This window comes from Megalobrama amblycephala, linkage group LG17 (genome assembly GCF_018812025.1).
Source record: "Megalobrama amblycephala isolate DHTTF-2021 linkage group LG17, ASM1881202v1, whole genome shotgun sequence".
Lineage (NCBI taxonomy): Eukaryota > Metazoa > Chordata > Actinopteri > Cypriniformes > Xenocyprididae > Megalobrama > Megalobrama amblycephala.
The window spans coordinates 2,890,612-3,032,863 of NC_063060.1; the positions used below are offsets into that span (position 1 = coordinate 2,890,612).

The 142,252-nt window shown below is 40.3% G+C and overlaps 1 protein-coding gene, 5 long non-coding RNA genes and 3 pseudogenes across 7 annotated transcripts; 5 read left to right on the top strand and 4 right to left on the bottom strand.

Moving 5' to 3' along the window:
- The first annotated feature begins 49,022 nt into the window (after window positions 1-49,022).
- On the top strand, window positions 49,023-50,041 carry LOC125250720 (annotated as a pseudogene).
- Window positions 50,042-51,294: 1,253 nt separating this feature from the next.
- Window positions 51,295-52,607, top strand: LOC125250725. Its single transcript, XR_007180855.1, has 3 exons — window positions 51,295-51,529; window positions 52,032-52,104; window positions 52,309-52,607. It is a non-coding gene; the product is annotated as an uncharacterized LOC125250725 (long non-coding RNA).
- Window positions 52,608-60,166: 7,559 nt separating this feature from the next.
- Window positions 60,167-64,520, bottom strand: LOC125250719. 2 transcript variants are annotated; one of them, XM_048163449.1, is made up of 9 exons: window positions 64,455-64,520; window positions 64,229-64,334; window positions 63,889-64,022; window positions 63,687-63,791; window positions 61,907-62,064; window positions 61,747-61,804; window positions 61,439-61,644; window positions 61,172-61,331; window positions 60,168-60,387 (listed from the first exon to the last, which is right to left on the bottom strand). In XM_048163449.1, the coding sequence occupies exons 1-9, from the start codon at window positions 64,504-64,506 to the stop codon at window positions 60,251-60,253; spliced, it is 1,116 nt and encodes a 371-aa protein (XP_048019406.1). In that variant the 5' UTR covers window positions 64,507-64,520; the 3' UTR covers window positions 60,168-60,250. The 2 variants fall into 2 exon arrangements, with proteins under 2 accessions (XP_048019407.1, XP_048019406.1); XM_048163450.1 differs by lacking the exon at window positions 61,907-62,064 and having other exon boundaries at window positions 60,167-60,387; window positions 63,529-63,791.
- A 7,738-nt stretch (window positions 64,521-72,258) lies between these two features.
- Window positions 72,259-73,338, bottom strand: LOC125250724. The gene is made up of 2 exons (XR_007180854.1): window positions 73,277-73,338; window positions 72,259-72,685 (listed from the first exon to the last, which is right to left on the bottom strand). It is a non-coding gene; the product is annotated as an uncharacterized LOC125250724 (long non-coding RNA).
- A 13-nt stretch (window positions 73,339-73,351) lies between these two features.
- Window positions 73,352-74,036, bottom strand: LOC125250726. Its single transcript, XR_007180856.1, has 3 exons — window positions 73,962-74,036; window positions 73,698-73,803; window positions 73,352-73,383 (listed from the first exon to the last, which is right to left on the bottom strand). It is a non-coding gene; the product is annotated as an uncharacterized LOC125250726 (long non-coding RNA).
- On the bottom strand, window positions 74,036-75,528 carry LOC125250722. Its single transcript, XR_007180853.1, has 3 exons — window positions 75,298-75,528; window positions 74,722-74,794; window positions 74,036-74,094 (listed from the first exon to the last, which is right to left on the bottom strand). It is a non-coding gene; the product is annotated as an uncharacterized LOC125250722 (long non-coding RNA).
- Window positions 75,529-90,002: 14,474 nt separating this feature from the next.
- Window positions 90,003-90,875, top strand: LOC125250721. The gene is made up of 4 exons (XR_007180852.1): window positions 90,003-90,103; window positions 90,377-90,402; window positions 90,479-90,585; window positions 90,695-90,875. It is a non-coding gene; the product is annotated as an uncharacterized LOC125250721 (long non-coding RNA).
- Window positions 90,876-93,154: 2,279 nt separating this feature from the next.
- LOC125250866 lies at window positions 93,155-97,691 on the top strand (annotated as a pseudogene).
- Window positions 97,692-99,373: 1,682 nt separating this feature from the next.
- On the top strand, window positions 99,374-100,710 carry LOC125251871 (annotated as a pseudogene).
- Window positions 100,711-142,252: the final 41,542 nt, after the last annotated feature.

A 142,252-nucleotide genomic window follows, 5' to 3' on the forward strand; every position in this document is an offset into this window, starting at 1 on the left:
GAGACACGGAAACACTAGGAGCCACAGAGAACGCTGAACAGGTAAGCAGGCATGAACCTTGAGGTGAAGAACAGATTAACGAGACTGGACAGTGACATCTTGGAGTGTCTTTTATGGCAGTGGTGATGAGTGCGGGTGTCATTCAGTTAATACTCAGAGGGAGTGCGTTAGTGTGAAGAGCCTGGTGTGTCTGTGACATTATCCCCCCCCCCCCCGTGGACCCCAACGTTGTGGTGGTCGACCCCTCACGTGGAGCTGGATGGTTAGGATGTCTGGCATGGAAGTTATCGAGAAGGCTGGATCGAGAATATCATTCCTGGGGACCCATGACCGCTCTTCGGGACCGTATCCTTCCCAGTCGACTAAGTACTCCAGGTGACCACCACGGCGTCAGGAGTCCAAGATGTCGTTCACTGTGTAGGCCGCTCCATCGTCCATGATCAGCGAAAGGGGGGGTTCCTCGGCTTCGCCAGGCTCTGTGGAGGGAAGAACAGAGGGATGGTGAGGTTTCAACAGTGAAACGTGGAAAACTGGGTGAATTTTATACTCAGGAGGGAGCTGCAGGTGATAGGTGACAGGGTTGATCATCCGAGTGATGGTGAAGGGGCCAATGAACCTAGGACTCAGCTTCCTACAGGGCAGGTGCATCCTGATGTCCCGGGTCGACAGCCAAACCTTCTGTCCTGGCTGGTAATCAGGTGCTTGGGAACGCCGAAGGTCAGCTGTCGTCCTGCGCCTGCGTAGGGCCCGCTGGAGTTGGAGATGAGCTGAGTCCCAGACCCTCTCGCTCTCCCGGAACCAGTAATCTACTGCAGGGATGTCCGATGTTTCCCCATCCCAGGGAAACAGTGGGGGTTGGTAGCCGAGTATGCATTGAAATGGAGTAAGACCAGTGGTGGACTGACGGAGAGAGTTCTGGGCATACTCGGCCCAATACAGAAACTGGTTCCAGGAGTCCTGGTGGCCGTGACAGAAGGTACGTAGGAAACGGCCGATCTCCTGAATCTTCCTCTCCGTCTGCCCGTTCGTCTGGGGATGGTATCCAGAGGAGAAGCTTATGGTCACACCTAGGAGCTTAAAAAAGGATTTCCATACTCTGGAGGTGAATTGTGATCCACGGTCAGATACAATATCTTCGGGCAGTCTATAATATCTGAACACATATTACGGTCTCCATAGCCGTTGGCAGTCCAGGCAAGGGAATCTGTGACTAGGGGAAGTGTGACTAGGGGGCGGTTTGGAACGGGCAGAGGCTGGAGCTTTCCGGAGGGAAGATGTCATGGGCTCTTGGAGACAGCACATTCCCAGCACCCCTGTATGTACCTCCTGACGCTGGATGCCATGTTGGGCCATGAGAAGCGCTGTTTAAGCAGCAAAAGGGTTTCATTGACCCCTGGGTGGCCAGTGCCCAGTGAAAGTGTGCGTGGAATGAATGAGGCGAGTGCGCTGTGTCCGTGGGATATACTGCAATCCCTGGGGGCAACCCGGCGGGGTGTTGGTGGCGGCACTCGGCTCGGGGAGCGTTTCAGCAGACCAAATGATGGGGTTGACAAAGAGTTTCTTGGGGATGATTGGCTCTGGATCGTCCGAGTTTTCTTCAGGACTGTGGATACGGGACAGAGCATCGGCTTTCACATTCTTTGACCCAGGGAGGTAAGAGATAGTGAACTTGAACCTTGTGAAGAACAGAGCCCATCTTGCTTGGCCGGGATTCAGTCTTTTAGTGTCCCGTAGATACTCAAGGTTCCTATGGTCTGTCAGAACCGTGAATGGATGTTTAGCTCCCTCGAGCCAGTGCCTCCACTCTTCCAGGGCAAGCTTGATGGCTAGAAGCTCCCGGTTCCCGATGTCGTAGTTGACCTCCGCCGGGTTGAGCTTGTGAGAGAAGAAGGCGCATGGATAGAGCTTATGGGGATTCCCCTGCTGCTGTGATAATACCGCTCCCACTCCTGGGGTGGAGGCGTCCACCTCGACGACGAAAGGGAGGTCTGGATTGGGATGAGCCAGGAGGGGAGCGGTCGTAAAGGCTGTCTTGAGGGTGTTGAAGGCCTTTGTGGCGGCTGGAGTCCAGGACAGAGACTTGGGCTTATTCTTGAGGAGGTCTGTGAGTGAACTGGTGATGGAACTGTAACCTTTGATGAATCTGCTGTAGAAGTTTGCAAAACCTAGGAATCTCTGTAATTCTTTTACGGATGTGGGAATGGGCCAGTCCTTGACAGCAGTTCAGTCCTCTCGTCCATGCGGACGCCACTGCGATCAATGATGTATCCCACACACACACACACACACACACACACACACACACACCCCTTAGCATAGCTGCTCTCTCGCACTGTATGACATGACAACTAGTTGTTCAGTCTGGTTCGAATGTGCGAATTTTCCAAGAATGCGGTTGTAAGTCCTGAAAATGTATGGGTGTGAGACTGAGTTTGATTATAGAATGCGGTTGTCAGTCCTGTAAATAACCATACTATGTGTGAACGTAACTATAATATTAAGGGCTCAAATACAGGACTGACAACCATATTCTGTGTGTACTCCCAAGCCTTGAATGCAGTACGCCTATCAAAATGGAGTGTTTGAAAGACAGGGTCAAAAGCAGGACAGAAAATGGCTTGATGTAAAAATCTTGATAACCTTACAAGTGGACCTTAGAGAACGTTATAAATTAAAATAAAAAAATCCAGTTCATGACCCATTTAAAAACTATGTCTTCGTACATTATTACAATATTATACACATGCATGGCTGTTCTTAGGGTGGTGCAACTGGTGCAAGTGAAACTGTGCTTTTGAGGGGCCCTGCAGCATGAAACCCTGGACTGCAGAAAGTGATGACGAATTGACTGAGGGGGGCCTCGCCCCATTCTTGGCACAGCCTGCACACATTTTAACAGTGTTTACAACTGTTTTACCAGTTAGATAAGTTAAAAGTTTGCTAAATGTAAACTTGCCACCATAGATATGTATATGTAGATTTCCACATTCGACTGCTCCAAACACGTCAGCATGCCCACCATCTTGGAACGGTCAGTGCGTCATCACTCACAGTAAGTAGCTATCAATGATGCCACATCATTGTGTATAGCTTCTGGTTGTGAAACCACCAAGATTTAAATTCCCGAAGAAATGGGATAACCTTTCACATGTGAGAATGTGTTGGTTTGTGTTTTTATATGTAATAACTCAATATTACAGTTTTTCATACTATGGTAACTTTTTAATGTGTTAGATGACGACTTTGTCTAGTTTTATTGTGTTAGTTTAGCAAAATCATCTGTTGAAGTCTATTACAGATATAGATAGGGTACAACGGGGCTAAAGGCGCTGCGGGGCAAATAGTGTCTTTGATTTTATTTTCCTCTAAACCACTAGATGGCACAAAAACATGCCGCAGCACTTTCCTAAACATCCGTTTTTCAAAATGCACCGGGTAAATTTGTCTGATCCTTGACACGATCGCGGGCAGCAACGCAAAGTTGATTCTGAGGTAGTTTGATCTTTTGTTTTTTAAAATGTTGTTGATTTAAGTAGCAAATAAGAATCCATTAAATTAATGTTTGTATTTTCAGACAAAGGTCTTCTTAACGATTTTCATTTTTTTTCAAGGTAATTCAAGCAACAGTTTTTCAATAACGGAAGAATATGTAAAAGTATGGTATTTGGGGTCAAAAGCGCACATGCTGTTGGGGCAAAAGGCACAATAATTAACATGATAATGATTAGCTGGCTAACTTTTCCATTTCTTGACATTACATGGTTAGATTCACATAGCAAATATCATATATCAAATTGGGTATCCATCTATAATACCCTAATTTATAATGAAACAATCATATTTTAAAATATATTAATCATATCATAATAAAATATCAATTTATTGTTTCTACTGTAAATCTATATTAAATAGGCTATTATGGGATCTCTTTCAATGCTTTCAGAATCTTTACTTTTTAAAATATTGTTTCTGTATTTCTGTATTTTTAAAATCTATTTTTATATTTTATATATAAAAATATATATCACATAGGCCTATTTTAATGACAGTATATTTATTGAACAAAAAGGAATTCTTCTATTTAGCACAATAAACAGAAAATAGTACAAACTTTGCTTGAAGCTGTAGTCAAAGTTTATACTATTGATATTTTGTTTCATTTATGTAATTTAATTTTTCTTTTATGTAATAAGATTTTTAAACCAAATTAACCACTTTTTTTCTTCAATTTTTCTTAAGGTGTGCCTTTAGGCCCGTTGTACCCCATCCATACATGCGTCTAACTACGGTTGCAGACGGATAGTCAACTTGCTCTTGAGTGTTCACGACACGTCCGGTGTTTTGACCGTTCCAATATGGCGATCGCGTATAGTGGCCCATAGAAACAGCCACTAATGAGGCATCTATGTTTATATATCTATGAATTCGACCATACAGACTTTGCCTGGGGTGAGTTTCCCGAAAGCATCGTTGGTGAACCATGGTCGTTAGTCCCATTGAACTCTATTGGTAACGACGGAACTTGCGACCATAGTTCGCTTTGGGAAACGCACCCCTGACTGGTACCTGCTTCATTGCTGTTTATCCACCTTATTCTGTGAATGTGCGAGACTGATTCATTAGCACTACAGGGTAAATTAGGTATTTATTATGACAATACATTAAAATAATATGGTAAGAAATGTCAGTTTGCAATATCAAGCTACATAACGAGCTGTTTTGTACAGCTAAAAATTACTAGAAGCATGACACTAAAAGCCAGACACAATTTGCAAATGGACGCGCCCGCTATTACTTTAAAAAATAAGGTGGATATCGCAATTCGCAATTATTGCAGTGGCCATCACAAATATTGAACAAATATCGTTAGTGTTTTGTTTAAAACGTAGAAACGTTAGTCAGTTAATTGTGCTAAGGGCCGGATTTGGTGCGCGACAAATATCAACTGACTGCGCACAGAAAATTGTGCATTCAGTAATTTAAACAAACAAACAAACAAACAAACAAACAACAAGCAAACAAAACTTATTTCCCCAGGTGATATGTTGTAAATACACGTTGATCTCTCTGACTCTATAACCCTCCCAGTGATGTCCCTCCCTTCACCCGTGCTCTGTTGCACTTAGTCACTGTAGCATTTGGTACCTTACCGAGAAACAGTCGACGGGATCTGGGCGGGACCGGATCGCATCGAGTGCTTGTACTTCATAACTCTAAAACCTCCATGATCCACCTGGACGTGCGCTTGACTGCTCAGGTGAGTGACAGGCTGCGTGTCAGCGTGTTCGAATTCAGTGTACAATTAATCGAAACAGCCGTGCATTTGTAAATTTTGATTAGTACTATTTTGCAGTAGAGAAGAAACATCAGCAACAGAAAGGTTAGGTGAAAGCAAATACTTAAGTCATGCGCAACACTGCTGCATAGGCTACTACAATACGATTCCTTGTTTCAGCTTTAGCGCGCTTACGGATTACAAAAAACCTTCATGCATGCGTAAGATCAATAGCCTGACTACGTCAGACTTCCTACTTCCGCTCAATTTCATTTCGCTTCTGTACTCATTGATACAGCGTCAGAGCTTTGTGTTTGCCACCGGTCTGGAAACAGCCGGGCCAATCAACGAACAGAGGGCGGGCTGAGAGCCGTGACGTAGATGCCAAGCGCCGAGTTTTACATTGTAGGTTAGAGAAATCGAAAACCGAAACGACCGCGGAAATGGGAAACGAGACACGGGATGCAAACTTCGGGATGCATTAACTTCGCATAATCTGCAAAAGTCGTTTACAGCCATGTTCACTCCGGTATTTCACTCACATCATCATGTGTTTACAACAGGTTTACAGTGGAAGTTCAATCATAGATTTGAGTTCGATGCATGATGTCTGTGCTTCGATGCGGCTGTACAGGCGGATAACATACGTCATAACTAAACGTATCTGATTGGCTTACGGGTAACCAATGATTTTAAACTTCAGACAAGCGTCCCCTAGCGAGAGAGAAAACACTTCTCTATTATGCCATTCCAGACTCTGTCTACGAAGCAAAGTGAAGTAGCAGAGTCTGGTATTACCAGGCTAAAGATCAATATAGTCTTTTGGACATTATAGCCGATTGCATCGTAAATGTAATGTATGCAGATGGTGAAACTGGGGAAAGGACAATATTGAAGCAATAGCTTGGAATAATCAATGACAATGCTGTCATGAAAGTACGCAGACATTGTCAGTGCATCCACTGACTGATGCATTAAAGAGAAAGCGATCGCAGTTATGTCATGCTTTCATATCGATTGTACTGTTGAAATGACTATTGCAGATCAAAGTCAAATACAACCGTAGCAGGTTCTGGTGTAATTTGCTTGAATATCTCATGTAATGAGTAGGATATTTGGTTATCTGGTGGTCTTTTAATATTCTCTTTTGCTATTTCATTTTTTAATTTGTATTGTGTGCATCAATTAGGAATTATGGTTTTGAGTGTTTTTGAGAAATACATAGCTGATGATGATAATATCAATAATATTTTTAGTGTTAAAATTTGCAGTTATGTGACTGAGTCAGATTAATTAAGTAACAGCTTAGACTGTTTGCCACCTAGTGCACCCACCAATTAGTAGGCTATAGTCAGTTCCACACATGCGACATGTTCAAATAAGTGTATGTGTATGAGGCTATAAAATGTGGGCTGCACAAGGGCTGAACAATCCTTGTGGTTTATGTCAAGCACACTGTGTGCAAGATGTGGAAGATTCATTAAAAAGAACACTCATAAAAGTCATGCGGAATTGGAATATACTGGTTTTTAATGACAACTGTATTACACATTCAGGTTGAACCAGCAAGCAGCATCTTTGAATAAAGACTGTTGCGACTGAATGATGGCTCAACGCACGCACAAGTCCGGGGGCAAAGTTTCAGTACATTCCTTGAACAACTCCCCTTTTAACTCTTTAACTCCCTAATCATGTAGTTGGCCTGGCCAGGGAGTTGGCCATTTATAGGGCTGTCCCATTGTCAAAATTGCTCCACTGCACTGAAACATTTGATCCTTAAAAATCAGGCCAAAGTATTCACTGTCATCCCATTGCTTGTCACTACATCTAATTTGATGTACTGCTAATTTGCATAAAGTTAAGCTCTACTCAGCTAATAGCCAGACCAGCAGTCTCTGTTGCTCATTGAAAATGAATGTCTGACCTCTTTCATGAGTATCACTACTCATGAAAGTTATGTCATGCAGGCTCTGCCAGCCCAAATTAAGTTTTCCAGTTTTGTGTTTTCTGCCTTTGCGTGGCTGTCAAAAACACATTTCTTGCACCTGCCTATGCAGCGTATAGCAGATTTACAAGCTCACAGACATAGAGATACGTGCATACAAATGAGTGTTTATAACAACATTGCATGTGACATCTTCTTCCCAAACAGTTAAAAACACCCCAGGGAGTTGCAAGTTCAGTCAGGCGTGTTTCTACAGACCTCTGCATAAGACTGAAAAACAACTTGAATTATAAAGTTTCTGAGCCTATGGAGTTTATGGTCCTTATTTAGGTAGTTAATAAATATTGGTGTATTTAGGTCTTTTTACAAAACACGCAAATGTGGAATGTAACAAGGAAAGATAGACAGTGAGTTCTGTCATCAAAGACTGTATGTAAACATTCTGTGTTAAGAAGGCATAACCTCTGCCCCTCTAGTTTAATGCCACAGCAATCTGTCATACCAAGGATGCCAGCACTAATTACACTGCAGTTGTTGAAACATGATAACACGCCTGTTGTTTTTTCTTCTTCTCACAACATATTTATTGAACAAAAAGGAATTCTTCTATTTAGCACAATAAACAGAAAATAGTACAAACTTTGCTAAAGTGATTCTTTTGAACAAATATTAACCTAGTCATTATTAAAAATATTATTTTAGCTAAAGTATTTGTATACTGTGTGCATTTTACCCCATGCTGGGGGGGCCTTTTACCCCATGTGTGGGGTAAAAGGCCCCCTCATCACTTCATACATTTATAAGATTTTTAAACCAAATTAACCACTTTAGGATTTTTTTTTCCCACACAAAATATGTTGCTCCATCAATGTCCAATACAAATACTATACTTTGAGATATACTTTGAGAGTAGTGAAAAGCAAAATTTTTCTTAAGGTGTGCCTTTAGGCCCGTTGTACCCCATTCATACATGCGTCTAACTACGGCTGCAGACGGATAGTCAACTTGCTCTTGAGTGTTCACGACACGTCCGGTGTTTTGACCGTTCCAATATGGCGATCGCGTATAGTGGCCCATAGAAACAGCCATTAATGAGGCATCTATGTTTATATATCTATGAATTCGACCATACAGACTTTGCTTGACTGATACCTACTTCATTGCTGTTTATCCACCTTATTCTGTGAATGTGCGAGACTGATTCATTAGCACTACAGGTAAATTAGGTGTTTATTATGACAATGCATTAAAATAATATGGTAAGAAATGTCAGTTTGTTGCTCATTGAAAATGAATGTCTGACCTCTTTCATGAGTATCACTACTCATGAAAGTTATGTCATGCAGGCTCTGCCAACCCAAATTAAGTTTTCCAGTTTTGTGTTTTCTGCCTTCGCGTGGCTGTCAAAAACACATTTCTTGCACCTGCCTATGCAGCGTATAGCAGATTTACAAGCTCACAGACATAGAGATACGTGCATACAAATTAGTGTTTATAACAACATTGCATGTGACATCTTCTTCCCAAACAGTTAAAAACACCCCAGGGAGTTGCAAGTTCAGTCAGGCGTGTTCCTACAGACCTCTGCATAAGACTGAAAACTTGAATTATAAAGTTTCTGAGCCTATGGAGTTTATGGTCCTTATTTAGGTAGTTAATAAATATTGGTGTATTTAGGTCTTTTTACAAAACACGCAAATGTGGAATGTAACAAGGAAAGATAGACAGTGAGTTCTGTCATCAAAGACTGTATGTAAACATTCTGTGTTAAGAAGGCATAACCTTTGCCCCTCTAGTTTAATGCCACAGCAATCTGTCATACCAAGGATGCCAGCACTAATTACACTGCAGTTGTTGAAACATGACAACACGCCTGTTGTTTTTTCTTCTTCTCACAACAGATAGCATATTTTGATTATTTTTAAACTGCAGTTAACTGTTCTGTTTATTACCATATACAGTATGGTTGTGTTTGTTGACAAAACATTTAATTGTTTGAAAGTTACAACGGGGCTAAAGGCACACTTTAAAGGGAACCCCTGGTATTTAGAGTTGTATGGTTTAATATAACGTAAATGATGTCTCTTATTGAAATATGTAGTAGAAAACCCATGAAAGATTTACATTATTTGGTCATAATGCATTATAAACTGATTTATAAATGATCAAGTATAAAATAGTTCCAGAGACACTTGTTTGCTGTACCAGTTACTTATTAATAATTATGTCTATAACATGTAATGTTTGGATTAGAGGTCATGAATGGCAATTCTGCAAAAATTCTTTGCAGTGTTTTGCTAAAAAAATATATTTTTTCAACTGTTTGTATTAATGATTTCTGTTTTTCCCCCCATTATTTTTATTACAGGAATTATTGTTCATTAGTTACACTCACAATTAAACAACTTAAAATGTATAATGAGCCCATCTTCATGATTTCTTTAGGAAAATTGCATTCTGTGTTTTCACTTTACTTAAAGCCATCAATGATGCATTTGTAGAGATTAGTAACTGTATTATTAAAAGTATTTATAAGAACACAACATGGCTATTAATAACAAAATATTCACTTATTTGACAGAAATAAATCTGAATTACTAAAAAGTCATTGTAACTATAATATAATAGCATTATAGCAATGCAGGTTGCATCTTAATAAATACATTCATGGAACCATACAACTGACTAATTAATACTTACAAATCAGAGTATAAAAGAAAATGCATGGCATATAAGTAATTATTAAAAATAATATAAATATGTAACTTTAACTGTTCTTATAATGCAGTATAAGTCTTAATGAGTGTTTATAAATATGTTTATAAAATACTAATACTTACTTATTTATAAGTATAAATGGAGCTATAAGTCATTATAGTCAAGTCAAGTCACCTTTATTTATATAGTGCTTTTTACAATGTAGATTGTGTCAAAGCAGCTTTACATTGATAACTTGTACATTATTTTGGCTGCACAGCAGCTCTTAAAGAATAGTGTCAGTGCAGGCAGATCAAAGCACTGTTGAATATCAAATGTCAAGTGTCCCCAACTAAGCAAGACAAAGACGACAGCGGCAAGGAACCCAAACTCCAACAGGTGACATCAGGTGGCAAACAAGTGGCAAATAGGTGTTAAAATGGAGAAAAAAAAACCTTGGGAGAAACCAGGCTTAGTCGGGGGGCCAGTTCTTCTCTGGTGAACAGTGCTTTGTTACGACTCAGGTTGCTATCATAAGTCCGATAGGATCGCAACATTCAAAGTATTTATTTCAGTTCCATCCAGTTCATTCATCACGCCGGTATGGATGGTTGATGAGGAGCTGCGCCACTGGTTGTCGTGTATGCCAGGTTAAAGAGATGCATTTTTAGTCTAAATTTAAACTGACAGAGTGTGTCTGCTTCCTGAACAATGCTAGGAAGATTATTCCAGAGTTTAGGTGCCAAATAGTAGAAGGATCTACCGCCTGCGGTTGATTTTGATATTCTAGGTATTATCAGCTGGCCTGAATTCTGAGATTGCAATAGACGTGAAGGACTATAATGCTTTAAGAGCTCGCTCAGGTACTGGGGAGCTAAACCATTTAGTGCTTTGTAAGTAATTAGCAAGATTTTAAAATCTGTATGATATTTAACAGGAAGCCAATGCAGTGTTGACAGAATTGGGCTAATATGGTCATACTTCCTAGTTCTATTAAGAACTCTAGCTGCTGCATTTTGCACAAGCTGTAGTTTATTTATCAGGCGAGCAGAACAACCACCCAGTAAAGCGTTACAGTAATCTAGCCTTGAGGTCATAAACGCATGAACTAACTGTTCTACATTTTTCATTGAGAGCATATGTCGTAGTTTAGATATATTTTTAAGATGGAAGAATGCGGTGGAAAGATGGAAGAAAGATTGGTTTAAGATGGAAGAAAGATTGGTATCACACCCAGGTTCCTAACTGATGACTTAACAGAGCAGCCATCAAGTGTTAAACAGTATTCTAGGTTATTATGTGAAGAAGTTTTTGGTCCAAAAATTAGAATCTCTGTTTTTTCTGAATTTAGTAGTAGGAAATTACTGGTCATCCAATTTTTTTATATCAGCTATGCATTCCGTTAATTTTGTGAATTGGTAAGTTTCGTCAGGGCGCGAAGAAATATAGAGCTGAGTATCATCAGTGTAACAGTGAAAACTAACGCCATGCTTCCTAATGATATCTCCCAAGGGTAGCATGTACAGACTGAAAAGCAACGGTCCTAGTACTGAGCCTTGCGGTACTCCATATTGAACTTGTGATCAATATGACATTTCTTCATTTACTACTACAAACTGATAACGGTCAGATAAGTATGATTTGAACCATGACAATGCAATTCCACTAATGCCAACATAATTTTCGAGTCTGTTTATTGGTCAAAAGAATATTGTGATCAATAGTGTCAAATGCAGCACTAAGATCCAGTAACACTAATAGAGAGATACAACCACGATCTGATGGTAAGAGCAAATCATTAGTAACTCTAATGAGAGCAGTCTCATTACTATGGTATGGTCTAAATCCTGACTGGAAATCCTCACAGATACTATTTCTTTCTAAAAAGGAACATAGTTGTGATGATACTGCCTTTTCAAGTATTTTTGACAGAAAAGTGAGATTTGAGATCGGCCTGTAATTGACTAATTCTCTAGGATCAAGTTGTGGTTTTTTAATAAGAGGGTTTAATAATAGCCATCTTAAAAGTTTTTGGTACGTATCCTAGTGATAAAGATGAATTGACGATATTAAGAAGAGGATCTATGACCTCTGGAAGCATCTCTTTCAATAGCTTAGTTGGTATAGGGTCTAACATACATGTTGTTGATTTTGATGATTTAACAAGTTTAGACAATTCTTCCTCTCCTAAAGTAGTAAATTAATTGAATTTTTCTTCAGGGACACTACAATGCACTGTCAGACATGATACTGTTGTAGACTGTTGCATGGTTATAATTTTTTCTCTAATATTATCAATCTTGCAAGTAAAGAAGTTCAGGTCATTACTGCTGTGCTCTTTGGAAACATCAGAAGTTGAAGCTTTATTTCTTGTTAATTTAGCCACTGTATCAAATAAATACCTAGGGTTGTGTTTATTTTCTTCTAAAAGTTTTGAAAAATAGGCCGATATAGCAGTTTTTAAGGCCTTTCTGTACTCAATCATTCTCTCTCTCCATGAAATGCGAAATACTTCTAGTTTTGTTTTCTTCCAGCTGTGCTCCATTTTTCTGGCTGCTACCTTTAGGGCCCGAGTGGACCATGGCATTGGATTAATTTCCTTAATCTTTTTTAAATGCAAAGGAGCAACTGAGTCTAATGTGCTGGAAAAGACATCGAGGTCTTCTAAGCTGTCTGGTATGCTAAGGCGATAAAACTGATCAGGAAGATAATGATACTAGATAATGATCTGAGATGTCGTCACTCACAGAATTTCAACAGCATCAATATCAATTCCATGTGACAATATTAGATCTAAAGTATGATTACGACAATGAGTGGGACCTGACACGTGTTGTGTAACACCAATAGAGTTTTTGAATGTCTGCAAATGCCAATCCCAATGAGTCTTTTTTTATTATCTACATGGATATTAAAATCACCAAAAACAAGGACTTTATCTGCAGCTAATACTAACTCCGGTAGAAAATCAGCAAATTCTTTGATAAAGTTTGTATGGTGTCCTGGTGGCCTGTATACAGTAGCCAGCACAAATGTCAACTTACATAATGTTACGTAAAGTACCATCACTTTGAAGGAATTATATTTGAAATACTTTTGATTAATACTGTAAATATTACTATAAATTACCGCAACACCTCTCCCTTTGCCTTTCTGATGGGGATTGTGTCGATAATCATAACCTTGAGGGCTAGACTAATTTAAAGTAATGTAATTGTCCGGTTTTAGCCAAGTTTCTGTCAAACACAGCACATCTAGATTATTGTCTGTGATAATATAATTTACAATAAGTGATTTTGAAGAAAGGGATCTAATATTTAACAACCCAAGTTTTATCATTTGTTTATCATTATTATGTCTATTTTTTATTTGTTGAACATCAATTAAATATTTACCATTAAATGGGTTTGGAAGTTTTTTGTTTTTACTAATTCGGGGTACAGACACAGTCTCTATGTGATAATATCTAGGTGTAAGAGTTTCTATGTGTTGGGAATTATCTGACTTCTGTAACGTGAGGCAGCTAGCAGACGGTCGGTTTAGCCAGTCTGTCTGCTTCCTGACTTGGGCCCCAGTTTGTCATGTTTCAGTTCCAAGACTATGTGCTATATTACTAGAGAGAAGAGCAGCACTACCTTGAGAGGGATGAATACCATCTCTTTTCAACAGGTCAGGTCTGCCCCAAAAACTTTTCCAATTGTCTATGAAATCTATATTATTTTGTGGACACCACTTAGACAGCCAGCCATTGAGTGATGATAATCTGCTAATTATCTCATCACTCCGATGAACAGGAAGGGGACCAGAGCAAATTACTTCTCCTGACATTGTACTTACAAGTTCACACACCTCTTTAATGTTAATTTTAGTGATCTCCAACTGGCGAAGTCGAACATCATTAGTGCCGACGTGAATAATAATTTTAGAGTATTTACGATTAGCATTAGCCAGCACTTTTAAATTTGCTTGTGACAAACATGTGACTATGGTGGCTGGTGTCTCTATTTTCATGTTCCGTGTAATAGAATCACCAATAACTAGGGCACTTTCAACAGGATTCTCAGTGGGTGCGTCACTGAGTGGGGAGAACCTGTTTGATGTTCTTATTGGAACAGAAGAGTGGTGTTTTCCGTGGCTAGGCCGCCTCACCGTTACCCAAGTGCCCTGCTGAGCGGGCTCTACAGCCGGAACCAAACAATGTACAGAGTTCACTAAGCTAGTCGCATCCAAAACAGTATCTGAAGCCCTTGCATTCTTACTATCCTCGATTAAAGTTTGGATGTGTGTCTCTAATTCTAAGATTCTCTCTGTCAGTCTGACTATTTCGCTACATTTATGACATGTAAATCCCTCGTCGCTGACAGAGAGAGCTATGCTGAACATGTGACAAATGGAACAGGTAACAATGCTAGGAGAGGATGACATGACTCACCGTGTTTGTAGAGTGATCCGAGTCATTATAAGCATGGTCTTCATAGAAAGTGTTACCGTTCAAATAACAATTGAAACAGCGATGTAGAAAAAAGGTAAACTATATGAAAAATAGAGCGTTTTTTTTTTTTTTTTTTTTAAACAAAGCATTAAGACATGTTAAACTGTGCCCCATAAACACAATCAAGCCTAGAAAAAAAAACACTAAACCACCCATTTAAGTGTTTTATATACAGTATGGAGTTTATTTCCAAAGAATTGAGGGTAACACTTTGTTTTACAGTGTCCCTGTTACACATCTCACTTGTACTTACTATAGTAATAACATTAAATTATGCATAATTATAAGCAACTAACCCTAATTATATATAAGTATATGTTATGATCATAGTTGGATGCCATTTTACCACCAGAGGGCACTCCAACATGAACTTTTGTCACTTGTCTGGATTCATTACCCATTTCACACTCATTATCCTCAATTCATTGCACTAGCTGTTTTGTGTTTGCTCATTAGTTCTGTCCATTTAGTCTCTGTTTCTGCCTTTGTTTGTGGTTTGTTGTATTTGTTACGTGCACTTTTGTACTCCTGGCTTATTGTTTTTTGTGGACTGTTATTTAGATTTTGACCCTTGCCTGTTCTCTGGACTACGATTTTGGATTGCCCAATAAACACTAATGCTGCGCTTGGATCTACCATCTTGTTCTTGTGTGCACCCGTGACAGAACAAACCACCACTGCAAGATCCAGCAGCATGAGCTTCCGGATTCCTCCGCCAGCAAGTGAGTCCATTCCAGTCCCACATGCTCTCCCTGTCAGTCCTATGATGGCCAAGAGGACTGTCTTCACTTTTTATGTTTTGGCGGTCTTGCGTGCCTGGAGGATGCACTCAGAGCAGCCCGAGCCCGCTCCAGCCAGTGAGCCCGCGCCAGCCAGTGAGCCCGCGCCAGCCAGTGAGCCCGCGCCAGCCAGTGAGCCCGCTCCAGAGCCCGCTCCAGCCAGTGAGCCCGCTCCAGAGCCCGCTCCAGCCAGTGAGCCCGCTCCAGAGCCCGCTCCAGCCAGTGAGTCCGCTCCAGAGCCCGCTCCAGCCAGTGAGTCCGCTCCAGTTCCGCATGCTCTCCCTATCAGTCCGGTGATGGCCCAGAGGGCTGTGCTCACTTTTTATGTTTTGGCTGTCCTGCGTGCGCTGAGGATGAACTCGAGTTCTATGGACTTTGGAGCAGTCTGTCCGCCAGAGGCCACTGTCGTCCCAGAGCAGCCCGCTGCCGTCCCAGAGCAGCCCGAGCAGCCTGAGCCCGCTGCCATCACCGAGCTGCCCGCTCTCCCTGATTCGGCCGCGGAGGCCGTCGCCGTGCTGCCGCCGCCGCCCAGGCCGCCGCCGCCCGGGTCGTCTGTCCTGCCGCCGTCAACCAAGCCTTCTGTCCTGCCGCCGTCGTCCAAGCCTTCTGTCCTGCCACTGTCGTCCAGGCTTTCTGCCTTGCTGCCACTGCCCCGGCCATTTGAACCGCTGGAACCCGCCTGGTCAGTTCCTCCAGCGCCGCCCTGGCAATCAGCCAGGACTCCAGACCCTCGGGAACCCGCCTGGTCAGTTCCTCCAGCGCCGCCCTGGCAACCAGCCAGGACTCCAGACCCCAGGGAACCCGCCTGGTCAGTTCCTCCAGCGCCGCCCTGGCACTCAGCCAGGACTCCAGACCCCAGGGAACCCGCCTGGTCAGTTCCTCCAGCGCCGCCCTGGCACTCAGCCAGGACTCCAGACCCCAGGGAACCCGCCTGGTCAGTTCCTCCAGCGCCGCCCTGGCATTCAGCCAGGACCCCGACCTGTTTAGAGCCCCCGTGGTCTGTTCCTCCAGCTCCCCCCTGGCCTTCGGTTGGGGGCTCTGGTCCTGGCCCGCCGTCCCTCCCCCTGGTCCTCCTCCAGTCCACCTCCCTCCTGAGAGTTGTGTTTTTGTTTTTCTTCATAGAGTGTCTGGTAGCCGCTCCGTAAGGAGGGGGTACTGTCATGATCATGAGTTGGAGTGCCATGTTTAGCCACCAGAGGGCACTCCAACATGAACTTTTGTCACTTGTCTGGACTTCATTACCATAATTCACTCCTGGACTCATTATCCTCAATTCATTGCACTCAGCTGTTTTGTGTTTGCTCAACCTGCAAATAAACGGCAAAAAAAAAGAAAAGAAAAAAAAAGGAAAATTTATATATCTTTCTAATTTAAAATGGAATATCTCATGAAGGAAATACGGTATGTGAGCTGTATCTGGATCAAATTTGACTGCATGAAGAAATCAAAAGTTACAGCATTTGGAACAAAGGTAGGCATTTTCAGCGGAGGATAGCCATTTTTTTTGTCCAGAGACGTTTCTGAGTGACATGCACAAAAATCTGGGCGAAGCGGACACGTGACTCATAACTTCAAATCTCTCTGGGCGGTCAGCACGGAGTTGCTCTGGGCGAGCGAAGGCGTCGTTGCTCTGGGCGAAAAGGTTGGTATCGTTTGAGTGCTTTCCTGAAGAAATTCTCTGTGGTGTCGGACTTAAACGGAGAGCCAACAGTACATTTTTAATTAAAAAATAAATTAAATTTGGACATTCTCATGCTGAGAAACTGCTGATAAAGTCAAAAAATAAAAGTTTGCTCAAGGGAAATGAGGAACAGGCAGAGTTTCAAAGGACAGGCAAAGATACAGGCAGCAACGGGTAAAAACAAGAAACAGGCAGGAACGATAACGACAGGCAGACAGGGAAAAAACGCTCGGAATAGCCAGGGTGAATCAAGACTTCGCAAATGCTTATAATCCTGATAATGAGCTGCAGCTATTAGTATTAGTGTGAAGTGTGTGCAGGTTGGCAGAGAGGATGATGGGAATGCCGGGTCAGGAGCCTGGGCAGCCACGGCGGGTCAGACTCGGGCAGCCACGGCGGGTAGGTGGCAACGGCGGGTCAGGTGGCTCAGGCGACCACGGCAGGTCAGGTGGCTCGGGCGGCCACGGCAGGTCAGGTGGCTCGGGCGGCCAGGCAGGTAACGAGGTAGGTACGGCAGGTCAGGTGGCTTGGGCGGCCACGGCAGGTAGGTGGCTTGGGCGGCCATTGCAGGTCAGGTGGCTCAGGCGGCCACGGCAGGTAGGTGGCTTGGGCAGCCACTCGGGACAGAGTCCATAGATGAAGCGGGTCAGAGTATACATGGCCCTAGGAGGAATGGCAATATGGTGATGTTCCCCCACCCACAAGCTATATATGAGCTGTATCTGGATCGAGAAATGGATCTCATAAAGAAATCAAAAGTTACAGCATTTGGAACCAAAGTAGCCTTTTTGTTTATCCATTGGCGCCCCCTGATGGGCATTTTTAAAATCGTTCTTTCACCACCTGTGGAGTACCTGCCGTGGCCGCCCACTCGTGGCCGCCCGATTGGCCGCCCGAGCCACCTTATTGGATGACCCGCCGTATGACCCGCCGTTGATCTTGGACTCATTTCAATCGGGACAATCCACTGTAAGTAATGCTTTTTTCCCTGTGCCTGTCTGTTATTTTCTACCCGTTGCTGCCTGTCCTGATCTTTGCCTGTCCTTTGATCTCTGCCTGTTCCTCATGCCTGTTTGTTCCTGTTTTGATGTTACGACCACTCATTAAGTTATCTCCCGCCTGAAGTAACTATGTGTAAATTTACTTTACTTGTATATTAATTACCCGTAAGTGTCTTATGTAAATATAAAAATATAGTAAAAATAAAGTATAACTAAATTTAGACATTTTTTGAGTTTTTAACCCCTTAAGCCCTGAGGGTATTTTCAGTTTTTTTTTTTTTTTTTCAAATGGAGCGGCATTTAATAGACAGAGCCGTAAACTATAAGCCACTCGTAACTCCAAAACTCGCGTAGCAAGGAGAGTCAATTGGTATCGATATGTAAAGGAAACTCATTATCATGCCGTCGAGAACCTATTGAACGCGATAAACAGCAAAAAAAAGAAAAGAGAAAAAAAAAAGGAAAATTTATATATCTTTCTAATTTAAAATGGAATATCTTATGAAGGAAATACGGTATGTGAGCTGTATCTACAGGATCAAATTTGTCTAAGAAATCAAAAGTAAATGGAACAAAGGTAGGCATTTTTAATTTTTTTTGTTTTCTGAGTGACATGCACAAAAATTGACTCATAACTTCAAATCTCTAGAAAGGAGAGTCAAAAGGTGATGTTTGAAAGAAAACTTTACATTTTTTAATTAAAAAATAAATTTAATTTGATTTAGCGGTAATCATAAAGTCAAAAAATAAAAGTTTGCTCAAGGGAAATTTTTACATATATTCATATTTGACATGCTTTACTGAAAATAAGAAACAATGGTGATGTTCCCCTATATATGCGTATCTGAAGAAATTCTTATAAAGAAATCAAAAGTTACAGCATTTGGATAAGCTAATTGGCGCCCCCTGATGATGGCTCATGTGGAGTAACTCGTGATTGGCATTGGATTATGTTGATCTTGCACCTTGGGGTTTTGTTTCTACAATCTATGTGTTTCAATTGCGTGATTAATATCTCATGATCAGCTTATTGGATTATGCCGATGCCGGTTCCCTGGACTCACCTCATTTTAATTGTGAGAATCTGCTGTAAATGATGTCAATTTTCCACAATCAGAGCATGTTTCTTGATGTTACAAGCGAAAACGTGACATAACTGCTGCATCAGTTTATTATTTACATATGGGTCTTGCGGGGCTTCAAAACAATTATACTCGTTGTATTCTACTCCGTGAGACCTTTCAGATGTTCCTAAATTATGATTTTTTTTTTATTATTTTTCAGCAAATAACTCAGCAATACTTAGTAAAATTGGCTATATTCATTGTAAAGTTCAGACTCTAAGCTTTGAAATGACAACTATTTTGTGATTATCTAGACAGGAGTTTTGAAAAACATGATTATTAATATTTTTATAGCTAGGTGGCGCCTGCAGGTGGTACACTCTGTTTTAGAGTGATAACTCATCACTCATTAAGAGTTGAACAAAATGGTTGGATGCTTTAAAAAGCTGAGTTTCTGATACCTATTTTGTGTTATTCCTGTCAGTGGGGGTTGGCGCCAGCGGGACACTTCGGGCTTAAGGGGTTAAAGGGGTCATGAAGTAGGATTTTTTTTAATTTTTTTATAATGTTTCCTGAGGTGCACTTATACCCCCGGTTTCACAGACAAGGCTTAAGCTAGTCCTAGACTAAAATGTACTGTATGTTTGAGCTGTTTAACTGAAAGCAACTTGCACTGACATATCTTAAAATGTGTCAGTGTAATTGTTTTGTCTCAAAAAGCACACCAGTAATGTTTTTTTCTTGTGTACGTTTATAAAAGCTACTTAAATGCCCTAAATGAACTAATGCCTAATCCCAGCTTTAGTCTAAGCCCTGTCTGTGAAACCGGGCCATAATGTTAGTATGATTTTTACATCATAAAATGTTATAATTTAGAAATAAAAGGCATTTTTCTTTCCTGATTTTAGCCCTCTGGGTTGAACGCTCTGTTTGAAGGGGCGTGTCTGCTGTGAGACTTCAATGTAAACGCCCACTGCTGTGATTGGATGACATCTTTGCATTTGAAATACATATTACATGTGGAATTCTCTCTGATACTTTTATTACGTTTTTACTATTACAACTGTTGAGATTAATGAATCCTGAAAAGTGTTGATTATAGCCTTATATTTATATATTTTCCCATCACATGGAAGGTCGCAGGGATGAGCATTGAGCAGATGAAAGACAGTCTGTTTATTGCATGAATGCAGTGATCTCCTCATTGTAACTCAGTTCCTGCACTCACAAAATGCTTTCACCACAACTAACAGCAAACATAATGTAAATACAGTAACGTTAGCCTAAGAGCTTCGTTGTGCAGTGTAACAGCATTATTCATTATTACGGCAGTTTTGGCAAGTGTCCAGATAAACTCGATTTTGGGATAAAGAAAATCTGCCTGAACTTGAATAATTACACATCAGATATCACTGATCAGGATTGAACACTGTTACTTAAACGTTTGTGGAGTTGCTGTCGAATCCATATCGAAAAGTCTGTTTGCAAACCCTGAATCAATATTGTGACTGAATTACCAAATAATCAACAGTGAAATGTAAACATAAACTGAATCAATTTTTCTCTGACATCGGAATCTGATCGGCAGCTCTTTCTGGATGTCTCTTCGTGACACTTCTTGTATTGGAGGTTGCAGGCAGACTAGGTTACTAGTACAGCTAGGAACCTGGTCAGCCTCCCTGGTGGCATTCAGGGTTGACAGTGTTCCCCTGAGAAGTGACTGGCTGGGGGTCCTTTGGGTCCCTAGCCACGCTCCCCTAAAGGAATCCCTTCTGTATGAAGTAAAATATTTATAGAAAAAGGGGCACACGCCAAGTGCTTCCTGCCCTTTCGAAAATCCGTGTGCATGGTAGAATGAGTGCTTGTGCCCATTCTAAAATCCGTGTGTATGGTAAGAGCACACACCGAGTGCTTCATGCCCTTTCTAAAATACATGTCTGTGGTAAGAGCATGTGCTGAATGCTTCGTTCTCTTTCTAATCTGTTGGTTCCAGGCCTTTGTGCAGCCGTGGCAGGCCTTCATATGTAGAATATGGAGACCGCTTTTGAGGCCTATAGCTGAAGCTTTGACCGCTGGGGGCTCTGTCACTGACAGCACAGTTGTGACCCGTAGGGTGAGTGGGTCTGGGCCCGTATGTATAAAGCTGCTTAGAGTAAAATTTTAGTCTTAAGTGTGTCAAAATTCTAAGAATGATGTAATTTTACTGTTATTCTTAGACTTAAGAATAAATGGGATTCATAAAGGTTCCTAAGTGTCAAGACTAGGTCTTGGCTCTCAAATTATTTAAGAGAGCTGGAGAGTTGTCTTAACCTAGTTAAGAGTAACAAGATGGCAGCAAAAAAGAGGAGATATATGCTTTCCAATGAAGATATGATGTACTGGAGTTATATGATGACATGGAGTTGATAAAATGATATAAACTTGATTGACAATTCTTTTTGTAACTGACCTAATAAGAAATGTAATAACTTTAAATAAATGTAATAAATTTAATAAATATTACTTAAACAATAATTTAATATGTTTAATGCATTTTAATACATTTAAAGGTGCTGTATGCGATTTCTTAAATTCGTTGTTGAACACTGTTGATTATTTGAAATCAACCCAAACAAACCCACCCCTCTCTTCACTGTGCCACCACCAAAACTCGCACTCCAATCCTAACCTCTGAGTCGCCACCCTGCTCTGAGTTGGTCAAGAACCCCGTCCCAATCGCTGCTGGCATATGAGGCGAATGCACTACCAATGACTCTAAACACCTCATTCTATAGCGGGCGTTAGTGTGCAGTAGTTTACCTGCAATACTCTCAGAGTCTGGCCACTGTTACACACATAATGAGAGTGGATGTCTGTTCATCACAGCTGACACGAAACAAAATGCTTCACGAAAAATAAAGCGCAGATGATGAACGAACGACAAGGAAGCACAAAAGATGAACATACAGTACACAAGAGTAAATACAAACAAGAGTTTCTTGTTAATAGCAAACAATTTGGCTTAAACCATCAAAATATGAGAAAAAATATTTTATATAAATGTTTTAAAATATGACATTGAATACAACAAAATCCGTTTTTAATATTTAATTGGTTCTCTCTTGTTTTTGCATGTGTTCATAATTTCTTTGTATGACAGACTGGCCAAAGATAATTTGAAATAATTTTAAATTTCATTTCATTATCACACATGAAACAATTGACTCCAAGCACAGCTAGTCGATGTGCTTACATCTTTTAACACATTTTTAAAAGTTTAATTAAGTTGAATTAAGGTTGAAGATGTCAGTTTTCATATGGCTGGACATCACAATTGGCCGCTACTCTATGGCAGTTCATTGACTTTCCAACTGACCATCAAACCATGTGGCAAAAGAAAGCCACTTTTATGTTGACTGTGGGCTTCCCTGCAGTTGTTGGAGATGTTGATGAACTCATGACACATCATTGCTCTAACTGTAAATGAGGAGACATATATCAATAGAAAAAGATTCCACACCATCAATACTAATTTGTGATAATTTTGCACAATGCAAAGCTATTGCTTTTAAATAAATGTAAATATTAAAACGTTTCAGTGTCTTTTTAATTGATTTTTTTATAATAACATTAAATTATTGGTGTTGTGCTGCTGTGACTTCACCCTTGCAGGCTCGCTATTGGCTGATTCAGAGATTAAGGGCGGGCCATTTTGAGTTGACATCATTGTAGTCCTAAGTTCACAACACTTAAGTCAGCACTTAAGAATCCGTCTTACACTTTACTAAAAGTTGCTTTTAGCTTCTTTATAAAAGTCTCCTACTCTTAGAAAACTCCTACTCTTTACTAAGAATTTTTTGATACTTAAGTCAAAACTTAAGACTATTCTTAAGAGCATTTCTGAGAAGTTTTATACATATGGGTGCAGGTGTTTCATTTGAATTTGCCTGATTCTGACAGTTGTCACTGCCATACGTTGGCATGCACTCCACTCAGCATGGCGGCGTGGGTATAACGTTCCCCTAGTGCTCTGACGCAGCGTGAGTTACGTTTCAAAAGGGAACGTCTCAGGTTACGCATTTAACCATGGTTCCCTGAGAACAGGGAACGAAACACTGCGTCTCTTTGCCATGCCTGCCTGCATACACTCCGTTCAGATGATAAGTGGATGACATGTTATCTGGGCGCCCCTTATATACTTTCGAGTCGCTTCGTTATGATGTCATGGGCTGTCGCTGGTCAATATGATATTGCAGATATTGGATATGTGTTTCAGACACCGGTTCCCATGGAGGCGGTTCCCGGAGTGCTCTGACGCAGTGTCTCATTCCCTGTTCTCAGGGAACCATGGTTACATGCGTAACCTGAGATGTTATGTTTAATTTTATTCTTTGCATCATAAAAATACAAATGAGATTGTTATAGTGACATAGACATACTGTGAATGTGCAGAACCTGTCATTACTTGAAAGCTCTGAATTGGCAGGCATATTCATATTGTTCAGTAATGCAGGTTAAATGAAGTAAAGCATTGTGACTCTCTGGAGAGTTTGGTGCAACTTTATGTTATGTAAAATTATCTGAATATGAGAGCTGTCTTTCTTTGAAATTGACATCATAGCTCAGGCTCTGGAATGTTTGTTTTCATTGTAGTGCAGATGTGCTCAATGTACAACTGTACAGTGAGTGAGTGAGTGAGTGAGTGAGAGAGAGAGAGAGAGAGAGAGAGAGAGAGAGACTATTCAAAAAAACCTACAGTATGCATTTTTTAGTCATCTAGCCAGTCATTAACTGCAGCAAATTTGGAGTCTCTAAAGCAATCCCTCTAGTGCTACTAACTGTCCAAATTTTCCCTCATGTTTATGCTAATAACCATAAGGGCTAAGAACAATTTTTTCCCTCTGATTCCTTGGCTCAGGACAAATCAACTGCACCCTATGAAATTTTTTTCTGTTATGACAATTTTTCCGCCATATTGTTGCATAATTTTCTCCTCCAACTTCAAAAATTTGCTTTGTAAACACTTACTCGGTACTTCCACCTACGTCACGTGTGACCTTTCCACCAACGCGATGATCGCAACGCAGAGCTAGTGCAAGACGAGCATTTGTGGTTATAAAAGTATATACATTTTCTCTTTTTTTAGAAAATGGCCGATCATTTTGTTAGATAAGAATTCCTTGGATGGGATCGTGTAGAGCCCTTTGAAGCATTTAAATTTGTTATTGTGTGGATGAACAATTCATAGTGCTCTCTACTCCATTGTTGTGATCTAACAGACACCCAGTAGAAAGATGACATGATTGAGAAACAGCAATACACTCCAGCAAGATAATGTCCTTTTATGAAAAACCATATTGATATACAGATGAAGTATAATAATAGGAGCATTTGGGCCATTCCACCGAATGGGTGCCATTTGCTTGTTGTAACTCTTCAAAATTAAACATTATTTTTCTTCTTTTTTCAACACTGAATCTAATACTTACACATTTTTAACTTTTCAAAATGTGTATTGGTCAATCTCAGGCAACTTTATTTAATTTTTTACAAGGTTTCAACGCAGAAGATGGATGCATGTTTTCTCAGTCCTGTTACCAAAACTCACGTGCCATTTAAAAATCATGTTTAAAAGCATGTGAGTTAATTCCTTTGTATTCACCTCAAGAAAGTGTTTATTTTGAAGAAATGGTTGATTATGTGTTCAAATAACTGATATTTGTGACAAAAAAATCACTTTATATTAAGGCAAGGTGTATTTTAATAAAAAACGCAAAACAATTTCCTAATTTAAAAGAAGACAAAAGCCTCAAGTTTATATGTTTTTAAATAATTTAATTTATTTAACAATTGTGTAAATGATGGATCAGACAAAACTGATAAAAACAGTGGTTTAACTTTATTTTTCTAGAAAAATAAATAAATTTAGTAACAGGACTGAGCACTTTGTAACAGGAATGAACGCTGGGTAACAGGACTGAGTGTCCATATGTGTGTGTATGTGTGTGAGAAAAAGAGTGTGTTCATGGCCATGTGTGCATGTGTGTGAGTGAGATTTCGGTGTTGAAGGGATGTTCTATGTGCTAGTAGTACATTACAGTGAAGGAGGTGGAAAGAGAAAGAAGGAGAGCAAGGAAAAGAGAGGGGGGAGAGAGGGGGGAGAGAGGGGGAAGGAAAGACAAAAAAAGGGGGGAAAAGATAGGGTTGCTGGTGGGTTTCACTCCTTCCCTTGCAGCATGCCATGGGTGTGTGTTTCTTGCACCTGCAAAGTATAGGTTCTCTCCATCTTCTACAAAAGATAAGAAAGAGAAAGACAAAAAGATGAAGTCACGTCGTGGTGGACTGGCTCCCTGCAATGTATGGCATTCATATTGTAAAACTAATCCTAAACATCTACAATTTAAATAATTTCAACTGTAAAACTCATGATACAGGTGAATAGTATTATATCAGCTAATATTCACATTATTAAATAACAAAACAGAGGACTCTACTCACTCCTGTTACTCTTAACTCAGTCCTGTTATTTTTCATATGAGTAACAGGACTGAAAGTAACAGGATTGAGTTTTTAAGCAAAAATGATAAAATACATGACATATGGACACATGGCATACATGCTAATATAATGAGGACACTAAGCAAATATTAGTGACTTACCTAAAGTTAATATTTTTAAAATAAACAAATAACATCTAAGAAATAATTTAGGTAACAGGACAGTACGTTGAGATTGACCTTCTCAGTCATAGTTGCAATTTCATCAAATATACAGAAATTAAAATGAGAGAACTTACTTTTGGTCTTCTTATGGCCTGCGTAAGATCCAGATGATGCAACTTCCTGTTGAAAATGTGTCTTGTGGAATGTTCCAAGTTTTTTAGAGGGGGAAATGTGTGAGGGTAACAGGACTGAATGAAAACCTGGGGACACGACTAAAATGTGTATTTTATATAACATATTATGGATTTATTATGACATTTATTTTTGTTTAGCATAGATGGTATATGGAGTAACACAACAATGCAAAAATAATAAGATTTCTGCAAAATTTTAATGATTATATTTCATGATAAAGTTTAGATTTAGTTAGCGGGGACATGTAACACATGCTATTTTTTAGTATTCTCAGTAGTTTTTAATAATGTTTTAAATTATATATTTTAAATTTGCAGTTAGATTAATGTTTAGGACACTTTGCTTAATAATAAAATATATTTTAGAGTTCATTTTCATGCATATTTATACATAAAATGTCCTGGGGACAGAAATGGCACAGATTCGGTGGAATGGCCCATTTAATAATCTTGGAGAGAGTCATAACAGAATTGAATGCTGAATGGAGAATGACAGACAGCCGCAGCGGAAAGAAGATTTTACGTGATTGATACCGTTCGGTAGTCTCTTGCCGATGTACGATATCATCGTCCATCGTTGATGGCTGACCGACATCACGATGGAGAGACACCATCGTGATGCTACGCCCCCGCCCCCGTCCCGCTCCGCTGCGAGTCTTGCGAGTCGACACACTAATCCTAGTCTCTTCTATAGACTTTAGTTAACCTAAAATCTTTGCAGGAATTGCTCTGTAATTAAATTGAGAATATAACTAATGCATATGCTATTTTAAACACTGTAGTTTATGCCAGAGACGTGACGTGTGTTAGTCTGAAAATACCGTGTCAGGCATACCTATTGGAAAGCCCGGATGAGTCATTAGTTGGGAAATAAAATAACCCTTTCGCACGTAAATTTAAAATATTCTGGCTGACCCGCAGCGTGAGTTTTTCAAGGCGACCGTTATTTAGAACGCGTCACTTTATTGTTTCCATGGTGACAACATGGTGTGGAAACAACATGAATGTACTGAAATGCAACTGTGCATAAATACAATGTGCGATCAGTGCATCAAGAGGTTTGTCATAAACGGTTTGTTTGCGCATCAATATAACTGACTCACGTGTGCTTATGTACAATTCCTGTACATCACTGCAATCATCTTTACATTGATTGCAATCCTCATCCATCAAAACATTATTAGAAAGATGCTGGTTTGCTTTTTCCAGCCGAGAAACGTATCATCTGGCTATACATGGGTTTCAAAGACGTCACTTCCGTTCCCGCCGCCATTTTGGGACACAGCTGCGCGCCCTGTTTAAGTCTGTACAGCAGCTACAACTACCAGAGGAAGGCCAACAAAACGCTCAGAAGGTACAACAAGTTTATAATAGATCGTGTGGTGCTGTTATGTGTGAGGGCTCCCGCTCTTCAGAAACAATCACAGAATATGACAGAGCTCGTGTTTTAAAGGGAAGCACAGCGCGCGCAGCTACTGTTATCAAAATGAATGAATAATACAAAAAAAAAATCACTGAAAATACAACGCGAGTCTCTATTCTCTCTGCCATCTCTGATGATGTAATCAGTTAATTAACCTTTTTAATTAATCAACGGTTTTCTTTACATTAGTACTGTTTTAACCTCATTGGACTGATTGTTTGAATTTATAATATCATGTATAAGAAGAAGACTTATATTAATGTTTTGTCTGGATCATTGGGTGGGTTATTTACTGAAAACTTTTAGCAGCTTAAAATGATCTGATAGTAAACAGAGAAGCGAAATCAGCTTATTAAAGGGCTAGAATAGAAAAAAAGGTAATTGCTATGGCAAGCCGTTTTGACTTTTATTCATTCTCAGGATATGAATTCTTGATATCAACAATTCAGTTTTCACTAGTTAAAATGCTAATTCTTGATATCAGGAATTACATTTCCACTAGTAACAATGGCAATTTTTGATATCAAGAATTACATTTCCACTAGTAACAATCAACAATTCAGGTTAATTTTTGATATCAACAATTCAATTTTCACTAGTTAAAATCAACAATTCAATTTTCACTAGCTAATTTTTGATATCAAGAATTATATTTCCACTAGTAAAAACTAGAATTCTTGTTATCAGCAATTTATATCCTGGGAAAGGCAATAGGCAAGCCGTTTTGACTTTTAATCATTCCCAGGATATGAAATTTTGATATCAACAATTCAATTTTCACTAGTTAAAATGTTCATTCTTGATATCTGGAATTACATTTCTACTAGTAACAATGACAATTGTTGATATCAAGAATTAACATTTCCACTAGTAAAAATGTTAATGCTTGATATCAACAATGATGTCATTACTCGCAGAAATATGTATTCTTGATATCAACATTTGAATTTCCACTAGTAAAAACTAGAATTCTTGATATCTGTAATTGTATTTTCACTAGTGAAATGTCACCATAGGCTGCCATCCAAATTCAATTGTTGATATCAAGAATTGAGTTCTTACTAGTTGAAATTCCAATTTCACATATCAGAAATACAATTCTTACTAGTAAAAATGCGAATTTTTGATAACTGACTCACATGACAGTGTCAATATTGCAGATACATGTCATTATGGCAGACTGGCATCATGGCTTACGATAGCAAGAATACAGGCAGGCTACTCTACAGCAGAGGCCGCTGTGCAGTGTTTGTTTACATGTTACTGTAATGACTGTTGCACGCAATCCTGAAACACATCAAAATGTTTCATTTTTGAAAGAACATTATTTTGGGTTTGGTTCGGGTCGGGTTGGGGCTTCAAATTTAACAGTACCAGTCTGATCGGGTAGGGTCGTGTCAAATGTTCTCGGGTACGGGCCGGGTTCAGGCTTTAATTTAAAGCCCGTGCAGAGCTCTAGTCTATAAAAGTCATTTCATTAAAATATTTGTCACATTATGTCTGAAACATTTATCTTCCATTTCAAAGCTCACTCCGTACTTTTTTGTGAAGTGTGAAGCCCTGAACAAATGTAGCTGAGTATTTCATTGTCATAGTAACTTTGGGAGTTCAATAGCTCAATAAGCCAATCAAAGTGCAATTGAGGAAGAAAGCTTGTTGTTTTTTATATTTGTATTTGGCAGATGCTTTTATCCAAAGTGACAGTTTATTCAAATATCTGTGCATTAATGCAGTTTGGTGCGTTGAAATATCTTCATCCAATTAGTCAAAGCTCAGATAAATCTACATTCAATCATTTGAAAGTTTTGACGAACATGGTCCTTTTCAGCCTATTTATTGTTGCCTCTACTATGCACATTGCTGTATCACTTTTCTGTCTGTCTTCCTTGACTATTAATAGCAAGACTCAGCCTGTTGTCTTGGCCAACCCTGCAGCATTTTTTGGCTACATCTTTTTATTGTGTTGAACATGTTAGGACATTTACCTTTTTGCATAATAAACATCTAAAAGCAAAGGAATTGTCCCATGATTAAAGACACTATCTCATGAATGGCAATTTATTATGCGTCTACTGAGGCGGTTTAGGTGTTCTTGAATGTAGATGTTGCAGACACATGCTAGTGCAGGAGAAATGGTGATTTGTCCTTCAGAAGGAGAACCGCAGATCTGTAGCCCTCATGTCTTATGCCTCTGAGTCAGCACATTTAGGAGCTGGGCCGTTTCAGTATTTGCCTCAACCTTTTAATTCCTTTATTCACCAGATCCTTTATCACCCGCTGAATAAATCGTACTTTTCCCGTAGTCTGGCTGCAATCTGTGATGTGTGGGTTGCTGACTTCTATGCTTTCCTTCATGACTTATTGTCTGCAAATTTTTAACATGATGGTTGCATGCTCCTGGAAAAGGCAAACACAACTGCAAAGATGCACACAGTTGTCTTTGATCTGAAAAATCAAATATCTTATTATACCCAGGGTTGGGCCAAAATACATCAAAATGTATTTTAAAATTAAATAAGAAATACTTTAATTTTAAAGTGTCTTAAAATACACTACAGCAGCCACACCATGTATCAAAATAAACTACTGTATTTTTAGTATTAAAAAGAACAATGTTATATATTTTGTTGACTTGTGTACTTACATTATCCCAAATTTTTCCAAGAATGATTAAATTCCAAGAATGTTTAAATCCAGAGAAATAAGCGGGATTTTAACCAGGACACGGGCTGTCTAATAAAACATATTATATGTTTTATTAGACAGATGAGGAACTGTTTGGATTCATTCATTGACTGAAAACTAATCTCGTTTAAATCTTGTTTTCTTGATTTACCGCGAGTACCATGTTTTACCATGACTAATATTGATCTAGCTTACTGCAGTGTGCAACACGTTTTTCATAGCAGCTGCCAAGCGAATATAGAGAGTAGCATTTATAACAACTTCCAACACACAAATGTGTCTAATATGATAAACAGCGCTGCGTTACCCCACATATGCTAGACCAAAAAAAGCGGAAGCGGCGACTGTGGCATAATAAAAGTTCCGCTGCTCTCGAGATGTGTCGCGCTCGTCTCTCATTAGCAATCTCTCCAGCAGTCTCGTTCAGCATCCCATGATTCCACAAAATCAAGGACAAGCGACTGAATAAGCAACCTCTATCAGTGAAAATGTACATATTGTGGCTTTAACAGATCAAATATTCACACATCCCTGTGATCTCCCAGATAAAGGTTAGTTTTAAAGTAACCAACAGTTTAATGTTTGTGAATGACTCATAATTGTATCCTAATTTAGTTACTTGGTATTTGGTAACGAAGGGCCTACTTTGCATCAGCAACACTGACTCAATGACAAATAAGTCATTCATAAGAACTGATGGCACCTGTACATAGCAACTAGTTTCTAACTAATTAATCAATTGATTGTTAATCATAAATATAGGGGGCTGCTGCTCGGTATAATAGTTTTCAAGAACATTATGTAAATTGGAAAACTATTTAGACTAGGATACTAAAATGAACACCAAAACTTAACATCAGTTGTGAACTCGACAAGTCTGGGCAAACTACTGAGTAGGCACCAATCAGAGGCTGCATTTTTATGATGTCATCATGTAGACTTCTTACAAAGTATTTTACAGTATTTTAAAACTACAAAAATACAAAACTCTAAAGTATTTTGATACAAAATACAAAGCCATTTTCATCAACCCTATCAAATACAAATTACAAAATACTATTTTGTATTTGAAATACGTATTTGAAATACATGTATCATAAATACTGCCCATCCCTGATTATACCATCCTATATGAATATTCCAGCACTACATTCAGACTGGATAAACCATGTTCAAAGCCTTGTAAAATCTAAATGTTCACCTGACTGCTCATTGAATATTAGTTACACTTCTATTGCTTGGACTGAACCAAGTTTTCCATTGTGTTTATATCAGCAGCAACAGACCAGTCCGCTGATAGATGCCTGCTTTCAAATGCTCCCCCTCCTGCTTTCAGAACGCTTTCACTTCTGTGTGCTTTCAAACGCTGCTGTGCATTGATCATTGTAGCCAATCAAGTCAAGTCAAGTCAAGTCACCTTTATTTATATAGCGCTTTTTACAATGCAGATTGTGTCAAAGCAGCTTTACATTGATAGCTGGTACATAATTTGGCTGCACAGCAGCTCTTAAATAATAGTGTCAGGCAGATCAGAAGCACTGTTGAATAAATGTCAAGAATACTATTGAATATCAAATGTCAAGTGTCCCCAACTAAGCAAGCCAAAGGCGACAGCGGCAAGGAACCCAAACTACATCAGGTGGCAAACAAGTGGCAAATAGGTGTTAAAATGGAGAAAAAAAAAACCTTGGGAGAAACCAGGCTTAGTCAGGGGGCCAGTTCTCCTCTGGCGAACAGTGCTTTGTTACAATCAGGTTGCTATCATAAATCTGATAGGATCGCAACAATCAAAGTATTTATTTCAGTTCCATCCAGTTGAGGATTGTATTCATCACGCTGGTATGGACGGTCTGTTGAGGAACTGTGCTACTGGCTGTCGTGTCGATGAGGCCTTCACAATGGATGATCCAGTTGACTCGATCTCTGCTGATACTTCAGGGCTGCGTTGTGGTCAAGTCCAGTTGAGGATCGTATTCATCACGCCGGTATGGACGGTCTGTTGAGGAACTGTGGCACTGGCTGTCGTGTTGATGATGTCTTCACAATGGATGATCTAGTTGACTCGATCTCTGCTGATACTTCAGGGCTGCGTTGTGGTCGTGTCAAGGCGCAGATCCTTGGTCTCAGCTGGATACGGCCCAGATCCGGTTGACTACGGTAAACCTCGGGATAAACAGAAAGACTAATATTAGCGTAGATGCCATTCTTTTTCTGATGTAACGAGTACATCTGGTGTTATAGGAAGTGTTCCCGGTTCCGGCTGACCTAATTTATGCAGCCTAATAATCCTTTAACGGATTTGAAAATATAAATTGATAATGTGTTATGTGTATGCCAATCACAGACATATCCGATGAGCGCGTCAACACAATGGCCAATGCGTTTACGAATCCGCTTAACAGCTCTCAAAGCGTCACATTTCAGTACCGACAGGTACTGAAGTCGGTACTTTTGTCAATTCTAGTTTGTGGGTGCATCATCCAAACAAATGAACTCTGACATCAAATGAATCTAAGTGTGCACCGAAAGCACCCTTAAAGGAATATTACACCCAAAATTAAAATTTTGTCATTGTTTACTCCCCTTCATGACATTTCATTTCTATATTAATAGAAACCATCTATGAAATTAGATTTTAGGTATATGTTTATGTATATGTTTCACAATAGCTATGTTCTGCCAGGACCACTATCATCAAATATGATTGATAATGCATAGAGTTTGTACTGGCGGTATGGTTCTGTTCTGGGCAAGAACTCCCTGTGCATCCATGCAGCCTAGCATAGATAAGAGCAAGGAGAGCAGCAATAACCCCCTAGGGTTAATAGAACAGAACCAACATATGCAGATATAATTAATGTCAATAATTTAACATGTACACATATTTCAAGAATTAGACTGATTCAGGGGAATCATAAGGCCAATCCTGACTGAAGAGAGGAGGAGCTGGGGATGGAGGAGGGTAATTAGGAGGAGCTTATATATAGATGCTGTGATAGGTGTCATATTCCTATAGGTAGACGTAAGCCACCTGGGAGTCAGCTGATGCGAGCTTGACTGATGTGACCTGCCAGAACTGACGCTAACGGTGGATTTCTGTCAGGACCACTATCTTCAAATATGATTGATAATGAATAGAGTTTGTATTGACGGTATGGTTCTGTTCTGGGCAAGAACTCCCTGCACATCCATGCAGCCTAGCATGGATAAGAGTAGGGAGAGCAGCAATAACCCCCGAAAACAAAACCATATGCTGATATCCCCCAACACAAACTGAGTGAGAAAATCTGAATGCCATGTTTCCTTAAAATGCAGTTACCTGAATGATACAACAAGCATGTTGTAAATCACAGACTAGTATTAAACTAGTGGTAGTCTGGTCGGGGAAGCATACACCCACAGCAATAGCTCTGAGTGAGATCCAGCGTGCAGCTAAGCAATGAAATACAGTGCTTCCTCATCATGAACATGATTTCTGCTCTAGTCGGGCTGATTCCTTCGGCTGTGGAAGTGAAGATTACGACTCCCATGATTTCACACTCCTTACGGGACCATCAAGCTTTGACGTTGTTAGTGCTGAATAAGAGACCTCTGTGTATTTAAGGACAAGCATGTTATAATACTCAACTATAGATTCAACTATAGTTTTAAGAACGAGCATTTTTCACTATAGCTTTAAGAAGAACGATGTTTACTATGTGCTGCGTCACAGCAGAAAATCTGTTTGCATCCGTTTCCTGTCTCTAATGCAAAGCTGCTTGAATCTGCAATGTATAGCGCTAAACACAGGCGATCCGACCTACGTGTATCTTGCTATACAAACGAAAGCGCCCCGACCAGCGTGCTCAGCGATCAAGCCAGTTGCCAATGACAACAGATAAGTAACGCACATTGCCAATACGATCACAAAAGCTTGCACAAACATTTTTTACTGAGAATGACTGGAAGCCTAAGCAACACTGATAGCCTTAGCAACAGCATGTTGCTAATACCTGATAGCTTTAAAACAATGAGCATTAAAAAGAACTTAGCTTAACTTCTGAAAACATTCAGAGATGAAGGAGAGTGAAATAGCTGGCTGTGACGTGGATGCTTGATCTTCTCTTGATATCCTTCTTCATGCGGGGAGTTCAGATCCATCTGAACTTGTCCTCGAGTCAGTAGTAAACTTCATCGAGTCCATGTCTAATTGCAGCAATGCGAGAAGCAATGCTAATGTTCACTCAGTCACTTTCAAATTAGGCGGCTTATGATCAGTGCGGCGAATTCGCATGTTCAAGTGGTGAAATCCATGTGGGGAACAAATCCCTCTTGCTAAAATCCCGATTGCACAGTTCCTAGTGAGATGATGCTGTTTTTCCTGTGGAATTCGCCATTTAATTAGCTCTTGAGATCTGTGACTGTGGGGGTCATTTTAGTACAGTGAACTCATTGTCATGTTCAAGAAACCAATTTGAAATGATTCAAGCTTTGTGACATGGTGCATTATCCTGCTGGAAGTAGCCATCAGAGGATGGCTACATGGTGGTCATAAAGGGATGGACATGGTCAGAAACAATGCTCAGGTAGACCGTGGCATTTAAACGATGCCCAATTGGCACTAAGGGGCCTGAAGTGTGCCAAGAAAACATCCTCCACACCATTACACCACCACCGCCAGCCTGCACAGTGGTAACAAGGCATGATGGATCCATGTTCTCATTCTGTTTACGCCAAATTCTGACTCTACCATCTGAATGTCTCAACAGAAATCGAGACTCATCAGACCAAGCAACATTTTTCAAGTCTTCAACTGTCCAATTTTGGTGAGCTCGTGCAAATTGTAGCCTCTTTTTCCTATTTGTAGTGGAGATGAGTGGTACTCGGTGGGGTCTTCTGCTGTTGTAGCCCATCCGCCTCAAGGTTGTGCATGTTGTGGCTTCACAAATGCTTTGCTGCATACCTCGGTTGTAATGAGTGGTTATTTCAGTCAAAGTTGCTCTTCTATAAGCTTGAATCAGTCGGCCCATTCTCCTCTGACCTCTAGCATCAACAAGGCATTTTCGCCCACAGGACTGCCACATACTGGATGTTTTTCCCTTTTCACACCATTCTTTGTAAACCCTAGAAATGGTTGTGCGTCAAAATCCCAGTAACTGAGCAGATTGTGAAATACTCAGACCGGCCCGTCTGGCACCAACAACCATGCCACGCTCAAAATTGCTTAAATCACCTTTCTTTCCCATTCTGACATTCAGTTTGGAGTTCAGGAGATTGTCTTGACCAGGACCACACCCCTAAATGCATTGAAGAAACTGCCATGTGATTGGTTGATTAGATAATTGCATTAATGAGAAATTGAACAGGTGTTCCTAATAATCCTTTAGGTGAGTGTATATAGATGCTGTGATAGGCGTCGTATTCCTATAGGTAGACGTAAGTCACCTGGGAGTCAGCTGATCCAAGCTTGACTGATGTGACCTGCCAGAACTGACGCTAACGCTGGATTTTCCATCTACCTATTTTTATGCGCATTTTGGGATATCGCATCAAAAACTGCTGGATGGAAATGCTAAGATGCGCATAAATTATAAAAATGTGCATAAAAATAGGTGGATGGAAGCATAGGTATTGTGAGTAGGATAAATCATAGTCATTTGAGTCTGATAAATTTTTTATCTGAAAAGAAAATGTGCATAAACTACTATGGAAACACATTTACTGAATAAATTCCTCAATGTGCATCAAAAAATAAAGTTACTTTGCGCGATGGGATGGCATATCTGGACTAACCAGCAGACCGATCTCATTGCACAGCATCTGAAATGCTGTTTTGGTTTTTCTGAAATATCTGAGCAAAGTCTGTTGTCAACAGTGTTGGGGAAACTTTTTATGAAAAGTAATGCATTACATTACTTTTGCATTACTTTTTCTCACCTGGGCTGGGCTTGTTTTTTTTTTGTTTTTTTTAATAACTACAAAAAGTTCTATTTTTGGCAAATGTTAAGGCCCTTTCACACCAAAAGTGAAATAAATAAGCCTCAGGCTGAAGAAAATGCATATTCACGCCTGTACAGTAGAGGGTGCAGCTCAAACAAACCTTTCAGCTGTGCTGCCATTCTAGATTAAAGAAGAGTAGTATACAGGAGAAGGAAGTTCAACGCTCTTATTTCTAAATCTAATCTAAAGTCATTTTTGTTTATTACACTCTAAAAAATGCTGGGTTAAAAACAACCCAAGTTGGGTTGAAAATGGACAAACCCAGCAATTGGGTTGTTTTAACCCAGCGGTTGGGTTAAATGTTTGCCCAACCTGCTGGGTAGTTTTATTTAAACCAACTATTGTTTAAAAATTGCTATATGGCTAGCTTAAAATGAACCCAAAATAGTTGGGAAATTAAAAACCAGATGCAATTAGAGGCAACAATAATAGACAAAAGGTGAATGTTTATTAATAAGCTTTAATATTTTATTAATATAAATTTAATAGTTTAATAGTTTATTAATATAAATTTATTAATAAGCAATTTAATAAATGTGTATTGTTTAATAATTATTCATTGAACTTTAATAAATGTTCATTTCCAACATACTTTGGGTTAATTTTAATTAAGCAATACAGTATTTTTTAAACAATAGTTGAGTTAAATAAAACTACCCAGCAGGTTGGGCAACAATTTAACCCTACTGCTGGGTTAAAACAACACAATTGCTGGGTTTGTCCATTTTCAACCCAACTTGGGTTGTTTTTAACCCAGCATTTTTTAGAGTGTAGTATGGTTGAAATTGAAGGTCAGCAGAGAAGACGTTGCTTAATAAAGTGAGATTAAATACATAAAGTATATTTGTGTAATTTAATTATTACAGGTTTGCATAAAATTCTGAGATTGCATTTCACTGTTTTTATTCATTTTGTGGAATACTAAATGCTTTCGTGCAACTGAGATGAGTAAATGCATGGTCACATTTAGTCTAGAACTACAATAACCATCATGTTCACACAGCGCACACAACACCTCTGCACTTTATTTCTCTCAACATGGGGACAGGAGAGGTGTCAGTCAATAAATGTAAAAAAGTAATTTGATTAGATATTTTAAAGATATTTTGTTGTAAAGTGAAAAAGTAATGTTACTTTACTAGATACTTGAAAAAGTAATCTGATTACGTAACTCAAGTTACTTGTAATGCATTACCCCCAACACTGGTCATCAAACTGGTTCGGTATAATTTCCTCCTAGAACTCTCTTACACGACATTCCCAAACAGCAGCATCTGCCTCTGAAAGCAAGATAACACATTTATTGTGTTTCATCTGTGCCATCTGAGATGCAAGTAATTTATTATACACAAAAATGTATTATATACAGTAGCTTATCCTACTTTTTTTCGTGATATTTAGCACCAGTTTATCAGGAAGTGATGATTTTGTTCTCTTTGACTCAATGGATGGAAACGTCTCGGTTACGTATGTAACCCTCGTTCCCTGAAGGAGGGAACGGAGACGTACGTCAGTAATGACCGACGAATTGGGATATCGCTAGAGAGCCCTATCAGCTTCAAGTGAACTAAAACAAGCCAATGGAATTGGCGTTCGATATTTGCATAATGCGCACCGCCTCTGACAGGTGTATATAAATAGGAAGCAGATGCAATCGCACTCTGTTTTTCGCTGAGGAGACAACTGGTGTCCGCACAACAGCGAGGGTACAGAAACTGTGGCGACGGGACGTACGTCTCCGTTCCCTGGAGTTTACGTGGAGAAAACACATATGGACTGGCCCGGGGGGCAGTACGCATATGGAGTCCCTGGGATGGCTCCACCTGGGTAGGGGGAGACTCATCTGACAGGTGACAGCAGAGCTGGCTCTGCTAAGGGAAAGACACGGACTCGCCGTAGGGAGTTTTAGACCGTGGACAATTACACATATGTGACCGCTCACGTAGAGGAGTCACGACATATGGAACCCAGCCAACAGACAACGTCAGGGATGGATGTTGGCCTGGCATCAGACACTCCGCAATGTCCGAGCCGAAGGGGGAGGCGGAGGAACTCGACAGGGTTCGCCAAGCGGGGAACACGACTGGAGTCAATAGATGCACGTATCCGGCCCAGGGGGCGGGAATGGCATTGCAAGCCGACACTTAGAGCGGGTTCAACGCGTCTACCGGCTAGTGGAAGCAAGTACACAGAATCTAGCGAACGTGTTAGGTGTCGCCCAGCCCGCAGCTCTACAGATATCTGTCAGCGAGGCGCCATGAGCCAACGCCCAGGAAGAGGCCACCCCTCTGGTGGAGTGGGCTCTCAACCCAAGCGGGCAAGGCACGCCCTGGGAATCATACGCCAAGGCGATGGCATCTACTATCCAGTGGGCCATCCTCTGCTTGGAGACAGCCTTTCCCTTCTGCTGGCCTCCGTAACAGACGAAGAGCTGGTCTGAGGTCCTGAAGCTTCGCGTTCTGTCCACGTACACACGCAGAGCACGGACGGGACAGAGCAAAGCTAGGGCTGGGTCTGCCTCCTCCGAGGGCAGCGCTTGCAGGTTCACTACCTGATCTCGGAAGGGAGTGGTAGGAACCTTGGGCACATATCCGGGCTGGGGTCTCAGGATGACGTGAGAGTCACCGGGCCCAAACTCTAGGCACGATTCGTTAACCGAAAATGCGTGCAGATCCCATACCCTCTTAAGCGAAGCCAATGCAACCAGGAGGACGGTCTTGAGAGACAGTGCTTTTAACTCGACTGACTGCAGAGGCTCGAAGGGATGACCCCGGAGAGATGTAAGAACCAGGGTCAGATCCCAAGAGGGTATGGAGGAAGGGCGAGAAGGATTCAGTCTCCTCGCCCCCCTCAGGAACCTGACGATCAGATCGTGTTTCCCCAGGGACTTACCCTCAACTGCATGGTGATGTGCAGCGATAGCGGCGACATACACCTTGAGGGTGGAGGAAGACAGCCTTCGCTCCAAGCTCTCTTGCAGGAAGGAAAGTACGGATCTGACCGAGCATGATCGGGGGTCCTCTCGGCGAGAGGAGCACCATTCAACGAACAGGTTCCACTTCAGCGCATAGAGGCTCCTCGTGGAAGGAGCTCTAGCAGAAGTGATGGTGTCTACGACCGCTTGCGGGAGATCACTCAGAACCTCCGCATCCCGTCCAGGGACCACATGTGGAGGTTCCACAGGTCGGGACGTGGGTGCCATAGGGTGCCCCGTCTCTGAGTCAGGAGGTCCTTCCTCAGAGGAATCGGCCAAGGAGGGGCTGTCGTGAGGAGCATCAGGTCCGAAAACCAGGTCCGAGTGGGCCAATACGGAGCCACTAACAAGACCTGCTCCTCGTCCTCCCTGACCTTGCACAGGAGCTGTGCGAGAAGGCTCACTGGGGGAAACGCATATTTGCACAGGACCCGGGGGCCAGCTGTGTGCCAGGGCATCCGTGCCAAGCGTGCCGCCGGTCAGGGAATAGAACCACTGGCAGTGGGCAGTTTCTGGGGAGGCAAACAGGTCTACCTGTGCCTCGCCGAAGTGCTGCCAGATCAGCTGGACCACCTGGGGATGGAGCCGCCAGGATCAACCAGTCGTCGAGATAGTTGAGAATACGAACGCCTTGTTCCTTGAGGGGAACAATGGCCGCCTCCGCAACCTTCGTGAAGACACGGGGTGACAGGGCCAGCCCGAAGGGTAGGACTTTGTACTGATATGCTCGACCCTCAAACGCAAACCGTAGGAAGGGTCTGTGGCGAGGCAAAATCGAGACATGAAAGTACGCATCCTTCAGGTCGATCGCTGCAAACCAGTCCTGGGGACGGACGCATTCGAAAATGCACTTCTGCGTGAGCATCTTGAATGGCAACTTGTGAAGGTACCGGTTCAAGACGCACAGATCCAGGATCGGCCGTAGCCCACCGCCCTTTTTCGGTACAATGAAGTAGGGGCTGTAAAACCCCGACTTCATATCGGCTGGAGGGACTGGCTCGACTGCATCCTTCGCCAGGAGGACAGCAATCTCTGCCCGGAGAACAGGTGCATTGTCCAACGACCCCTGAGTGAAGTGGACACCCCTGAAAACCGGGGGACGCCGGGCAAACTGAATCGCATAACCGAGTCTGATGGTGCGAATGAGCCAGCGGGACGGGCTGGGAAGCGCAGTCCACGCTTCCAGACACCAAGCCAGCGGGACCAAAGGCACCACAGACGCACCGGGGGTGGGGCAGCGAGGCAGAGTACGGGGACCCGACTCGGACGGCATGGGAGCGGCCCGGAGTGTGGTCAGACTCTGCGAGGCAGCAGTGCGTATGGGAGACGGCGCACGGGGTGCGGCCTGCACCATCACACTGCCACCTGCTGGCGAAGTGAGAGGGGGCTGCGAGCGGCAAGGCGGGGCCTCGCACGCTGACAGGCGCGCCCTCTTGTGACCTGGAGGTTGGGGAAACTGCTCTTTTTGTGAGGAAGTGGGTACCGCTGGTCTCCGGAGAGCCAGCGGCGGTAGCTGGACAGACATACACACAAATTCCCCCCGACCCTCCTCCGGGGGTGGGAGAGATGATGGGAAACTCTCCCGAAGAGCAGGACCCTTCCCCTCCAGGTCGCCTGTCTCAGGATCGATACTTCCTCGACTGCTTACCACCTGGCTTGGTTGAGACGGGCTGGGCACCACGTCCGCGACCGGCACTCTGCTGCTTGGCTGGTGTAGGCTGCTGCTTTGCCGGCTTAGCAGAGGCGGAGGACGACGCGGGCGGGCGCCCTCGCGACGAGTGGGCTGAGGCTGAGCCGCCGGCGGCAGGGTGGAGGCAGCAGCGGACCGCCGGGGCATGACATGTTTGATGGCCTCAGCCTGCTTCTGTGCGGCGGAGAACTGTTGGGCGAAGCTCTCCACCGTGTCGCCGAAAAGGCCGACCGGGGACACGGGGGAGTCCAGCAACCGATGTTTGTCGGTTTCCCTCATGTCCGCCAGGGTCAGCCAGAGGTGGCGCTGCTGGACTAGTAACGTAGACATCGCATGACCAACAGAATGCGCTGTCACCTTCGTCACACGGAGGGCGAGGTCGGTGGCAGCACGCAGCTCCCCAAGCAACTGTTGGTCAAGCCCACCCTGGGGCATTTCCGATAGCGCTTTTGCCTGGTAAACCTGCAAAAGGGCCATGGCATGCAGGGCGGAGGCAGCTTGTCCACAGGCTCTGTAAGCTTTCTCTGTCAGTCCTGACAAGAATTTACAGGCCCGGGACGGGAGACGCGGTTCACCGCACCAGCCGGTGACCGTTGGACACAACTTTTAACTAGGCTACTGAATATATTTGTTGTCGTTGCCATTAATATAGGCTGTGGAATTATAGAGCTGTGAGCAACAGTGGCATTTATTTAACAGCTGATAGCTTTGAGATTTTTTGTTTGTCTGTTTTTGTTGTTTACCATATCTCATTAGATGTGACATGGTTCATATATGATTCAAATCTGAAGAAATGTATATATCATCAGTAAACATTGATTTTGTGATCATTCTCTTAAAAAAAACTCTCTGATTTCATTTGGTTCGAAAAATCACAACTGAATCTACCCTTCTGATGGGATCAGGATAATCCTGTTTTTTTTTTTTTTTTTTATCAAATAGATCCCAAACCAAGTTCAAAGTTTTGAAAAACCCAAGGTTTGATCCAGATCAAATGTAAGATCGGATTACATACTCTGATCTTAGTTCGAAATCCCTCTTTTGCTTTTGAAAAAACAATTTCCAAGAATTGATCCAATCCGTGATCCGAAATTCCACTGGATTACTTTTGAAAAACTGGGCCCTGGTGATCAAAATAAAAGCTCAAGGATTTATCTTTTAAAAAGAAATTAGTACAAAAGTGTTGTCATTTCCATATACTGTTGTGTAAAGTTAGTAACTAATAAAAATTGTCATTTATTTTAGAGTGCATTTGTTACAATATATGGAAATTACTGTCATGAATAATTATATAATATTAAAACATTATTATATTATTATTTTATTAATAATTGTTTGGCATCCTAAAACACAATGTAGACTGAGACTTTATATCACAACTATAAAGATGTTTGTCAATGCTGTTTCTTTGTTCAATTTGCATACTGTATGGCAGGGGTGGAGCCAGACAGTGCAAACATCCGGGGCTTAGCTCAAATCAATATTTGTCCAAAGACATTTTAATTTTCTGTTAACAGCTTTACTGACATGAAAGGAGCTTTTGTTTTAGTATTGTTGTTCAGAAAATGTACATTATTTGACACTGTAATTTGTAAAAGTTTGTTGGGTGTACCTCCTCTAGGGGGGTCCAGGTCATGCCCATAGGGAAATGACAACACTTTTGTACTAATTGCCTTTTAAAAGATAAATCCTTGAGCTTTTATTTTGATCACCAGATCAGCTGATCGCGTGCGTAAATGTGTGCTGCCATCGAGAAACACGGTATTGTTGACCTTGTTTATTACTACAGAAGCTGTTCTTTAGTGTAGCATGTCACATTACCCATCAAAAGCTTGGGGTCAGTAAGATTATTTTTTAATGAATCAATGCATGAATTTATACGTAATGTACATTAATAAATACACTAATCCAAGGAGGGACACATTAAATTGATCAAATATGACAGTTAAGATATGTAATCCACGTAAATATGAAGCAACACAACTGTTTTCAACATTGATAATAATCATAAATGTTTCTTGAGCAGCAAATCATCATATTAGAATGATTTCTGAAGGATCATGTGACACTGAAGACTTGAATAATGATGCTGAAAATTCAGCTTTAATCACAGCAATAAATTACAAATTGTAATACTAGATTTTAAATGATAATAATTGAAATATTACTGTTTATATTGTATTTTTGATAAAATACAATGAATGTACCCTTGGAAAGTAGGTGAATGTGAAATGTCAATGTCAAAAACATTCAAAAAAAATCTTACAGATCCAAACTTATAAATGAATAAGTATATCTTATAAGAATTTTCTGACAGAACTAAAGAGAACAGAATTTTTATTATTCATCTTTACAAATGTCAGTTAATAATAACATGGCTGTTCATTTTTTTTTCTTTTTAATATTGATTTGGGCTAAGCCCCAAATGTTTACACTGTCTGGCTCCGCCCCTGCAGATATGTATGCATCATATTTTAAAAACCAATAAATGAACAGCCTTGTATTGGACAAGACAGATAAATGTGATTAAAAAAAAAAAAAAAAAGATAATTTGTGTAACATTTTTGTACTTTGCACAGAAGCTCTGATGAAAATAGTTCCCCAGTTTTACAGGAACTGAATGATTGGGCAGAATCAGAGAGATTAAACTGTATATGTTACCCATGATGGACAACACGAGTGATTATTCATTTGACACACACCTACCAGCCAAATAAATCTATCAAACTAAAGGTGCTTAGTAAACCTCTGTCTGCGTGTGTCATGTGATGTGATGAAACGGGGGGATGGACGGTCCACTCCCACGTTTAGAGGTGGATACAGTGTTGCTATAAATAGCCGGATCATTTTATCACTGATCATATCGTCAGTTTTAGTGAATTGACTCTCAGGTTGGGAACAATGTTTGCAAAAGGAGTCATCATCCTTCTCTGCGTCCTAGGTGAGTAATGTAATGATTTCATTCACAAAAACAACTGATATTAGGATGTTGCTAATTTGTCACATGAGGATCTGCAACATATATTGATACTCTGCAACAGTCTAATTTGGTTCATAATGAAGAGTTTCATTGTTTCAGTAATTCACATTCAAGTTCTGTTTTTGTCCAGCAAAACAACATTAAACCTCATTGACTTTCATTGTATGGGCAAAACAACAAGTTAATGTGTTTCATGATAAACTTTAATCCTTGTTTTTCCTTCTTGACAAACAGTGACCATTTCTGATGGAGCAAGAAAGGTGAGTAAATAAAGACTGTAGAATTGCTTCCCTCCAGGTGCAAATAACTCAAGGTTTTTTTCTTTTACGTGACCAGCCTAAATGCGTCCTCCAGCCTCAGAAGTGCCCAAACGCATATCGTCCCGTGTGTGGAACCAATGGGATAACATACATCAGTGAATGCGCTCTGTGTGCTGCGCTCAAGTGAGTTTAAACATGCATGCATTTTCAAACAAATTACTATAGGTTTAAAAATGTTTAGAGTCTGTCACTTTCAAACTTTAATCTTCAATTTAATCTCACTCTTTTTTAGGGCATCATGGAAGGCAGACATCTTAATCCAGAAAGAAGGCCGGTGTTAAATACACATCTGCAGGAGTGACACAGGAATGGCACCATAATTCACCTTGACAGACCTTTATTCAGCTACTCATGTCTCATTCATCATGACCTGAATGTGTAACGATTTAATCAATAAATAAATGTCGCATACTGAAGCTGTTCTCATTAGTTCTGTTTTCTCTATGATAAATGATAAAATAGGTGAAGATTTACTTTCCTAGGTGAAAAAAGTACACTTCTATAATGTCAAATCTTCTTTAATACTTAAGATAATCTTAACAACATGTGTGTACTCAACTGCTATTTTGAGACACTATGGGTTCAAATGTACTATAAGTGGTATCTAAATACATTTTTTAAATACAGAGATAGTATATTAAAAGCACATTTTAGTTCATATTTATTTCATAGTGTCTCAAAATAGAGTACACTTAGATGTTCTCTTAAGAAGTACTAAAAAATAATTTTAGTATATTAAGTACAAAATTAGTGCGCAAAAATAGAGCAACTTTAAGTACATTATAGAAATATTTTTTTTTTCCACCTGGGTTGAAGGAGGCACCCAAACCATCTAGACAGCAGAATATCATAAAGGGTGTGTGCGCTTTTGACACCCTGATAGATTAATTGTCAGGTTGACTATATCTGCAGCCTCAAATCTATCAGTCATCAGTTGGAAACAGGCGCCTCGGGAGTGTGATCAAGCAGACACTGAGACAGTACCATAGTACCATAACATTCTCAAGTTTAAGGAAGAAGGGTCATACTTATACACAAGATAAAGCAGAATCATTATGATGTGCAACCCCTACCATATGATAAAGAAATTTAATAACACAACAGAAAGGAGTTACACAAGGGCAGTCTGACACGAGAATAGTCAAAAGTGGAGCCTAAGAAACAAGAAAATATGAACACACCCAGTACAGGAAACACACAGAAAGCACCTCAAGTGTGTTCCATCTGACTGTAAGTGCCCTGCGAAGTGGACTTCACAGCGGATTCTTCCATCTAAAGTGAGATTCCAGTCTGAAGGGAGAGATCTCCCTGAAGGGCACTGCAAACAGCACAGGGAATAAGGGAGCATGGATACATCACTTCACAGCACATCTCTCCTGTACTTAATAAGTTTGAATAAAATAAAGGCGGTGAAAATGACTTGAGGCTCTGGCATTATTATTGATTTTTATTAATCCCACATGTGGTTTATATGCGGCTGTTCAAAGTGTGTGTAACACTTCAATTTACAGTGTCCTTGTTACACATTACATGTAGTTACTATAGTAATTACTATAAATGTATAAATTTAACAATATATTATATTGGTTTACAGAGGTATTTTATATTATCAAACCTAAAAAATCACCCATGCACGACTATGTTTGATGACTTTTCAGGGTGTTCAGATGAACTCATTTTGTCAAATGAAGTGAACTTCAGTGAACACTGGAGAGACCCTGTTAGTCAGAGCGCAGCTGTTTTAGAGATATTTTAGATGTTTCAGATACAGTACTGTTAAACTATGTTGATTTTATAAAGTTTCCAGTTGTCTTGTAAGAGGTTGAGATATTTCAGATGGAGTGGATGTGATGTGATTCAAATACACGAGTTATCACTTACTGTAAGCCAGGGGCGGCGCTAGGGGTGGGCTAAGGGGGCTGGAGCCCCTTTCAGGTTTGAGGTTTCTTAACAGTGCTCTCAAAATATCATTTTTCTTAACGTCTCTCTATTAAAATATGTTAAACAGTTCAATATCGCTTTTCTACAGTATCCATCATAGGCATCCATACACCGACAGTGCTTTCTCTCTCTTGTCTTTAACATATTTTAATTTGCATACTGTATGGCAGGGCGGAGCCAGACAGTGTAAACAATCCGGGGCTTAGCCCAAATCAATGTTTGTCCAAAGACATTTTAATTTTATGTTAACAGCTTTACTGACATGAAAGGAGCTTTTGTTGTAGTATTGTTGTTGAGAAAATGTACATTTATTTGGCACTGTAATTTGTAAAAGTTTGATTGGGTGTACCTCCTCTAGGGGGGTCCGGGGTCATGCCCCACCGTAAGAAAATTTTGTACATTTTAAGGTTAAATGCATCAATCTGGTGCACTTTGAGAGCTCAAAACTTAAGAGTTTAAGCCCATACAGTATGCAGATTGAACAAAGAAACAGCATTGACTCGTACCTGGACATTAAAGAGGGCTCAAACATCTTTATAGTTGTGATATAAAGTCTCAGTCTACATTGTGTTTTAGGATGCCAAACAATTATTAATAAAATTTTAATACTTAATCACTGTATTTTGCTGTTTTATAAAGGCACAAAGCCATATCACGGTTTCGATTTCAGTTCGTTGGTAAAATACAACTTAGAGACCGTTTAAGCTTTGTATGTTTTAAATTTTCGGTTTATGATGAAACGGTGGCGGCAGCACAGGGTCATTGGGAAACATTGAATGAATGTTTAGCTGACAAATGTGCTAAAGTTGTCACATATCAGCTGTTCATATCATAACAAAAACCCTTCAACCGGACCGAACGAGAGTCTCGAGGCCTGCCGCTGCTCTGAGTGAGTGACAGGAGGCGTGTCTGTGTTCAGCTGCGGTGTGCGTGAACGCGCTGTTGGAGAGAAGAGAGAGAAAGCGCTGAAGGTGTATGGATGCCTATGATGAATACTGTAGAAAAGCGATATTGAACTGTTTAACATATTTTAATAGAGAGATACGTTTAGAAAAATGATATTTTGAGAGCACTGTTAAGAAACCTCAAACCTGAAAGATTCGGGGCTTTTGGGAAAACATTCGGGGCTCCAGCCCCCTTAGCCCACCCCTAGCGCCGCCCCTGGGCTGTCACGCCGTTTACTTTCGCGACCTGGTCAGTGGTCAAGCAGAATCGGATCTGTGAGAGGGACTGTGCGTTCATTTTGTCTTCTGGGAACCAGCAATGTGTGAAAAATTAAGGCAAGATGTAGCAATCAAATACCTTTAATTAGACATGATTTCTACAAGTAAATATTTTACAGTCTGCAGCATTTCACTGTTTTTTCTAATGACAAATAGAACGCATTGAAACCAAAGACTATAGAATGAAACGGGATTTCTGAGCGAACATGTCCGATGATGACTACAGCTTCCATGCGTTCTTCATCATGGTGATGAAATACTCGTCGCTGTCAATAGAAGCACTGACCCCGCTGTAATAGTTCACAAACTCCTCCAGCGTCACCTGTCACAGGAAGAAATAAAGGTGCGTTCACGCCATGTCGTAATTACGAGATTACAACTTGTAAAAAGCGTTCACGTCCTTGTAGAACTCGTAATTAAAGCTTGTAAACTGGGAAACGTCTGGGAGCTCCTAGTTCTCCTACTTGTACCATGTGACCGCTGCTGATTCATTTGGGCGTTGACGTGAAAAGCCACGAGTTGACATCTCGAAATTACGTTAATTACAACATGGCATGAACGCAGCATAAGAAACATGAATATACATTAAAAACTCTGGTGTAGAAACAGTTGTCACTCAGACATTGCTAGTAAATGTAACAAACAATTACAAAGAAATGGCAAGTAGCCTAACACATTGAATTAGACGTGAAATTTGCAAGTAGAAAATCATGAAATAGTCTAGTATTTTCTTGTAAAACATAGGCTACTCCAATCATCTTTTTTTACAGCGTACAGAGGGAAATATGTATGGAATATATACTGTCGCCTTTGGCTTGCTTAGTTGGGAATACTTAATATTCAGCAATACTGCAATGATTTCTTCTGACTTTTTCTCAGAATTGTGTGATATAAACAATTGTGAGAAAAAAAGTCAGAATTTACAGAGTTTACATCACGCAATTCTGACTATAACTCGCACGAGTTTATATTGTGCCATTCTGACTTCATAACTCACAATTATGAGTTTATATTGAGCAATTCTGATTTTAGAACTCACAATTCTAAGTTTATATTGTGCCATTCTGATTTTATAACTCGCAATTCTAAGTTTATTTCGTGCAATTCTGATTTTATAACTCGCAATTCTACGTTTATTTCGTGCAATTCTGATTTTATAACTCGCAATTCTGTTTATATCTTGCAATTCTGATTTTATAACTCGCAATTCTAAGTTTATTTCGTGCAATTCTGATTTTATAACTCGCAATTCTACGTTTATTTCGTGCAATTCTGATTTTATAACTCGCAATTACGAGTTTATATCGAGCAATTCTGATTTTATAACTCGCAATTCTAAGTTTATATCTTGCAATTCTGATTTTCTAACTCGCAATTATGAGTTTATATCGAGCAATTCTGATTTTATAACTCGCAATCACAAGTTTATATCGCTCAATTCTGATTTTAGAACTAGCAATTACGAGTTTATATCGAGCAATTCTGATTTTATAGCTCGCAATCACAAGTTTATATCGAGCATTTCTGATTTTTATAACTCACAATTCTAAGTTTATTTCGTGCAATTCTGATTTTATAACTCGCAATTCTAAGTTTATTTTGTGCAATTCTGATTTTATAACTCGCAATTCTAAGTTTATATCTTGCAATTCTGATTTTATAACTCACAATTCTAAGTTTATTTCGTGCAATTCTGATTTTATAACTCGCAATTCTAAGTTTATATCTTGCAATTCTGATTTAATAACTCGCAATTACGAGTTTATATCGAGCAATTCTGATTTTATAGCTCGCAATCACAAGTTTAAATCGCGCAATTCTGATTTTAGAACTCGCAATTACGAGTTTATATCGAGCAATTCTGATTTTATAACTCGCAATCACAAGTTTATATCGCGCAATTCTGATTTTAGAACTCGCAATTACGAGTTTATATCGAGCAATTCTGATTTTATAGCTCATTGCTGGTTAATGGGTGACACCACTTAAACACATCATGTATTTGCACCCATTTCTCTTAGCCTACAGAGGCATCCACATGGCAGGTATCGTTCATCGTTACCGTAGAAGGTACCGTCAAAGGGTGCATGCTGAGTGTCCCAAACCACTCGAGCAATACACATCAGAAGAACTGTATGCACGTTTTCGCTTTGGGAGAGATGACATTAAGTATATTGCAGATCTTGTCAGGTCAACACTCCAACACCAAACCCAAAGGAGTCATGCTTTATCTGTGGAGGAACAGTGCTTTATCGCTCTGCACTTTTATGCATGTGGGACTTTCTACCAAGTAATTGGTGACAATATGGGAGTGAGAAAATCAACCGTGAGTAATGTGGTGAAGGCTATGTCAGTAGCACTGGGCAGTCTGATCAAACAATTTGTTTCCTTTCCCAAGGATGAACCAGACAGCTCAGACTAAGCACAAGTTTTTTCAAATGGGGAACATGCCTAGCACTATTGGTGCTATTGTACTCATGTGCATATCCAAGCACCTTGTGAAAGGGAGTGGGAGTATGTCAATTGAAAGGGGAGGCACAGCATCAACATTGAACTTGTGGGCAATGCCGACCTCATAATAACCATCTGTGTTGTGAAATGGCCAGGGTCTGTTCATGATGCACGTATTCTAAGAGAAAGTGCACTATACAGAGAGCTTCAATCCCACCGACCAAATGCAATAGTATTGGGAGACAGTGCATATCCACTCCTACCATGGATAATGACCCCTTTTTCAGTTGCGAACACACCTGAGCATGGAACGCTTCAACTCCTCACATTGCAAAACAAGATGTGTCCATTGAACGCTTAAATGGAGTCCTGAACAGACGGTTTGCATGTCTTAACTACTTGCGAGTACAACCCAAGGTGGCATGCAACATATTCCTTGCCTGTATTGTTTTGCATAACATCGCCACCAGGCTTCATGTCCCTCTTGATGACAATTTTGATGAACCTGAGCCTGATGTAGAACCAGAACAGCCGTCAATGTTCTTACCTAATGAAGGACACACTGGACTTGCAATTAGAGATGCAATTGTGAGAAATTACTTTTAACTAGGCTACTGAATATATTTGTTGTCGTTGCCATTAATATAGGCTGTGGAATTATAGAGCTGTGAGCAACAGTGGCATTTATTTGAACAGCTGATAGCTTTGAGATTGTTTGTTTGTTTGTTTTTGTTGTTTACCATATCTCATTAGATGTGACATGGTTCATATATGCTTCAGATATGAAGAAATGTATATATCATCAGTAAACATTGATTTTGTGATCATTCACTTAAAAAAAAAAAACTCTCTGATTTCATTTGGTTCGAAAAATCACAACTGTATCCACCCTTCTGATGGGATCAGGATAATCCCGTTTGTTTTTTTTTTGTTTTTTTTGTTTTTTTAATCAAATAGATCCCAAACCAAGTTCAAAGTTTTGAAAAACCCAAAGGGCAGGTTTGATCCAGATCAAATGTAAGATCGAATTACATACTCTGATCTTAGTTCGGAATCCCTCTTTTGCTTTTGAAAAACCCATTTCCAAGAATTGATCCAATCCTTGATCCGAAATCCCACTGGATTACTTTTGAAAAACTGGGCCCTGGTGATCAAAATAAAAGCTCAAGGATTTATCTTTTAAAAAGAAATTAGTACAAAAGTGTTGTCATTTCCATATACTGTTGTGTAAAGTTAGTAACTAATAAAAATTGTCATTTATTTTCAACCCTGTATCCCATGAAATACGTTCTGAGGAAACTATTTTGCAAATCGCAATTACGTTACATGCCAACATATAAGCAGTGCTATTACGTTGGTCCTTAACCTAATAAAGCCAATTTATTGCAGTGCTATTACGTTTGTCCTGAACATAATACATCCAAAGCAGGTTTCTTTTCACACGTAGCAGCTAATGCTGTTCATTTTGTTTTAATTATTTACTCCCTTTTTTCTGATCGGGCTACAAAATATTATTTATGCCAGGGGGAGTCAAATGGCGGCACCCAGATAATTTTTATCTGGCCCTCCAACTGGTTTTTGATGTTTAAAACCGCTCGCAATCTGATATCAAAGTCCCCGCAAAGGTTTAGCGTTTTTCAGCGGTGAGTTTAACGTTGTTGCAAAGATTTTTCTGATCTCGCCAGAATAATGTGAAACTGCTACGTTTTGGTTGCTATGAACAATATTTTATTTTCTGCATCAAAATAAGGTTTGATTACATTTTAAGCAAAAAATATATATTATTTATTTTCATAATATTCATTCAGTGAATGTACATAATCACTCGCTTGCGCGTTGTTGCAAAGATTTATCTGATCTCGCCAGAATAATGTGAAACTGCTACGTTTTGGTTGCTATGAACAATATTTTGAGTTAGTTTCTGCATAAAAATAAGGTTTGATTACATTTTTAGCGAGAAATATATATTCTATTTTCATAATATTCACTCAGTGAATGTCAACCCGTTCTCACTCCTGACCGTTCTCACGCTGAAGAAGTCTCCTTCAGAACACATCGCGATATTTGGCATCAGTTCGCGTGTGCTGGATGTTGGTAAGTAGTCGTAAATACGCTGTTCTAATGTTTGATATAATGTCTTTTCTGTTTGCAGATATTAATCAGATTAACGTTAGCTCCCTCATGTTCAGTCACTGCATTATATCTGTCACCTCCGCTAAGGTTTTGCTTTCATTGTTTTCTATATTAAATACTAAACTAGGGTGATTAAACACTGTCACGTGACGTGCAATATATTGCACAATATATATAACATATTCATATCAGGTTCAAAGTAGTACAAGTGTAGTTTCAAAATGGTATTTGTTGTAGAAGCACGGTAAAAAAACAACACTTACCATGCTTTTTACCACAGTATTGGTAGTTTTAATTTGATTTTTGTTGTAAATACAGAGTAACCACAACACTTATCATGCTTTTAATGCCTAATAATGTTAAATCCAAAAACTGTAAGGTCAATAAGAACTTCTTTCCTATATATATTTATATATAAACCTATATATTATAAATAATGATATTTTCTTTTCTCTTGTTTTAGCTGAAAAGACAAAAAGGGCCTTTTGGAAATGGATGAAGGAGACAGAAAGCTGCAAAGGCAAATAATTGCAATGGTATGTATGTGTTGCTTTTAACCCTTTATCAAACATTTTATCAAGCATTTGTTAAATAGTCTCACAGTAAATTAAAATTAAAGTCAAATCCTGTACATATTTATCACCTTATTTGTAAATCAGTTGTGCCCCTTCTTGGACAGTTGGACGTCCCACACATAAAAGTTTATATTAATTCCATTGAATTCTTTAAAATGATTACAGATTGGGCCCAAAATGTTCCAATGATACATGATGTCTCTCCGCACCTCATAACTACCTCTGTTTGCAAGAGTGGAAATTATCATTTGACTTGTCACATGACATCAGATATTCAATTATTTTGTCATGATCATTTACACTGCTGATAATGTCCTGCTTGCATGTGAAACATGTTATTTATTTATTTTTATTTTTTATTTTTTTAAATATGAATATAGCTTGCTATACTTTTAATCATGGAAATGCCCACACATCAGTGAACTTATTACATAAATGCATTTAACATTTAATTGTGCAACACTCTTTACAGAAGAAAATCCTACGGTTATGTATGAACTCACAACATCATCATCAAGTGCTGTGCTGGGCACATTGGGTAACAAGTGTCCTCCAACGTATCCAATCTGTGACCACATTCTCCACATCTTCCCATGGGACACCGACATTCTTCAGGCCTTCGTTTCCATGTCTTCCCCTGCATTCTCCTGGTGGTGTCCACTTCATATCTGTCTTTGGGTGTTGTTGTTTGGTCATGCTTAGGGTGTGTCCGGGGAGGTGCACCCTTCACTCTGTCACAGTTTTTAAAAGTCTTCACGTGGACTCCTCCTTATGATCTCCTTGAAACGTGCAGAATCAATATTGAAAATAGTAATTTATCTTTTTCCATATTCTTGCCTTTATCAAAGAAGCACCAGTGCTCATCCGGAGTTTTGGTAAAAGTTCTAGTAATGCTGCAACTATAGTCAAATATGTATTTCTGCATGTGTGTATAGCAGGTGTTTGTCCGAACAATTGAAGTTAGTGAGAGTGTTCAGGAAAACCCTCTGAGAACAATCAATATTTATTTAATTCTGTTTGGTGCTGATATAGAGTATTACAGAAATGACACATTGACATTCTGGACATTATTCTGTGAGTTTGTTACCTCTTCATTTAGATGGACTTGAAAATGTCTTGCATTTTGTTTCATTAAACCTTTTATTACAGTGTCACTATAGTAAATGTCCACCTTAACTACATCTATGGTATCATTATATCAGTACCTGGATAATGTAAATGTAACATACCCATGAATGTATTTTATAGAAGCATTTTATTGCTGAAAATATTTAACATTTATAAAATGCATTAACTATTTGAATTTGCCTTTCATTTAGTTACAGTAAAAGTGAACAATAAACACAATATTGTATTGTATTAAAGTTGAGAATGTAAAATGTTATTTTTTTCCCCCTATTCTTTAAAGAAACATATTTTCACATGGAATTTTATCTCATCTCTTGGTTTGTAAAAATAATACTTCATCATATCGATTTGTGTAGTTATATTTCACTATAATAGATTGCCTCTGTAACTGGATATATTTTTTTCTCACAATTAACTGATTTTTATACTGTTGTGCAGTAGTTTGGGGACTACATTTGTCTTTGACACTAAATATTGGAATATGATTACAAAATCGAGTACATTCATTATGCTTTTATTTATATTTATTTTAATTCCAAGAGTTCAAATGGTGAAGAATGGTATAAATAAGTGATTAAATGTATACCTTTAATATACTACATATCTACTGTAAATGTTAGAAGCACTTTAGTAGATGCAATTATATCTCTTTCAAATATATTTATGCATCAGTTTAAAACACAAAGGAGTCTTTCGTTGTAAAATGTGATTTTTATTATATTTAATTAGATTAATTATATATTTAAGGAATCTTTCTGGTCAGCCGGAACCGAAGGAGATCTGTCGTCATTTACCATAAATGGACAAGTAAGCGTGACGCATCTGTTCAGCTGTGTTGTGATTGGCTGTGACTCTATCGCAGAACTCGCTGTGATTGGACTACCTTTCAACCCATATAAAACGGCGCTTTATCTTACAAAGTTTGTTTTAGTGTGAATATTACGTTACTCATACATTAAGTTAACTATAAAGTGTTTCCATGTTGTGAAAAATTACTCCTTTACCGAGATCCCAACCCTAACCCTAGCTTCTCAATGAACTACAGCGCCATGTTTCCCGTTCATTGATAGAATGACAGAGACATATGGGTAATGTAGTTTAAAACGTTTAGTAAAGAAATGATAAATGTTAAAATAATAAGATCTTTAATGGACAACTCGATATCTAAATATGTTTATTGTGCAAACATTTATTACATATATGAGGGACAGGCTGAAATTTAATATTTTACTGTAATCACTATTAAAAAACCTTTATGCCAGCTTTCCATGTATGTTTTAAATATTCGGACGATACTGCCATTCTGGCCTTACTCACAGACAATAACTCCATTACTGCTTACCATCAGTCGGTCACTCACTTTACCAAGTGGTGCTCCGAAAATAGTCTGGAGCTGAATGTGGATAAGACCAAGGAGTTATTAATTTATACCCACCCACATATCCCGGATCCGGCCCCCATCATCATACATGGCAAAAAAGTGGAACGTGTCAATCATTTTAAATATCTCGGACTCACATTAGATAATAAACTCAACTTTGAACAACATGTCACAGACACATATAAACGTTCCCAACAGAGACTCCATATTCTTCGTAAGCTTCATGCCCTTTCTGTCAACCCACATCTTCTGTTACTGTTGTATACTAGTATCATTCAACCCATCCTCCTCTACTGTTCTCCTTGTTACTTCAACATGCTTTCCATCACTAATAGAAATAAGCTCATTAAAGTCACATGCACAGTATCCAAAATTATCAGTTTACCCATTACGAATCTCTCTCTTCTTAACAGCAAAGCTGTTACACGCATGGCTCGGACAGTCAGTAGAGACTTGGACCACCCTCTCCACATTTACTTTTCTCTGCTGCCCTCAGGCCGCAGATATAGAACTTTAAGGTGGAGGCGGGCACGCTTCAGTAAAAGCTTTGTCCCTTCTGCCATTGCTGCTTTAAACAATTTGTAACCTGGACAGATCCTGCATGCGTTGTCTTTTTTTTTTTTTTTTTTTTTTTTTTTGTTGTTGTTGTTGTTGTTGTTGTTTGTGTATCGACAGAGTCTGTGAAAGCAAATTTCCCTTGGGGGACAATAAAGGGTCTATCTATCTATCTATCTATCTATCTATCTATCATTCAGAATGTCTGAAAACTGTGCCCAACATTATTTAGTAATCATAGCATAAGCAGTTGTCCTGTTGATTTTCTCTTTGATACGCTAACCGGACTTTGAGTTACAGCCATTTGAAATGTGCATTTTTTTTTGCTCTTCCAGGGGCCGGTACTGGCCCCTTGGGGGTGGAAGGGCATTAAAATCTACACAGGTGTGTACTCCTCATCATGGATAACAAACTTTGTTGAATCACATTTAAATATTGCAGTATTTTATCATTTCCTCATTTTCCATTCTAACATCATGCTTGTATAGGTTTTTGATGGGTATTGTGAGACCATCTGATGAAATATGAAAATATTATAACAAAATGTTGTAATACAATAATAATAATAATAATAATTGATTAATTGAATAGTAGTTGATTATTTCTTTGCTTTTTTTTTGTATGAACACTGTTACGTCCAATGTCTTGTTTAAGTGTTTTTGTGCAGGAGAAGGTGTGGCCTGTGCAGAGGTCCTGATTGGTCTGGGCCCAATTGACTGATTCCTGCTCCCGTGATATAAGGATCACCCCAAACACCTTATGGGGCCGACTTTGTGCCATTTTGTTTGTTGTTTTGCTTTGTGTTCTTTTGTGTTTATGTGTGCTTTGTAGAATTTGTTTCTGTTCAGTTTGAGTTATAATTTGCTTTTGTCTTCAGTTACCTTATGTAAATATTCTTTGTAAATAACCTAAGGGAAGTAGGGAGTGTGACGCCATTTATTTTTGCATATATCTTTATTCTATGTTTTGAGTTAAGGGAGTTAGGGAAGTTACTTTGTAATTTTCTTTGATGCTCTTTTTTTTTTGTTTGTTTGTTTGTTTTAGGGAATTTAGAGGGTATTTAAATTAGTTACTTTTGTTTGTTATTTTGGCCTGGTCCACTCCTGAATTTAATCCCTTTGTTTGTTTATTTTCATTATATTGTGTTAATAAATCTACCTTTGTTGAAAATTTTATCATCGAGTGAGCACACATTCATTTATGTTACTGCTGGCCCTAGACGGTCGTAACATAAATTGGGGGCTCGTCCGCCAGTTCAAACTTTATCTGGTTTGAGCAACTAAATTTAGTAGCATACATACAAATGGTTTATTTGATCTGATGAAATTTGCCTTGTTTTTTATCGTTTGCCTTGGGGTTTTTACTTTTTGGGGAAGGGAATTCGGCAGAGTTTTTGAGATGTCTTCTAAATTTGATTTAGAGGAGTTTGCAATTCGGCCTACGGCGCAACAATTAGAAAAATGTCGTAAAGATGACTTATTTGCAATCGCGGATTTGTATCAGATCAAGGTGCCTCGAGGCGCAGTAAAGAGGGAGATTAAGGGAGTGATAGTGAGACATTTGGTGGAGAATGGGGTCCTGCCAGTATGGCGGGCCGGTATGGCGGGCCGGAAGGTCCAAAAATATGGCTACTGACTTGTCGCGGGAATTCACTATACAATTGCCAGTAGCCACTGAGTTTACCACTGATAGGCCGGCGGTGCATCTGTATACACACTCTCCTCACGCAGCGAACGACTCACTTTCCTCACGCAGCTGACCACTGACTCTCCTCAGCCGGCGACTCACTTTCCTCACGCAGCGGACGAATCACTTTCCTCACGCAGCCGGCGACTCACTTTCCTCACGCAGCGGACGAATCACTTTCCTCACGCAGCTGACCACTGACTCTCCTCAGCCGGCGACTCACTTTCCTCACGCAGCCGGCGACTCACTTTCCGCAGCCGGCGACTCACTTTCCGCAGCCGGCGAGTCACTTTCTGCAGCCGGCGACTCACTTTCCTCACGCAGCATTAACTATACTCACGTTTCTTTTCAAATACTGTGATGGTGCAATAACTAACTACATCTAGTAAAATTGATCATTTTTGTGTTGTAAATTTAATTTATTCTGAAGCAGTATTCCCATCAGTGTTCTGTAAACTGTTACTGTTAAGATGTAAACTGTTAATCATCAGATTTGTATATGCCCCCTTAAAGGGATAGGTCAATCAAAAATAAAAATTCTGTCATCATTGACTTACCTTCTAGTTGTTCCGAACCTGTATGAGTTTCTTTCTTCTGTTGAACTAAAAATATATTTTGAATGTCAGTAAACAAACAGCTGACTGTAGAGAGTGACTTTCATAGTAGGAAAAAATAAATAAATATGGAAGTCACTGGCTACCATCAACTGGTTACTGACATTCTTCAAAATATCATCCTTTTTCTTTCTTCTGTTGAACTAAACTCATATAGGTTTGGAACAAACTACAGTGTAAGTCAATGATGACAGAATTATCATTTAGGTTTAACTATCCCTTGAAATTGATTGTCATGGCATTTTTTTTTTTTTTTTTTTTTTTTACCTTTATAAAAAGGTAATTTTCCCCTAACCTTGGCTATCAATCTCATGTTAATTAGAATAACTCATTATAGGGCTTGTTATTTTTTCCATGGCAGAGGAAACAGAATCTGCATCAGAAGTGGCATTTAGATACATGTATAAAATTGAATATGAATGTGCAAAACAAGCATGAAAAACACTGTTTAACAACTTTACAATAAAGATCTATAAAGCTTTTGTGGATTTTACAAATTATCTTTATACAATATATACAATATTCTGAAAAAGTGACATTTCCCTTTTTGCAAAGTTCAAATGTTGATAAAATATATAACTTTAACTAAAGATACATTTTTGATTTGCAGCTGTCATGCTTAAACACTGGTTCTACAGATTTTTGACATTTCAAATTTGCATTGTTTTTGTAACCATCACATTAGTTTATGGTATACGTTACTTTCATGTTTTGTTTTGTTTGTTTTTTTTAAAATCAGCTTACAACAGATTCCTTATTTGATAACACCATTCAAAAGAGCATTCACTACAAATAACATTTTAAACAAGGCACCAACAGCTTGGGCCCCTAAACAGTGACTGTTTCACTGAGTCTAATGTGATGGTTACAAAAACAATGCAATTTTGAAATGTCAAAAATCTGCAGAACCAGTGTTTAAGCATGACAGCTGCAAATCAAAAATGTATCTTTAGTTAAAGTTATATATTTTATCAACATTTGAACTTTGCAAAAAGGGAAATGTCACTTTTTCATTATATTGTATATTAAAGATAATTTGTAAAATCCACAAAAGCTTTATAGATCTTTATTGTAAAGTTGTTAAACAGTGTTTTTCATGCATGTTTTGCACATTCATATTCAATTTTATACATGCATCTAAATGCCACTTCTGATGCAGATTCTGTTTCCTCTGCCATGGAAAAAATAATGGTAAAAGCCCTACAGTGAGTTATTCTAATTAACATGAGATTGATAGCCAAGGTTAGGGGAAAAGTACCTTTTTATAAAGGTAAAAAAAAAAATGCCATGACAATCAATTTCAAGGGATAGTTAAACCTAAATGATAATTCTGTCATCATTGACTTACACTGTAGTTTGTTCCAAACCTATATGAGTTTAGTTCAACAGAAGAAAGAAAAAGGATGATATTTTGAAGAATGTCAGTAACCAGTTGATGGTAGCCAGTGACTTCCATATTTTTTTTTCCTACTATGAAAGTCACTCGCTACAGTCAGCTGTTTGTTTACTGACATTCAAAATATATTTTTAGTTCAACAGAAGAAAGAAACTCATACAGGTTCGGAACAACTAGAAGGTAAGTCAATGATGACAGAATTTTTATTTTTGATTGACCTATCCCTTTAAGGGGGCATATACAAATCTGATGATTAACAGTTTACATCTTAACAGTAACAGTTTACAGAACACTGATGGGAATACTGCTTCAGAATAAATTAAATTTACAACACAAAAATGATCAATTTTACTAGATGTAGTTAGTTATTGCACCATCACAGTATTTGAAAAGAAACGTGAGTATAGTTAATGCTGCGTGAGGAAAGTGAGTCGCCGGCTGCAGAAAGTGACTCGCCGGCTGCGGAAAGTGAGTCGCCGGCTGCGGAAAGTGAGTCGCCGGCTGCGTGAGGAAAGTGAGTCGCCGGCTGCGTGAGGAAAGTGATTCGTCCGCTGCGTGAGGAAAGTGATTCGTCCGCTGCGTGAGGAAAGTGAGTCGCCGGCTGCGTGAGGAAAGTGAGTCGCCGGCTGAGGAGAGTCAGTGGTCAGCTGCGTGAGGAAAGTGAGTCGCCGGCTGCGTGAGGAAAGTGAGTCGCCGGCTGCGTGAGGAAAGTGATTCGTCCGCTGCGTGAGGAAAGTGAGTCGCCGGCTGAGGAGAGTCAGTGGTCAGCTGCGTGAGGAAAGTGAGTCGCCGGCTGCGTGAGGAAAGTGATTCGTCCGCTGCGTGAGGAAAGTGAGTCGCCGGCTGATGAGAGTCAGTGGTCAGCTGCGTGAGGAAAGTGAGTCGTTCGCTGCGTGAGGAGAGTGTGTATACAGATGCACCGCCGGCCTATCAGTGGTTAACTCAGTGGCTACTGGCAATTGTATAGTGAATTCCCGCGACAAGTCGGTAGCCATATTTTTGGACCTTCCGGCCCGCCATACCCGATTGCGGAACCCCGAGTGAGAGAACGTAAGCTCCCCTCCAATCCCGTTCCTTATTTGGGCTTGTTTAAACTTTGATTTTATTGATTGGTTAATACTAAAATTGCTAAGCAACCGTTATGCAACATAACTGAAAATAAAACACACAAGGAAGCACAAGGATTTCATGTTTAATGCATTTTTTATTTACTTGAACACACATTCTCTCTCTCTCATTCTCTCTCACACACACGCACAAAAAAAAAAAAAAAAAAAAAAAAAAAAAAAAAATCAATCAGTTCAAATACGAATTTTCCAATATCAACATTTTAAACTTTAAAACAGTTTAATTCATTGTCTGTCTATTCGCCCTCTGGCTTCGGCCACCATCCCTATCAGATGCTAGCTGCAGCCACCTGGTGATGAGGAGCTCTATCTCCTTTTCTGTATTATCTTTGGTCAGGGCATTCCGGCGGACTGCATCTGAGAAAAACACAAAGATAGAAGAGGTCAGCATGACCATGTGATTTTACTCATAAAACCACCAAAACTTATTTTGGATGCAGGGATACATTTCTTTTTAGTTTAGGAGCACATTCAAAAATTTAGGAGCACCTTCTAAAAAGGCTAGAATAACCTTCCCATTATAAGGAGATATTTGACTATAAAATTAACCTTATTAAATGTCAAATTCATAAATTGAGTTAGAATAATAAGAGGCATCTCTTATTAATAAATAAATACTGTAATAATTCATCTTTGTACTGCAGAGGTGGCATATAGTGGCATTTAGTTATGTTTACAGACTGTTTAATGAGGCTCAGAAGTGGCATTAATGCATTTCAATTCATGATAATGTTATGATGTTAATGTTTTAAATAGAGTTTGAGTATAGAAATATTAAAACTAAAATAAGATTTTAAAAATGGCAAATACGCTGTTATTAGTGTCAACTGAGGGTGCACCCATAGAACCCATTGGCCGGTTGCATAAACAGCCGTGACGTTAAGACTGCGTCTTAAGAATGAGTCTGACTAAATAGCAATTAGTTAGGGCTAATCAGTCTTATTATTTGGATTTAAATTAGACCAATCTACCTTTCTATGTAACATACTTAAAACAATTATGATCAGTCTTGAAGAAAAAAAATTCATGACTAACTTTTAAGACTAGTCTTAAAGGTTTATGCAACCGGCCATCGTCGGGTCAGTCGCACTGTAGAGCCCTGGGATGTCACTACAGTGCAGTTTCCAGCACTGACACTCACCAAGAACCACACTTTTCAAAGTGAGCCCTTTGAATGCAGGCTTTCGGTTGGCCCCACTCCAATTAATGAGTCTCGCCAGCGAAGAGTTCATTGTTCTTTTCAGGACCCGCCCCACGGTGTCTTTAAGAGTCATGCCTCCGACCATTCCAAGAAGAACAGTCTGAAACAAAAAGACATGTACCTTATTAGTTACTTAAGGAATATAGCATGAGTGAGAGTGGGGACTGACTTTTAGGAATGATCTAATTAAACCATAATTTAACTCACCAAATTCTTCTTCTCCTCTGGATACTTTAATGTCTCCTCCAAACATTGGAGCTCCTCAATAGTTGAAAGTGGGAGCCCAAAATGTGTTGGGTCTGGCGTGAAGTCTGGAACTGCTTGACTGCTGGAGATTTTTTGGAGCTGCACCAGGATGAGCAACTGCTGCTCCCTAATAGAATCGAGCTGGATGAGAATCTCCTTAGCAATTGCTGTAAGACACAAGAAAATGCAGGCATAGCAGATTACTAGCAAAACATTGTACGTAGATATGTCAGAGTAAACCGAGAGAGATCACTTTGTAGAATTCCTACCTGTAGGCACAGCCTCCCGAGAAGACCTGTGTTGTGTGTCATATACTTGTGGTGTGAGCTAAAAGAAAAAAGAAAAAGATGTTTTAATCTCATCACACATATACCAAAGTGATTTCTTTTTTCTCCATGAGATATAGAATAGCTTTCTTGCCCTTCTTACTTGAAATCCAGTTTGGTCTGATGACTGACTTCTGCCAGCTGCTGCATGGGTTGGGGTGTCTGTAGGTGTAGCACTCAGGCTGTTGGTAGTGGAGACTGGAGACCACTGTGGTGGACTAGGCGCTGTGATGTTCGCTGAAAGGGGAGAAGCCCGCGGACCTACAGAATTTCTACCTGTGGGCATAGCTAGGGCTGCACGATTAATCGCATGCTATTCTCACGCGCATTTCGTCAGTAAAGCCGGTTCCCTGATTACCGCTAAATCGCCATCACCTGCTTTCAAATGAAGCGGCATTTAATAGACAGAGCCGTAGGTCACTGAAAAGCCACGCAATATCGCGTTCATATCGCAGATGAATCGCCTGCGATAATGAACGCGATATTGCGTGGCTTGTCCGTGAACTACGGCTCCGTCTATTAAAAGGCGCTCCGTTTAAAAACAGGTGAGGGCGATTTAGCGGTAATCAGGGAACCGGCTTTACTGACGAAATGCGCGTGAGAATAGCATGCGATTAATCGTGCAGCCCTAGGCATAGCCTCCTCACAAGACCAGTTTTGTGTGCCATGTATGGGTGGTGTGTGCTAAAAGAAAAGAAAAAGATGTTTTAATCTCATCACACATACAGTACAGTCCAAAAGTTTGGAACCACTAAGATTTTTAATGTTTTTAAAAGAAGTTTCTTCTGCTCACCAAGGCTACATTTATTTAATTAAAAATACAGTAAAAACAGTAATATTGTGAAATATTATTACAATTTAAAATAACTGTTTTCTATTTGAATATATTTCACAAAGTAATTTATTCCTGTGATCAAAGCTGAATTTTCAGCATCATTACTCCAGTCTTCAGAGTCACATGATCCTTCAGAAATCATTATAATATGCTGATCTGCTGCTCAAGAAACATTTAATGTGTACAATTGTACAAAATATTTGTGTACAATATTTTTTTTCAGGATTATTTGATGAACAGAAAGTTCAAAAGAACAGTGTTTATCTGAAATCTAATCTTTTGTAACATTATAAATGTCTTTACTGCCACTTTTGATTGATTTAATGCATCCTTGCTGAATAAAAGTATTCATTTCTTTAATTTCTTTTCAAAAAAAAAAAAAAAAAAATTCTTACTGACCCCAAACTTTTGAACGGTAGTGTATAATGCTACAGAAGCTTTGTATTTCAGATAAATGCTGTTCTTTTGAACTTTCTATTCATCAAGCAATCCTGAAAAAAAAAAAAAAAGTAAAAAAACTGTTTTCAACATTGAAAATAATCATAAATGTTTCTTGAGCAGCAGATCATCATATCAGAATGATTTCTGAAGGATCATGTGGCACTGAAGACTGGAGTAATGATGCTGAAAATTCAGTTTTGATCACAGGAATAAATTACTTTGTCAAATATATTTAAATAGTACACAGTTATTTTAAATTGTAATAATATTTCACAATATTACTGTTTTTTACTGTATTTTTAATTAAATAAATGTAGCCTTGGTGAGCAGACGAAACTTCTTTTAAAAACATTACAAATCTTAGTGGTTCCAAACTTTTGGACTGTACTGTATACCAAAGTGTTTTTTTCTCTCCATGGGCTATAGAATAGCTTTCTTGCCCTTCTTACTTGAAATCCAGTTTGGTCTGATGACTGACTTCTGCCAGCTGCTGCATGGGTTGGGGTGTCTGTAGGTGTAGCACTCAGGCTGTTGGTAGTGGAGACTGGAGACCACTGTGGTGGACTAGGCGCTGTGATGTTCGCTGAAAGGGGAGAAGCCCGTGGACTTGCTGCCGAGTTGTTTGCATCAGAAGGGGGATCCACTGTGGTCTCTGAAATATGGCCTGGGGACCAAAAACCTTGACCAGCTGGCTGACTCCATTCACCTAGAGCTGTCACAAAGGTGCAATTGGCCATTATATTACTTTCACCCATATGCTTAATATAAAAGATTGATGGAAACCATTGTACCAACTGCAACAGGCCTACCACCAAGAGATGGGATGCAGGGGGCTGGTGCAAGTTGAGTGTAAGTTTTCGTTTTGGTTGGGGCACGAAGTGCAGCGGTCCTTCCCTGCTCCTCTTCCTCCTCTTCACTGCTGCTTACAATTCTTTTACAGCCTCTAAAATTTATTACATTGGGATTTCAGTTTGCATTACAGTGAATAAAAAATTATATTTAATACATTTTTTTTAATTTTTATTTTGACAGGAGGTTGGGGTGCATTGTAAGGCCCTCTAGCTTGCGGCCTAATTGTTTGCCCAGGTGTATGGTAACCTTTGACACGGTCATTCAAATGCTTTGAAGGAAATTATGGGCCACTCCTACCTATTCTTTCTCTTCATGTACTCTGGCCTGTTGTCCTCATCTTCAGTATTTAGATCAGAGGTAATTGTTGCCTCTAGCAGCTTTGCACAGGCAATCTCATACACGTCTGTCAACAATAAATTGATAAGGTCTAAATGGAATGGCTCCTTATTATATTACATGTGCAGTAAGGTTTCAATTCAATAAGTGTGAAATTGTGTAATTTGAGAATAAAGCACTACTATACCATGTGAATACATCACACGGACTCTGAATCGAGTCCAGTCAGCACCTGGCATCACCCCATCTTTAGTTGTCCCTACGGAGCTTTGCAAGAGATACAAAAGGGGGCCAGAAACTTTTGCCTCCTTCCAGCCAATTAGAGTGGACAACTTCAACCTCCTTTGAATTGACAAACTCCACGATATGATACATTCTATAAAAAAGAAGAAACATAGATTGTCAGCTATAGAACATCATATTAACATACAATAACTTTTTAAAACAAAACATTAAGTGGGGCACAAATTATGATCAGCAATGAATCACATAGGCTAACTATGTGACTAAGAAACACTCTTTCATTCTCTCTCAAAATCTTATTGTATGAATTAAATATAATTATTTTTTAGAGCTACAAAAAGTTATTTTCTCATTGTCTTAGGTTGTTTGATTAACATTAAGGACACATACTTTAGTAGGTTGATTAATCTTACTGTCTCTTTAAGACCAAATAACCACAGATTGGTTTCTGACTCTATACTTACACTTAAGACATAAACAAATGTTTTTATTAGAAAAATAATACAGTGGAGATCGTTTTGTTTGTATGTGCCCTGTCGAGAACAAAAAGATTTTTTTTCGCTTGCTTTTTTGAAAGACGTCTCTGCGTGTGTGCACTTTTGAGTGCACTTAAACGCGCGCGAGCACACACAGATGGAGAGCGAATTACAAAATGTATGTTAATGGACTACAGTATGAGACACATAAGCGCAACCTTCTCTAAAGTTTACACATCTGAGTGGAGCTGGACCGGACACATTCAATGGCATATGCTTATGTGTGTACAGAAAGCTGCTCATTTTAGCGCCTTTTTGCGATTAAATTGTTTAAAATCACTTGAATGTTAACATTTGCAAGCCTTTGAAACACATGCAAATTATGAACTTTCTCCCATTTAAATTTGCGTATTAATCCGCGAATCACATGCGAGCCGAACCATGGGTCGGATCAACTGCGATTTGTCACAAAACTACCAGCTAACATTTTGTTCCACTTAATTTTCTTCCACAGAACACTTGTAAATATTATTAACGTAAATTGCATTCAATAAAAATTGCGTCTATCCTGGCTAATGCTTTGCCAAGCTGCAATGAAAATAAGCTAATAGCTAGTCAATGCTAGCTTTGTTCGCGCCATAAAAGTTGGAGCCACTTTCATATTACCCAAAATTTGCACTACTTTACTCAGACATGATAAATAATTTGATGTTGTCCTAATTAATAAATCTTAAATGAATTATGAATTCTTTATTTGTGTTTCATCTGGAAAAAAGTACATGAACATGTCAAAGAAACATGAACAAAGTTTAAACGGATCAATAATAATCAACATGTAATCAGCAACAGTTCGAAATATGTAGAGTTAATATAGGATGTGATGGGAACTCGATTGAAACTATGCTCAGCGTGAATGTTGATGATTTTTAAGGAAACTGAACACAAGACTTACCTCAAGTTCAACGTATGGCGTCGAAAAGGGATGATTCAGTCAGGCGTTGAGTTTTATCTCACCCGTTGTGCACACGCCCCTCCAGTGATGAGCTGAGCGTACGTGCTGACGCTTTCTGCAGTAACCGTTGAAATCGGCTTCATACTGGCAAAAGGGTCTGAGCCGAGTATAGCCCTCAAGCCGTGCACCCGATACAGTAGATGGCAGTATGCAACTATGAAGTTGCTTCGCAACCCGCCATTAAAACTCAAAAGAAGAAGCGCTGTATTAGAGGTATAAATAATATAAATACAGTCCTGTTTCTCGCATAAACCGATCGTTTCGTGTCTTAGGACATCAACAAGCAGCAGGGTTTAATTTGGAATTGTCTATGCATGTTTTGTTTTTTACTGTCTGAGATTTTGTTACGGACAGACTAAAACGGTTGGAGTTAAAAATCTACATTTGTGTTAAAGAAAGTCACCTATATTGAATGGCCTCCATTAAAATCATCCTTGATTTAACATAAGCCAGTCATTTCCAGAAGTGGTCCAGATCATACAGCCAGAGCTGGGTTACCAGTCACGGTGAACATGAATCGGCCCAGTGCTTACAGCCGTAACAAAAATGCTTGTGCCAGAGTGAGCTGCGGGGCACAATCGGTCCGTTTAACACACGCCGATGCCGAGTCTTAGCCGCAGGTGCCGCAGGGCAGCCGAGCTCGGGCCGATTATACATGCTAGCTGGGCTGTGTTTGAACGCATCGCCGCCACGCTTCAATGGCCGCGAAATATTTGGCCGCTGCTTTTGCAGTGTAAACTCGTTGGGAAAGCTCAAGAAGTTTGTTCCGCGTTGACGCTTGAGCAGAGTTTAGATTATGACGCGATGAAGAATGCTGTGTTGCGTGCCTATGAATTGGTGCCTGAAGCGTACCGTCAAAAATTTAGGAATCATGTAAAATCCCCAGGACAAACGTTTGTTGAATTCGCTCGTGACAAGGCAAATTTGTTTGAAAAGTGGTGTACTGCGAATAAAGTTGCAACTCTAGAACAACTTAAGGAATTGATTTTGCTGGAAGAATTCAAAAATAGTTTGCCAGAGAAAATTGTAATTTACTTGAATGAACAGAAAGTGTCTACTCTTACAGAGGCAGCTGTTTTCTCTGATGAATTTGTGCTCACTCATCGAGTGGTTTTTTCATCACCACCTAAGCGTAATTCCTATGTTCGTACACGGAATGTTAAAGAGGTTACGACTGTGAATAAAGAGAATGCAGATAGTGACAATGTGGAAGGCCGTGAATGTTTTTACTGCCATGAGGCTGGGCACCTCATTGCAGCTTGTCCTGCTTTGAAAAAGAAGTCTAGTAGAAAGGCTAACTCTACAAAGAGTGTGGCTTTAGTTGATAGTCGTACGTGTTTCCCAGAATGTGCATCATTCTTCTAATGTTCGATCTGCATTCGAACCGTTCATTTTTGATGGAACAGTATCATTTGATGAGTCGATGTCTGAAGCCAAACCTGTCCGCATCCTGAGAGATACGGGCTCGGCTCAGTCGTTTATTTTAGGAAGTGTGTTAAACTTTTCTACTCATTCTAGTTGTGGATCTGACGTACTAGTCAAAGGAATTGATTTGGCTGTTGTTAAAGTTCCCCTGCACAATGTATTTTTACAGTCTGGCGTAAGTTCGGGACGTGTCAAATTGGCTGTTTGTGCTGAATTACCTGTTGAGGGAGTCTCGCTCATTCTTGGTAATGATTTGGCGGGTAAGAAAGTTTTCTGTTTACCTGAAGTAACCGATGACCCTGTAGATGTAAATGAATGTAATGATGTGTTGCGTGAGACATTTCCTGATGTGTTTAGCGCCTGTGCAGTGACTCGTGCTCAGTTTCGGAAGTTTGAGGAGATGGTGGATCTTTCTGAGTCTTTCCTGTCTACGAAAGACTCTGATCAATGTGTCAAAGATGATGCGAATGAGTTGAATGTGTGTGCTGTTCCTAGTTTTAATCTGCCTTTAGGTAAATTAGAATTGGTCAAAGCACAGCTTGCTGATCCCACTTTGGTCTCTTGCTTCAAAACTGCCGTGAAACAATCTGCCTTACCAAAACATTCTGTTGCGTATTATTTCGATGAAGAGGTGTTGATGCGTAAATGGTCTCCACCTAAGGCTGAGGAAGATTGGAGAACAGTTTACCAGGTTGTGGTTCCAAAGCCTTACCGAATGCAGGTATTAAGCATTGCACATGAACATGAACTTTCAGGCCATGTTGGTATCAGGAAAACATATGATAGTTTGCTTAAACATTTCTTCTGGCCGTCTATGAAATCTGATGTAGCCAAGTTCTGTAAGTCATGTCATTCCTGCCAGTTAGCTGGTAAACCTAACCAGGTTATTCCCCCAGCTCCTCTAAAACCAATCCCTGCTCTTGGAGAACCATCTGAGCGTATTTTAATCGACTGTGTTGGCCCTTTGCCAAAGACAAAATCTGGTAACTCCTATCTTTTAACTTTAATGTGTGCAACCACCAGATTCCCTGAAGCAATCCCATTACGAACTCTGAAAGCTCCAGCTATCATTAAAGCCATTGTCAAATTCTGCACTACGTTTGGTCTACCCCGGTATATTCAATCTGATCAGGGTAGTAATTTTATGTCCAAAGTATTTGCAAAAGTAATGAGGCAATTAAATGTCAAACATCAAGTGTCGAGTGCCTACCATCCACAATCGCAAGGTGTTCTTGAATGTTTTCACCAAACGTTAAAATCTATGCTTCGTACCTTTTGTGTAGAGCGAGAGCGTGATTGGGACGAAGAAATTCCTCTCTTGTTGTTTGCGGTGCGTAATACGACACAAGCATCACTTGGTTTTAGTCCGTCTGAGTTAATTTTTGGTCATTCTGTACGTGGGCCATTGAAAGTTCTGCAGGAACAAATATTGGGTGTTAAGTGCTCTTCTCAGCCAAATAATGTTTTAGATTATGTCAGTAGTTTTCGTGAGCGTTTGCATACTGCGTGGAGTTTGGCAAGAAAATCACTTAGTGCTGTTCAAGAGCAAATGAAAACTCGCTATGATCGTGAAGCCGTGCAACGTTCTTTTCAGATTGGGGATCGCGTTCTTGTTTTATTGCCAATACCAGGCTCTCCGTTGAAGGCTAAATTTGTTGGCCCTTATGAAATTCAGGCAAAGTTAGGAGAGACTGATTATGTTGTGAATACTTTTAATCGCAGAAGAAAATCAAGAGTGTGTCATGTTAATATGCTTAAGGCATATGTAGCTCGTACTGATGTGTCAAATGTGGCTGTTGCAGCAACTGTTGTACCTGTGAATGTGTCTCCGTCTGACTATTCACCCGAGAGTGATGATTTAAAAATGAGAAGTGCTTCATTTTTGACTGCTCGTTTGTTAAATTCTGACACTCTGAAGAACTTGTCCACCAAATTATCACATTTACCTGTTTCTGCTCAAGCTGATCTCAGAAATTTAATCAATAAGTATCCTACATTATTTAATGATTTTCCCACAACAACACATGTCATAGAACATGACATTGATGTCGGTTCGCATGCCCCTGTCAAGCAGAATGCCTACCGAGTTAATCCTGTTAAAAGGAATCTCATGAAACAGGAAACTCATTATCTGTTAGAACATGGTTTAGCAGTTCCCAGTAGTAGTCCCTGGTGTTCACCGTGTTTGTTAGTCCCCAAGTCCGATGGTACGTCCAGATTTTGTACCGATTATAGGAAAGTCAATGCCTTAACTAAACCTGATTCATTTCCATTGCCTCGTGTTGAAGATTGTGTTGACCATGTTGGGAATTCAAAATTTGTCACTAAACTCGACCTATTAAAAGGGTACTGGCAAGTACCTCTTACTGAGAAGGCTTCTGAAATTTCTGCCTTTGCTACTCCCGATGCATTCCTTCAATACAGGGTTATGGCATTCGGACTACGAAATGCTGGTGCAACCTTTCAGCGTTTAATGTCAAGAGTGTTCGCTAATGCACCTGTGGCGACCAGGGCAACTGAGGGAACGGCGCGAGGCCGGTGGCGCGAGTGTTAATGAGCTTCACCTGGGAGGCGCACCGGCCTGATTCCCTCACGAGGAGCTCCGGGAGCATAAAAGCAGGAGCGACTACAGTGAAGGACGAGAGAGGACCAGGCCTGGATTATTTTATGTTTTATTATGTTTGTGTGGCCGGCAGATCCGCAAGGGTCTGCCGGCATTACTTTCGTTTTGTATTTGTTTATTTATATATTAAAGTTTTGTTTGAGTTCATGTCAAACTTCTGAACTGTGTTTTTCGCGGTGCTGAAACGTTGAAGACCGTGAAGGCTGCCCGAGAGGCCAATCTTACATTGGCTGCCGTCCTGGAAGGGAGCGGAGGAGTTTGGCAACTGCTGCCGTCCGCCAAAGGGGAGGAGCAGGGGACGGGGGACTGTGAATTTGCTTGTGCAACTGTAACCTATTTAGGGAAGGAGGTTGGAAATGGCAAAGTTCGACCTCGAGTTGACCTCTTGACTCCAAAATTCAAGTTATTCTGGATTTTCCTACGCCTACGACGAAGAGAGAGCTTAGGCGTTTTTTAGGCATGACCGGCTACTATAGAAGTTTCTGTAGGAAATTTTCAGATGTGGCGAATCCTCTTACAGGTTTACTCTGTAAAGGGATCTCTTTTGAGTGGACTCCTACATGTCAGTTTGCCTTTGAGGCATTGAAGACTCTGTTGTGTAGCGCACCTGTACTTTCTGCCCCACGCTTTGACAAAGCGTTCAAGTTAGATGTTGATGCCAGTGGTACAGGTGCTGGTGCAGTTTTAATTCAGACTGATGATGCTGGAATAGACCACTCGATTAGTTTTTTTTTCCAAGAAATTTCTCAAACACCAACTAAATTATAGTACTATAGAGAAGGAAGCTCTCGCGTTGTTACTGGCAATTCAACATTTTGAAGTGTACATTGGGTCCAGTGCACAACCAGTTTCTGTGTATACTGACCACAATCCTTTGGTTTTCCTTCAACGCATGTCAAATGCAAATCACAGGCTCATACGTTGGGCACTAATTTGTCAAGGGTTTAATCTGAGTATCCAGCACAAAAGAGGGGTTGAAAATGTGATTGCTGACACTCTTTCACGTATCCATTCCTAAAAGACCTATGGTTTTTATTTTTAAGGGTGAGGGTGTTACGTCCAATGTCTTGTTTAAGTGTTTTTGTGCAGGAGAAGGTGTGGCCTGCGCAGAGGTCCTGATTGGTCTGGGCCCAATTGACTGATTCCTGCTCCCGTGATATAAGGACCACCCCAAACACCTTATGGGGCCGACTTTGTGCCATTTTGTTTGTTGCTTTGCTTTGTGTTCTTTTGTGTTTATGTGTGCTTTGTAGAATTTGTTTCTGTTCAGTTTGAGTTATAATTTGCTTTTGTCTTCAGTTACCTTATGTAAATATTCTTTGTAAATAACCTAAGGGAAGTAGGGAGTGTGACGCCATTTATTTTTGCATATATCTTTATTCTATGTTTTGAGTTAAGGGAGTTAGGGAAGTTACTTTGTAATTTTCTTTGATGCTCTTTTTTTTTGTTTGTTTGTTTGTTTTAGGGAATTTAGAGGGTATTTAAATTAGTTACTTTTGTTTGTTATTTTGGCCTGGTCCACTCCTGAATTTAATCCCTTTGTTTGTATTATTTTCATTATATTGTGTTAATAAATCTACCTTTGTTGAAAATTTTATCATCGAGTGAGCACACATTCATTTATGTTACTGCTGGCCCTAGACGGTCGTAACAACACCAATAAATATAATGGATGAACCCACAACAACTTGCCATTATCCAGCTGCCAGTGTTGGCAGTAAAGTAAACTATTTATATTTACACTTCACTATTACTGTTACACAAGGATAATGCACTATTCAGTAAAATAAGAAACTGTGCCAAAATGTCATTATCACCCCCTCTTCTTGCTCCTCACATGCCTGACATCAGTAATGTCCAGCTGTCATTTTGAATGCAGTAGTAGATGTACCAGAATGATCAACATCGATCTTCTTCAGCTCTGCTTGAAGTGTTTGTATCAGTATAACCCACTGCAGCCTCTCTTTATTCACATTCCTTCCCTTTATTTATCTGGAAACTGCCATCCTTGTCACAACATGAAAGTATATGCAACTTTTGGTGCATTGTTGTCCCAAATATCATGAATTAGATCGAAAATATTTATGTAATATATATTTATGTATTAATAAGTAAAACAATCATGGAAATTATATGTCATTTTTTTAAATTATGAAATAAACTCAGCTTAGTTAAATTGTATTTACTCTACCAAACACCACGTCCACCATAATTTATTACACAACACTTTATTGGAGGATACAGCATAAGGTTGAAATTTGCATAAAGACAAATGAGATTCAAGATAAATAAAAACGTGTCTTCAAAAATACGTTAACGTCATAATAATCCATTCACAGACTTTACTCCTATTGCACAAATGAGCGCCACAGAATCCCATCCAGTCAACTATGATCCAGAAAACAGATTTGATATTGAGTTTAAAATAAAGATTCATTATCACAGCTGAACTGGGTTCTTGCTCTTCCCTGTAAATGTCTCTATCATGTTCATGTTCTTCTTCTTCTAAACAGTTTGTTCAGTTGTACTCTACAGTACAACTGATGACCAGAAGATGTGATCACTGATGTGCTGTAGCTTTTTCTCAACCAGAGGAAGAAGTCTTAACATCCCATTGTCAGGCGTTCTTCAGTCCTGGTCTAAAAGTAAAACAAAAAAAACACAGACAATTCAAGTCAAGTAGTTTAATGGACAGCCAGGTCAGCTTATGTTCTGCATGATTTAAACAGTGGTGGGCTACTCTGGCCCTCAGCATCCACGGTCCTGCAGATTTAGCTCCAACCTCAAACCCAACTGCCTATAACTGTCTATAAGTACACCTGAAGACTTTGGTTAAAATTTTCAGGTGTGCTCAATTATGGTTGGAGGTAAACTCTCCACCTCAAAAAGGAGACAGCAAAAGGGCTAGAGTTGCCTGTTCCTGATTTAACTTTACAAAACAGCAGTACATAATATATATATGTTATAATAAAAATGCAGCACAGACTGTAAGCTAAGTACTGAACAAAAACTGTTTTACCCATATTAACAGCAACCTGTTTTAAAAGATCTTTTAGAAAGGCATGCTCTCTTTTGAGCCTTGATTTCTTTCAGGACAACATACTCTTCTGTTTCTTGTTTCAAGAGCATAATTTGGTCAAAAACCAAGTGATAACCTGTACAATGTAAAATTGTTAAAATACTGCAATAAAAACTTTAAGGCAAGAATTAAGAATAGGCACAGGACTTACCGTACTCATGAAGAAGCCATGGCCATGCATATTTCTGCCTCTTGTGTTCCTCCGTAGCTGCAGTCGTTTTTCCTGTAGGATCTTCTGTTAGTGACTTCACTTGCTATCTGTTTTAAAACACAAATACAATGTTTTAGGTCTGTGCAGTATAAGGCCTTATTTCAAGCCAAAAAAACTAGGTATTACACATAATTTAAAGAACATTTACTATTTAATTCCTATTATACTATATTATATTATATTAACTCATTATCTTCCAAAGCTTCCCTGTCTGCTTTTATCTAAAAAAACAAACAAACAAACAAACAAAAAAACAGAAGGAACAGTTTTTAAGAACTTTTTAAGAACTTAATAGTCCTTTGAGAGAACAACATTAAATTCTGTACTACATATTACAGCATTGCCTCAACACAAGACATACCAATGGACTTCTGTCTTCTTTGGGCATGAGATGGTCATGTTCCTTCCTCACCCTAAACAAAGGACTTCGATGAGCTTGTTTTGATATAAGGACTGGTCTTCCTTCTCTGCACAGAAAAACAAGAAAGTCTCTACTTACTCTGTGTGCAATTACTCTTGTTCTTAAAACATACAAATTGAGACAGTTATAAATCAGTTAATTTACCATACCATCCAGGAGAGCATTTGATGAGTAAATACTGATTTAAATATCTAGAAACTTTACCTGGAAAGGGCTGATCATGGCAGGTTTGCAGCGACTCACTAGTAGCTCTTGTGAGGGTCGGCTCTTAAAAGAGTTGTTGAGTTTGATGTTGTAGAGATCCTAAAAAGAAGGACTAAGTAATCTGCAAGTAATCCTGCAAGACAGAAAGGAAGGTAAATTTATTACATCACATTCAAGTTGTCAATTTACACATAACTGTAGGATTTCCTTCTGTAAAGAGTTTTGCATAATTAAATGTTAAATGCATTTATGTAATAAGTTCACTGATATGTGGGCATTTCCATGATTAAACATATGTCTTTAATAGCAAGCTATATTTATATTTAAAAGAATAAATAAAAAAATAACATGTTTCACATGCAAGCAGGACATTATCAGCAGTGTAACTGATTAGATATTGAATAGACATCAGATATTCAATTATTTTGATTATGACAAAATAATTGAATATCTGATGTCATGTGACAAGTCAAATGATAATTTCCACTCTTGCAAACAGAGGTAGTTATGAGGTGCGGAGAGACATCATGTATCATTGGAACATTTTGGGCCCAATCTGTAATCATTTTAAAGAATTCAATGGAATTAATATAAACTTTTATGTGTGGGACGTCCAACTGTCCAAGAAGGGGCACAACTGATTTACAAATAAGGTGATAAATATGTACAGGATTTGACTTTAATTTTAATTTACTGTGAGACTATTTAACAAATGCTTGATAAAATGTTTGATAAAGGGTTAAAAGCAACACATACATACCATTGCAATTATTTGCCTTTGCAGCTTTCTGTCTCCTTCATCCATTTCCAAAAGGCCCTTTTTGTCTTTTCAGCTAAAACAAGAGAAAAGAAAATATCATTATTTATAATATATAGGTTTATATATAAATATATATAGGAAAGAAGTTCTTATTGACCTTATAGTTTTTGGATTTAACATTATTCGGCATTAAAAGCATGATAAGTGTTGTGGTTACTCTGTATTTACAACAAAAATCAAATTAAAACTACCAATACTGTGGTAAAAAGCATGGTAAGTGTTGTTTTTTTACCGTGCTTCTACAACAAATACCATTTTGAAACTACACTTGTACTACTTTGGACCTGATATGAATATGTTATATATATTGTGCAATATATTGCACGTCACGTGACAGTGTTTAATCACCCTAGTTTAGTATTTAATATAGAAAACAATGAAAAGCAAAACCTTAGCGGAGGTGACAGATATAATGCAGTGACTGAACATGAGGGAGCTAACGTTAATCTGATTAATATCTGCAAACAGAAAAGACATTATATCAAACATTAGAACAGCGTATTTACGACTACTTACCAACATCCAGCACACGCGAACTGATGCCAAATATCGCGATGTGTTCTGAAGGAGACTTCTTCAGCGTGAGAACGGTCAGGAGTGAGAACGGGTTGACATTCACTGAGTGAATATTATGAAAATAGAATATATATTTCTCGCTAAAAATGTAATCAAACCTTATTTTTATGCAGAAACTAACTCAAAATATTGTTCATAGCAACCAAAACGTAGCAGTTTCACATTATTCTGGCGAGATCAGATAAATCTTTGCAACAACGCGCAAGCGAGTGATTATGTACATTCACTGAATGAATATTATGAAAATAAATAATATATATTTTTTGCTTAAAATGTAATCAAACCTTATTTTGATGCAGAAAATAAAATATTGTTCATAGCAACCAAAACGTAGCAGTTTCACATTATTCTGGCGAGATCAGAAAAATCTTTGCAACAACGTTAAACTCACCGCTGAAAAACGCTAAACCTTTGCGGGGACTTTGATATCAGATTGCGAGCGGTTTTAAACATCAAAAACCAGTTGGAGGGCCAGATAAAAATTATCTGGGTGCCGCCATTTGACTCCCCCTGGCACAGGCACGTGCACAGGTAGGGCTCAACCTGTGCAGGGCACATGCCCTTTTTGTCCTTACACTCCGAAGTGCCCTTTTTTTTGGACGTGTTTTATGTTATTTATTTATTTTCTTGAATAAATCAATGAATTTTCTTGAAAAAATCAATAAATTTACAAATATATTTAGCCTAATAAAGGTATTAAAAAGAGCTTGTGACAAAATCTTTTTGGATCCGCTCAAACTGTCAGTCAAACCTCTTAACTCCGCCCCCTGAGTGCAGCGAACTGAAGTTCCACAGCAGAGCAGCTGAACGTCTTGCTACAGTAAATAAATATCTTGTTGTTTGAATAAGTAGGTATGGAGTCAAATTAATGCCTTAAAGTTTTGCACAAAAATAAAGTTTTGCAAAACAAAAAAAGAATTGAGCAATAAAAAAATGTTTTGCAAACAAAAATAAAGAATTGCAAAGGAAAATAAAGTATTGAGCAGAAAAAAATAAGTTTTGCAAGCAAAAATAATAAATTGCAAAATAAAATAACGTAGTGCAAAAATAAAAATATAATCAATTACAAAAATCAATGACAGCTGTAATCCTATTTTATCTTTGCCACATATTTTTCATGCTCAAACCTACTAAATCATTTGCAACGCTCATTTTATTCTGCGTTTCAGTCAAGCGTGCGCTCACGATACCGGCTTTCGTTTGCGCTGCACTGTTCTGTGCGGTTCTCTTTATGGCACTGGTTTGACGTGGGGGTGGAGTCAAGAAACGGGGGCACGCCCCCGCGAAACACGTCATCGACAGGAGACGCAGATCGCAACAGAACAGATCAAGCATAGAGACAGAGCGCATTTATTATAATCTGAAAACCATGCCCACCGGGGAAAAAACAATCCAACCGGGGAAAAATCAATCCAACCGTCTCCATTGACTTTGTAATGCATGATGCTGCCTCCTTGTCTTTTCTGACTCATTACAAAAAACAGAACAATGCCTAAAAGCTGCTGTGTGACAAGGTGTACAGCTAACAAGCTAAAAAACCCAGAAATAAGTTTTTATAAGCTGTCGACCCCAAAAAACGAATGTTTAAGGACACAAAAGTGGATACAGGCAGTGAGACAGAGCACAACAGGTCATATTACTATAAGAAATGCATTGGAGGGGGTCGTAATTGGCGACAACATATGCTAAACAAACCAACAAAAACAAACCATTCATTATTTTTATCCATGTCAAAGAATTATTTCACCTGTCGCTGATCCAATGCATTTCGCGGGGGCGTGCCCCCGTTTCTTGACTCCACCCCCACGTCAAACCAGTGCCATAAAGAGATCCGCACAGAACAGTGCAGCGCAAACGAAAGCCGGTATCGTGAGCGCACGCTTGACTGAAACGCAGAATAAAATGAGCGTTGCAAATGATTTAGTAGGTTTGAGCATGAAAAATCTTTGGCAAAGATAAAATAGGATTACAGCTGTCATTGATTTTTGTAATTGATTATATTTTTATTTTTGCACTACTTTATTTTATTTTGCAATTTATTATTTTTGTTTGCAAAACTTATTTTTTTCTGCTCAATACTTTATTTTTCCTTTGCAATTCTTTATTTTTGTTTGCAAAACATTTTTTTATTGCTCAATTCTTTTTTGTGTTTTGCAAAACTTTATTTTTGTGCAAAACTTTAAGGCATTAATTTGACTCCATAAGTAGGCTACAACGTTGTCTTTACGAAAGAAACATTAGTATGTCTATAAAGTTTAATATTTTATGCATTTGAGGCCTGAGACTGGCGGCGGAGAGAGAGGGAGGGGGCTAGCATTTGCCATCTAAGTCATAGCCGATACCAATAGCCTACAATAGCCTTAAATAGCCTGTGCATACAGTACAGTAGTATTACATCTTTTATAAATTGAGATTTTGGCCAAACGTATTTTACAACAGGAAAAATTGAGCGCTCATAACCTATTGATGACGACGTAACACGTAGCCTAATGTGATGCCATCGTTTTAATGACGGACAAATTGCACATTTGCACATATTCGCTGGTCAAAAACCCGGCGTAACTGCATTTGAGTTTGACAAAAAAGCGACTGAGTGATCCCCGTCGTCAGCTAGGTAAAATACATTTCTAAGGAATTTTTTCTTTGATTTATGATGGCTATCTGCATACACTTAATTAATTAACATTTAATCGTATTATATATGGTCACACAGTATGGTTAATGTTTACTATGTTAATATGTATTTGCTCGCTAGATAATTTTAATCTAGTATTGTATACTCCCCGCTCTTCACATGTATAAACGTAGTAAAACATGGTTTTACTACAGTAATGTTGTAGGAACTAAAAAACATTACAGAATCATCAGGTCACTGTGCTTCTTTATATTTTATAATGCAGAATGTAATGTGTGTGTATTAATGTGTTGAGAGGGACATCCCTGGATCACAGTGAAGTCAAACATCTTCAAACACATGGCTCACAGAAGATTGCTGTTGTAATAATTTTTAAAGAAGCCCTGAAACCCTGTATATCTATCTATCTATCTATCTATCTATCTATATATATATATATATATATATATATATATATATATATATATATATATGTGACCCTCTTTGGCTTTTTTCTCTGGCCCGTCTTGTCTCACCCTTCACTAACACGCAACTCAGAATGCGGATGAACACAGTATTTATTTATCCTGCACAGAGCAGTAGAAGAAAGAGAAACAATGAGTACAGTAGTTTCAGCTCCGTCTATACGAGACATTTCACCACAGCAGTTCTCTCTAGCTCTGCTGCTATCAATCTAACAATAAACAATTTGGCTTCTTAAATTTAATGCTTTGTGATCGTATAGTAGTTTTCAATATCAGATAGTAATATGCATAGACAGAAATATTATAATATATATTAAATATAAGATATAATAATCATCCACTTTATATTAAACAGAATGAAATTAATAGAAATAACATTTTTTCCATAAAACAACATGTTCTACAAAATAGTAAATTCGTAAATACAAAAACAATTACCTGCACAGAGCAGTAGAAGAAAGAGAAACAATGAGTACAGTAGTTTCAGCTCCGTCTATACGAGACATTTCACTAGATAGGGAGCACATGGAATGACGCACATGGAAAGATAGAGTTCGTTAAGAATGGAAATAAAACTATCAAATATACAAAAATATGAATAGAAAACACACTCTACAAGTCAACTAGCATTCAATGTGTGCAATCCCCTTCGTACACTGTCTTACAATAAACATGAAACTTATATTTTTAACTTTTTATACGGAGCTGCAGCAGAAACGACTCACCCACAGCAGTTCTCTCTAGCTCTGCTGCAGATTGTTCGAACTCGGTGGGCTATAGCGCCACCAGCGCAACCAATAGGAAGCGTGAACACATTACAGCAGGATTTATTTAAAGAACCCTTGAACTATGATATTTATCCCGTTACATACACCCCCCTTAAATCCTGCTTAATGTGGAAATACCATAACAAGAAAAACCAGCAGTGAAGAAAGATAAAGAGAAAAACAGATATGGAACTCACACTTCATGTTTCCAATTAATAAAGAAGAGAAGAAAAACTGCGCACTGAGTAGGATTATCTGTCAATCAAAAGATTCTTCCATAAGAAGTACCTACAGACAAGGGTGGCGCCTAACCCCAGTCTGAAAGTAGACTAACGAGATGCCTGTTACACCTCAAAATTTCATAACGTAATAACTCATTTGATTTCTAATCTCTGTATCAATCAGCTTCTTTTTTGTGTTCTCAACTTTGCATGAAATCAAATGTAACATTTTATGTGAAAATGCTTTTAACTAAATAAACAAAAGAACTCACTGTAGAGTCTGGACTGTCTATGTGTTGTTTGTTCATTTCACAAATCAGTCTTTTAGTAGGCTTAATGACTCTGCCAAATCTAGTTTGAGTTACGACAGCCTCAACATGTCTTGGCTGTGTGCACACCACAGGTTCCTTTATGACGTCATTTGTGAATTGCTCTCCTTGAGTCGAGTCAGAATCCTGACCTTCCACTTCAGGTAAATCAAAATCATTTGTCACATTTTGATCACTTCTTTCGACATCAATTTCCATTCTGACATCACTTCGGTCATTCAGGTTCCCAGCACCAGCACTTGCAGAGTCCAGCATCACTGACACACAATCTGACGCATCAAGTGAATCTGTATGGATTGTATGAACATCCTCTTCAGCAAAATCATTAGGATTACTTAATATCCAGTTTGCAGTTCTGTCGTCATGGTCAATTCCATCTCCTTGAACTTCAATTTCATCATTCACATCATTGTCCTTTTGATCTGATTCCTGAGGTTCATCAACTGGTAGGAAGTTCACAGGTAACAAAAGATTTCTATGGACCACTCTCACTTTGTCTGAGTTGATTTCTCGAATCCTGTAAACATTGATATCAGGACACACAGCAATGACTTCATACGGAGATGAATCCCATTTGTCAGAAACTTTTCTTCTACCTTTTTCACCTCTGTTCGCAACCAACACTCTATCTCCGACAGCCAGAGGACAGCCCTTCACCTTTCTGTTGTAAAGTCTGCCATGTCGTTCCTGTTCTTTCAGAGTGTGCATCCTTGCTATGTGTGCTGCTTCACGCAAATCTTTCTTCAGCTTGGACACAAAATCTTTGTAATCCACCACATTCTCATTTGAAAGCACATTTTGAAACAGAATGTCAATTGGGAGACGAGGAACTCTGCCAAACATAAGAAAGAATGGTGCAAAACCTGTTGTCTCATGTTCCGTGCAGTTGTAACAGAAGGTAAGTTGCTGCAACATCTGCGGCCATTTTGCCTTTGCTTTAGGGGGCAATGTCCTGATCATGCTACCAAGAGTCCTATTGAACCTCTCAGCAATGCCGTTCCCCATTGGGTGGTACGGTGTTGTGTGGGACTTGTCTACACCTGCCATGGTCAATAGTTCCTTGATTAGCTTGCTCTCGAAATTCGCCCCCTGGTCAGAATGAATTCTTTTGGGGAAACCATAAACTAGAAAGAAGTCATTCCAGAGTCTTTTTGCAACTTGTTTGGCCGACTGATTCTGGCATGGAAACGCATGGGCCATTTTTGTAAAATGATCCGTCACAATCAGCACATCTACAGACTTTCCTTCTTTGACCTCTGCCGACCAAAAGTCGATGCAGACCAGCTCGAGCGGCTCAGATGTTCGGATACTTTCTAAAGGAGCACAAGCATTGGGTTCTGAGGTTTTACCAACCACACATCGATGACAATTCTTCACATAATCATCAATATCTTTTTTCATTCCAATCCAGAAGAATCTTTGTCTCGCCAATGACAGTGTCCTGCTACGTCCTTGATGACCTGCCGTATCATGGATTCCATGGAGAACTTGCGCTTTTAATGAAGCAGGTACAACAAACAGGTAGATTTTCTTGTTTAGCTTTGGATCTCTTTTCACCTTATACAGCACACCATCACGGACAACAAGTTTATCATGGTGTTTCAACAGTTTCCGCACACTTGTGGATTCCTTTGTTTGTTCTCTCTTAGATGGTTTCCGACGTCTTTCAATATAGTACAGAATCCGACACAAGGTGCTGTCCTTCTCCTGCTCATTCACGATGTTGCTGTGCTGCAAAGGAGGGCTAAACTGTTGTGGTTGTGAGATGGCTGGCACTGACCCCAATACTTCACTCAAACCCCCAGTAGTGTGTGCTGCTAACACCGCAGAGACTTCCTGGCTCCCAGGGAACCTGAAGGCAAGAGTGCATCACTGGTTGGGTCACATATACCTTTGCCATCCTTCTGTACCACCTGATGGTTACTTGTGCACTTGAAAGCATCTTGGACAGTGTCGTCAACAACACCACTGACATCCTTCAAGAGAGATAAGTATGGTTCAGAGATAAGGCGATGTCCTATGCAGGACTGGACAAATGGCTCACGGCTCAAAGCATCCGCAACAACATTTTTTGTTCCTGGGACATACTTCAGATCAAAACTGTAGGAAGCAAGTTTTGCCACCCATCGCTGCTCACATGCATCAAGTCGGGGTTTAGTCAGGATATATGTAAGAGGATTATTGTCGGTCCATGCCGTAAAGTGCCGTCCTCTCAGCCAATGGCTAAACTTTTCACAGATAGCCCACTTTAAGGCAAAGAACTCTAATCTGTGAGCTGGATAGTTCATTTGTGAGCGAGACAGAGTTCTACTTGCAAAGGCTACAGGTCTGGCAATTTCTTCACCTGGCAGAACCTGCGACAATACAGCTCCCACTCCATCGAAAGATGCATCAACAGCCAAAATGAAAGGTCGGTCAAAGTCTGGGTGAGCCAGTGTCACATTTTTAGTCAAGTTCTAGTTTTAGGGTGTGCAAAGCTTCTTCACAATCAGCCGTCCAGTCAGCTGGGGAAAGTTTGAGGTAACTAATTTTCTTTCTTGGTCTACGTCCTTTTGTGACAGCAGTCTGTTTGACTGAACCTGATGTCAATTTGAATAAAGGCTTAGCTTTTGCTGAACATCCTTCAATAAAATGTTGATAGTACAGAACCATTCCAAGAAAGGACCTGATCTTTTTTTGACATGGTGTTTTTCCATCAGGTTCCATCAAATCAGAAGCTTGAATATTGTTAATTGCCTCAACTTTACCAGGATCAGTCTTAATCCCTTCTTCACACACAATGTGCCCAAGAAATTTCACAGATCGTCGCAAGAAACAACATTTCTTTGGAGCCAACTTCAGGTTGTGATGTGACAAGCGCAAGAGAACCATTTCGAGACGTTGGAGGGCTACAGACTCAGAAGAGGCAAACACCATCAAATCATCAAGGTAACAGAGAACGCTGCTAAAATTCTCATCTCCAAAGATAGACATCATCATTCTCATGAAAGTGGCTGGGCTATTAGAAAGACCCTGAGGAAGCCTATTGTACTCATGGAGTCCAAATGGTGAAGAGAATGCAGTGTACTTTTTATGTTCTTCTTCTAGGGGAACATTATAATACCCTGAGGTAAGATCCATGGTTGAGAAGAAGCTGTTTCCTCCCAATGCAGCTAACACATCGGACTGGTGTGGTAAAGGGTAGGCGTCTCTGACAGTCCTCGCGTTTAACCACCTAAAATCAGTGCAGATTCTGAGATCGCCAGTTTTCTTCCAAACTAGTACGAGAGGGGAAGCATAGTCACTATGTGACTTGCGAATGATTCCTTTCTCCTCCATCTCATTTAACGCTGTCCTCAGTTTAGCATACTGGCTCGGTGGTATACGCCTATATGGGAAACGGAAGGGTCTGTCATCAGTTAAGTTAATTCGATGGACAACGCCTTTAGCTTCTCCGCACTCCATTTTGTCTCTTGAGAAAACTGACTCGTACTTCTCAATGATGTGCAACAACTTGTCTTTCCAGTGGGATGACACTTCACATGACTCTAAATCAAGTTCACCAAGGTTCAAATCATTCAAGACACGCTTCATCTCTTTGCTGGATCTGTGTGGTAAGGGTTCCTCAGTACACTGCAGATTAGACTGAATTTGTTTCGGCAGCGGCAAATCTTGCACAGCAATACACGGTGACACGTCAGCTATTTTTGCATTTCTCTTCAACACAACACGGTGATCAGTGGGGTTGATGACTTTCAAGGGGATAGAACCATCTCCCCATAGTGGTGTTATGACCCTCCCGACCAATATCTGTCTAGGTCTTGATTTGGACTCGGTCGGTTCTACAATGACAGTGCTTCCCACTGACAAAACAGAAGACTGAGGTAGCTTACCCCAAACTAGATGTTCAGTTTGTGGCTCTAACGTCACACTCCTTTGTAACTTTACAGTACCGATTTTCTCAGGTATGGATTCGCCTCTCCATCTTTCTGCATTTGAGAAAAGAGATAGAAACATACAGCACTCATCACTCTCATTGTTACTTGACTTAGACATGAGCCTCCAGTAACCGTCAGTTTCTCTCAGTTGCATCAGAAGTCTCTTTATAACGTTTGTGCCCAAAATCATCTCTTCGGTCTGCCCAGGCACAACTAAAGCAGGAATTATCATGGGGCAGCCGTACACTGTAGCTTTAAGATCATAGACTGCAGTAGGGGCAACACGATGGCCACCACAACCAACAATGACAATATCTTGTGCTGACTGGCTTGTCATATCTGGAATACTTTTCAACAACCTTTCTTCAGTGGACTCGCTAATTGTACAGGCCATTGATCCACTATCAATTAAAGCTTTAAGGGTGATATTCTCAACTGAGACAGATGTGTAAAACAAGCTATCAGCTTTGGGAACTCTCTGTACACCTTGGAAGATGACTGTTTTGTCTGAAGTTACATCACTGAACATTTGACATAAAGACTCTTGATCCATTTCATCTTCAAAACTGGATATGGGAGATTCACTCTCAAGATCTACGTGATCCTCCCTCACACGTAGATCACTTAGTTTGACTGCTGGTTGACTGAGGAAGCATTCTTCCTTTCCTGTGGACACCGGAATCTGGGATGGTCAGGTGAAAAACACTGGAAACAGAGCCTTTTGTCTCTACAGTGAGAGAAAGCAGAATGTGAGGTGTCCTTACACACTAAGCATGGCGTATCATGCAAGCCTGGAATTCTAGACATGGTGCTTCTCTTTCTAAACTCCTTTCTCGCCTGTGCATTACCACTATTATTCATTAGAACTCTCTCCAGCATATCGATCACTTTTTCCAGAGCCATATTTTCTGACTGTTTTGACTGAAGTGAATCCTGTTCAGCTTTCACTGGGAATGGGGTAGGACTTACACGTATCTCATTCATAGCGAATTTCTTTTCACATTCAATCTGCCTATTTCCTTGTCCAGCAGCTCTGAGACATTTCTCTGAATGATACTCGTTCAGGATCTCATGTACTTCATGAGCCGTCCATTTATCAATGGTTTTTGAACGAAATGTCAGGGCTAGATCTGAGTTTGGACAATTCCTAATGAACATGCGTGTAACTTCGATCAATTGGTTGTCTAGCACCTTTCCCTGTTGTCTTAGACACTCAGCTGTGATGTCAGCAGTATGGTTCAGGCGTAACCAGTAATCAAAGGGATCCTCCTGAGGTTCTGGAAGAGTGGTGTAGAAATCTTGCAAAGGGACAGGAGAATACTGTTGGCAACTGAAATGCTTCCGTAGTAGGGTGTAGATTGCATCAGGATTCGTTCTGATATCTAATCCGCTAGACAGCATGCCCACTTTAACAACATCTTTGGCTTTGCCTCTCAAGTGGATTAAAATTTCTTCACCCTGGTCTTCAGTAGGCAGGAACCCCTTTCTTATGAAGTTTTTCATGAGCTCCACCCACTCATCGAGTGTAATAGTGTCTGATGCGTCACCTCTGAAAATTGGAGGATCTTTAACTTCCCTCTGACGCACTACTTGAATCTGCGAAGCACTTGACATGGAGCTCTGGTCAGGCGTGTATCTACTATTGTGGTTATTTTGAGTATGCTTAGATGTAACTTCTGTTTGACTGTGCAAATTTAAATGTGAAAGTATACTGTCCGCCAGTTGCAGGCCTACTTGCTGCACTATGTTACCCATCTGACTCATCATGTCACTGGTAAGGACTGGAGTTGATGTACTAATGGGCTGCGTATTTACAGAACTGCTAAAATTTACATGAGCTGCGTTCTCATTGACTTTTGGGGCAGGAAATGCATTCGCTTCTAACCCATTGTTGGCACCACACATAAAAGAGCTAGGGCTAATGTCTGGAAAGGGAATTGGTGTCGCTAACAGACCTCTCCCTCGACCAACACTAACTGGAGTTTCTAAATACTGCGATCCAGTCAACCTTGTATTTTCCATAATCAACTAATAAGAGTAAACAAAAATAAAAAAAGAGAAAAAAGATGTGTACACTATAGTCTATTGTGACACCTGCAGTCAATAAAAAAAAAATTAAATCACTTCAAAGTGTCCTTTCAAAAGTCTCTTCCCAGGTATTTTTTCTAAAAGTCCAGGGATAACTAATAAAATCTTAGCTGCAGGTCCCGTGCAGTGAAGAATGACGACAGGCCCACCGGTCCGACGTTGGATGATCTTCGACCACCTTGATTGAAGTCCTGAGTCACGGCACCAATGTGACCCTCTTTGGCTTTTTTCTCTGGCCCGTCTTGTCTCACCCTTCACTAACACGCAACTCAGAATACAGGATGAACACAGTATTTATTTATCCTGCACAGAGCAGTAGAAGAAAGAGAAACAATGAGTACAGCTCCATAGTTTCAGCTCCGTCTATACGAGACTTCTTATTTAATGCACCACAGCAGTTTGATCATTTCAATAAATTTAATGCTTTGTGAGTATAGTATAATATCAGATAGTAATATGATAGACACATCCACTTTATATTAAACAGAATGAATGAAATAACATTTTTTCCATAAAACAACATGTTCTACAAAATAGTAAATTCGTAAATACAAAAACAATTACCTGCACAGAGCAGTAGAAGAAAGAGAAACAATGAGTACAGTTTTCAGCTCCGTCTATACGAGACATTTCACTAGATAGGGAGCACATGGAATGACGCACATGGAAAGATAAGAGTTCGTTAAAATAAATAAAACAAAAATATGAATAGAAAACACACTCTACAAGTCAACTAGCATTCAATGTGTGCAATCCCCTTCGTACACTGTCTTACAATAAACATGAAACTTATATTTTTAACTTTTTATACCGGAGCTGCAGCAGAAACGACTCACCCACAGCAGTTCTCTCTAGCTCTGCTGCAGATTGTTCGAACTCGGTGGGCTATAGCGCCACCAGCGCAACCAATAGGAAGCGTGAACACATTACAGCAGGATTTATTTAAAGAACCCTTGAACTATGATATTTATCCCGTTACATATATATATATATATATATATATATATATATATATATATATATATATATATATATATATAAAACTGTCATTAATAGTGAATAGATATAAAGCTTGTGAGACTATTATTTTGTGTTAATTTTTAATTTAATTTTTGGGGGGTGGTGGTGCCCTTTTTTTCAGTTTCAGCACATGCCCCTCAAAAGGTCTGTGCACGGCCCTGCCCTGGCATAAATAATATTTTGTAGCCCGATCAGAAAAAAGGGAGTAAATAATTAAAACAAAATGAACAGCATTAGCTGCTACGTGTGAAAAGAAACCTGCTTTGGATGTATTATGTTCAGGACAAACGTAATAGCACTGCAATAAATTGGCTTTATTAGGTTAAGGACCAACGTAATAGCACTGCTTATATTAGGTTAAGGACCAACGTAATAGCACTGCTTATATGTTGGCATGTAACGTAATTACGATTTGCAAAATAGTTTCCTCAGAACGTATTTCATGGGATACAGGGTTGTTTATTTTAGAGTGCATTTGTTACAATATATGGAAATTACTGTCATGAATAATTATATAATATTAAATATTATTATATTATTATTTTATTAATAATTGTTTGGCATCCTAAAACACAATGTAGACTGAGACTTTATATCACAACTATAAAGATGTTTGTCAATGCTGTTTCTTTGTTCAATCTGCATACTGTATGGGCTTAAGCTCTTAAGTTTTGAGCTCTCAAAGTGCACCAGATTGATACATTTAAACCCCCTAGAGGAGGTACACCCAACAAACTATTACAAATTACAGTGCCAAATAATGTACATTTTCTGAACAACAATACTACAACAAAAGCTCCTTTCATGTCAGTAAAGCTGTTAACAGAAAATTAAAATGTCTTGGACAAATATTGATTTGGGCTAAGCCCCGGATGTTTGCACTGTCTGGCTCCGCCCCTGCCATACAGTATGCAAATTAAAATATGTTAAACAGTTCAATATCGCTTTTCTACAGTATTCATCATAGGCATCCATACACCGGCAGCGCTTTCTCTCTCTTCTCTCCAACAGCGCGTTCACGCACACCGCAGCTGAACACAGACACGCCTCCTGTCACTCACTCAGAGCAGCGGCAGGCCTCGAGACTCTCGTTCGGTCCGGTTGAAGGGTTTTTGTTATGATATGAACAGCTGATATATGACAACTTTAGCACATTTGTCAGCTAAACATTCATTCAGTGTTTCCCAATGACCCTGTGCCGCCGCCACCGTTTCATCATAAACCGAAAATTTAAAACATAGAAAGTCTCTAAGTTGTATTTTACCAACGACCTGAAATCGAAACCGTGATATGGCTTTGTGCCTTAAACAGCAAAATACAGTGATTAAGTATTAAAATTTTATTAATAATTGTCTGGCATCCTAAAACACAATGTAGACTGAGACTTTATATCACAACTATAAAGATGTTTGAGCCCTCTTTAATGTCCAGGTACAAGTTAGTGCTGTTTCTTTGTTCAATTTTGTTCGAAATTTCTTAAACTCTTAAGTTTTGAGCTCTCAAAGTGCACCAGATTGATGCATTTAACGTTAAAATGTACAAAATTTTCTTACGGGGGGGCATGCCCCCGGACCCCCCTAGAGGAGGTACACCCAACAAACTTTTACAAATTACAGTGCCAAATAATGTACATTTTCTGAACAACAATACTACAACAAAAGCTCCTTTCATGTCAGTAAAGCTGTTAACAGAAAATTAAAATGTCTTTGGACAAATATTGATTTGGGCTAAGCCCCGGATGTTTACACTGTCTGGCTCCGCCCCTGCCATACAGTATGCAAATTGAACAAAGAAACAGCATTGACAAACATCTTTATAGTTGTGATATAAAGTCTCAGTCTACTTTGTGTTTTAGGATGCCAAACAATTATTAATAAAATAATAATATGTTTACTATTATATAATTATTCATGACAGTAATTTCCATGTATTGTAACAAATGCACTGTAAAATAAATGACAATTTTTATTAGTTACTAACTTTACACAACAGTATAGGGAAATTACAACACTTTTGTACTAATTTCTTTTTAAAAGATAAATCCTTGAGCTTTTATTTTGATCACCAGATCAGCTGATCGCGTGCGTAAATGTGTGCTGCCATCGAGAAACACGGTATTGTTGACCTTGTTTATTACTACAGAAGCTGTTCTTTAGTGTAGCATGTCACATTACCCATCAAAAGCTTGGGGTCAGTAAGATTATTTTTTAATTAATCAATGCATGAATTTATACGTAATGTACATTAATAAATACACTAATCCAAGGAGGGACACATTAAATTGATCAAATATGACAGTTAAGATATGTAATCCACGTAAATATGAAGCAACACAACTGTTTTCAACATTGATAATAATCATAAATGTTTCTTGAGCAGCAAATCATCATATTAGAATGATTTCTGAAGGATCATGTGACACTGAAGACTTGAATAATGATGCTGAAAATTCAGCTTTAATCACAGCAATAAATTACAAATTGTAATACTAGATTTTAAATGATAATAATTGAAATATTACTGTTTATATTGTATTTTTGATAAAATACAATGAATGTACCCTTGGAAAGTAGGTGAATGTGAAATGTCAATGTCAAAAACATTCAAAAAAAATCTTACAGATCCAAACTTATAAATGAATAAGTATATCTTATAAGAATTTTCTGACAGAACTAAAGAGAACAGAATTTTTATTATTCATCTTTACAAATGTCAGTTAATAATAACATGGCTGTTCTTTTTTTTTTTTCTTTTTAATATTGATTTGGGCTAAGCCCCAAATGTTTACACTGTCTGGCTCCGCCCCTGCAGATATGTATGCATCATATTTTAAAAACCAATAAATGAACAGCCTTGTTTTGGACAAGACAGATAAATGTGATTAAAAAAAAAAAAAGATAATTTGTGTAACATTTTTGTACTTTGCACAGAAGCTCTGATGAAAATAGTTCCCCAGTTGAGTAGTTTTACAGGAACTGAATGATTTGGCAGAATCAGAGAGATTAAACTGTATATGTTACCCATGATGGACAACACGAGTGATTATTCATTTGACACACACCTACCAGCCAAATAAATCTATCAAACTAAAGGTGCTTAGTAAACCTCCATCTGCGTGTGTCATGTGATGTGATGTGATGAAACGGTGGGATGGACGGTCCACTCCCACGCTTAGAGGTGGATACAGTGTTGCTATAAATAGCCGGATCATGTTATCACTGATCATATCGTCAGTTTTAGTGAACTGACTCTCAGGTTGGGAACAATGTTTGCAAAAGGAGTCATCATCCTTCTCTGCGTCCTAGGTGAGTAATGTAATGATTTCATTCACAAAAACAACTGATATTAGGATGTTGCTAATTTGTCACATGAGGATCTGCAACATATATTGATACTCTGCAACAGTCTAATTTGGTTCATAATGAAGAGTTTCATTGTTTCAGTAATTCACATTCAAGTTCTGTTTTTGTCCAGCAAAACAACATTAAACCTCATTGACTTTCATTGTATGGGCAAAACAACAAGTTAATGTGTTTCATGATAAACTTTAATCCTTGTTTTTCCTTCTTGACAAACAGTGACCATTTCTGATGGAGCAAGAGTGGTGAGTAAATAAAGACTGTAGAATTGCTTCCCTCCAGGTGCAAATAACTCAAGGTTTTTTCTTTTTACGTGACCAGCCTAAATGCGTCCTCCAGCCTCAGAAGTGCCCAAACGCATATCGTCCCGTGTGTGGAACCAATGGGATAACATACATCAGTGAATGCGCTCTGTGTGCTGTGCTCCAGTGAGTTTAAACATGCATGCATTTCCAAACAAATTACTATAGGTTTAAAAATGTTTAGAGTCTGTCACTTTCAAACTTTAATCTTCAATTTAATCTCACTCTTTTTTAGGGCATCAAAGGCAGACATCTTAATCCAGAAAGAAGGCCGGTGTTAAATACACATCTGCAGGAGTGACACAGGAATGGCACCATAATTCAGCTTGACAGACCTTTATTCAGCTACTCATGTCTCATTCATCATGACCTGAATGTGTAACGATTTAATCAATAAATAAATGTCGCATACTGAAGCTGTTCTCTTTAGTTCTGTTTTCTCAATGATAAATGATAAAACAGGTGAAGATTTACTTTCCTAGGTGAAAAAGTACACTTCTATAATGTCAAATCTTCTTTAGTACTTAAGATAATCTTAAGAACATGTGTACTCAACTGCTATTTTGAGACACTATGGGTTCAAATGTACTATAAGTGGTATCTAAATACATTTTTTAAATACAGAGATAGTATATTAAAAGCACATTTTAGTTCATATTTATTTCATAGTGTCTCAAAATAGAGTACACTTAGATGTTCTCTTAAGAAGTACTGAAAAATAATCTTTAGTATATTAAGTACAAAATTAGTGCACAAAAATAGAGAACTTTAAGTACATTATAGAAATATATATTTTTTTCCACCTGGGTTGAAGGAGGCACCCAAACCATCTAGACAGCAGAATATCATAAAGGGTGTGTGCGCTTTTGACACCCTGATAGATTAATTGTCAGGTTGACTATCTGCAGCCTCAAATCTATCAGTCATCAGTTGGAAACAGGCGCCTCGGGAGTGTGATCAAGCAGACACTGAGACAGTACCATAGTACCATAACATTCTCAAGTTTAAGGAAGAAGGGTCATACTTATACACAAGATAAAGCAGAATCCATGATGTGCAGATAACACAACAGAAAGGAGTTACACAAGGGCAGTCTGACACAAGAATAGTCAAAAGTGGAGCCTAAGAAACAAGAAAATATGAACACACCCAGTACAGGAAACACACAGAAAGCACCTCAAGTGTGTTCCGTTTGACTGTAAGTGCCCTGCGAAGTGGACTTCACAGCGGATTCTTCCATCTAAAGTGAGATTCCAGTCTGAAGGGAGAGATCTTCCTGAAGGGCACTGCAAACAGCACAGGGAATAAGGGAGCATGGATACATCACTTCACAGCACATCTCTCCTGTACTTAATAAGTTTGAATAAAATAAAGGCGGTGAAAATGACTTGAGACTCTGGCATTATTATTGATTTTTATTAATCCCACATGTGGTTTATATGCGGCTGTTCAAAGTGTGTGTAACACTTCAATTTACAGTGTCCTTGTTACACATTACATGTAGTTACTATAGTAATTACTATAAATGTATAAATTTAACAATACTTTATATTGGTTTACAGAGGTATTTTATATTATCAAACCTAAAACATCACCCATGCACGACTATGTTTGATGACTTTGCAGGGTGTTCAGATGAACTCATTTTGTCAAATGACGTGAACTTCAGTGAACACTGGAGAGACCCTGTTAGTCAGAGCGCAGCTGTTTTAGAGATATTTTAGATGTTTCAGATACAGTACTGTTAAACTATGTTGATTTTATAAAGTTTCCAGTTGTCTTGTAAGAGGTTGAGATATTTCAGATGGAGTGGATGTGATGTGATTCAAATACACGAGTTATCACTTACTGTAAGCCAGGGGCGGCGCTAGGGTGGGCTAAGGGGGCTGGAGCCCCTTTCAGGTTTGAGGTTTCTTAACAGTGCTCTCAAAATATCATTTTTCTAAATGTATCTCTCTATTAAAATATGTTAAACAGTTCAATATCGCTTTTCTACAGTATCCATCATAGGCATCCATACACCGGCAGCGCTTTCTCTCTCTTCTCTCCAACAGCGCGTTCACGCACACCGCAGCTGAACACAGACACGCCTCCTGTCACTCACTCAGAGCAGAGGCAGGCCTCGAGACTCTCGTTCGGTCCGGTTGAAGGGTTTTTGTTATGATATGAACAGCTGATATGACAACTTTAGCACATTTGTCAGCTAAACATTCATTCAGTGTTTCCCAATGACACTGTGCCGTTTACAATTTTTATTAGTAAAGTTAGTAACTAATAAAAATTGTCATTTATTTTAGAATGCGTTTGTTACAATATATGGAAATTACTGTCATGAATAATATTTAAACATTATTATAATATTATTTTATTAATAATTGTTTATTAATAATTGCTCCAGCCCCCTTAGCCTACCCCTAGCACTGCCCCTGGCTGTCACGCCGTTTACTTTCATGTCCTGGTCAGTGGTCAAGCAGAATCAGATGGATCTGTGAGAGGGACGTTGCGTCCATTTTGTCTTCTGGGAATAAGCAATGTGTGAAAAATTAAGGCAAGATGTAGCAATCAAATACCTTTAATTAGACATGATTTCTACAAGTAAATATTTTACAGTCTGCAGCATTTCACTGTTATTTCTAATGACAAATAACGCATTGAAACCAAAGACTATAGAATGAAACGGGATTTCTGAGCGAACATGTCCGATGATGACTACAGCTTCCATGCGTTCTTCATCATGGTGATGAAATACTCGTCGCTGTCAATAGAAGCACTGACCCCGCTGTAATAGTTCACAAACTCCTCCAGCGTCACCTGTCACAGGAAGAAATAAAGGTGCGTTCATGCCATGTCGTAATTACGAGATTAAAACTTGTAAAAAGCGTTCACGTACTCGTAGAACTCGTGGTTACAGCTTGTAAACTGGGAAACGTCTGGGAGTTCCTAGTTCTCCTACTTGTACCATGTGACTGCTGCTGATTCATTTGGGCGTTGACATGAAAAGCCACGAGTTGACATCTCGAAATTACGTTAATTACAACATGGCGTGAACGCAGCATAAGAAACATGAATATACATTTAAAACTCTGGTGTAGAAACAGTTGTCACTCAGACATTGCTAGTAAATGTAACAAACAATTACAAAGAAATGGCAAGTAGCTTAACACATTGAATTAGACGTGAAATTTGCAAGTAGAAAATCATGAAATAGCCTAGTATTTTCTTGTAAAACATCATCTTTTTTAACAACGTACAGAGGGAAATATGTATGGAATATATACTGTAGTTAGGAATACTTAATATTCACCAATACTGCAATGTTTTCTTCTGACTTTTTCTCAGAATTCTGTGATATAAACAATTGCGAGAAAAAAAGTCAGAATTTACAGAGTTTACATCACACAATTCTGACTATAACTCGCACGAGTTTATATCGTGCCATTCTGACTTTATAACTCGCAATTACGAGTTTATCTCACAATTCTGATCTTATAACTCGCAATTGAGTTTATATCGTGCAATTCTGATTTTATAACTTGCAATTACAAGTTTATATCGTGCAATTCTGATTTTATAACTCGCAATTACGAGTTTATTTCGCGCAATTCTGATTTTATAACTCACAATTACGAGTTTATATCGCGCAATTCTGATTTTATAACTCACAATTACGAGTTTATCACACATTTCTGATTTTAGAACTCGCAATTACAAGTTTATATCGTGCAATTCTGATTTTATAACTCGCAATTACCAGTTTATCACGCAATTCTGATTTTAGAACTCACAATTATGAGTTTATCATACAATTCTGATTTTAGAACTCACAATTACGAGTTTTCATTGCGCAATTCTGACTTTATAACTCACATTTACAAGTTTATCATGCAATTCTGATTTTATAACTCACACAAGTTTATATCGCGCCATTCTGATTTTATAACTCGCAATTACGAGTTTATCATGCAATTCTGATTTTAGAACTCACAATTACGAGTTTTCATTGCGCAATTCTGACTTTATAACTCACATTTACAAGTTTATCATGCAATTCTGATTTTATAACTCACACAAGTTTATATCGCACCATTCTGATTTTATAACTCGCAATTACGAGTTTATCATGCAATTCTGAGTTTAGAACTCACAATTACGAGTTTTCATTGCGCAATTCTGACTTTATAACTCACATTTACAAGTTTATCATGCAATTCTGATTTTATAACTCACACAAGTTTATATCGCGCCATTCTGATTTTATAACTCGCAATTACGAGTTTATCATGCAATTCTGATTTTAGAACTCACAATTACGAGTTTTCATTGCGCAATTCTGACTTTATAACTCACATTTACAAGTTTATCATGCAATTCTGATTTTATAACTCACACAAGTTTATATCGCACCATTCTGATTTTATAACTCGCAATTACGAGTTTATCATGCAATTCTGAGTTTAGAACTCACAATTACGAGTTTTCATTGCGCAATTCTGACTTTATAACTCACATTTACAAGTTTATCATGCAATTCTGATTTTATAACTCACACAAGTTTATATCGCACCATTCTGATTTTATAACTCGCAATTACGAGTTTATCATGCAATTCTGATTTTAGAACTCACAATTACGAGTTTTCATTGCGCAATTCTGACTTTATAACTCACATTTACAAGTTTATCATGCAATTCTGATTTTATAACTCACACAAGTTTATATCGCACCATTCTGATTTTATAACTCGCAATTACGAGTTTATCATGCAATTCTGATTTTATAACTTGCAATTACAAGTTTATTGCGCAATTCTGATTTTATAACTCACAATTACGAGTTTATATTGAGCCATTCTGATTTTATAGCTCGCAATCACAAGTTTATATCGTGCAATTCTGATTTTATAACTCGCAATTACAAGTTAATATCTCACAATTCTGATTTTATAACTCACATTACGAGTTTATATCGCGCAATTCTGATTTTATAACTCGCAATTACGAGTTTATCACACATTTCTGATTTTAGAACTCGCACAAGTTTATATCACGCCATTCTGATTTTATAACTCGCAATTACCAGTTTATCATGCAATTCTGATTTTAGAACTCACATTATGAGTTTATCATACAATTCTGATTTTAGAACTCACAATTACGAGTTCTCTTTGCGCAATTCTGATTTTAGAACTCGCACAAGTTTATATCACGCCATTCTGATTTTATAACTCGCACAAGTTTGTATCGCGCAATTCTGATTTTGTAACTCGCAATTACGAGTTTATCATGCAATTCTGATTTTATAACTTGCAATTAAAAGTTTATTGCGCAATTCTGATTTTAGAAATCACAATTACGAGTTTATCGTACAATTCTGATTTTAGAACTCACAATTACAAGTTTATCATATAATTCTGATTTTAGAACTCACAATTACGAGTTTATCGTACAATTCTGATTTTAGAACTCACAATTACGAGTTTATATCGCATAATTCTGTCACGGTGCACACAAGAACAAGATGTTAGGATCCAGTTGCAGCATTTATTATAGGGTAATCCAAGGTCAGAATCCAGAGAACAGTCAAAATCAAATAACAGTCCACAAAAACAGAAAGCCAGAGGTAACAAAAAAGTGCACGCAACAAATACAACAAACACAACTGAGGACAGAAACAACTGAGACTAAATAGACAGACACTAATGAACAAACACAAAACAGCTAAGTGCAATGAACGAGGTTCATGAGTCCAGGAGTGAATTATGGGAAATGAAGTCCAAAACAGTGAACAATAGTCCATGTTGGAGTGCCCTCTGGTGGCTAAACTTGGGCACTCCAATTTGTGATCATGACAAATTCTCACTTTATAACTCGCAATTACGAGTTTATATTGAGACATTCTAATTTTATAGCTCGCAATCACAAGTAATTGGTGACAATATGGGAGTGAGAAAATCAACCGTGAGTAATGTGGTGAAGGCTATGTCAGTAGCACTGGGCAGTCTGATCTCAATTTGTTTCCTTTCCCAAGGATGACCAGACAGCTCAGACTAAGGCCCCGTTTACACGTACATGGTTATTTTGAAAAACGGAGACATTTCCCTTCGTTTGCGCCCTTCGTTTACACGCAAACTGAGAATTCGCCTCTGAAAACGAGTCTTTCTAAAAACTCCGGCCAGAGTGGAGATTTTGAAAATCTTCGTTTGCACGTTTGCATGTAAACTGAGACAAACGGGTGTTTAGGCAGCCAACGTCACAGTATGCGCCAGAGCTCGCACCTATGTTTACATGTGATCATGAAAGCGTTTAGAGTAACAGTCGCATTTATGTTGGTGCAAACTCTTCTCGTGTGTTTGCATTTGCAAATACAGCTGCTCCATTATGTCGAGGATTTTTCCCACTTTAAGAGGAATTCGGGATTCTTTTTCGGGATTCTGATTGGCTTACGTGGGCTTGAGCTGCTCGTTACACTCTTGACGTCATATATACACGGGTACGTGTAAATGAACACTTTTCTGAAAACTGACATGTGTGCACGATGTTATTTTTGAAACCGGAGAGGTTGAAATGTTTATGAAAATAGCCGCCCACCTGTAAACGTAGCCTAAGCATAAGTTTTTTCAAATGGGGAACATGCCTAGCACTATTGGTGCTATTGTACTCATGTGCATATCCAAGCACCTTGTGAAAAGGAGTGGGAGTATGTCAATCGAAAGGAGAGGCACAGCATCAACATTAAACTTGTGGGCAATGCCGACCTCATAATAACCAACTGTGTTGTGAAATGGCCAGGGTCTGTTCATGATGCACGTATTCTAAGAGAAAGTGCACTATACAGAGAGCTTCAATCCCACCGACCAAATGGAATAGTATTGGGAGACAGTGCATATCCACTCCTACCATGGCTAATGACCCCTTTTTCAGTTGCGAACACACCTGAGCAGGAACGCTTCAACTCCTCACATTGCAAAACAAGATGTGTCATTGAACGCTTAAATGGAGTCCTGAACAGACGGTTTGCATGTCTTAACTACTTGCGAGTACAACCCAAGGTGGCATGCAACATATTCCTTGCCTGTATTGTTTTGCATAACATGGCCACCAGGCGTCATGTCCCTCTTGATGACAATTTTGATGGACCTGAGCCTGATGTAGAACCAGAACAGAATGTTCTTACCTAATGAAGGACACACTGGACTTGCAATTAGAGATGCAATTGTGAGAAATTACTTTTAACTAGGCTACTGAATATATTTGTTGTTGTTGCCATTAATATAGGCTGTGGAATTATAGAGCTGTGAGCAACAGTGGCATTTATTTGACAGCTGATAACTTTGAGATTTTTTGTTTGTTTGTTTTTGTTGTTTACCATATCTCAGTAGATGTGACATGGTTCATATATGCTTCAAATCTGAAGAAATGTATATATCATCAGTAAACATTGATTTTGTGATCATTCACTTAAAAAAAAAACTCTGATTTCATTTGGTTCGAAAAATCACAACTGAATCCACCCTTCTGATGGGATCAGGATAATCCTGTTTTTTTGTTTTTTTTTATCAAATAGATCCCAAACCAAGTTCAACGTTTTGAAAAACCCAAAGGGCAGGTTTGATCCAGATCAAATGTAAGATCGAATTACATACTCTGATCTTAGTTCAGAATCACTCTTTTGCTTTTGAAAAACCCATTTCCAAGAATTGATCCAATCCGTGATCCGAAATCCCACTGGATTACTTTTGAAAAACTGGGCCCTGGGCCCGGTTTTTCAAAAGGTTTAATCCGGATAAAATTGATCCGGATTTAGTAATCCTTTTTTTGTGATCCATGATCACGTAATCCAGCTTACTTTTGGAGCCAGTTTTTTAAAGCAACATCGGATTGGATCAATGTGATCCGGATAGGAACTTTTCAGGATCACCAAATCTGGATAACCAGTGCTGGATAACCAGTGCTCAAACAGGATAGGAAATCACAATGTAGAACTATAGATATGTAAAGAGCAACAAGTAGAATAGCCAGTGTGGGGTCAATATAAGTTTATTTTTATTTGAAATGAAAACACACACATTTAAAATAAACTAAAAACAAGAAAAACCCCACCCCATCCTCTTCCAGCAGTCCGCTCATCTGAGACCTACAACACAAACACTGTACATTGAGGATATTTATAACAAGTATCAAGTATAGATGTATTGAATTAAAAAAAAAAGACTTAATGTCAAATACTCCACAATAATTTCAGACTTCCTCATCTGATGTGGAGAGACCAGCTTGTCTGAGCGTAACCTTTAGGAGGCGGATCTCAAGTCTGGCCTTGGTTTGCTGCAGTTTGGTCAGAGTCAGTTGTTCCTCTGCCAGACGAAGCTGTGCTTCTGCCCTTTCAGTCTCTTTTTGCAGAAGTGCCTTGTAATCATCATCTTTGTTTGATGAAGGGCACTTCAAGCCTTTCCTCTGAGATCCTGTGGCAACTACCACTGGCTCAACCAATGAGGATCCAGCTTCTTCCTCAGGAACAGAGCTGAGATTCAATATAAATACGCTCTCTGGATCAGCCTCAGGAGGAATTGGCAGATTCTCCTCCTCCTCCTCAATCCAAGGCTCGCCATCCCCTACAACACCTTGAATACCATGGAGAGCTTGCGACTTCTCACCTCCAATGATGTCGAGGACCACATCTGTGTAATCTCCCTCTTAAATGGCTTGTTGCCTGTTTGTGGGTTTTTGGCTTCAGCATGGTCCTTTGTTGCCCTGGCCTTAAGATTCTTCACCGCAATTTGATTTGGTCTGTGGTCCTCCTCTGGCCAGACCCTATGGCATTCACATTTTCTGTGATTAAAATCCAAACATCATTTTTCTTTTTGTTGGTATCCTTAGCAGAATTAAAACTTCCCACTATTGTTCCATAATGGCACCGAACACCCTCTAGTAGTGAATTGGTTTCAGCAGCAGTGAAGTTACAGCTTCTTGAGTCCATGGTTCCGTTGCTTTACTATAGTGAACATTGTTCATCAATTATAGGCCTTGGGTCCAATTGCCTCAATTGAACACAAGCCAAAACTAATCAGTTGTAATAGGTGTGTTTGAAAAGACCAACTACACAGCCATATAAATCAGCCTTTCTCAGAGGATTCACAGAGAGACAGTGAAATGGCAGGTGTTGTCCACCGCCACCACCACTTCTGACAGGAGAGGATACCGTCAAAGGGTGTATGTTGAACGTACCAAGCCACTGGAGCAATACACCACTGAGGAGCTCTATGTCCGGTTTCGCTTTGGGAAGGCTGATATAGAGTACCTTGTGAACCTTCTCAGGCCAAAACTTCAACACAGAACCCAAAGGAGTCACGGTCTGTCTGTGGAAGACCAGATCCTCATTGCTCTCCGATTTTATGCATGTGGGACTTTCTATCAAGTTGTTGGTGACTATATGGGAGTGGTGAAATCAGCTGTGTGTGATGTGGTGAGAGATGTGTCAATTGCACTGGCCAGCCTGGTCAATGAATTTGTTTCTTTCCCAAAGGACAACCAGATTGCCCAGGCCAAGCGCAGCTTTTTTCTTTTGGGGAATATGCCCAATACTATTGGAGCAATCGACTGCACACATGTGCATATACAAGCACCTCGTGAGAATGAATGGGAGTTTATAAACAGAAAGGGGAGGCACAGCATCAATGTCCAACTTGTGTGTGATGCTGACCTCATCATCACCAACTGCGTTGTCAAGTGGCCTGGGTCTGTCCATGATGCACGCATCCTGAGAGAGAGCGCTCTATATAGAGACCTCCAAACCAACCGACCGGATGGCATAATATTAGGAGACAGTGCCTATCCACTCCTACCATGGCTGATGACTCCTTTTCTAATAGCAAATACACCGGCGCAGGCACGCTTCAACACTGCTCATTGCAGAGCAAGATGTGCAATTGAGCGTTTAAATGGAGTTCTTAAGAGGCGCTTTGCATGCCTTAACTACCTGAGAGCGGAACCACAGAAAGCATGCAACATAACCCTTGCCTGTATTGTCCTGCACAACATCGCTACTAAGCGCAATGTCCCTCTCTGTGCTGACAATGATGCACCTGAGCCCCTTGGAGACCCTAACCAACCTCCTGCATTCTGCCAGAACGAGCAAACAGGACGTGCAACAAGGGACGCAATAGTTAGACACTATTTCTGATTTGGATTTGTTTTGGATTTCAAAAATCAGTGATTGCCATTCTTTGCATTTTTTTTGGTTATTCTGTAATCATTGCATGCATCACTAATAAATATTCTAAAAACAAAAATATTTTCGATTGTGATGAATATATATATATCAATTAGTGACAGAATAAAATTTATTGTTTTTGCTCAATTTTGACAGCTGTTTGGGGGATTATTTTATGAGGCTGAAAGGCTGAATACGTTAAAGCCTACCTAATCACTGTAGCCTGACGGATGAACAAATAAAATTAAAACCTTATGAATAAATAGGATATCTTGTAAGATACTGCATGATCCAAATATAGTATTATTTGATACATTTTTAAAGTTTTCATTACATTTTGGCCATGAAATCCATGCTGAATCCACCCTTCTGATGAGATCAGTTTAATCCAGATTTTTTGGATCAAAGTGATCCAAATCCTACAAAAAAGTTCTGAAAAACCCAAACTAAAGGTTTGATCCGGATCAAAACCAAGATTGGATTACGTGATCTAATCCGATTATGTAATCCGTTTTTTCTTTTGAAAAACACATTTTCAAGATTTGATCCAATCCGTTATCCAAAATCCTAGTGGATTACTTTTGAAAAACCGGGCCCAGTTGTTCAAACGTAATCTGATCGGATTTCGACTATCGGATTGGATAAAATCTTGAAAATCGGTTGTTCAAAAGGAAGAAAGGATTCTGAAATCAGATTAGATCACAAAATCCAATCCTAGTTTTAATCTGGATCAAACCTTCAGTTTGTGTTGTTCAAAACTTGTCAGTAGGATTTGGATAACTTTGATCCAAAAAAACAGGATTATCCTGATCCCAACAGGGGGTAGGATTTCAAGGTGGATTCCAGGAGGAAAATGTAATAAAACTTTAAAACTGGTCAAAAAATACAACATTTATATCATGTAATATACATACACATTTTATTACTCCCTGGTCAGTGCCCTGACTACTGAACTAGGGAGCTGATTGAGACACAGGGTAAGAATTGAGAAGCACCCAATATATTCGGTTCCTGAAATATTCTGTTCCACTGGGTGGCGCTTACGCGAATATTCATGATATCCTCCTATTGTGGGCGTGTCCTTGAAACAACGCGCAAGTGAATGGAACTGAAAATATTAGTACACGCTCCTCAAATCGCATCGGTTTAATGGATTATTTCGAAAAGGTAAATTCCTTTGGAATATAAATCTTTGGAGCTTTGTTTTGATGACAGTCTTCATGCCAGCAGCTACTTAAAGAATGTTATTTTTGTTTAAAATATTATAATTATGATAAGAAAATTATAGTTTAGTTTAGTTTAGTTTTATTTAAAGTTTGACAAGGCAGGATATTGCAGCACAAAACCCTGAAATGTGTCAAACATAACACATACTCAAACAACTTTATGTACCTGATTTAAAACAATTTCAAAAGCAGTCAAATAAAAAAATTCTGATAATAATCATATAATTTATTCTGTGAGGTAATGCAGCACAAATGCACAGAAAAAATAGACAGCTACTTTACAAGATGACGTTATACTTGTTATTATCACCAATGTCATATGGTTTTGTTTTGCTTTTGTGATGTTTCCACATTACACTCATCATCTTGTAAAGTCACTGTCTGTTTCAGGCTGGATGTGAGAGCTGAAGTCTTGGATAGCTCTGGCAGTGTGTGATCTGGACATGCATGAAGGCAGTTCCCGAGTGCCAAGGCCCTGTTTTAATATTTACCTCAGAACCTCACATTTAGCATTGCTTCTTTTCACACATTGTTTTGAATTTTTTAATGTCTTTTCAATTTGAGTTCATAGAGTAATTACTTCTGTACTTGTTATAACATTTAATGTATTTAATATTTATATAGGCTACAACTGAATTTGTTGTTTTAAAAAAATTTAACTAAGAAAAGATGAAAAAAATTTCAGGATAATATTTTAAAGATAATTTTGTACAATCCAAATAAGCTTTACAGATATTTAGAAAAGGTTTTAGCAATGTTTGTCATGTTTTTCAATTATTTCACATGCATCTATAGGTCAATAATCAGTTACAAAAACTTAGGACACTAAAGAGACCTTTCTACTGAGTCTGAAAAACACCAGAATAAAGATGCCCAGGGTCTCTGATCACCTGTGCGAACGTGCCTTAGTCCTGCTGCAGGAGGTATGAGGAATGCAGATGTGAACAGAGCAATAAACTGCAATGTTCCTAAAATGTGTAAAGGAGTCAAAACAGCGGCGGGAATCCCTCCATCACACACACACACACACATGAAGATGCCTGAGACAGTGCTACAGGGAGAAAGAAGGACAGCTGATTGTCCTTCCAGTGCCAAACCACATGTAACCATAAGTCCCACCAGACATGTTTGAGAATGTGAAATGCCTTGATGGAAGAGTGGAGTAACATCTCACAGCAAGAGCTGCAAATCTGGTGCTGTCCATGAGGATGATATGCTCTGTAAAGCAGCTGGTGCCACATCAGACTTTCAGATACTCTGTTGATCAAACGCCTGTGAAATTTGTTCAGTTTATGTCTCAGTTGTTGAATCTTTTTGTTTGTACAAATATTTACAGTACAGTCCAAAAGTTTGGAACCACTAAGATTTTTAATGTTTTTAAAAGAAGTTTCGTCTGCTCACCAAGGCTACATTTATTTAATTAAAAATACAGTAAAAAACAGTAATATTGTGAAATATTATTACAATTTAAAATAACTGTGTACTATTTAAGTATATTTGACAAAATAATTTATTCCTGTGATGCAAAGCTGAATTTTCAGCATCGTTACTCCAGTCTTCAGTCACATGATCCTTCAGAAATCATTCTAATATGCTGATTTGCTGCTCAATAAACATTTATGATTATTTTCAATGTTGAAAACAGTTGTGTACTTTTTTTTTTCAGGATTCCTTGATGAATAGAAAGTTCAAAAGAACAGCATTTATCTGAAATACAAAGCTTCTGTAGCATTATACACTACCGTTCAAAAGTTTGGGGTCAGTAAGAATTTTTATTTTTATTTTTTTGAAAAGAAATTAAAGAAATGAATACTTTTATTCAGCAAGGATGCATTAAATCAATCAAAAGTGGCAGTAAAGACATTTATAATGTTACAAAAGATTAGATTTCAGATAAACACTGTTCTTTTGAACTTTCTATTCATCAAATAATCCTGAAAAAAAATATTGTACACAAATATTTTGTACAATTGTACACATTAAATGTTTCTTGAGCAGCAGATCAGCATATTAGAATGATTTCTGAAGGATCATGTGACACTGAAGACTGGAGTAACGATGCTGAAAATTCAGCTTTGCATCACAGGAATAAATTACTTTGTGAAATATATTCAAATAGAAAACAGTTATTTTAAATTGTAATTGTGGCAGGGGGGGCGTGGTTCAGTGGAGTCTGCAGTGGGAGAGAGAGGGAGGAGACACGCGGTGTCTGAGTGGATTAGACGCAAATAGTAAACACCTGTCTCTTGTTTCAGTAATTGGCGTGGAGAGAGTATTTAATGCCAGGAGAAACAGGAGCCTGCGAGAGAGAGAAGGACTACTGGCTGTTTTCCCCACTCCTGGATGTCTGTCTGCTGCTGGAGTGAAGTGACGTTATGTTGATTGTTTTGTGCCTGTTTGCACTGTTTTGTTATTATTATTTTGCTGATTAATAAACAGCCAGTAGTCACCCGCCGACCCTGTCCTCTTCCCTCCTTATTTACGAACTTTGTTACACTGGTGCCGAAACCCGGGAGGGAAGATGGATGCCGCCACCAGGCCCGAGTCCTCCGCCGCGCCATTTGCGGAACTTATTACATCCCTCGCGGTCATGCAACAAGATCAACACCAGGCCCTGCTGGACTTACGTCAAGATCAGGAGCGGCGGTTCCAGGCCGTCCTCCAAGCCCAGCAGGAAGACCGCGAGAGGTTCCGGAGCTGGATGGACCGGGAGGTTCGGCCAGAAGCCACGGATCAACATGCTGTGCCCGTCCATATTCCACTCAATAAGATGGGGCCTGAGGACGACCCGGAGGCATTCCTTGATCTCTTTGAGACCTCGGCCGAAATATCTGGATGGCCGCGGGACCAGTGGCCGATGCGCCTGGTCCCCTTGCTCTCCGGGGAGTCCCAGGTCGCGGCACAGCAGCTTCCGGTGCGGAGCCTCCTGGACTACAACGACCTCAAGAGGGCCATCATCCAGCGGGTCGGCCGGAGTCCTGAACAACATCGCCAGCGGTTCCATTCCCTGGAGCTGGGCGAGTCCGGCCGGCCCTTCGTGATGGCCCAACAGCTCCGGGACTCCTGCCGCAAATGGTTGCTGGCCGACGGAAGTGACGTGGAGGAGATCATCGACCGAGTGGTACTGGAGCAGTTTATCACTCGGCTTCCGAGGAGAACGGCCGAATGGGTCCAGTGCCACCGCCCCACGTCGCTGGAGTCGGCTATCCAACTCGCGGAGGATCACATGGTGGCGTGCCCCGGGGTCGGCGAACCCCTGCCATCAGTCTCTCTCTCTCCCTCTTTTCCATCTCCTTCTCTCTCTCGCCCTGTCCCTTTACCTAGGTCTCGTCCACCCGGCCCTCCTCGAGTCCCGCCCCGGGGGCGGGGCAGGAATGGTCACATTCCCCATTCAACTCCCAGAGTCCCGCCCAGGGGGACTGGCACCAGCCGGGTTGGACACGGCTCCTGTGTCTCCGCTCTCTCCACGCCAGCCGTCTGATCCACTCTCTGCCACTGGAGCGGCGGGGAGGTCTGGGCCGGCCTGCTGGCGTTGCGGGGACCCGGGCCATTTTGTGGACAGGTGTCCTGTGATGGAGGTGGGAACAATGGTCCGGGTCCCGGATGTCCCGCAGGCTGCCCCCGGTCAAGCTGGATGGTACCAAATACCTGTGAGTATCGAGGGGGGTACCTATCAGGCATTGGTGGATTCAGGATGTAACCAGACCTCGATCCATCAAAATCTGATACAGTCCGGGGCATTGGATAATAGCCGTGTGGTTAAGGTGCGGTGTGTGCACGGGGATGTGGTAGAGTATCCTATTGTGCCAGTCATTATTCAATTCAGGGGTCAAAAGCATAGTGTTGAGGTGGCAGTTAATTCGCACCTCCAGCATCCGTTAATTTTGGGAACGAATTGGCCAGCGTTTACAGAATTATTGGGGGCTTTATGTACGGATGCTTCTTGGGGAAAAAATGCACCGGAGGGGAACGCGAGTGTGCAGGCGGGAGAGACTGAACTGAGTACTGCCTCAGGGGAACAGAGCGAAATCGAGAGACTTATTTTCTCGGAGCGCAATGATTTTCCCCTGGAGCAGTCTCAGGATGAGACGCTGAGACGCTGAAACGCGCGTTTGAACAGGTCAGTACCATCGACGGTCAGCCTCTCCATCCTGGACAACCGCTTACCTATCCATATTTTGCAATCATAAAAAATAGGTTGTATCGAGTGACCCAAGACGCTCAGACAAAAGAGGATACAACCCAGTTATTAGTTCCTAGGAGCCGCAGGGAAATGCTTTTTCGAGCGGCTCATTCTAATCCAATGGCTGGTCATTTAGGACAGGGAACGACACTAAATCGCCTCATGACCTGATTTTTTTGGCCGGGCATTCATGAGAATGTGCGCAGGTGGTGCGCGGCTTGTCGTGAATGTCAGTTGGTAAACCCACCGGCCACCCCAAAAGCGCCTTTGCGCCCCCTCCCATTAATGCAGGTCCCCTTTGAAAGAATTGGCATGGACCTCATCGGGCCATTAGAGCGATCAGCAAGAGGACATCGTTTTGCATTGGTCATTGTGGATTATGCAACACGATATCCAGAAGCAGTGGCTCTCCGCAACATTTCCGCTAAGAGTGTTGCTGACGCACTGTTTTCTTTGATCTCCCGAGTGGGGATTCCTAAGGAAATCCTCACTGATCAGGGCACGGCGTTTATGTCACGGACGTTACGCGAACTTTACGAATTATTGGGCATTAAATCGATTCGGACCAGCGTCTTTCACCCACAAACGGACGGGCTGGTCGAACGTTTTAATCGCACGCTTAAAACAATGATTCGTAAATTCGTTCAAGAAGACGCCAAAAATTGGGACAAATGGTTGGAACCCCTGTTGTTCGCTGTGTGAGAGGTCCCGCAAGCCTCCACGGGGTTTTCCCCCTTCGAGCTTCTCTATGGTCGTCAGCCCAGAGGGGTGTTAGACGTCATAAGAGGGGCTTGGGAGGAAGGTGCTGGACCTGAGAACAAAACTCCACACTTTGGGGCGGCTGTCTATGGAGAATTTGTTACAGGCCCAGGACAAACAGAGCCGGCTGTATAACAGGGGGACCAATTTACGTAAATTTGCACCGGGAGATAAAGTGCTTGTATTACTCCCAACGTCAAGTTCAAAATTACTTGCAAAGTGGCAAGGACCGTTTGAGGTCACACGGCAAGTTGGTGAGCTCGATTATGAGGTAATACGCTTAGATAGGAGAGGAGCACGTCAAATTTATCACCTCAATCTCCTGAAAAAATGGAATGAGGGAGAATCAGTGATGCTGGCGACGGTGATTAGCGGGGAGGATGATCTTGGGCCAGAGGCGAATATAAAAAAACTATCTTTTGCACTGGCCCCAGGGGGAGATCACCTCTCGCCCTCCCAGCTCATTGATTTAACCAAATTACAGGCAGAGTTTGCTGACGTGTTTTCTCCCCTACCTGGCGGTACAAACCTCATTCAGCACCATATCGAGACAGAGCCGGGCGTGGTGGTTCGCAGCCGGCCGTATCACTTGCCTGAACACAAGAAAAAAGTAGTTCAGGAAGAATTAGGTGCGATGCTTGAAATGGGGGTAATAGAAGAATCCAACAGTAACTGGGCGAGCCCGATAGTTTTGGTTCCTAAGACGGACGGCTCGGTTCGGTTCTGTGTGGATTATCGCAAGGTGAATGCTGTGTCGAAATTCGACGCATATCCAATGCCACGGGTTGACGAATTGCTTGACCGGCTTGGTACGGCTCGTTTTTATTCGACACTGGACTTAACAAAGGGTTATTGGCAGATCCCCTTGTCTCCATTATCCCGAGAAAAAACAGCTTTCACGACGCCGTTTGGATTACACCAATTTGTTACACTTCCGTTCGGGCTGTTCGGGGCACCGGCTACCTTTCAGCGACTGATGGACAGGGTGTTACGGCCCCATGCTGCATATGCGGCTGCCTATCTTGATGATATCATCATATTTAGTAATGACTGGCAGCGGCATATGCAGCATTTGAGGGCGGTCTTAAAGTCGCTGAGGGGAGCCGGGCTCACGGCCAACCCGAAGAAGTGTGCAATTGGGCGCGTGGAAGTAAAGTATCTGGGCTTTCACTTGGGGCATGGACAGGTGCGTCCCCAAATTGATAAGACGGCAGCAGTTGCGACCTGTCCGCGCCCTAAGACCAAAAAGGAGGTGAGACAGTTCTTGGGGCTGGCGGGATATTATAGAAGGTTTGTGCCTAATTATTCGGACCTCACCAGCCCCTTGACTGATCTTACTAAAAAGGAGGCACCAGATACGGTCCAGTGGACGGAGCTGTGTCAGCAGGCCTTTACCCAAGTGAACTTTACCACACTTTACCTGTGTGGCGGGCCGTTGCTTCACTCTCCTGATTTCTCTCTCCCTTTTTTGTTGCAGACGGACGCGTCGGACAGGGGGCTGGGTGCTGTCCTGTCCCAGGAGATAGAGGGTGAGGAACGGCCGGTGCTGTACATTAGTCGCAAGCTCTCTAAGAGAGAGACTAAGTACAGCACCGTGGAGAAGGAGTGTTTGGCCATCAGGTGGGCTGTCCTCACCCTCCGCTATTATCTTCTGGGACGGGAATTCACCCTCTGTTCGGACCACGCTCCTCTGCAGTGGCTCCACCGCATGAAGGATACCAACGCGCGGATCACCCGTTGGTATCTAGCTTTACAGCCTTTTAAATTCAAGGTGGTCCACAGGCCGGGTGTTCAGATGGCTGTGGCCGATTTCCTCTCCAGAAATGGGGGGGGGCTGCAGGCCGGACGGCTCCCCGGCCTGAGTCGGGCGGTGGGGGTATGTGGCAGGGGGGGCGTGGTTCAGTGGAGTCTGCAGCGGGAGAGAGAGGGAGGAGACACGCGGTGTCTGAGTGGATTAGACGCAAATAGTAAACACCTGTCTCTTGTTTCAGTAATTGGCGTGGAGAGAGTATTTAATGCCAGGAGAAACAGGAGCCTGCGAGAGAGAGAAGGACTACTGGCTGTTTTCCCCACTCCTGGATGTCTGTCTGCTGCTGGAGTGAAGTGACGTTATGTTGATTGTTTTGTGCCTGTTTGCACTGTTTTGTTATTATTATTTTGCTGATTAATAAACAGCCAGTAGTCACCCGCCGACCCTGTCCTCTTCCCTCCTTATTTACGAACTTTGTTACAGTAATAATATTTCACAATATTACTGTTTTTTACTGTATTTTTAATTAAATAAATGTAGCTTTGGTGAGCAGACGAAACTTCTTTTAAAAACATTAAAAATCTTAGTGGTTCCAAACTTTTGGACTGTACTGTACATGTTAAGAAATGTGCTGGAAAAACAGTTGAAAGTGAAAAACTCAACACACACAAAAAAAATGATGTTGCGTTGCAACAAAAATATGTGACAAATAACATCAAGTGTGCATTTACTTGTTGGACTATAATGATAATTTGTCATGATATCCAGTAAAATATGAGAAAACAGGAAATATTTGTAGTTTGGTGTTGATAAAGGGTAGCCTATGTAAGTCTTACTGTGGTGATAAACACTGAAAATATCAAAATAATCAAGAAATTAAGGATGACAGAATAATCACACCAGGCTATAGCTTTTTATTAGGTCACAGATACATTTGTAGAGGTTTGTTTCAAGTTGTCAATTACAACAAAGGAAGCAAACTAATCAAACTATTCAAATACTTTTTAAAGCCTCACAAATAAAAAAGCTAAACAGAAAACACATCAGCGTAAAACAAGGTTATTCGCTCATGTTTGCTCTGATGTATCATTACGTTAACTGTTTATCTGAATGCCTGTCCTATATTCAATCAGGCAAAATAGCTCTGACGATTTATCATATTACACAAACTATGCATTGCTTTGAACGTGAACTGTTGCTTAACACTGAATATTTTATTACCTTTTCGAAATAATCCATTAAACCGATGCGATTTGAGGAGCGTGTTCTAATATTTTCAGTTCCATTCACTTGCGCGTTGTCTCAAGGACACGCCCACAATAGAAGGATATCATGAATATTCGCGTAAGCACCACCCAGTGGAACAGAATATTTCAGGAACCGAATATATTGTAACACCGGTGTATGGATGCCAAGAAAAACAATATTGAACTGTTTAACATATTTTAATTTGCATACTGTATAGCAGGGGCGGAGCCAGACAGTGCAAACATCCGGGGCTTAGCCCAAATCAATATTTGTCCAAAGACATTTTAATTTTCTGTTAATAGCATTACTGACATGAAAGGAGCTTTTGTTGTAGTAGTGTTGTTCAGAAAATGTACATTATTTGGCACTGTAATTTGTAATAGTTTGTTGGGTGTACCTCCTCTAGGGGGGTCCGGGGTCATGCCATTCAGTTCACACCGCACCGACAAACGGCAACAAACTCGTCTACTGGAGTTTGTTGGATAGGTGTGATAACCCTGTTGGCGTTGGTCGGAGTCTGTTTTTATCAGACTGAACATGTTTAATCGGCGTTTGTTTGGTCGTCTGAGCATCCAACATACAGCAACAAACTCTGACGTAATCTGACCTGTTCACGAACCGTTGCCATGACGATGAAGCAAGTCCCCTGCAAACCCAGCAAACACGTTTACACTGTGGCACGTTGCAGTTCTACTATGGCAACGTCGCGGTCTACGTTCCTACAACGTTGTGACAAGGTAGAATTGTAAAGACGCCACAGGGCTGTAGCAACATTATAGCGCAACTTTGAGTAACTGCGACACGACGTTCTGACAAGGGTTTTTTTTATTTTTTATGGTAGATTATAAATATTTTGCACACTGCGTGTTATATTTTGTGGTTATTTTTTAATCACTCGACATTATATAATACTTTTTTGATATATTGTTTATACTTATTATTTATGGGCAACAAATTAATCAATTATAATCAACACCTGCAGCAAATATACACTTTGAAGAGTAAAAATGACATACAAGGTTATATAATTCAACTTTATTAAAACTGCATGATATTCTAATTATTCTTCAAAATGTATAATATTATAATAGCATGTAATATGTGACTGCAAAAAAAGGCCAGGTGAAAAGATTGGTAACCAGAATGAGTCCAGGAAAGATCAACAAATCCAGAGAAGAGATGCAAGCGCAGAAACCTTGAGGCATGAGTCTGAAACCTGTAGACATCCGGGACCAGAGAGGGTTGCACTGCAGGCACAGGTAAACTGGGCAGAGAACAGAGCAGATCGGAGCTTGATATGACAGGACTAGACCGGGACTGACCAGACTGACTATTGAGCAGACAGGAGAAATCAGTCTTCTCAAAAGGTCCTGTGTGTGAGATCTCAAAATGGTAAAATTCTGATTATTTTTCATAAAAAAATCTCTATTTATCTTACCTTAAAGGTCCCATTCTTCGTGATCCCATGTTTCAAACGTTAGTTAGTGTGTGATGTTGTTGTTAGAGTATAAATAAAATCTGTAAAATTTTAAAGCTCAAAGATCAATGCCAAGCGAGATATTTTATTTAACAGAAGTCGCCTACATCGAACGGCCAGTTTGGACTACATCCCTCTACTTCCTTCTTTAATGACGTCACTAAAACAGTTTTTTGACTAACCTCCGCCCACAGGAATACACAAAAAAAGGGGGCGTGGTCTTGTTGCGCTCCCACGGAGAAGAGCAAGAGTTGCGTTTGTAGAGTGTGTTTGTCGCCATGTCGTCGAAATGCTTTTATTTTCATCCCGCAGTCCAATCACCTTTGTTTGGCCTTCCCAGGGACACTGTACTTGGAGATCAATGGTTACAATTTGTTTAACTCGGTTCCCGAAAATTATAATTGTGGTATCCTTACTGCAATAGTTAATGTTGGACTGCAGTGCACATAATGGCCACAAGAGGGGACTATGTTTATGTATATGGCTGTTTTCCGTATGAGGTACTCTTCTGAGTGAGTGCTAACGTTGTACATTTTCTGTCGCTGCTTGTGGAGATTAAAGAGTTCAGTCTCTCGGGAATTATTGTCTTTTGTGTTCATTCGGCACAACACCACAATAATCCACATGTAAAACTATGTGCAACACACGTTATGGTAAGAGGCGTGACCTTTCCGGGCAAGGAGCGCTAGGCTGCTGTCGAATCACAACACAGGAACCGCTGGCACAATCAGAACTTGTTACGTATTTCTGAAGGAGGGACTTCATAGAACAAGGAAGTCATCAGCCCCTTTTTATTACAGTGGAAACAGCGGTATACAGATAAGTAAATTATGTGAAAAATACTGTGTTTTTTTTACACGCGAAACATGAACACATGTTATATTGCACACTATAAACACAATCAAAGCTTCAAAAAACCACGAAAAACGGGACCTTTAAAATTGATGAGCCATAACCTTATCCTTCACTCTTGTCATCCATGTTTGGTGTGTTGCAGAAATCTAAAAAAAAATGATGTTGTGTTAAAAAGAAAAAACAATGAACAGCCATGTTATTATTAACTGACATTTGTAAAGATGAATAATACAAATTCTGTTCTCTTTAGTTCTGTCAGAAAATTCTTATAAGTACTTTAAAGTAATAAAATAGTGAATACTCTACAGTTTAGTGATTGAAATAGTGCTGCAGGTGTTGTATATGGATCACAAGTGCCCAAAACATGCATTTTACTTTCATATTTTGTTTTCCTTTTTTTGAGACGCAATGTAATATTTGTTGTTTGAAACAGATGGACAATTAACAGGCCTGTCCTGCAGTTCTATGGGTGTTTTGCCCTCCAGGTCTCTGCTCCAGTCACCTGAAAGCTAGCCTGTTGAGTAAAGAAATAAAAGAAAATCAATATAAGAATATTTGTTTTATTTCCACCCTAGCAAAGATTTACATGCATAACATACACTATCATTCATAAGTTTGGTTTAATGTTTTTGACATTGCCATTTCACATTCACCTACTTTCCAAGGGTACATTCATTGTATTTTATCAAAAATTCAATATAAACAGTAATATTTCAATTATTATCATTTAAAATCTAGTATTACAATGTGTAATTTATTCCTGTGATCAAAGCTGAATTTTCAGCATCATTACTCCAGTCTTCAGTGTCACATGATCCTTCAGAAATCATTCTGATTTGATGATTTGCTGCTCAAGAAACATTTATGATTATTATCAATGTTGAAAACAGTTGTGTTGCTTCATATTTACGTGGATTACATATCTTAACTGTCATATTTGATCAATTTCATGTGTCCCTCCTTGGATTAGTGTATTTATTAATGTACTTCTTCCTGGCGTTGTTCCCGCTGTGGTGCAGGGTCCGCTTTTCGGCATTGTCTTCTCCATTTGGCGTGGCCTAGAGTATCTTCGGGGGATACGTTGACCAACTTCATGTCTTCCTTTATTCGATCCATCCACCACTTTTTCGGACGTCCGCGTGGACGGCGGCCCTCTGGCTTAATGCGCATGGCAATCTTGGCCACTGATGACTCCTCGCTTCGTATCACATGGCCATACCACCGCAGTCTTGCTTCAAGCATTTTGTCCACAATGGGGGCCACACCAAGTCGCTTCCGGATGTCTTCATTCATGACACGTTCCCATCGGGTGAGTCCGAGGCTCCATCTGAGCATCCTCATCTCCATAGTATGGAGGGCTTGTTCGTGTGCAGATGTGGCTGGCCAACACTCAGATCCATAGAGTGCCACCGGGCGGACGATGGTCTTGTATATCTTGCCCTTCAGCCTGTCTGGCATTTTCCGATCGCAAAACACTCCGGTGACTTGCCTCCATTTCATCCATGCCGCGTTGACTCGTGATCTTACATCGGTTGTGATGCTGCCATCTGAGCTGATGGTGGAGACGAGGTACTTAAAGTCCGCCACTTTCTTCAGATCTTCCCCATTAATGCTGATGGTGCCATCGGTTTGGGGCCCACACTCCATGTACTCCGTCTTTTTGATGTTGAGCCTCATCCCATTTTCGTCCAGACGTTCCTTCCATAGGCGCGTCTGCCTTTCTGCTTCTCCTCTCTCTTCGTCCGAGAGGAAGACGTCATCCGCGTAGAGGAGTGACCATGGCAAAGGTGTATGCAGGTCGGCAGTGATCGTGTCCATGCATAGGATGAACAGGAGTGGTGATAAGGCCGATCCTTGGTGCACTCCGACGCTGATGGGGAATGGTGGTGATGTTCCAACTGCTCACCTGACTACACTTGTGACGTTCTTATACAAGAGTTGTACCCAATGCACGTAAGTTTCAGGGACTCCATGGGATCGAAGTGAGTGCCAAATGAGGTCGTGGGGCACCCTGTCGAATGCCTTTTCCAGATCGAGAAATGACACGTGGACCGTTTTATTCTTTTCCCTGTGCCTTTCCAGTAGGAGCCTTGCCCCGAATATGGCGTCTGTCGTGCCACATCCTTTGACGAAACCACATTGGTTGGGTGAGAGGGTGATGAAATTCCTAATCCTCGTGTCCAGGACTCGTTCGAAGATCTTCATTGTATGGCGCAGGAGCCGAATAGGTTGGTAGTTTGAACATTCTGCCACGTCGCCTTTGCCCTTACAAATTGGGACTGTCGTGCTGGCCGACCAGGCTTCTGGAGCCTCACCTGTGTTCGTGATGGTGTTAAAGAGCTGAATGATATGGGCGGCACCCTGGCGGCCGAGGATCTTCCAGGCTTCTGCGGGAATATCGTCTGGTCCAGTCGCTTTTCCATTCTTCATTCTCTTGATGGCTTGTTCCACTTCGGTGATGGCAATGGGCAGAACGGGGCCAGGGTTTGTTTGTTTTATTTAGATAGGGACAGATACAAATAACATAGATAAACTTTAACAGTCATCTGATCCATGTATCATAATGTTTTTAGCTTAAAGCTAATTTTCAACACTTGTCCCTAGTAGGGCTTTTTTAAAAACAAAAACAAACAAAAAAAAACAATACAGTTTAACATTAACATCAACATTAATAAAAGACCGGGAAGGGATAAGGATAAAAATGTAATACAATGGAAAATAATAAAGAAGAATTAAAAGTGTACAGAAAGGGCAAAGTCAAAGGACTAAATATGAGAACAACATTGTTCCTGAATTAGCCACAATTTGATTTTTTTTTTTTTTTTGAAAGTGGCTAATGTTGGGATACATTTCAGATGATCTGGCAGAGCATTCCATAATTTTGCCCCTTTCACTGAAACAGCAACCTGGGCAAATGATGTTCTACGAAAAGGGATGTTACAATTGACTTTAGAAGCAGATCTGGTGGATCTAGTACTTTGCTGTCTTGTTATTATTTTGCAAAGCGGTAGTGGAGCAGCATCATTTAAGCATTTGAAGACCAGTTTAACCCGATGCAGAGAAATAAAATTAACGAAACTTAGAATCTTATATTTACTTTGAATTTGGCAGTGATGGTACCTTATTCTCTTCTTGTCCAGAACTTTCAAGGCTCGATTGTAAAGACACTCTATGATTTTGACTGATGACTGATGAGCTTGGGACCATGTGGTTAAGCCATAAGATATATGTGAAAGAATCATAGAATTTAAAAAAATAAAAGCACAGTCAAGAGTCAGACAGTTTCTTATCATCATAAAACAGCTTAAATTGGCCCTAATAGTTTTACAGATTTTCTTAATATGACTTTTAAAATTCAACTGATAATCTATATTTATTCCAAGATACTTCACTTCAGGTACTTGGTCAATAAGTTTCCCATTAATTTTTATGTTCAAAAGTTGTGTTAGAGGTAGTTTTTGAATAGAAAAGCAGACAGAGTTTGTTTTTTAGTATTTAAAGTTAAACAAGATGAGGCCAGCCAAGATGATATTCTTTCTAAATTAGTATTAAGTTTGTCAGCCACAGAGATACATGTATCAGCAGATGCATACACCACTGTGTCATCTGCATTCATCAGTAGACCTATATCTGGACATACTACATCCGGTAAGTCATTAATACTCTCTAACACTTGACGGGTGCTCCATTAAACCTTCGTCCTCAGTTAGGAACTTGGGTGTGCTCTTCGATACCAATCTTTCATTTGAAAGTCATGTTTCTAGTATCTGTAAAACCGCCTTCTTCCATCTAAAAAATATATCTAAATTACGACATATGCTCTCAATGACAAATGCGGAACAGTTGGTTCATGCATTCATGACCTCAAGACTAGATTATTGTAACGCTCTACTGGGTGGTTGTTCTGCTCGGCTTTTAAACAGACTACAGTTGGTCCAAAATGCGGCAGCTAGAGTTCTTACTAGAACCAGAAAGTATGACCATATTAGCCCAGTTCTGTCAACATTACATTGGCTCCCTATTAAACATCGTATAGATTTTAAATCTTGCTACTTACTTATAAAGCTCTAAATGGTTTAGCTCCCCAGTACCTAAGTGAGCTCTTAATGCATTATAGTCCTTCACGTTTATTGCGATCTCAGAATTCAGGCCAGTTGATAATACCCAGAATATCAAAATCAATTGAAGGCGGCAGATCCTTTTCCTATTTAGCACCTAAACTCTGGAACAATCTTCCTAGCATTGTTCGGGAAGCAGACACACTCTGTCAGTTTAAATCTAGACTAAAAACACATCTCTTTGCTCTTGCATACACATAACACATTATCAATACATTAACATTTTTCAAATCCGTTAAAGGATTGTTACGCTGCAATAATTAGGTCGGCCGGAACCGAGAACATTTTCTATAACACTAGATATACCTGTACATCAGAATAAGAATGGCATCTACGCTAATATCTGTCTCTCTGCTTATCCTGAGGTTTTCCAGGTGCTGGATCCAGGCCGTATCCAGATCAGATGGAGAACCTGTGTCTGGACCTGACTACAACGTAGCCCAGGAGACAATGGGCCTACAGATCCAGTTCTGGCTGCATCTATAATTCAGATTTTTAATCCCCGTATCCGCTTACATATATTTATATATAATCTATTTTTAATCTCTATAATTAAAATGTATAATTCAGATTTTGATCTCCATATCCATTTACATATATTATATATATCTTCCAAGGGGTTTTTTCCCTCCTAGGACTTTTTTCCCAGTGTTAGCACGCTGGGTTTTTCTCCTAGGGGGTTTTTTCCACCCCTGGGAGTCAGCCGACATTGGCTTAATGTAGCACCATCTTGTATATGTTACATATTACCACGCTTGTTTGTACAGCTTATTTTTAACCACTTCCCTTTTTTCTGTGCTTCTAATATGTAAAGCTGCTTTGAAACAATTACCAATTGTAAAAGCGCAATATAAATAAATAAATAAATATATATATATTAATATATAGACTGAAAAGTATGGGTCCCAAGACCGTGCCCTGAGGAATACCTGTTTTAATTTTAAGAAAAGTGGATCTCACACTATTAATCACAACACACTGTTCATGGCCCTTTAAATATGATTCAAACCAGGACAATGTTTTTTTGGGAAAATTGAACTTAGCTAATTTAGAAATTAATATATTGTGATTTACTGTATCGAATGCTTTTTTTAAATCTAGAAACACAGCACCAGCTACATTTCCCTGGTCAAGTGATTGTTTGATATTTTCAGTTAAAGGCAGGGTAGGCAAAAAAATGTATAAAAAACCTTTTTTCAAAATTTGTTTAAACTTTATTTATATATCAATACATAATTAAAATGTAAGTACTCTGAAAAAGAAAGTATAAAAATCGAGTGTCTGTAGACCTCTCACGACTGTTTTAAAGACAGCTCATTATTTCCATTCACTCCACCCCCTCCCTTCTGGGCTCCTTCCAAAGCCACGCCCCCAAAACGCATGAACGTGTGACTCCGACCACTGAGCTGGAAGACGCATTATTTACCTGAGACGAGCGGAGAGGAAGGAGCACGGCATGTAGTGACATCATGTCAGAATCACATGTAATAAAAATAACTTTATAATTATGAAGATAAACAAACAAGATGTATTTTAGTACTCACTATCAAGCTAGCATATTGATATTGGTAAAGTTTAAAATATATATTTTTTGATTCGCTAACGAGCTATCTATAAGGCAAAGCTAAAAACAGGTTGCATGATACACGTTTTTCCATTACCATCATTTACACTGTGATGAAGATGAATTTCGTGTAAGATTCATAACATATACGTTGTTCTACAGATCAACAGAGTAACATACACTCAAATATCAACTCACAACTGCATTGCAGACACAAAATAATAACACACACATACAACAAAGTGTGTACGACACACACAGATACAAGATAAAGACATCAGTAAACATAGGTAGAGAATATAAAAACAAAACAAAGGCGAAAAAAAAACGTGCAGGTAAACTTACAGGTGAACATGGTAAAAGAGTTAGACAGAGGGTAAAATTATGCACAATTCAACACTATAGCTATCATTATTTATCGTCTCTACTACGGCTCGCTAAGTAATGTTATGTTAGCTATATTACGCAGCTACGTGTGCTAATGACACATGCTTCATGAAAAAATAAACAAAAAAATATGTATGATCAAAATACAAAAAGAAAGATTTACCTGTCCAGCAGAAATAAAGCCATCAAGGAGTCACTTTTCAGCCCCTTGAGTTCCCTCAGTTCTCGCCATCGCTGGAAAGCCACGCCGATATTAACTCGCGTTTTATTTCTTTGTTTATCCAAAGACTTTTTGTTCATTGCCTTTTCTTGTACTGTTACTGTCTTCCTTTTTTTGCCTGGTTTGCCTTCACTAACTGCATAGGCCGATACTGTGAATTTAGCTTGCTGTTTCTCTGCCATTGTTTTGGTATTCCTAGGATCCATGCCTCTTGGATTCCCCAAATCAAACGTGCGCGCGCAAGTGGGCAGGTCATGTGTGGCAAAAGGGTGGTTGCCATGGTTGCGAGAGAGTGACAGCCGCCTAAGCCAATCCTATGTTTCGTCCCGGATGGAAATAATGAGCTGTGTTTAATACAGATTAAACGGTCTAGAGTCACTCGATTTTTATACTCTTTTTATCAGAGTTCTTACATTTTAATTATGCATGTATATATATAGAAAGTTTAAACAAATTTGGAACAAAATTTCTTACCTACCCTGCCTTTAATAGACAAATTGCGGATTCTGTGGAATGGTTGTGCCTGAATCCAAATTGCAGAGGACTCAGATACTGGTTTGTCTCAAGATAGTGCATGAGTTGTTCTGAAACAATCTTCTCTAAAACTTTAGACAAAGCTGGGAGAAGACTGATAGGTCTATAATTACAAGACATTTTGTCATCTCCTGATTTAAAAATCGGTATTACTAGAGCATTTTTCCACCCATCTGGGAATTGCCCAGATTTAATGGAGATATTAACAAGATTGGTGAGAGGCTGGACCAGAATGCTGCTATATTTTTTTAAGAAAAGCTGTATCTAAATTAAAAATATCTTTTGAGAAGGTGGTGTTTAGGTCCTGTATAGCTTTCAGAACAGCTGTCTGACCAACCTCCCTGAGCTGGAATGAGTTATCTTGACCTTCAAGCAGGTCTACTGTTGTTAGGCCTATATCGTTACAGCATGGAAAGCTCGATGCTAGGTTGTTAACAGATTGTATGAAAAAGTTATTGAATTCATTAGCAACTTGTGCATTATCAGTGATGGTGTGTTCACCCATTTTAAGTTCATATTTTGTTTGGGTGGTGTTACCCTTTGGATTTAATAGGCTGTTTAATTGTTTCCAGATTAATTTGCCGTTCCCTTTAGCCTCTGTTAGAGCTTGAATATAATAATTTGATTTAGACATTCTAAGTTCTTTGACAACTTGGTTACGCAAACCTTTAAATAGTTTCAAATCAGTGTCCCTTCGGGTCTTAATAAAAGTTTTCAAGGCAAGGTCTCTCCTTTTCATCAGCTTTCGAATATTATCATTCATCCATGGTAACTGAAATTTTCTCTGGGATTTCTTTAGCTTTTTAGTGTATTTATCTACAATACTCTCAATAGTGGACATAAGCTTATTACAGCAATCGTTTACTTGATCATATTGTTGAAGCTCATCCCAGTTATCACCCTTTAACTCATTCTCAAATTCAGTCTGGTTTTTTCGAGGGATTTCAAATTTAAACAGGTACCGATTTGGATTTAAAAATCTAGTCATTCTTTTCTTTGTCAGTTTTCTTGCAATTAAAATCATATTATGGTCAGATAGACCAGTAACTAAATTATATGTTTTTATGATTCTGTCAGGTTTGTTAGCGAAAATTAAATCTATTAGTGTCTGAGTATTCCTGGTAATACGCGTAGGGGTTTCAATCATTTGAATAAAATCATGTTTGGATGCAAGATTTTTAAGTTTTTTCCTGCAGTGTTTGTCTATCTAATTTATATTAAAATCACCGAAGACAAGCACCTCATTCTTGTGCTTAAAGTTTTTAAACATTGCATCCAAGTTTTCACAGAGCGTTGCAGTGCATGCCGAGGGAGGATTATATACCACCAAAATATGAAATTGCATACTTTGCAACAATATTACATTAATGCATAGACATTCAGTTGACATATCAACAGTTGGATACATTTGCTTTGCATTGAATGTGTCCTTAATATATATCAGTACACTCCCACCCCTTCCCACAGTTCGGTCCCTTCTAAAACATGTATACCCCGGAACATCAATTATGTTAGTTGGAATTTTATCATGCAGCCAAGTTTCGCTAATACATAAAAAATTGATGTTGGACTCAGACAACAATATCCTGATCTCATCTCGCTTGGGAAATAAACTTCTGATATTTAAATGACCTCCTAAAATACCTTTAGGCTTTACTGTGGAATCCCAAACCACTCTGGCATGATTAACAGTCTGAAAGAATAAAGTTTGTCTCTGTTTAGTCAATGCTTGTGTTTGGATTGATCTTACTTTGTCGGGGACAGTTCTTCTTCGCCGGCCAGCACTGTTAGCTGAGCGGTTCAGGGCACTCGCAAAGACCAACTTGTTATCCACCGTCGCGCCGGCCCCAGCGGCCCCGCTGGCGGGGAAGGAGGCCCGCCACGCCATCAGCAGGTGCACCCACAGATTCACCTACAAGGCCTCGGCCTGGATTGAGCTGCACATCTCCCACCAGCAGCACCAGGAGGAAAAGGTATGATACCGCATAAGATTTATTTGCTTTAATGCGGTTGGAGTAACATATTGATGTACGTAAAGTGCGCCTTGAATCAAAGATTAAAAAAGAGCGGTAAATGATGAGTTGTCCGTATCCGAAGTTATACAGATGTATTTTCTGGGGAAAAAAGCTTGGTATTTGATCATTTCTTATAGACCCTGGTTGGGTTCTGGGTTGTAAAGATCCAGTCATAGAGGCAAAAAATGTGAAAAATACCGCTGTAGTGCAGATGAACAGAACTCAAGTAGAGACTCAGATAGCATTGTTTGTTTGTGTGCTGTCTCTGACGTTCAGGTTGTTTCTGTTCAAAAACGCGCACATATACTTTGTTTTTTGTTAAATATCAGCGGTGATTGCATCGGTGTGAAAAGCTTGATCAACCAATATTTAAGATGCGTGGATCTAAAAAAGAAATGAGTTAATCCGAAAAAAAGTGCAGCAAACACGGAGCCCCACCAACCGTGTGTGCGCGCCATACTATTGCAACCAACAGGGACGGGTTCAGCGCTAATAATTGGTGGGTAGGGAAATTCCTGGTTGCAGATTCCAGAGAAATAGTCGCTCCAGCGTTGAAGGATGGCGGGCGGGTCTCTGAGAACTGTATGGTTCCCATCCTTGATGCATTTGACCTGACCAATATCCTGGGTCGAGCGATGGCACGCATCTGCCAGTCGGTAGATCTTATTGGCACCTTCGGGGGTGTCTAGCTCAACATACAGTTGGTCGTATTGAGCTGATTTCGCCGCTGCTACTGCTCGCTTCTCTGCTGATTTGCAGTTCCTGTAGTTTTGGTAGTCCAGAGCTGTGAGCGTTTGGCGCCACTTCCTGAAAGCTGTCTTTTTCTCTTTCACTGCTTGCTGCACTTCTTCATTCCACCACCATACTTGCTTGTCGATAAAGCGCTTTCCCGGCTCGGTTAGCCCCAGCGCTTCCGACGCTGCCGTGCGCAGTTGACCAGTGAGTTCTTCCCAAATTGCATTCACTGGTTGGTTGGTATTCACATCGATCTGGCTAAAGACGTCTCTTAGCTGATCCTTGCATTCTTTCATCCGCCACCACTTAATTCGCTGCTGTCCCGTTATTGGTGGGCGTTGGCATTGGTCACCGTTTTCAGCTTATCCCTCTTGTTCAGCCAGTAGTCGATTTGGGTGGATCTCCCACCGCTGGCGTAGGTGATTAGGTGGGACGGCCTCTTCTTGAAGAAGGTGTTGACGAGGACAAGATCATGGGCTTCTGCGAAATCCAGGGCCTTAGGGCCGTTGAGATCTCCACCAATCACTAACTGCTCTTCACCGTTGTAGAACAGTTTGTTACAATATTTGTTACCATTTGTTACAATATATGGAAATTACTGTCATGAATAATTATATAATATTAAAACATTATTATATTATTAATAATTGTTTGGCATCCTAAAACACAATGTAGACTGAGACTTTATATCACAACTATAAAGATGTTTGAGCCCTCTTTAATGTCCAGGTACAAGTCAATGCTGTTTCTTGGTTCAATCTGCATACTGTATGGGCTTAAGCTCTTCAGTTTTGAGCTCTCAAAGTGCACCAGATTGATGCATTTAACCATGCCCCCGGACCCCCTTAGAGGAGGTACACCCATCAAACTTTTACAAATTACAGTGGCAAATAATGTACATTTTCTGAACAACAATACTACAACAAAAGCTCCTAACAGCTTTTCATGTCAGTAAAGCTGTTAACAGAAAATTAAAATGTCTTTGGACAAATATTGATCTGGGCTAAGCCTCGGATGTTTACACTGTCTGGCTCCGCCCCTGCCATACAGTATGCAAATTAAAATATGTTAAACAGTTCAATATTGCTTTTCTACAGTATTCATCATAGGCATCCATACACCGGCAGCGCTTTCTCTCTCTTCTCTCCAACAGCGTGTTCACGCACACCGCAGCTGAACACAGACACGCCTCCTGTCACTCACTCAGAGCAGCGGCAGGCCTAAAATTTTACCATGAACATGCTGCTTGTATAATATTGTTTATTTATATTTATTATATTTTCCATCCAGACCTGGAAATTACTCAAATTCCATACTTTTCCAAACTGCAACATAATAGTTTATTCATTGGTTATCCGTCTATGGTTTGTTGTTACTTACAGATTTATGCTCGTTAGAAAACAGATGCAGATGAAAAGGAAACGGTAAGATTTATTTAAATACATCAAAATGACAATTTGAAAATAATTTGTCCTACCAGTCTCTGTGTCTCTTTACCAATAGTGAACTGTGGTTGAAGTTACTTCAAAACAGAAATATATATTATGACTTTAAGTTTCTAAGTGATTTTGTTGATAAATCACAGGACAGCAATGACAATAATCAATGAATCTATATGCGACCGTGCGTGCAATCTGACTATCATATACGCGCATATGACAGCTGTTTGCGTTTAAACCACAAGCGGCACGTTAATTTAGAATGGCAAACTTTTACAGAAACAGTTTAAAACGTGAATTCCCCCGATCAACATTGATACAGATGGCACAACTGTGGAAATTAATTCAGGGACAGAAAACGAGAAGGATTTTGACTGTGCTTTGCGGGGTTGAGCTGATGGGGTGGAAAGTGCGGGTTGGCTGAGACTGAATCTGCGCTGCGGCGCGGCTCTGGTTTGCTGAAGGCCTGCTGCGGCGGCCTGATGCTGGAGGAAGGCCCGTTCCTTCGCGCGAATAGGCGGTATTGCCCGAGACTCGAGCTTGGTGCTCGACCGCCTTGTTGTCCATTTCTTTATGGCAGGAATGATAGAATGGACAGGACTAAGAAAATACACGGAAGGAGATCGCGGATGTTTCGACTGCAGTGGCGAGGGTAGGCCTCGGCGTCTTGGCATATGGGGACCAGTTTGTTTGGGCTTACACCCCCCCGGGATGGATCGGCGGCGTAATTGCTCCTGGTAAGGCCAGAGGATTGTGGCAAAGATTCCTTGAGGACAAAAGATCTTTCATCGGACGCAAAGAGATTAATTTCAGACATGTTGGGAACTTAGGGCGGGTCAGATGCTGTAAAACGGTTGAGGAATATGGGTGAGTCGACTGTGTCTACATATATATGCTTTCACTCATTCTGATTGGGTAGATATGTTGATTACTAATTGCTAACAGCTGGCTGAAATGACGTAATGAATAGTCAGATTATTTGGATGTTGCTCCTCCCGAATTTTGTTAGTAAAACATCATGTAGTTAAGACATGCAAACCGTCTGTTCAGGACTCCCTTTAAGCGTTCAATGGCACATCTTGTTTTGCAATGTGAGGAGTTGAAGCGTTCCTGCTCAGGTGTGTTCCCAACTGAAAAAGGGGTCATTAGCCATGGTAGGAGTGGATATGCACTGTCTCCCAATACTATTCCATTTGGTCGGTGGGATTGAAGCTCTCTGTATAGTGCACTTTCTCTTAGAATACGTGCATCATGAACAGACCCTGGCCATTTCATGCTGTGCCTCCCCTTTCGATTGACATACTACCACTCCCTTTCACAAGGTGCTTGGTTATGCACATGAGTACAATCAATAGCACCAATAGTGCTATAGGCATGTTCACCATTTGAAAAAACTTGTGCTTAGTCTGAACTGTCTGGTCATCCTTGGGAAAGGAAACAAAAAGGAAACAGAAAAATCAGAGGCTCTGCATGGCATTGAAGGCATAGAAGCAAATGGAGAGGACACAATTACAGAGACTAGGACTTCAGAAGAATGCAAGCAAAATTCTCCTGCAGAGGAAATGTTTGTCCTGGACTGTGACTGAGAAGGAAGATAGATCCCCAGTGGATGTAATGAAGATAGTCCAAGATGTTCCTACAAGAAAACGCAAACATTCCTCAGCTACAAACAAAGATGGTGACAGCTATGAGTTGCTTCTGAAATGGGAAACCGAAAGAGCAGAAGTACAAATTGAACTGGGTAAAGAACAAATCTTGCTTACCCAACTGCAGCAGAAAAAAGTGCAGATGGAGATACATCTCCTAAAGGCAGAGATGGAAAGAGCTGGTATCTGTCCTGTAAATGATTTTTGACTATTATAGATATAATTGTTTTTGTTTTGTTATTTAACATTATAACAAAATAAGGAATGTAAAATGTTTCTGTTCATTACAGTGTTTCTGTTTCTTACAATTAAAACAAACAATGGCTATTTGTAGCCACCAGTATTTTGCCTACCTGTTCTTTGCTAAGCCAGTAGGCTAAACTGTTGGTTCCATTTAAGGCTCTGGTAAACAGGATTTGATAATCCTGAAATTTGGTATTTGGATCACAGTGATCCAATCCAATGTTCCTTTAAAAAACTGGCCTAAAAGTAAGATGGATCAGATGATCCTGGATATCAAAACATGGGATTTCCAAATCCAGACAAATTTGATCCAGAATACATTTTTTGAAAAACTGGGCCCAGATCACCAGCTGATCACGTGCGGAAATGTGCGCACTTCTATTTAAAACATGCGCAGCACAGACTGCATATATACTTAATCACTGTATTTTGCTTTTTTATAAAGGCACAAAGCAATATCACGGTTTCGATTTCAGTTTGTTGGTAAAATACAACTTAGAGACCATTTAAGCTTTGTATGTTTTAAATTTTCGGTTTATGATGAAACGGTGGCGGCGGCACAGGGTCATTGGGAAACACTGAATGAATGTTTAGCTGACAAATGTGCTGAAGTTGTCATATCAGCTGTTCATATCATAACAAAAACCCTTCAACCAGACCGAACGAGAGTCTCGAGGCCTGCCGCTGCTCTGAGTGAGTGACAGGAGGCGTGTCTGTGTTCAGCTGCGGTGTGCGTGAACGCGCTGTTGGAGAGAAGAGAGAGAAAGTGCTGCCAGTGTATGGATGCCTATGATGAATACTGTAGAAAAGCAATATTAAACTGTTTAACATATTTTAATTTGCATACTGTATGGCAGGGGCGGAGCCAGACAGTGTAAACATCCGGGGCTTAGCCCAAATCAATATTTGTCCAAAGACATTTTAATTTTCTGTTAACAGCTTTACTGACATGAAAGGAGCTTTTGTTGTAGTATTGTTGTTCAGAAAATGCACATTATTTGGCACTGTAATTTGTAAAAGTTTGTTGGGTGTACCTCCTCTAGGGGGGTCCGGGGGCATGCCCCCCGTAAGAACAATTTGTACATTTTAAGGTTAAATGCATCAATCTGGTGCACTTTGAGAGCTCAAAACTTAAGAGCTTAAGAAATTTTGAACAAAATTGAACAAAGAAACAGCATTGACTTGTACCTGGACATTAAAGAGGGCTCAAACATCTTTATAGTTGTGATATAAAGTCTCAGTCTACATTGTGTTTTAGGATGCCAGACAATTAATAATAAAATTGTAATACTTAATCACTGTATTTTACTGTTTTATAAAGGCACAAAGGCATATCACGGATTCGATTGTAGTTCGTTGGTAAAATACAACTTAGAGACCATTTAAGCTTTGTATGTTTTTTCAGATTTCGTTTTATGATGAAATGGTGGCGGCGGCACATGGTCATTGGGAAACACTGAATGAATGTTTAGCTGAGAAATGTACTAAAGTTGTCATATCAGCTGTTCCTATCATAACAAAAACCCTTCAACCGGACCGAACGAGAGTCTCGAGGCCTGCCGCTGCTCTGAGTGATTGACAGGAGGCGTGTCTGTGTTCAGCTGTGGTGTGCGTGAACACGCTGTTGGAGAGAAGAGAGAGAAAGTGCTGCCGGTGTATGGATGCCTATGATGAATACTGTAGAAAAACAATATTGAACTGTGTAACGAGGTTAGTAGATATGGGAAGAAGGAGGCGGGAACCGGCGAACATTGAACAAAACTTTAATCTCAAAATAAACAAACAAAACGAAAGTAATGCCGGCAGACCCTCGCGGACGTCTGCCGGCCACACAAACATAATAAAACATAACGTAAAGTCCAGGCCTGGTCCTCTCTCGTCCTTCACTGTAGTCGCTCCTCCTTTTATGCTCCCGGAGCTCCTCCGTGAGGGACTCAAGGCCGGTGCGCCTCCCAGGTGAAGTTCATTAACACTCGCGCCACCGGCCTCGCGCCGTTCCCTCATGGATCCCTCGCAGGCCGGGGGGGACTCCCGAGACTGCGCTCTACTCCCCCCCGGGGCCTGTCTCGGCGGCCGCAGCACCTGGGGGTAAGGACAGACGAGACGAGAGAAAGGAGACGGAAGCAAGGGGAGCGACAGGACGAGAGAGGGGAGAGAGGAAAAAGAAAGAGGGAAAAAAAAAAAATTCTGGGTCCGGTTCCCAGACACACTGCCGCTCGGTCCTCAGCCTGCCGAGAGGCTTTTCCTCGCGGTGCCACATGCGATGGCACTGGACGCTTGGTGGACGGCCCGATCCTCGACCGCCTCCTGGCGGCCGGCGATGGCTCCTCCGACTGAGGGCAGCCGGCAGCGAGTCCCCCGTCCCCTGCTCCTCCCCTTAATGGCGGACGGCAGCAGGCTCCGGCCCACGGCGAACGGCGGCGACTCCTCCGCTCCCTCCTGGACGGCAGCCACCCCACCTCATCCCAGGAGCACGGCATCCGGGTCTCCGTCCCACCTTTCACTAGGCTCCAGCACCACCGCCTCGGGCAGCCTCTCGCGGTCTATGTCGGACAGACCGACGAATAGGAATCTCGCTAGAGAGGCCAATCTACTTCGAGTGTAACTAAAACGAGCCAATGCACATTGGCATGCAATCATATGCATCAGCTGCTCGCCTCGGAGCCGAACGGTGTTTGTTCCTGTTCTCTGCAAGCGAGTGTCTGCTAGAAGACGAGTCAAGCTTTTTGGTTGAACTTATCTTTTTTTCCGAGTGCGGGCGAACAGCACAGCAGCGGGGTCGAAGTCCTCTCTTTTTCTGTTTTTTGTTTCGTTTGCCATTATTGAGCAAATAGCTGTTTTGACAGCGTCAGAAGGCTGTTCTCACGGCCGGTACAGTGCGCTTTTGAGCGCTGAAAAGCCATTTTTTCGGGCTGGTAAGAGTGAGCGCCTTCAAAGAGAGAGAGAGAGAGAGCACACGACAGGCTGCACACAATCCCTGTCTGTGTTGCGGCGGCCGTTTCCCTGCGTGCTTCAGCACTTTTAAAAGAGTAAAGTCCCTAAAAGAGCTTACACAAGTAGATTTGCGTCTTTTTAAAGATGACATCCTACTTGTGTTTCTGGATGCGATCGTTCCTGTCCTCACTGACGGCCACGATCACTGTTTCACATGTCTGGGCGCGTGCTGAAACGATGTTCGTGGGTGTTTCATGTTTTCATATGAGAACATGATCACGTCGACACGCCAGTCGTGACTCTTCTTTCTCCGGGAAGCTTGAGTCCCCTCTGTTGTTGGCCAGCTGCCGCTTGTGTGTAAAAGCACAGCTGCGGGTCTGCCTGACACTCTGGGAGACCGTGGAGATCAGCGAGAGCAAACCTCTCGCTCCTCTGCGTGTCGTGTGCCGTCGAGCTGCCGGGCTGCAGCGCGGGTTGTCACGGCAACCCAGCGCTCGCTCTGCGCTCTAGATGCACGGTTCCCTTGCCTAATCTCCATTGTAGCGCCCTCTCTGGTGCACCAGAAGAGGTCTACTTTGCTGATATGGCTTGTGTGACATGAGGTTGAGGGGTTCCTTCGGGGAACCAACCCCCTAGGGCCCCTCCCTCTCTAGTGCATTGCAATCTGTGCAGTTTCTGGATTGGATTGCTGGTCCTTCTCATAGGGGAACCTAGCATTTCATTCAGAGCTCCAGCTGAGGGACAGACGTCGATTGCAGCATCGGAGAGAGTGCTGTTATGCTCTGGAAATGAGGGTGACGCTGCCCACTGTAATGGTGTGTGCTTATGCTGACTCAGATTCAGAGTTTACAGTCATGCTTTCCTGGGTGTTCCAGATGTGCATGGAAAACTTGGCAGTATGGAGGTATATTGGTGCCATAAATATGGGACGCCAAAAGTGCCAAAATCTGCATAAAAGGTTTTCCTCTCTCACTACCCTCTTGGATGGGGTGGCTGTACACAGACCACACCCACCCTGCATGTGAGGCCAAGGCACTCTTTTTGCATGAGGGTAGTTCTGTGCTGGGGTTGAGCTGCGCTGCTTGACTAACCGTGATCAAAGTCACGGCGCAGGCCCTCAGCCAGACGATGTCCACCTCAGTGGTCCAGAAGCGCCCCCTGGCTTACCTTGTGAGGTGCGAGAGGTTGTCAAGCTAAATGCTTTCTCGATGCTTCCATCACTGTCGAGGACTGAGCCCAGCGGTTCTCCTCAGTTAGTAGCGGACCGAGGAGCTTCCCATGACAAACCATTGCGTTCCTCTTGGGCCGCCCCTCAGTCTGCTCGTCGCCAAGGGTGGCATCCCTGGCAAAAAACTCCGGCCCAGCATGCTCTGCTGTGTCCGTTGCGGGGAGATGACGCCTCCCGTCTCTGTAGCTGTTTAAGTGGTTGGTGAGAATCACCCCTGAGACGGGCAACCCAGAGATGGGTGGGGCTGCTCTTTCCACCCCTGGAGGAGGGCCGGGTGGTAAATCCTTTTATTGCGTTTGTTTCTGTTCCACCGGGTGGCGGAACAGAAACAAAAAAAAGAGAGCATTTCCTCCATCTCCAGGGTTGAAGAGGGCTTGGAGAGCAGTGGGAGGAGAAAAACCTCACCACTCTCATCCCCCTCTTCTGTCGCCAGCGGACAGCAGCGAGCAGCGGGTAGCCAAAGCCTTGACTGCTCCCTCTGTCCATCCGTGGAACCAGGTAAGTGCTGCCCAGCACACTGTGACACCGCTTCAGGGCGCCTCGCAAAGAGAGCCGCGTCCCTGTGTTCCACCTCGCTGCCCCACTGTGGGTACGCCGGTGGTCCCTTTGGTCCCGCTTGTATGGTCTCTGCGAGCCTGGTTAGCGCTCCCCAGTCCGTCTCGCTGGCTCATTCGGACCATCAGGCTCGGCTATGCGATTCAGTTCTCCCGGCGTCCCCCCAAGTTCAGGGACATCCACTTCACTACAGTGAAAGATGTCGATGCCCCTGTCTTGCGTGCGGAAATCGCGGTCCTACTGGCGAAGGATGTGATAAAGCCGGTCCCTCCAGCTGATATGAGGTCAGGGTTCCACAGTTCCTACTTCATTGTACCCAAGAAGAGCGGTGGGTTACGACCGATCCTGGACCTGCGAGTTTTGTATCGGAGCCTTCACAAGCTACCGTTCAAAATGCTCATGCAGAAACGCATTTTTGAGTGCATCCGTCCCCAGGATTGGTTTGCAGCGATCGACCTGAAAGACGCGTACTTCCATGTCTCGATTCTTCCGCGACACAAGCCATTCCTGCATTTTGCGTTTGAAGGTCGAGCATATCAGTACAGAGTCCTACCCTTCGGGCTGGCCCCGTCTCCCCGTGTCTTCACGAAAGTCGTGGAGGGAGCCCTTGTTCCCATGAGAGAGCAGAGTGTTCGCATCCTCAACTATCTCAACGACTGGCTCATTCTAGCACAGTCCCGGGATCAGTTGTGCGAACACAGGGATCTGGTGCTCAGACACCTCAGCCAGTTGGGTCTTCAGGTCAACTGGGAAAAGAGCAAACTCTCCCCTGTGCAGAGGATCTCTTTTCTCGGTATGGAATTGGATTCGGTCGAGCAGATAGCACGCCTCACAGAGGAACATGCTCAGTCAGTGTTGAACTGCCTGAATACATTCAATGGCAGGACAGCGGCTCCACTGAAATTCTTTCAGAGGCTCCTGGGGCTTATGGCGGCCGCAGCGGCAGTAACACCGCTCGGTCTGCTTCATATGAGACCCCTTCAACACTGGCTTCATGGCCGAGTCCCGAGATGGGCGTGGCAACGCGGCATGTTCCGGGTGGCAATCACTCAGGAGTGCTGCCAAGCCTTCAGCCCGTGGTCGGACCCTTTGTTTCTTCGGGCAGGAGTGCCCCTAGAGCAAGTGTCCGGGCATACTGCGGTATTCACAGATGCCTCGGCCACCGGCTGGGGCACCACGTACAACGGGCATGCAGTGTCAGGGGTATGGACGGCCCCCATCTGCATTGGCACATTAACTGCCTCGAGTTGCTAGCAGTACGCCTTGCTCTGAGCCGCCTCAAAGGGCCGCTACAGGAGAAGCATGTACTGGTAAAAATGCGACTGCTGCGTACATCAACCGTCAAAGTGGTCTACGCTCCTGTCGCATGTCGCAACTCGCCCGCCATCTCCTTCTCTGGAGTCAGAAGCGTCTGAGGTCACTTCGTGCCATTCTTGTCCCTGGTGTGCTCAACCATGTGGCCGACGAGCTATCACGAGCTGAGCTGCCAGGAGAGTGGCGACTCCACCCCCAGGTGGTCCAGCTGATCTGGAGAGAGTTCAGAGAGGCTCAGGTAGACCTGTTTGCCTCACCAGAAACCTCCCACTGCCAGTTGTTTTACTCTCTGACCGGGGGAACACTCGGGACAGACGCACTGGCACACAGCTGGCCCCGGGGCCTGCGCAAATATGCGTTTCCCCCAGTGAGCCTACTTGCACAGACCCTGTGCAAAGTCAGGGAGGACGAGGAGCAGGTCCTGTTAGTTGCGCCTTACTGGCCCAACCGGACCTGGTTCCCAGAACTCTCACTCCTCGCGACAGCCCCTCCCTGGCCCATCCCTCTGAGGAAAGACCTCCTTTCTCAGAGACGGGGCACTCTTTGGCACCCGCGTCCAGACCTCTGGAAACTCCATGTCTGGTCCCTGGACGGGACGCGGAGGTTCTAGGTGACTTACCCCCCAAGGTACTTAACACCAACACATTACTTTTTTATAATAATTTCATTAATTACTCACCCTCATGTCGTCCCAATCCCGTAAGACCTTCGTTCATCTTCAGAACACAAACTAAGACATTTTTTGATGAAATCCGAGGGTATCTCATCCACATATCCACACGAACGCAGCATTGTCATTGCACCTTTGAGGTCCAGGAAGGTAGTTAAACAAATTGTTAAAATAGTCAACATGACTACAGTGGTTCAACCTTAATGTTATGAAGCAATGAGAATACTTTTGTGTGCCAAAACAAAACAAAAATAAGAATTTTACTGGCGAATAATGAGCCCGTGTTCGGACCTAAACACGGAACCGCTGAACATAAACAATGTAGCAGAAGGACGGGACAGACAAATATGTAGAATAAACTTATCTTAGTTTTGTTTTTGCACAAGTATTCTCGTCGCTTCATAACATTAAGGTTGAACCACTGTAGTCACGCTGACTATTTTAACCATGTGTTTAACTACCTTTCTGGACATCAAAAGGTGCAATGACGTTGCTGCCTATGTGTGGATCAGATACCCTCGGATTTCATCCAAAATATCTTAATTTGTGTTCTGAAGATGAATGAAGGTCTTACGGGTGTGGAACAACATGAGAAGACCATTTTTGATATATAATGTATTGTGTAAATCTGCGTATCTATTTATACTTGCCAAAAAATCCAGACCTTTCCATGTCCGTGATGGCTCGGGTGCTGAAAATAGTATGCAGAATCATATTGTTAATAAAACTACTATCTGCTGTTATAGACAAAAGATAACAAAATTATAGCTCACAGTAAAAAAATAAATTAAATAAAAATCTTTTTAGATAAATTCTTACTTGTTCTTGTTGAGGAGAGCGGGGCCTGTTGTATGGTGTTGATATTGCCTAAAAAATAAAAATAAAAGAGAGAGAGAGAGATTTGTATCTAACAACACTTTCATACAGTACTTACCTTATCTAATGCATCCATGCATCAGGAATTACAGCTGCACTGATCTGAGGTGAATTCCACAAATGAAAACATTCTGAAAGTGTTACTTAATCTTTAATATTAAATTTAATAGATTTATTTATCTTCATTGCTAGTTTTTATAGGAACACCCACCTTGAGGGTAAAACAAGGCCAAATTCAATATACAAGTTTATTACTTAAGTAAAGTTGGCCGCATATTCACAGATTCGACTTTCCTGGGTCAATAACTCCTGAGCTAAACGATGTTACTACACAAATAACACCTCTTTTCTATCGTAGTAATGTAGAGAGGCAGCTACAACCCAATTTTCCTCAAAATCAGCTTTCCTCCGCGGTGGACAAAATATATTAGTCTCTATGTGCGGACGACTGAGAGACAGATTCCAAGGGACCGTCTGCAAAGTGCAAAACCGGAAAAGCGAATACTACAAAAACAGTCAATAACTTTACTGTAATACACTGTACTGTCACCAAATTCACTGCACACATCACTGATGTCCTGATAGTTATACTACAACACTTATTTGGGGGAAATTTCTTTTTGTATCATTTTTATGATTTTTTTATATGAAAATAATTCCATAACTTGACTATTATGGAAATTATATTCAATAACTTCACTGTAATACACTGTACTTGTCACCAAATTCACTGCACACATCACTGATGTCCTGATAGTTATACTACAACACTTATTTGGGGGAAATTTCTTTTTGTATCATTTTTATGATTTTTTTATATGAAAATAATTCCATAACTTGACTATTATGGAAATTATATTCAATAACTTCACTGTAATACACTGTACTGTCACCAAATTCACTGCACACATCACTGATGTCCTGATATTTATACTACAACACTTATTTGGGGGAAATTTCTTTTTGTATCATTTTTATGATTTTTCATAATGAAAAAAAATCATTAACTTGACTATTATAGAAATTATATTCAATAACTTCACTGTAATACACTGTATTGTCAACCAAATTCACCGCACACATCACTTATGTCCTTGATAGTTACACTACAACACTTATTTGGGGGAAATTTCTTTTTGTATCATTTTTATGATTTTTTTTTATATGAAAATAATTTCCATAACTTGACTATTATGGAAATTATATTCAATAACTTCACTGTAATACACTGTATTGTCACCAAATTCACTGCACACATCACTGATGTCCTGATAGTTATACTACAACACTTATTTGGGGGAAATTTCTTTTTGTATCATTTTTATGATTTTTTTTATATGAAAATAATTCCATAACTTGACTATTATGGAAATTATATTCAATAACTTCACTGTAATACACTGTATTGTCACCATAATTCACCGCACACATCAATGATGTCCTGATAGTTATACTACAACACTTATTTGGGGGAAATTTCTTTTTGTATCATTTTTATGATTTTTTTTATATGAAAATAATTCCATAACTTGACTATTATGGAAATTATATTCAATAACTTCACTGTAATACACTGTACTGTCACCAAATTCACTGCACACATCACTGATGTCCTGATAGTTACACTACAACACTTATTTGGGGGAAATATATTTTTGTATCATTTTTATGATTTTTTTTTATATGAAAATAATTCCATAACTTGATTATTATAGAAATTATATTCAATAACTTCACTGTAATACACTGTACTGTCACCAAATTCACTGCACACCTCACTGATGTCCTGATAGTTACACTACAACACTTATTTGGGGGACAATTTATTTTTGTATCATTTTTATGATTTTTTTTATATGAAAATAATTCCATAACTTGACTATTATGGAAATTATATTCAATAACTTCACTGTAATACACTGTATTGTCACCAAATTCACTGCACACATCACTGATGTCCTGATAGTTATACTACAACACTTATTTGGGGGAAATTTATTTTTGTATCATTTTTATGATTTTTCATAATGAAAAAAAAATCATTAACTTGACTATTATAGAAATTATATTCAATAACTTCACTGTAATACACTGTATTGTCACCAAATTCACTGCACACATCACTGATGTCCTGATAGTTATACTACAACACTTATTTGGGGGAAATTTATTTTTGTATCATTTTTATGATTTTTTTTATATGAAAATAATTCCATAACTTGATTATTATAGAAATTATATTCAATAACTTCACTGTAATACACTGTACTGTCACCAAATTCACTGCACACATCACTGATGTCCTGATAGTTACACTACAACACTTATTTGGGGGAAATTTATTTTTGTATCATTTTTATGATTTTTTCATAATAAAAAAAAAATCAATAACTTGACTATTATAGAAATTATATTCAATAACTTCACTGTAATACACTGTACTGTCACCAAATTCACTGCACACCTCACTGATGTCCTGATAGTTATACTACAACACTTATTTGGGGGAAATTTGTTTTTGTATCATTTTTATGATTTTTTTTATATGAAAAAAAATCAATAACTTGACTATTATAGAAATTATATTCAATAACTTCACTGTAATACACTGTACTGTCACCAAATTCACTGCACACCTCACTGATGTCCTGATAGTTATACTACAACACTTATTTGGGGGAAATTTGTTTTTGTATCATTTTTATGATTTTTCATAATGAAAAAAAATCAATAACTTGACTATTATGGAAATTATATTCAATAACTTCACTGTAATACACTGTACTGTCACCAAATTCACCGCACACATCACTGATGTCCTGATTGTTACACTACAATGCTTATTTGGGGAAAATTTATTTTTGTATCATTTTTATGATTTTTTATAATGAAAAAAAATCAATAACTTGACTATTATAGAAATTATATTCAATAACTTCACTGTAATACACTGTACTATCACCAAATTCACTGCACACCTCACTGATGTCCTGATTGTTATACTACAACACTTATTTGGGGGAAATTTATTTTTGTATCATTTTTATGATTTTGGAATATCAATCAGTAACATACTCAGTTACAAATGTAACCTTGGTTCCCTGAGATACAAGTACTGTGTATGGGGAAAGGTCTCCTTTTTCCCCGCTGCTGAAGCCTTTTTCAATAGCGCAGTGTAACTGCATGGCCATTGGTTCAAGCTTGAGAACTGAACTTTTCTTGGACACCGCAGGAGAACCAACGGACAAGTGAGATCGCCGAAGCTGTCAAACCCTTTATTATTACACTTGCAAGGAGGGAGCTAGCTCCCTAGGGAGGCATGATGGCGGAGCTCAACAGAGGCCGCCGTATCACACCGAGAGGACCCGAGCTTGTAAGGTCGGGATATCCAGGTTATAAAATCTGACAAAAGTGGACGGCGAGGACCAGCCGGCCGCCTCACAGATGTCCTTAATAGAGACTCCACTGGACCAGGCCCATGAGGAGGCCATTCCTCTCATGGAGTGGGCTCTAACTCCTATGGAGCAATCAAAGCCCATAGAGGAGTAACAGAGAGCAATAGCGTTAACTATTTAATGCAAGAGACATTGCTTTGAGACCAAAGACCCTGTGGTGCGGCCGCCAAAGCAGATAAAGAGCAGGTCAGGGAAGGGAACGACTGTGACCACTCAATGTAGGTCCTCAACGCCCTAACAGGTCAGAGTAATTCCAGCTCTCGCTCATCCAATGAAGGAGGCAGCGCTGAGAGGGAGTCGAGAGCACTTTAGGGACATAGCCATACCTAGGTTTCGAAACGACCTTGAAATCATTGGGCCCAAATTCAAGGCAAGCAGGGCTCACAGAGAGGGCCTGCAAGTCGCCAACACACTTAACCGATGCTAATGCAAGTAGTGGAGCGGTCTTGAGCGTCAGGGGCCTGAGGTCAGCTGACCGCAGCGGCTCAAAGGGGGGACCTTTGAGCGCTCTATGGACCGTGGAAAGGTCCCAGGTGGAAAAACCTACACCTTGAGCGTAGAAGGGGTCAGACCCTTATCCAGACGCTCCTGGAGAAATGACAGTATCGGGGATACGTCGCATTCAACAGGGTCTTCGTTGCGTGCCAGGCACCAGTCAACGACAACCGACCACTTCTGGGCGTAGAGGCTTCATGGATGGGGCTCTCGCCTGAGAAATGGTGTTCAGCATGTCCCCGGGGAGGTTTACAGGCTCCCATCGAGGGACCAGAGGTGCAGAGCCCAGAGTTTTGGCTGAGGGTGTCAGATCGTCCTGTTTGCCTGAGAGAGGAGGTCCCGTGTCAGGGGAATCGGCCAAAGGGCTTTCGTGGAAAGCCTGAACAGCTCTGAGGACCAAACTTGGCTCCTCCAGAGCAGGGCCACCAGGAGGACTCTGTGCTTGTCTTCCCTGATTCGCCCGATGACCTGAGGGATCAGAGCGATCGGGGGAAATGCATAAAGGAGGAGGCTGGGCCAGTCGTGGACGTAGATGGTGCATCTACGTCTTTCGAGAAATAAATTGGGCAATGAGAGTTGTCTTCTGAGGCGAAGAGGTCTACCTCTGTCTTCCCGAAAATCTCCCAGATTGTGAGAACTGTCTCGGGATGGAGCATCCACTCGTCCGAGGGGACATTGCTCCGAGATAGCAAGTCTGCTCCCAGATTTGTTCTGCCTGGTATGTGTGTCGCTTTGAGCGACTGCAACCTTGGCAATGCCCATTCCAGGAGGCGCCAGTGTGCAGAGGCGGCTGGACGAAAGGCCGCCTTGGTGATTTATGTAGGACACCACTGTCATGCTGTCTGACTGGACTAAGACGAGGCACCCTGTCAGGAAGGCCTGGAAGGAGTGAATGGCTCAAATCACTGCCAGCATCTCGAGGCAGTTGATATGGAGATGGCTCTCCTCGTGAGACCACGAGCCGAAGGCTGGTCTGCCCTCGCAAAGAGCACCCCAACCTGAGTTAGACGCATCTGTTGAGAGCACCGTCCTTCTGGACACCGCCTGTAGGGGTACTCCATGACTGAGTCAAACAGGGTTTGTCCAGGGTTTCAGAGCTGCTAGGCAGGCCTGATTGGCCATGCCGCCAAGCCTGAGGAGGGACCTGAAATTTCAACCAGTATTGCAGAGGTCGCATCCATAGAAGGCTGAGCTGCAAAACTGGGGAGACGGAAGCCATCAGCCCTAGCATCCTCTGGAAAAACTTAAGAGGGAGATAGGCTTTGTTCCTGACGGAAGCCGCAAGCTGCTGAAAAGCCAGAGCGCGCTCTGGGGAGACTACAGCCGTCATGCAGACTGAGTCGAAAAGTGCCCCCAGGAATGGGATACGTTGGCTGGGAAGCAGTGAGTGTAGCGTCCAGTCGAAAGAAGTCAGCCAGAACTGATGGTTTAGTGACTTTTTTAATGAGTTTCCTTGCAGGTCATAAACCAACGTAAGAGCTTGTTGCCACTTTCGACTGAGGCTATATTCCTAATATCTTTATCCTTTGTGGCCGTTTCACCTTCTCTTTATTGCTAGCAAACTTTTCCTTGTCCCTTTTCTTTTTCTATTAGATCCCCGCGCATCCCGTTCTTTCAAAATAAAAGCCAGTTTCTTCTAAACAGGAAGTGTCAAAATAAAAGCATTTAAAAGTATATAATCGTCATACTTTGAGGTCCTTTACAGTGAGCTCTTGGCAAAGTTGACCCTGAGTTCTAGGCACTCTAAATGGCTGAAGAGCACAGATCTGTGATGTTCTATTTCAGTTCGCGACAGTGCCAGAATGAGCCAGTCGTCGAGATAATTCAGAACCCGGATTCCCATTTGTCTCAGGGGGGAAAGCGCTGCGTTCATGCACTTCGTGAAAGTGCGGGGAGCTAGGGACAGCCTGAATGAAAGGACTGTATATTGGTAAGCCACGCCCTCAAATGCGAATCTCAAAAATCACCTGTGGTGGGGGGCTATCTGGATGTGAAAGTAAGCATCTTTCAGATCCAGTGAACATCCTGTACTTCCGTCTCATGAGGTAGAGGTTCAGGAGTCAGAGGTCTAAGATGGGTCTGAGACCGCCATCTTTCTTAGGGACGAGAAAATAACGGCTGTAGAACCCCGATTCGCTCTCTGAGGGGGAGACTATTTCTATAGCTCTCTTCCTTAGCAGAGACATCACTTTGGCTCGGAGAACATGAGCATCGTCCATGTTTACCGAGTGGGAAGCACCCCGCCGTAGCGCGGGGGCCTTCGGGCGAACTGTAGCGAGTAGCCTTGATTTATTATCCCCAGAACCCACTTTGACACTCCGGGGATGGCCTGCCAGGTCTCGGTCCACTTGACAAGGGGCTGAATGGCGCTGGATGATGGACCGCTGAGAGGGAGCCCGTACACCAGCGAGTGTAGAAGAGGAAGTTTGCTCTTTCTTTGAGAAGGTAAAATATTTATTGTGTTTGCCATAACAACGGCGTTTTGCATGGGCACAACAGCAGTGGACGCAGGTAGCAGAACACATCCCCCACGTCCCCCATGCCCGGGGTGGCGGGGGGATTAAACGAATGAGCTTTCGGGGTGGTCCGGCCTCTGCGGGACTTTGCCCCTTCCTCTTCTTTCCCGTTAGATCAGGAAGACTTGGGAGGTGTCGGGTCCAGCGAAATCTTTTGCCGGGGGCCCTGATGTCTTGGGAAGGAGGAGCGTCTGGCAGGACGTGCTCACTGGCGCTGTTCCTTTGAAGGTGCTGCCTGGGAGGTAGAGAAGGCAGGCTTGCTCTGCTGAGCCGGCACAGTCCTGGGGTGGCTCGAGGCAGAGGTAGAGTTGGAGAGCTGGAACGCTTGTGCAGGAAGTGTCGCATGGCCTGGGACTACTTCTGAGCTGCAGTGTAACACTCTGTAAATCCCTCTACGGCTGGCCCGAAGAGACCGGTTGGAGAGACCGGGGCATCCAAAAAGACCGTCTTGATCACCTCCTTAATCTCGGTCAAGTTGAGCCAGAGATAGCGCTTGAGCATGACCAGGCTGGCCATGGATCGTCTGATGGCCTGGGCTGTAGCTTTCGTGGCACGCAGGGCCTAATCCGTGGCGCTGCGGAGGTCGCGAAAGGCAGGTGCATCAATCCCAGACTCGTTCAGAGAGCGGAGGAGCTTCGCTTGGAACATCTGGAGGATAGCCACGGTGTGCAGCGCTGAGGCAGCTTGGCCTGCAGAAGTGTATGCTCTGCCGGCTAAAGCAGAGGTAGTCCTGCAGGGCTTAGATGGAAGGGCCCTCTTGTTTTTCCACCCCACAGCCGCGGAGGGGGGCAGAGGTGAGCCGCCACTGTTTCATCCAGGGACGGTAGATGCTTATAGCCCTTTTCCAGTGAGCCATCAACTGAAGTGAGAGCTGAGTAGTGTGCAGTATGTAAGCAGACCTAATAAGGTGGGTGCCACGACTTGGTCAGCTCATCATGGACTTCATGGACATCAAGAACGGCACAGAGCGCTGACGGGGGGCCTGGTGACGTCCCAGCAGGAACCACTCATCCAGTCTACTGCGTGTTGGCTCTTCAGGTGGGGCCAACTCGAGGTTAAGTCCAGTGACGGCAGGTGGGCGGGGTCCTCAGAATCACCGGCCCATTCCTCTGTTTCAGAGGCCCGCCAGGAGACATGGAGTCATCAAACGGCTCGACCTCAGAACCGCCGAAAGAGACAAGGTCGCTCGCTTCTCGTGGCGAGAGCTGCCGGAATGCTCTTTTAGAAAAGCGCCATTAAACCGCGGAAATGTGCTCTTTTAAGCAGCACCGGATGGCAGCAGGAGAGCGCTGAGAGGAGCTTCAGCAGTGGGGAAAAAGAACACCTTTCCCCAATTATTTTCATATAATTTTTTTTTTTTTTTTAAATGATATGAAAAGAAATTTCCCCCAAATAAGTGTTGTAGTGTAACTATCAGGACATCAGTGATGTGTGCGGTGAATTTGGTGATAGTACAGTGTATTACAGTGAAGTTATTGAATATAATTTCCATAATAGTCAAGTTATGGAATTATTTTCATATAAAAAAAATCATAAAAATAATACAAAAATATATTTCCCCCAAATAAGTGTTGTAGTATAACTATCAGGACATAAGCGATGTGTGCAGTTAATTTGGTGACAATACAGTGTATTACAGTGAAGTTATTGAATATAATTTCCATAATAGTCAAGTTATTGATTTTTTTTTCATTATGAAAAATCATAAAAATGATACAAAAACAAATTTCCCCCAAATAAGTGTTGTAGTATAACTATCAGGACATCAGTGAGGTGTGAGATGAATTTGGTGACAGTACAGTGTATTACAGTCAAGTTATTGAATATAATTTCCATAATAGTCAAGTTATGGAATTATTTTCATATAAAAAAAACAATAAAAATAATACAAAAATATATTTCCCCCAAATAAGTGTTGTAGTATAACTATCAGGACATAAGCGATGTGTGCAGTTAATTTGGTGACAATACAGTGTATTACAGTGAAGTTATTGAATATAATTTCCATAATAGTCAAGTTATTGATTTTTTTTTCATTATGAAAAATCATAAAAATTATACAAAAACAAATTTCCCCCAAATAAGTGTTGTAGTATAACTATCAGGACATAAGCGATGTGTGCAGTTAATTTGGTGACAATACAGTGTATTACAGTGAAGTTATTGAATATAATTTCTATAATAGTCAAGTTATTGATTTTTTTTTCATTATGAAAAATCATAAAAATTATACAAAAACAAATATCCCCCAAATAAGAGTTGTAGTATAACTATCAGGACATCAGTGATGTGTGCAGTGAATTTGGTGACAATACAGTGTATTACAGTGAAGTTATTGAATATAATTTCCATAATAGTCAAGTTATGGAATTATTTTCATATAAAAAAAAATCATAAAAATGATACAAAAAGAAATTTCCCCCAAATAAGTGTTGTATTATAACTATCAGGACATAAGTGATGTGTGCAGTGAATTTGGTGACAATACAGTGTATTACAGTGAAGTTATTGAATATAATTTCTATAATAGTCAAGTTAATGATTTTTTTTCATTATGAAAAATCATAAAAATTATACAAAAAGAAATTTCCCCCAAATAAGTGTTGTAGTGTAACTATCAGGACATCAGTGATGTGTGCAGTGAATTTGGTGACAGTACAGTGTATTGCAGTGAAGTTATTGAATATAATTTCCATAATAGTCAAGTTATGGAATTATTTTCATATAAAAAAATCATAAAAATGATACAAAAAGAAATTTCCCCCAAATAAGTGTTGTAATATAACTATCAGGACATCAGTGATGTGTGCAGTGAATTTGGTGACAATACAGTGTATTACAGTGAAGTTATTGAATATAATTTCCATAATAGTCAAGTTATGGAATTATTTTCATATAAAAAAATCATAAAAATGATACAAAAATAAATTTCCCCCAAATAAGTGTTGTAGTATAACTATCAGGACATCAGTGATGTGTGCAGTGAATTTGGTGACAGTACAGTGTATTACAGTCAAGTTATTGAATATAATTTCCATAATAGTCAAGTTATGGAATTATTTTCATATAAAAAAATCATAAAAATGATACAAAAAGAAATTTCCCCCAAATAAGAGTTGTAGTATAACTATCAGGACATCAGTGA

Excerpts from the sequence above, each read along its gene's own strand:
- LOC125250719 (XM_048163450.1), bottom strand. The coding sequence starts at position 64,506 with ATGCCAGGTGCTGACTGGACTCGATTCAGAGTCCGTGTGATGTATTCA. Across the intron at positions 64,335-64,454 it reads CCGTGTGATGTATTCACATG|ACGTGTATGAGATTGCCTGT; the intron begins GTATAGTAGTGC and ends TATTGTTGACAG. Across the intron at positions 64,023-64,228 it reads TACATGAAGAGAAAGAATAG|AGGCTGTAAAAGAATTGTAA; the intron begins GTAGGAGTGGCC and ends AATAAATTTTAG.